The sequence below is a fragment of the Mytilus californianus genome, unplaced genomic scaffold (assembly GCF_021869535.1).
Source record: "Mytilus californianus isolate M0D057914Y unplaced genomic scaffold, xbMytCali1.0.p SCAF_90, whole genome shotgun sequence".
Taxonomy (NCBI): domain Eukaryota; kingdom Metazoa; phylum Mollusca; class Bivalvia; order Mytilida; family Mytilidae; genus Mytilus; species Mytilus californianus.
This window is the reverse complement of record NW_026262746.1, coordinates 249,608-393,786: the sequence shown is the minus strand read 5'-3', so window position 1 is coordinate 393,786 and position 144,179 is coordinate 249,608. Positions and strand designations below refer to the sequence as shown.

General features: G+C 31.6%; 1 protein-coding gene and 2 long non-coding RNA genes across 3 annotated transcripts in view; 1 reads left to right on the top strand and 2 right to left on the bottom strand.

Annotated features, from left to right (window-relative positions):
* The window catches only part of LOC127717223 (cytosolic phospholipase A2-like), a 23,359-nt gene extending 21,636 nt beyond the window's left edge, over positions 1-1,723 (bottom strand). The window contains exon 1 of the mRNA XM_052222980.1: positions 1,595-1,723. Coding sequence (XP_052078940.1) covers positions 1,595-1,639 — 45 coding nt within the window. The 5' untranslated portion in view covers positions 1,640-1,723. The remainder of the gene's footprint in view (positions 1-1,594) is intronic.
* A 49,148-nt stretch (positions 1,724-50,871) lies between these two features.
* LOC127717222 (uncharacterized) lies at positions 50,872-54,771 on the top strand. Its single transcript, XR_007989150.1, has 2 exons — positions 50,872-51,095; positions 54,210-54,771. It is a non-coding gene; the product is annotated as an uncharacterized LOC127717222 (long non-coding RNA).
* A 9,809-nt stretch (positions 54,772-64,580) lies between these two features.
* Positions 64,581-139,145, bottom strand: LOC127717221 (uncharacterized). The gene is made up of 3 exons (XR_007989148.1): positions 139,081-139,145; positions 138,056-138,211; positions 64,581-64,669 (listed from the first exon to the last, which is right to left on the bottom strand). It is a non-coding gene; the product is annotated as an uncharacterized LOC127717221 (long non-coding RNA).
* Positions 139,146-144,179: the final 5,034 nt, after the last annotated feature.

Sequence of the window (144,179 nt, the reverse complement as noted above, 5' to 3'; positions counted from 1 at the left end):
AGGCGACGCCCGCCTCCGGGTGCGGGATTTTCTCGCTCTGTTGAAGACCCATTGGTGATCTTCGGCTGTTTTATGCTCTTTGGTCGGGTTGTTGTCTCTTTGACACATTCCCCATTTCTATTCTCAATTTCTTAAAACACTTTGTACAAATTAAAAAAAGAAAAGCAAGACCTGTTACAACTTGGGATATACATTTTATATACAGGTATTGCAGGAATGTTGCTGGCATACATAATACTAATATCATCTCCTTAGGTGTAAGTTAAGGACTTTGATCAAACAGTTGTCTCAATTTCATCACAACCTCAACATAGTTACCAGGATTAAAATAGTGCACGCCAGACGTGCGTTTTGTCTACAAAAGACTCATCAGGGACGGTCGAATCAATATACGTTAAAAAGGCAAAATAAAGTACGAAGGTGAAGACCAACATGGACCCAAATTTAGGATTCTCTATCTCTATATGTTTTTGCTTTATTTCTATCCACATTTCATGATGCGATCAGTATAATATACACTAATCAGTGACAGGTCGTCGCTTTTCTTGTGAACTCCTATATGAAATCTTCGTTATACGAATAAAGATCACAAGAGTGCCGACTTGTAAAACAAAATGGTCTATCTCTTTACGGCGGAAACTTAAAGTAAGACAATTACAGAGGTATCAGATAAGGAATTGTCGCTCGTTGATTGGCCATTCCGTATTCAACTCGTCTTGCAGATAGATAGATAGATAGATAGATAGATAGATATTTATAAAGTGCCTAGGATATCATTCTAACACTGTTAGAGTAGATCTGATTGATTACTTTCTCCCCAAATGGGGCTTGAACATTACTTCTTAACTTCTCACTTCGACGTCAACACCGCTTAGCATTGCGCAGACGCCTTATCCTCTTCTCTAACTATAGCTGATAGAAAATCAGCTGTCGTTTTAGGAGGTGTTACCTTCTCGTAGGAAGTAAACAAAGCATCTAACACAAAACACGAATTATTTTTACGTGTACAGGAATAATCATCTTCTCACTTTTTCAGTATCATTACAGGATGCTATTCTATTATTAGAAGCATACAATCAATGTAAATTCATATATATATGTATGTCTGTCTAAGTGTAGTTACACATAGTAAAATCGATCTATCAGATGATAGATAGATAGATAGATAGATAGATAGATAGATAGATAGATAGATAGATAGATAGATAGATAGATATATATATGTATATATATATATATATATATATATAGAGAGAGAGAGAAATAGATAGATAGATAGATAGATAGATAGATAGATAGATAGATAGATAGATAGATAGATAGATAGATGGATGGATGGATGGATGGATGGATGGATGGATGGATGGATGGATGAATGGATGGATGGACGGTTGGATGGATGGATAGATAGATAGATAGATAGAGTTGATAGATAGATACTAGCAGATAGATAGATAGATAGATAGATAGATAGATAGATAGATAGATAGATAGATAGATAGATAGATAGATAGATAGATAGATAGATAGATAGATAGATAGATAGATAGATAGATAGATAGATAGATAGATAGAGTTATTAAAATATACTTACTGATTCCACCTGCAGAAGGTTTTTTACATCAAGTTTTTCCTTCATATTCTTGAAAATAACTTCCTGTCTCTTAATACGGAACTCGTGCTCTTTCTGACATAACTTGTTTATGTTCCTAAATTTTACATCTCGATCACTATTGATCACAATCGAGTGAAATTTATTATAAGAAAACGTGCAATACTTTGTTGTAATGATCAGCAAAACAGGTTAACAAAACAACAAGTCTTACATTTAGCAACATAATATGGATGTGATAGTGTTTACGAACATGATGAAGGTTATTTGGTTTCCAAAATTCAGTTTACAAAAATGTTGATATGTAGCACAAATATGAAAAATTATCTTTCCATGTTATACATCATATCATAATCATGATTACGTAATAGCACGGTCGGTCGAAATTAAAGAACAGAAACAGAAGCTCTCTCTTAAGATTCTCATACTTTTGAAATAATTTGAAATTAATGATTAGTGCATGATCAATGATAGAAGTTGATAAAAGTATTTTCATTGCAAAAATCCGAAGCAAAATACTTTACAAAAGTAACTATGACATTATTTTTAACCATATACTTTCAAACACTATATTTTAGTTTATAATATTACCTGTTCCACTGTGTATTATGTTTGAGGATAATTGTAAAGTTCAAAGTGTATACGACATATGTTTTTGGTTTAATGATAAAACTTTGTATTTCATTTTGTTCTATGAACAATATTATAAGTCTATACTTACGCATCGAATTTTCCAGTTATATGAACTGTTTCTTTCTAAAGAGACAATATTAAACTTTAATTTTCTAAATGAAATTTCCACTACCTTGTTTTCTGGATATAATGATACAGTTTGGAAGTTTATATGTACCTTTAGAATTCATATCAAAACAGGATATCTCATTATAAATTGTTTCGATGATGGCTTTGAAAGACAGCAGTCTACAGCTCATTTACTACAAATGTGTTTGTTGTATTTATATATGTTTGTTGTGTCATTCATATATGAAAAATATTTACATTGATGATGAATAATTTCTTGTACCAAAGTGTTATCGAATATTTTCACAATCTATTCACAGAGGTATGTAAAGATTTGAAAACTGCCGTTAACAAAAACTAAAACAACAAAACTATATGATCATACATAATATTTTATGTATGTTAAATAGAAACGAAAGAGACCAAAGGGACATTCACACTCATAATTCGAAAACAAACTAACAATGACATGACAAAACAAGAAAAACGACAAAGAGACAAACACCAGCACATACAACACAACATAGAAGACTGAGTAACACGAATAAATCGAAAACTAGCGATGATCAAAAGTGCTCCGGAAGGGTAAGCAGATCCTGCTCCACATGTGGCACTCGTCGTGTTGCTCATGTAACACAAAACCGGTGACAAGTTTAATTCGGTAGGTCAAATACGAAGAAAGAGGGAAGGGATTATGGTTACAGCAACTCGAACATATCCATCCTCCACTGTGAAACAGATTTTCCATAGCGGTCAACCCAACTCGTGATGGCGTCGACATTTTTCGAAGGTATGGTTCCAACTTCACAATTTGGAATATTTTGGTTCAATAGCTGCCATGAAATCAGCCACCCTCGATCAATGAAATCATGATAGGAAATGCAAGTTATGGAATATTGTAGATAGATTCGTTGCTGAGTAGGCCAGATATGTTAAACTATTGAACTTCTTCTTTCAGTATTTTGTGGCGTGGAGCTTTGATTTCGGCTTGTTCGTTTTTTTCTGGTCTTCGGTAAGTGTTGTTTATTTCTTAACACTCGTCAGGGTCTTGATCTCCAGCATTACTGGTGATAAAAATAACCCGTAACTGTCTGCGTCGTAGTACAGGTGATCATGCTTGAACAATAACTTATTCATATTCACAATTTACAATCGTGTTTAAACTGTATTCACGTTTAGTCCGAAAATTTGTTTATCAATTTGTCTTAATTTCGATCAATAATTGTGTAATGTTAATAGTTGAAGGTGATTATTAAATATACAAAGTAATAAAATTAGAGGCTTATTTAACTTAAGTTATTGATCTATTTACTTGTATAATTATATATAATTTGATTTATTTTTTTGTATAATTATATATAATTCAATTTATTTATTACTTTATTCATTTATTTGTTTCTCTACTCTTTTAAAACAGAATCTCAACAATGACATATTATTACATGTTTAACATGGGTTTTGAAGATTAAGAACAACAAAATATATTTACCAATTAACACAATTTAATTTGAATCGTGAATTAGTTCCATAACAAAACCCCGATAGACAATTTAACAATTTCAGGATTTTTAAACGTTAATTGGTACGCTATGCATGTTTTTGGATGAAACTTAAGGCTTTATATCGTAGGGTGGACTAGATAGTGATGAGTAAACCTTCATTTTGTATCAAACATGGTTTTCAGACAATAATTCATATTGAAGCTCATATTGTGTACAACTTTATCTGCAAATCATTTATGTGGTCTAATTTCCTTCTGAACTCATTCGTTCAAGTGTTTAACCCTTCGTTCCCTTATTCGTTAACACGAATGCAAAGCCCACAACTATTAATTTTTCGAGTCTTTATTTTTTAGGAAAATTTTTATATCTTCTATCAATTTCTTTAAATAGAATAAAAAAATTAGATTCATGTATTTTTGAAGGTCGTGTGTTGACATATATAATTCTTCTTGTATGTCATCAGATGTCATTTAGTGGCAAAAGCTGTTGTTGATTTTGCCATTTGATTGGGGACTTTCCTTTTTGAAATTTCCTCGGAGTTCATTTTTTTTTGTGATTTTACATTTTATAAATCAATTTAAACAATTTATACTAGTATTAATTCAATATAACAAAAGAAGTCCCCATTCAACCCCCAAACAAGGAACATCGTTGTATTCATCAAATAATCCCATTCCCTTTGACCTTGTTTTTTAAAAATATAAGTTGACAAATTAATAGTCGAACATTTCGGTTAATCGATCATTACACCAATACAGATGGATGCAGTCCTAACCTGCACAAAAGTTAACTTGGAGCAGACTTTTTGATTGCTTTCCAAGATAAGAGAAATTTTAAGCAGACAGGCAAGTTAACTTCGACGTTGGTAGACCTGACCGAGGTCTGCTTTTTAGGACTGCTGCAGACCTATTGACAAATCTGCTCCAGACCAGACTTGTGGACAAGTCTGCTATTGACCAGTCCTGGGGACAGGTCTGCCCTAGACAAGAACTGAGAACTGGTCAACTCCAGACCTCTAGACAGGTCTGCTACTGACCAAACCTCAGCACAGGTCTGCTTATAACAGAGTACTGTGACTTTTCATTTTAGAGCTGAGCTTTTATTATGTAAACAATAATCAATATTGTTCTTTTTTCTCAGTATAGCAAATTACTTTACTCGTTGGTGACTCTGTATACATATTATACACATTAAAAGTTTCTTTTTTCATTTTAAATTCTTTTATTGTTTATACATTAAATAATGGCTATAAAATTTCACATTCATTGATCGACAAATACACTCGCAGCTATCATGATAAAAAAAGGAAAGTTTGTTTTTATTAGAATGCAAATAGAAAGGTTATCAAACGCATCAGAAATATTTTTATATGATGAGATATAAACATCATTGTTTACGTTGTTTCGTTCCCCATTTTTTACAGTCTCTTCCTATATATAACTCTATGCATTACAATCAGGTCTCTGATAAAACGTCGCATTCATAAGTTGAAAAAACTGTGTGAATGATCGACCAAAGTCCGTATTCAGAGACAAGGAGGCGGTGAAATGTTGATCATCTCTTCATGATAAGTATGTTGTTTTTCCATGTTGTTCGGACAAAGCTTCAAATAATAATGTCTTTGTATGTAAATCGTACTACTACGAGTGTCTTGTAAAAGAATTAGGAATAAATGAGCACTCAGGTTATCCCACATAAAAAAACATTTCATTTGACAAGGATGAGATTTTGGCTTTATGACTTTAATTAGCATTGCATTGAACAACAAATCGGAGGACTTACCGTGTTATTGGATACCTAAATTTCACAACATTCCGTACAAACAACGGTACATTGTAGGCTTTTGAATGTTCGACTAAAGAATTGTCCATTAGATTGACAACGACTCTGTCCGCAGTGAAAGAGGGTCTTCAGAAATACTGTGAAACTGTTTACTGCGTAGTAGTATTAACCATATGTGGATTCTAAAAAAACTCTAAAGAACTTCTGGATAATTTTAAATCTCGATCTTTTTCTGAAATTAGTTCTATCAAAACGTTTTATTTTTCAACCCTGTATACCACCATTCCCCGTGTGAAATTGAAAAATCGTCCAAAAGAAATAATCCACAATGCTTTTCAACAGAAAATTAGTAGCATACGCTTTAAATTTATTACTTTGGGATACCATACGGCATATGTTGTTAATAGTGAAGAAAAAGGTAAAACATGCTACACAGAGGAACAAGTGATAAGTATGCTGGAGTTTCTTATTGACAACATATTTGTTGAATTTGGAGATAGACTTTTTCAACAAATTGTCGACATTCCTAAGGGAACAAACTGTGCGCCTCTCCTTGCCGACCTCTCCTTATTTTCATATGAATCAGAATTCCTACAGACACTTGTCAAAAACAAGAAGATCAAAGAAGCCAGGTCATTTAATTTCACATTCAGATATATTGATGATGTTCTTTCTATTACCAATCCAAACTTTTCTGATTGGGTTCCATTAATATATCCCCCTGAACTAGAAATTCAAGAAACAACAGACACGGCTTCCTCCGCCTCATTTTTAGACTTGTACCTCGAATTTGACATACAAGGTCATCTCAGTACCAGAATCTATGACAAACAAGACGATTTTAATTTTGAAGTTATCAATTTGCCTCACCTTAGTAGCTTAATATACAAACTTCCCGTGCATATGAGTTTACATTTCCTCACTTATTCGGTATTCAAGAGCTTGCAGATAAAACGTCACCAGTGTCTGAGCAGAAAGTTGATGAACCAGGGGTATGTCACAGAACGTCTCATCCTTTTTCTAAAAAAGTCCATCGGAAGTTACCAAGACCTTGTTGATAAATATTCTGTATCAACTTCACAAATAATACACGATGTTCTTGAAATATAGATTATGGGTACTGACTTTGTTTATCATCTTAATAACGTGTTATAGTATTCTTTTATTTGTCCTTATGAATATTACTTTTACTGTTTAGTCTGTTTTTAGTGATATCCATTTGACGTGACTCTGTACTTATACATCCCGTCATTGTGTTATTGTTCTATGAGAATTTTTGTATTCTTGTCTTTCATTTTTGCTATTGTGCTTTGTCTATATGCTTTTTGGTGTTTCTTTGATACATATGATGTGGCTCTGTGCTTATACATCCCGTCATTGTGTTATTGTGCTATTGTAAAATTTTTGTATTCTTGTCTATCAATTTTGCTTATGTGCTTTGTCTATATGCCTTTTTGTGTTTCTTTGATACAAATGACGTGGCTCTGTACTTATACATCCCGTCATTGTGTTATTGTGCTATTGTAAATTCTTGTATTCTTGTCTTTAATTTTTGCTTAAATATGCTTTGTCTATATCTACAGCAATTACGAAATAAAATTTTGACAGATCGACAGTCAAGCGGAAGTTAAGCAAGGTGTGTAGGTGAGTTCATCTTATCACCACCTTCTTAATCAACCAAGCGATGTCACTCTTAATCTTATTTCTATTCCTGATGTCAGTTGGATACCATGTATCCCCTACAAAAACAACAAATAGGCAAAATGACAAACTGCTACCCATAAACAAGCTCCTTTACACTGTGTACAAAAACAACTACATAAAGAATAACCTGAACCACAAAGGAAAGCTGCTATTATACCTGTCAAAAGTCCTTCTTACGGGTTCAAATGATATTGAATTAAATCCTGGTCCATCAGGAAACTGCTCAAAATCAGAAAATAATTCCACGATATATCCATGTGGAACATGTGACAAACCGGTCACATGGGACGACAAGGGAATTGTCTGTGATACATGTAACCAATGGCATCATGCCCAATGCCAATCCTTAGACACCAAATATTACTTAGAACATGTCAACAATTCAGGAATTGCGTGGGACTGTATAATGTGTGAATGTCCAAACTACTCCACATTCTGCTACTCACTAGTCTTCAGTACTTCCAACCAATTCAGCATTCTTTCAGACACACCTCTCGACAGCCCAACTCCAACACGAAATCTCAGGCCTGTCCACTCATCCACTCCAGATAATACGAGGAAATCTAAAGCAACATCAAACACCACAAGCACAATACGCATGGTAAATGTAAATTTTCAGTCTATCAAAACTAAGCAAGGCCAACTGTACAATATGCTTGATAGTACCAAACTAGACATCATACTTGGAACTGAGACTTGGATTGATTCAAGCATTAAAGACAGCCAAATTTTTCCACCAGGATACAACATATACAGGAATGATCAAAACTTGAATGGTGGAGGGGTTCTAGTTGCAGTACGTGACAACTTGATCAGCTCACCAGTCACAGAATTTCAAACAGATTGTGAAATGGTCTGGTGCAAACTAGAACTAGTAGGACATAAAGCCATCTACCTAACAACTTTTTACAATCCCAAAACATCCAATGAAGAGGGATATAAGCAATTTGATATCAGCATGAGTAGAACTACAAATGTGAAGAATGCATTTATCATTGCAGCCGGGGATTTCAACCTACCTGGATGGGACTGGAAAAATAACCAACTAAAACCAAAAACCCAAAATGTCAACATTCACCACAAATTTACAGACATTTTAGATGACCATGGGCTAACTCAAATAGTTAATGAACCAACTAGAGGAACTAATACCTTAGATTTGTTTATAACAATTTATCCAGACAGCTTTAGGAGAACAGAAGTGATACCTGGCCTGTCCGACCATGACATTGTTATACTGAAGTGGACAGAATACCAGCAAAATTACAACAGAAACCAAGAAAGATCTTCCTTTACAAAAAGGCAAAATGGCAAAATGTGAAAGACGACCTTCACAATATCAAAGTCACAGCCAAATCACTCTATGATAACAAATCCTCTGTAAATGACATCTGGAACCTATTTGTAACATCACTAGAAGATAGCGTCAATAAAAATATACCAACTAAGACAGCTCGTAAAAAGGATGGTTGCCCATGGATTACAACAGACCAGAGAAGACTTATAAGAAGAAGGGACAAAGCATATAAAAAGAAGAAAAAATCAGGTGATAAAAGGGACACTGCTTCATACAAAGATCTAAAGAGCAAAACCCAAAAAGAACTTAGAAAGGCCTATTGGAGATATATCGAGGACATCGTTACACCAAGTAGTGAGTCGGACAGAGGTACTAACTGCATGAAAAGATTCTGGACGTACATTAAGCATAAACGGTCAGATGGGAGTAGCATACCACCGCTTAAATCAGCAGGACTACTACACGACGACTCAACTGACAAAGCCAACATCTTAAATGCACAGTTCCAGGAAGCATTCTCAAGTAAAAATGACCTCAGTAACACAGAATTTAAGGAAAGATGCAACATGTCTGGCCAATACCCCACAGCACCTGATATTACCATCACACAAGAAGGAATTAAGAAATTACTAAATGGTTTAAACCCCCATAAAGCTGCGGGTCCAGATAACATCTCACCTATGATCCTTAAAGAACTAGCCAATGAAATAGCTCCAATACTCCAACTTGTCTTTCAGAGATCATATGACACAGGAGTGGTACCATCATTATGGAAAACAGCAAACGTTTGTCCAGTTTTCAAAAAAGGAAAAAAGTTTGAACCAATCAACTACAGACCAATATCATTAACCTGTATATGTTGTAAGATAATGGAGCACATAGTAACCAGCCATATTATGTGCCATGCAGATAAAAACAACATCCTGTATGACCTTCAACATGGATTTCGGAAGAAACTATCATGTGAAACCCAGCTGATAGAATTCATCGACGACATCACCAAAAACCTTGATAGTGGCCAACAAACAGACTGCCTAATCGTGGACTTTTCGAAGGCATTTGACAAGGTCGGCCATAGTCTACTAACACACAAACTTCAACACTATGGAATAAGAGAAAAAAACAAACGACTGGATTAAAAGCTTCCTATCTGAGAGAACCCAACGAGTACTAATAGAAGGGGAAACATCTGACTCCATCGATGTAGAGTCTGGGGTACCACAAGGATCTGTGCTAGGACCCAGCCTCTTCCTCTTCTATATAAACGACATGCCAGAAAATATTAAATCAACTGTGAGGCTATTTGCAGATGACACCATTGCATACATCACAGTAACATCAGATGATAATACCCTCCAGGAAGATTTAGACAAGTTGGCTGTCTGGGAAGAAAAATGGATGATGCAATTCCATCCAGATAAATGTCAGGTATTATCAGTAACAAAGAACAGAACACCTATTATAAAGGATTACCGTTTACATAGCCACACTTTGGAGCACGTAACATCTGCAAAATACTTAGGAGTAACTATAACATCAGACCTTAAATGGGAAAAACATATCGGAAACCTCTGTGCCAAGGCAAATAAAACCATCGGATTTCTCAAAAGAAACCTCAATATCTCTAACAGCGATATCAAAGAAAAGGCCTACATCTCCCTCGTTAGACCAACAGTCGAGTATGCCAGCTCTCTATGGGATCCATACCTCCAAAAAGATAAACACAAGTTAGAAATGGTACAAAGGAGATCGGCCTGATATGTAACAAACCGGTACAGTAACAGATCATCCGTTACTGATATGTTGGAACAACTAAAGTGGACACCACTTGAGGATAGAAGGAGAAGCGCACGACTATCAATGCTGTATAAGATCAACAATCAGGAGGTCAACGTTGCAGCAAGCCACAAACTCGTTCCACCGGACAGGATCTCAAGAAATATGGGCACAAACTCTTTTCAGATCCCACAATGTAACACGCCAACAAGGAAAGAGTCATTCTAACCGAGTACCATCAGGAATTGGAATGCCTTACCCTCCTCAGTTACATCTGTCAGCAGCCTTGAATCGTTCAAGAGGCTCCTGGCAAACAAATAAATCAAAAGCCCATGTTTTTAATCCCCACTGTTAAATATTTGTATAGCACCTTTTTTTGTTTGTTACTTTAATCGAAATTATATTTGCGCACACCCAAAAGTGACAGAATAGTCAACATGATGACGGTGGTCACTAAATGGTAGAAGTAGAAGAAGTATATGCCTCTTTGTGCTTTTTTGTTACATATTTTTTTTTTCTTTTTATATAGTGATTAAGATTATAACAAAATGTTGACTGCTGTAACCCTACTTTTGACATTTTTACCTATTGTTTCTGTTTGTTTTGTTTACACATCGTTGTCAATATAATGGAATTTGATGCGACTGTCATACAAGTGAGAGGTTTAGCTCACTATAAAACCAGGTTTAATCCACCATTTTCTACATAAGAAAATGCCTGTACCAAGTCAGGAATATGACAGTTGTTATCCATTCGTTTGATGTGTTTGAGCTTTTGATTTTGCCATTTGATTAGGGAATTGCCGTTTTGAATTTTCCTCGGAATTCAGTATTTTTGTGATTTTACTTTTTACATAGAATATTCTTCGTGATTCAACTTGTTTGCCTTGGATTAACGATTCTGGTTTTTTTTTCAAAAAATGTTCCAACGGAAAGTGTATAGTGCCCATAATGTGTTGTATAGTTATGAACCATCTCGTCAATTTCGACAGATTCATCTTTACCGATTATAAATGATATCTGGAAATTCCAAGAAAATATTCTCGTTCTGAACATGAATAAAATGTTTGCCCCTGGACGTTCATCTACCACCAAAATCAATCAAACGATATACATTAAATAAACTAACAGTCAGTCAGTATACAATTCCCAGATGAAAACTTTTCATACTTTTCATTATTAGATTTATATAGTACAAATATATTCTGTCATGTCAGAGTTGGATGATCATGGTCAAATAGTTTTGATATACAAACAATCCTGAACTACTGACTTTAGTGACCGTTCAATATTATGAATACGAAAAGGAAATACTGGCACTCAAAATTGATGCGGAGAATATTTTGCAGTCATCATGGCCATTGTGTACCAATGTTGCTGTCATTTGTTTTATATAATCCATTCTGAGTTAACATATTTATGATTTATGATGCGGCTACTAAATTGCAAATAATCATGAATAGTATGGTCAGTCAGTAAAAGATTCCCAGATGGTGCCACCACATATATGTCATACTTGTATCATGTTTATCATAAAGAACAAATATGGTCAGTGTTGGTTGATGCAGTCAAATATTTTTGTCATACGAGCCAGCCTGAGATATAAAAAGTTCTGATTTTTTGTGACGTGTCAAGATTTTGAATAAAAGAGGACATGATGGCACTCTAAATTGATGCGGAAAAATATGTGTAGTCATTGTATTCCCTTATCATGAATACTGCTGTCATTTGTATTATAAAATCAATCCTGATTTAGAAAATTTACTGATTTACTATGCTGCTTTATAGTAGGGTAGGAATGTCCTTAACCGTTCGGCTACCCTAGCGTAAAATTGGTTCTATTTTACCGTGATTCATCAAAATATCCTCATCGTGTTCCATCAGAGGTTTCAAATAATTATCCTTACCGATTTTTTGGAAACGTGATTTGTCATAATCAGTTGATTTGTGTATCGTCTGAAAGAAAATGTACATGTTATCGTCATGCACCAAAAATGACCGTTTTCGTCAATTGGTACGATTTTTCCGTTTTTTTGTCATGAATGTACCCCTATTATTACCCTTATATAGATTTTCATTGTAAAGTCTGTTCTGTTTGGTGCAGTAAAATAATTTTGTGATATGAGCCATCCTGAGATATCAAAACCACTATTTTTTTTTTGGGGTAGTCATATTTTTAACATGTTGAATAAAAAGAGGATATGTTGGCACCCTAAATTGATGCGGACTAAATTTTGTAGTCATGGTGTTGCAATATTGCTGTTATTTGTATTATAAAATCCATCCTGGTAGAAAAACAACCTACTGATTTATTATGCAGAATTATAAATTTATATAATAAGCTGAAAATATTGTCAGTTTTCATCGTTATGGTTGATGCGGTCAAAAGATTTTGTTATACGAGCCAGCCAGAGGTATCAAACTACTTAATTTGTGTTACCAGTCAGTATTTTGAATAAAAAGAGGACATGATGGCACTCTAAATTGATGCGGACAAAATTTTGTAGTCTTTGTGTTGCAATATTCCTGTCACTTGTATTATACAATCCATTCGGACATAAAAAAAAAACTGATTAATTATGCGGCAATATAAATAAACATAATAAAGTGCAAATATGGTTGGTTTTGGTTGATGGGATCTAATAATTTTGTTTTACTAGCCAGCCTGAGGTATCAAAACTATTAATTTTTTGTTACGATTCATTATTTTGAACAAAAATACGACATGCCGGCACTCTTAATTGATGTGGACAAAATTGTGTAGTCATTCTGTTCCTATATTGCTGTCATTTGTAAACTTCAAACCATCCTGACATAAAAAAAAAATATCTGATTTAGTATGCGGCCATATAAATTTACATAATGAAGTGCAAATATGGTCAGTTATGGTTGATGCGGTCAAATAATTTTGTTATACAAGCCATCCTGAGATATCAAAACTACTGGGTTTTTTTTGTTACCAATCAATATTTTGAATAAAAAGAGGACATGTTGGCACTTTAAATTGATGCAGACTAAATTTTGTGGTCATTCTGTTCCAAAATTGTTGTCATTTGTATCTTTCGATCCATCCTGATATAAAGACAAATTCTGATTTATTATGCAGCTATATAAATATACATACTAGAGTGCAAATATGGTCGGTTTTGGTTGATGTGGTCAAAATTTTTGTTATACGAGCCCGCCAGGGGTATCGAAACCACTGAATTTTTGTTAAGAGTCATTATTTTGAACACAAAGAGGACATGCTGGCCTTCTTAAGTGATGCCGACAAAATTTTGCAGTTATTATGTTTCAATATTGCTGTCATTTGTATCCTTCAATCCATCATGACATAAAAAAAATATACTGATTTATTATGCTTCTTTACAGATTTACATAATAAAGTACAAATATGGTCAGTTATGGGTGATGCGGTCAAATTATTGTGTTATACAAGCAATCCTGAGATATCAAAACTACTGAATTTTTGTTACCAGTCAGTATTTGAATAAAAAGAGGACATGCTGGCACTCTAAATCGATGAGGACAAAATTGTGTAGTCATTGTGTTACAATATTGCTGTCACTTGTATTATACAATCCATTCTGAATTTTAAAAAAATACTGATTAATTATAAATATACATAATAACGTGCAAATATGGTCGGTTTTGGTTGATGGGATCTAATAATTTTGTTATGCGTGCCAGCCTGAAGTATCAAAACTACTGAAGTTTTAAGAGTCATTTTTTAACAAAAAAGAGGACATGCTCGCACTTTTAAATGATGCAGAGAAAATTTTGTAGTCATTGTGTTCCAATATAGCTGTCATTTGTATCCTTCAATCCATCCTGACATAAAAAAAGAATACGAATTTATTATTCAGCCATATAAATTAACGTAGTAAAATGCAAATATGGTCAGTCATGGTCGATGCGGTCTAATAATTTTTTTATTCAAACCATCCTCAGGTATTAAAACTACTGAATTTTATTATCGGCAAGTATTTTGAATAAAAAGAGGATATGCTGACACTCTTAATTGCTGCAGACAATATTTTGTTGTCATTATGTTCCAATATTGCTGTCATTTGTACCCTCTTATCCATCTTGACATAGAAATGATTACTGATTTATTATGCCGCCATATTAATTTACATAATGAAGTGCGAATATGGTCAGTTAAGGTTGATGCGGTCTAATAATTTTTTATACAAGCCATCCTGAGGTATCAAAACTAGTGAATTTTTGTTATCAGTCAGTATTTTGAATAAAAAGAGGACATGCTGGCACTCTAAACTGATGCGGACAAAATTGTGTAGTCATTGTGTTGCAATATTGCTGTCACTCGTTTTATGCAATCAATTCTGACATAAAAAAAAAAGATTAATTATGCGGCGATATAAATAAACAAAATGAAGTGCAAATATGGTCGGTTTTTGTTGATGGGATCTAATAATTTTGTTTTATGCGCCTGCCTGAGGTACCAAATTATTGATTTTTTGTTAAGATTTATTATTTTGAACAAAATGAGGACATGCTGGCACTCTCATTTGATGCGGACAAAATTTTGCAGTCATTTGTATCCTTCAATCCATCCTGACAAAAAAAATACTGATTAACTATGCAGCAATATAAATTTACATAATAAATTGCAAATATGGTCGGTTTTGGTTGGTGCGGTCTTATAACTTTGGTATTCGATCCAGCCTAAGGTATCAAAACTACTGAGTGTTTTTACAAAATTTTGTAGTCATTGTGTTCCAATATTGCTGTCATTTGTTTTATACCATCCATCCTGACCTAAAATATTAATGATTTTTTAATGGGGCTATATAAATTTACATAACTAAGTGCAAATATGGTCAGTTTTTGTTGTTGCGGTCAAATAATTTTGTTATTCGAGCCAGTCTGAGGTATGAAACCTACTGTTTTTTTTTTGTGGCGAGTTAATATTTTGAAAAAAAAGAGAACATGCTGGCACTCTGAATTGATGCGGACACAATTTTGTAGTCTTTGTGTTCCAATAATGCTGTCATTGGTATCATACAATCCATCCTGACATAAAAAAAAAATGAAACTACTGATTTATAATGCAGCAATATAAATTTACATAATAAAGTGCACATATGGTCAGTTTTGGTTGTTGAGGTCAAATGATTTTGTTATATGAGCCAGTCCGAGATATGAAAACTGCTGATTTTTGGTGATGATTTAATATTTGAATAAAAAAAGGGCGTGCTGGCACAGTTAATTGGCACAGAAAAAGAAACATTAGTAATGTGGACACTCTGGGTTATAGCCGACCATAAACATGATAACTATTTGTAACTGAACACCAATATTGCTTTCATTTATCATGATTATTTTATGCAATCTTAGTGTTATTCGTTATTGCCATTGTTCTTCTATTTTATCTGATAATATAACCATTTATAAGATTAATGCCACATTTTAAAACAGATCAGAACTTTTAAAATTGTATATATAATACATGTATATACGACTTAAATAATTTATAAAAAGGTAAATCACGGAGAAGTGTGTATACTTAGCCAGGAACTTTCTATACTAACGTCAGTATATAGACTGTCCCTGACCTAGCAAAGTGTTATATGCGTACTTTATATACAAATGTATTTAATCTGTATTGTTTATTTCAAGAAACAAAGACATTACTTTAAAAAATATTTTGTAAAAATTCGATGTACAGCGGTCCTGGTTACAAGTTAAATTAGTGTTGAGCAGACCAGCCAACATTTAACTGGAGATCAGGTTAGGTTCGATCGGAATTGTCAAAATCAAAGTTAACTTATGGCTGGACTGGTTTTGAAGTTAACTTATATTAGTAGTGGACCTGTACCCAAGTTAAATTTTTCGGCAGCCATAAAAACAGTCCTATTACCATGTCCGCTTTTCAAGTTAACTCGAGTGTGGTCCTAGGAGTGGTCAGAGCAGTTCTACATCCTGTCACAGGTTAACTTTAACCAGTCAATATGTTTACTTGTTGTACAGGTTAGGACTGCACCCATCTGTATTTATTATTGTTTATGTTTTATTAAATCAGAATATTGATCGAACAATGTTGTAATTATTCAATTTAAATTCGTAACTCTTAAATAAAAACTGACAGAAAAAAAATACTGTAAATCTCAATTTTTTGAAAGCTTGAAATGGGTCAATGCATTCAACATTATCATGTTTACTGCACATTTTGCAGGTATAGAAAGTAGAAAAATAATGAAAAGTAATGGAAAAAAGCGCACAAATAATAAACTTGCAATGATACATAAATAGTGTATCCGCGTCGAAAAAGCAGCGTATTCTAAGTATTATCTTTAAAGATATCATAAATGATTCCACTTTCATTGCACTCAATACACTTGTATGTGTTTACAGTATTTCTTGAAGTAAACATATTTGAAAAATTAAAAAACATTTTAATTTGTTCAATTTTATTCCGACATTCAAATGCACAAGATATTTGCTTCTGTGTGTAGTTTATCGATATTACAATACCGGACCTCCAAGTTAAATGAAATGAATTAATGATACAAGTATGTGTAATATCTATATTGTAACTGGACAGTGATTTCTAACGTTTATGCCTGGATTGACTAGTGAGTTTATCACATTTGAAATGAGCCGTATGGCGTGTTTATACCTAAATGCCTTAGAAATGCATATCCCATTTCAATGTGATCGATAAAATAGGATACATTTTCTGAACATCTTTGCTGAACATAATATATGTTGACGAATTAAAAGTCAGATAATGTATATTTTAAGTTTTTTCGTGTCGTACAACACACTCGTGGTGTCAGTATTGCCAAAAGCAAGGTCTCGCTACGGTCGGTCTTGCATTTGATCAATCTTGACACCCCTCGATATGTTATCCAAAAAAACAAACTTAAAATATGCACTATCTGTAACATAATCCGTCTGAAATTAAGTTAAAAAATGTTACATCTTCAAATTTGCGTGAGGAAATTTTTGCTTTTCTATTAGTGTGTTTCGAACCCAGGCTCCTGTGACATCGTGGCAACACCGCATGCACCGTGATCAGCGCCTTACACCACATGACCACCTAGGCTATCTAACAATATAGCTTTCGCTGGTCATGTAATGCGATTCCTCGTCGGCTTTTTCTATGGTTGTAACATAGTGAATGATGTATAGTGGTACATGATGGTGTTCCTTTGGGATCAATTTTTTTGTCCGTCGTAAAAAAATATAATAATACTTACTATGCCAACACATCAAATCTTAATTTTACTATACATGTCTTAACACGTGAAAACTTCACGACAGACATTCTCCATCTGATAACACGTGGTTATACAGGGCTAACACCATGATATATATATTTATATACCTTTATTGCATTAATTTTTAAAATTATTAAGAAACCAAGGTTTCACCTCCCTCTGGCAAAGTTGACCTTAGATGAATTTGGCTATTATTGTATGTCCTTTTGGTCGTATATCTCTTCAACTATTTCGGTCTTATACATCCTTTGCTTTCTATGGAAGCATTTTAAGGCCCTGCTAATTTACATTTCCCAATTTGATATTACAAATTATTAATTTTATAAAACAGACTATCAATTTGATATAAAACATTATTAATTTGATATAACAGTTTTCTTTTTGATATAACAATTTATCAATTTGATATAAAACATAATTAATTTGATATAACAGATTAATAATTTGATGTAACAGATTATCTTTGACCAATTCATATTGCATATCTTCTAATCAGAACGAAATGAATATTCTATTGAGAAATTGTTGCTTCTAAGAACATTGGAACATACAAGGATAAAAAATGCTTCCCCTGACATATTCCTATATAAATTTCAAAAGGAACATGCAGTGCATCTTCTTTTTCTTATAAAAAAAAGCCTAGCATGTTCCTATATCAATTTTAACAGGAACATGCAAGGATTAATTAAACATTCTTAAATCCATCCTTGCGGTTTTCTTTATAAATTCGTTATTCAAAATAATGAACACAATCATCTGAAAGAAAAAAAAATCACATTTCTGTAAAATCATTGACACGACTCATGTAAGATGCATATAATTTAACTTAACCTTATTTCAATGCTAATTATATAGATATCAAACCCTATACAGATGACGTAACATTGATCTTCGGTAATTATATTATATGTCAGATTCTAATGTACAGTCCAACGATAGTCTTTGTTACTTTTTATAATATAATATTTCGGATAAACCATACTATTCATATTGCAGAACGTTATTACTATATACTGTACGTACAAAAACATCACATGTTAAGTGCCATTTAATTTGTGAACCGTGTTCACATGTATATTTTTTCGAATATCTAAATTAATGAGACATTTGTTACACAGAATTTCATAATAGACATTTTTCTTTGGTGTTAATCACCCATAAAGACGTGTTAGCCTTCAACTGTTATTCTCAAACAAAGTATTTAAAAAATTATATTATTGCCATGTCAAAACTATTTAATTGCAAAACATAACTTTACCAAAAACTATTTAAAGAATATAACAATACACAATATTTTTACTATAGGATACTATTAGGATGTAACATACGGTAATCACATTGACAACCTTTCAATTTATCAAATTTACATTTTAACTTACTTTATATGTTGTCTTTTCTTGTTTTTTTAATAATGGACTTGTGCTTACTATAATAATGTATTTGATAGAGGGCTACTGTCTTTGCGGTATCTATTGCATCAAATGTTTCAATTGGTTAGATTGAAGTCGTCTTATTGAAGGTTTTACGGAAGTCATTTATTGCTTTCTTTGCATAAAAAACTGAAGGCAATATCGTAATTTTCTCGTGCTCTCATACTCATTTACCAACTGTCCGTAGTAATGTAGAAAGGGTGGATTCTGCGGCACTTTTAATTTTACAGAACAAAATCAGCATGTTAGTAAAAAAATGTAACAAAAATTGCAAATGCATGATGGCTAGGGGGTTATGGTAAAAATAAAAATAAGAGTAAGCTTTCAAAATCAAATGTTAGGGTTAGGGGTAAGGGGTTAGGGTAAAATTTCAAATAGAAGTAAGAGAAGAAAATTGAACGTTGAGTCAATGGTTACAGACGGGTGCAGTCCTAACCTGTACAGCAAGTGAACTTGCAAAGTTAACCTGTGACAGAATTTAAGACCGCTCTGACCAGTCCTAGACCACGATCAAGTTAACTTAAAAAGTGCACTTGGTCCTAGGACTGTTTTTATGACTGCCGAAAAAGTTAACTTAGATACAGGTCCGCTACTATTATAAGTAACTTCGAAACACGTATTGTCATAATTTAACTTTAATTTTGACAACTCCGATCGGACCACACCTGATCTCAAGTTAACTTTTGGCCGGTCTGCTCAACACTAAGTTAACTTGTAACCAGGACCGCTCTTCATCGATTGTATTTAGATATTTTTAAATGTCTTTGTTTCTTGATATAAATAATACAGATTCAATACCTGTATTTATAGATAAAGTACGCATAAAACTTTGCTTGTTATACAAATTTCTTCGTGATCTGCCTTTTTATCAATATAAAACGATATTGGTTACAATGCTAACAGGCATTGAATATATATTCCAATAAATATCAAATTATTTGAGTCGTATATACATGTATATTATACAAAATGTTATCGGTTTTAATATGTAGCTTTAATCTTATAAACTCTGTTATCAAATAAAATCGATAAACAATGCCAATAATGAATAGTACTTAGATCATATAAAATAATCATGATAAATGTGAACAATTTTGGTGTACAGTTACTGATATGTATCATGTTTATGGTCAGCTCACTAATATTTCTTTTTCTGTATCAGTTAACAGTGCAAGCATGTCCTTTTTTCTTCAAATTGTTGAATCATCACCAAAAATCAGCAGTTTTACACATCTCAGACTGGCTCAAATATAACAAAATTATTTGACCGCATCAACCAAAACTGGACATATTTGCACTTTATTAGGTACATCTACATAGGCTTATAGTAAATCTGTAATATTTTTATGTCAGGATGGATTGTATAATACAAATGACAGCAATATTGGACCACAATGACTACAAAATCTTGTCCGCATCAATTTAGAGTGCCGGCATGTCCTCTTTTTATTAAAAATATTGACTCACAAAAAATTTCAGTAGTTTTGGTACTCGGTGCTCTTCAGCTTTGTACTTGTTTTGGCTTTCAAACTTTTTTCATCTGAGCGTCACTGGTTAGTCTTGTGTGGACGAGATGCACGTCTGGCGTATTAAATTTTAAACCTGGTGCCTTTTGTTTGCTATTATTCGTGTGTTTCTTTGTCCTATATGTTCTCCCATTTATTTGTATTGTAATCCTGTCATGTACTGTTGTCATTTTAATGTTATATTTAACATTGCCATAAAAGCGGGAGGTTTGGAATGCCACAAAACCAGGTTCAACCCACCATTTTTTTCTTAAAATGTCCTGTACCAAGGCAGGAAAATGGCCATTGTTATATTATAGTTCGTTTCCGTGTGTGTTACATTTTAATGTTGTGTTTTTGTTGTGTCGTTGTTCTCCTCTTATATTTGATGCGTTTCCCTCAGTTTTAGTTTGTAACCCGGATTTGTTTTTATCTATTTCGATTTATGAGTTTCGAACAGCGGTATACTACTGTTGCCTTTATTTGATACTTAAGGCTGACTCGTATAACAAAGTTTATTCACTTCATCAACCACAACTGACAATATTTGCATTGTATTATGTAAATCTATATAGCCGCATAGTAAACAAGTAATACTTTTCTGTCAGGATTCATTGTATTTTACAAAAAAAACAGCAATATTGGAACACAAAGACTACAAAATGTTATTCTCATCAATTTAGAGTGCCAGCATGTCTTCATTTTATACAACACGTTTAAAATATTGACTAGCCACAAAAAATCAGTAGTTATGATAACGCAGGCTGGCTGGCTGGTATAACAAAACCATTTAACTGCATCTACCAAAACTGACAATATTTGCACTTTATTATGTAAATCTAAATAGCCGCACACTAAATCCATAATTTTTTTATGTCAGGATGTATTGTATAATACAAATGACAGCAATATTGGACCAAAATGACTATAGAATCATGTACGCATCAATTTAGAGTGCCAGCATGTCCTGTTTTTATTCAAAATATTTAGTCGCAACACAATGTCAGTAGTTTTGATAAATAAAGGCAACAGTAGTATACCGCTGTTCGAAACTCATCAATCGATAGAGATAAAAACAAATCCGGGTTACAAACTAAAGCTGAGGGAAACGCATCAAATATAAGAGGAGAACAACGACACAACAAAAACACAACATTAAAATGTAACACACACAGAAACGAACTATAATATAACAATGGCCATTTTCCTGACTTGGTACAGGACATTTTAAGAAAAAAATGGTGGGTTGAACCTGATTTTGTGGCATGCCAAACCTCCCGCTTTTATGGCAACGTCAAAAACAACACCAAAACGACAACATTACATGACAGGACCACAATACAAATAAATGGGAGAACATATAGGACAAAGAAACACACGAATAATAGCTAACAAAAGGTACTAGGCTTAAAATTCAATACGCCAGACGTGCGTCTCGTCCACACAAGACCTACCAGTGACGCTCAGATGATAACTCAGGATGACTCGTATAACAAAACTGACCATATTTGCACTTTATTAGGTAAATGTATGTAGACGCAAAAAAAATCAGTGATATTTTTATGTCAGGATGGATTGTATAATACATATACAACATGTTCAAAATATTGACTCACAACGAAAAATCAGTAGTTTTGATATCTAAATATTGCTCGTATAACAAAATCATTTGACCGCATCAACCAAAACTGACAATATTTGCACTTTATTATGTAAATCTATATAGCTGCATAGTAAATCAGTAATATTTTTATGTCAGAATGGATTGTATAATACAAATGACAGCAATATTGGAACACAATGACTACAAAATTTTTATTGCATCAATAAAGACTGTCAGCATGTCTTCATTTTATACAACATGTTCAAAATATTGACTCACAACAAAACATCAGTAGTTTTGATATCTAAGACTGGCTCGTATACCAAATCATTTGACCGCATCAACCAAAACTGACCATATTTGCACTGTATTATGTAAAGTGATATGGCTGCATAATAAATTAGAAGTTTTATTTATGTCAGGATGGATTGTTTAATACAAATGAAAGCAATATTGGAACACAATGACTACAACATCTTGTCCGCATCAATTAAGAGTGTTAGCATTTTCTCTCCGTATTTATAATATTGAACCGTCACTAAAGTTAGTAGTTCAGGATGGTTTGTATAACAAAACTATTTGACCGCATCATCCAACACTGACATGACTGATTTCATTTGTACTTTATAATGAAAAGTATGAGTAATTCTCTTCTGGGAATAGTATACTGTTAGCATATTCTGTCTGTTGATTGATGTTGGTGGTAGCTAAACGTCCAGTGGCAAATATTTCATTCATGTTCAAAATGAGTATATTTTTTTCAGACGTCCCAGATATCATTTATAATCGGTAAAGGTAAATCTGTCGAAATTGACGAGATGGTTCATAATTATACAACACCTTATATATCCGGACACTGTACTATTTTCGTTTCAACATTTTGTCAAAAACAGAATCGTAAATCCAAGGCAAACAAGGTGAATTACGATGAAAAATCCATGTAATGCATATAATTATATTCACGAAGAGACTGTAAAAAGTGGGGAACTAAGCAACGTAAACAATGATGTCTATATCCCATCATATAAAAATATGTATCCGATGCGTTGGATAACCTTTCTATCCGCCTTCTAATTAAAAAAAACCTGTCCTTTCTTTTATAATTGCTGCATGTATATTTTTCGATCACAAGCGTGTAATTTTATAGCCATTATTTAATGGATATAAGGATATGAAATGAAAAAAAAAATTTTAATGTGTATAATATCTATTTAGAGTCTAACGAGTATAGAAATTTGCTATACTCGGAAATAAGAACAGTGCGATTATTTTTTACATAATAAAACCTCAGGTTTAACATGAAAAGTCTTAAACACGATAATCTGTCATAAGCAGACCTGTCCTCAGATCTGGTCAGTAGCAGACCTGTCCACAGGTCTGTTCTGGGCAGACCTGTCCTCAGGACTGGTCCATAACAGACTTGTCCACAAGTCTGGTCTGGAGCAGACATGTGAATAGGTCTGGAGCAGTCATAAAAAAAACAGACCTAGGTCCGGTCTACCAACGACGAAGTTAACTTGCTCGTCTGCTTAAAATTTCTGAAATTAACTTGGAAAGCAGTCAAAAAGTCTTCCCCAAGTTAACTTTTGTACAGGTTAGGACTGCATCTGTATGTAACACATTACAAAATTGAAAAAAAAAACACCATAAAGACAAGTGTTTGTAGTAATTATATTACGATGAATTTGTTACATAATGAATTTATGAGTGTCAATGCGTTTGAAGACAAGGTACCGGAACAAAATGAAGAAACCTTAAATTGGAAGGTCTCCCCTCCGGGGTTATTTACTAAATTGTAGAAGTAAACGGAGTAGATGGCAAGTTTGGTAAGAGTAGTATACTTACCTTGAAAACTTTGGGAGAGGACACAACAAAGGTGTGGGCTTGCATTGGTTTGAACAAAGAGAAGGTGCTTTTGTAAGAAGTACATGTTTTAAAATAAGTAAACAAACTAAACAAAAGTATTTTTCATACAACCTGGTTAGAAAGAAAATGACACTTAGTCACCTAGCGAACAGTCAAACCCCCGAAAGAATGCCAATTCATTTTAAATCTAGCAGACACTGAATTAAAAAAAAAATATTGGATTGTGTGTGGAATTAAATTACATGCGTTATATGGTTTTTCTTAGGTTGTCGTAGGTGTATTTTTCATCGTAGTAAGATTCCAAGTCTGTAACAATACATGTAAATGCTATGTCACTCATGTCATCATCATCCAAAGCTTTACTAACTGCAATTTCAATCTGGGATGTAGAGGTTTTGATAAGGTTTACGGTATCTTGATGGGTTTTTTTTTTCCGTTTTTATTAACAGGTTTATTTAGTATAGTTAACACCATCATTCCCAACTAACGAATTAATGCCAGCTAGTGAAAAAAAAGGAATGCAAGCAATTGCTCTGATTCCTGTTGCAGAAGTGCTTATTGCACTGGTTGTACAAATAACGTTTGGTTTTCTCGTTTGAATTATTAAACATTTGTGATTTCGGGGCCTTTTATGGCTGACTATGCGGTATGGGCTTTGCTCATTGTTGAAGCCTTTACGAGGACCTGTAGCTGTTAATTTCGGTGTCATTTTGTCTCTTGTGGAGAGTTGTCTAATTGGCAATCATACCACATCTTTTTGTTTTATATCTATAACAGAACATGTTAATGCAATAGAAAGCACCTTGTCTAGTCTGTTGTATGTTTTTAGAATGTTGGTGTATTTAAGCATCTCTACCTCTAGAAGGTGTTCAGCGGATCGAATTTTGTCTTCTCTACACGTTTGCTTGTTAGAGTCTGCATTATCCATTTATTTATAAAAACCAACCTAGGAGAGGCATATTACTTAAAGGACAATTTGGACCTAAAAGCAATCCACTACCTGAAGCATCATTTGTATTATAAAATTTACGTTCATGTTTTAAATACAACACATCTACATAGGTGTTAAGGAGGACTTGGGATGAGATATTACAAATCCAAACATTACCTCCACGTTAAAGGAAGAGACCAAAACTTACGGCTTAATTCATGGCAGCACTACCTCAATCACTCAAAGCACCTACTCCTCAAGCATGGAATATTGTTATGGGTAACATAGGAAGAGCTCTCGTAGCTAAACCCGCCAACATGGGTAAGAATCCACCTTCTTTTTACATGTTTTGTTTGGATTGCTTTACACTCAGCTCTAAGACCATACCACCTTTACAACTTTTTAACAACTTTTCAATCTTTTGTATTTGTCGCTCAGTGAGCAACATCTTATCTTTCCCCGTTAAATTAGCATGCGATAAACGTATACTAACAAGAAAACCATTTTTGACTGGTTTTGGAATTTATGGACTTGACCTTGTGTCAAATTAAAACCGTACGTATCATAGTTCATTTAGTTATATCTTATAGGGAACTGGTTTGATTCCCTAACAATTTTTTACTTTTTACTTGACTAGTACGACAAGGTTCAGGTTCATCCGGGTCACTAACTTCTTTAAACATGTCTAACACTAACAAATGTGTAATCATGTGTATTGTCTTCAATCAAGGCTTAACAATATTCAAACAAACAAGTGGTAAGAAAGCACTGTATACTTTTGGTTATGTAACGTAATGTTACCCCAATACTTACAGAACATGGATTGGTAATGTTTGTCAACAAGACACCACACTGAGCCAACTTCAGTGTTTACTTTACACACGTACTAATAACATCTCATAATTGCATAATGTTCCATATTAAGTCATTACATTCCCTTTTAAGATGGTTTATGTTTCACGAAGATGAAAACGTAGGCTTAAATGTTCACCTCTCAGATTAATGGGATTTCCATGTTGATCCGTCAGAGTAGTACATATGTTTTCAGTGTAACTGGTAAAACGTCAAGTTTCTAGGGGTTCGAATAATTGTCATACTAGGGGATATATTTGGGAAGAAACTGTAGATGGTGGGTTTTTGTGATCGATTGACATAGCTACCACTGATGATATAACTATTGACGAGAATGTTGTTGATGTTCATGATGTTTACAATAGTCTCACTCTGTGTGTAACCGTTTGTGGCTCGATCGTGTGTGTAGAAGCCTAGAACTGTATTGATACTGTTGTTTTCATTGAAGACCACTTGATAGTTTTTTGGCTAAGGTGAGTGTTGCTTTGTGTGTACTGTGATTGACATCGATGTTGATTTTATTGTTTGGGTGTTTGTTGAGTTGAAGATGTCTTTGCAACACATAATTAATGTCTTCAATATCGTAAGAGCCAGTGTTTAACGCAATGGTAAACCAGGTGGCACCATTATCATTAGAATAGTGAAAAGTGTTATTTCCTGTATGAATATATGGAAACGAGTAGTAAGTCTTTATGTTGACCAGTGCCATTTCATAATTCTCTATATTTTTAACTGAATGAATGGTATAAACAGGGAATCGATTTTGTTGTTATTAGCAGGCACAATGAAAGAGAACCGCTGTATTTTCAACGATGCGTTGTGACAAGTGAGTATCCATTTATTTAAAACACAACGTTCATCTGCAAGACTCTATCTGAATTCACCACTGCAAAGGCTAGAACATTCAGTCCAAATTCTGCTCTGATTTTGATGTCAACCACAGACTCTTTTAACTTTTCAAACTGGTGACTCACATCGATGAACAAGTCTATCAGGTCAGGAGGGTTGATTTTATCATTGCTAACGAGATGGTCCATTTTGAATTTTTTTTTTACGAAAGTCGGCGACTTCATAGTACACTCTAGATACTTGAGATTGGGCGAAGTCTACGGCTGAATAACGTTGAGCATTCGGGGTGACATGGATATTTTGCATATGATCTAACACGGCTGCGTTCCGATCTTGATTGTTACTTTTATTGGTTTGGAAGGAAACGATAATGTACTAGTATCTAGGCTTTTTCAGTCCATTCTCGGGAGAAAGTCACCAAGTTCAATTTTTACTTTGGGAAGCAGAAATGGAATAACACTGCCTCATGCGGAAACCACATTCTAGTTTAGTTTTGCTTTGAATCGTTTTTTTATAGTTTCATTTTGTTATCATCAGAGGGGACTATATGTTGATTCTTATTTCAGCACATGAAGTGTTTAAGGACACTCCTGTTTGGGGTTCGTATTCATGGACTTGGTATTCCTTAATACTTCAATCAATAGACAAACCTTCTGTGATACTAAGCATATCATTCATTTATTTATAGCGTTTGACATTTGTATCCTGTCTTAATGTTCAACAGTTATTTATAAGAGGTAACGATGAGCTTGCTTATAATCTTTGCTGTTAATGAATCCAACCTTTTTCATTGCATCGAAGATGCTACGATTTCAAAGTGTACAGCAGTGTTCCAAAAATAAAAGTTCAAAGGTCTAATCGATCGAGGAGTTGATCAAAATCTGAGGGTAGAAATATGGGTTGCAGCCCATAACCATACTTTTTTTTTATTGTATATGGGTTTGACGATATCTCCCCATTTGTAACTCTTACTTGGTTTAAGAGTTTTAAAGACTTTCCATGGTACATCACGCCTGTGCTTTTTATGATTTTGGTATACTGATCCAAATCATCAGGCTCGTAAGTGTCTGGTACCTTCATCACCATGATTTTTCACAAACCAGGAGTTCCATTGTACCTTACTCCATCAACGAGTGAGACACTTTCATCAATTGTCACTGGTGAAATTCCAAAGAAGATTCCGTTTTCTTCAGAACGCAATCCAAAGGTGAGGTCAGCATGATGGGTCATACTGAGTTTTAAATACTCTTGTGCTTGATAACCAACGTTAATGATGTTAGTAGGTGGTTTTTCAGGTAGGGAGGTGGAGGCAGTGCAGGTAGTGGTATGATCGCTTGGAGATCTTCAATCGTTTTAGTAATTTTAGAAGCCGTTTTCTCTTGTTCTTCTACAATGTGTTTAAAAAATTGTTAAGATCACGCCTCCATGTTTTTTTGTCCAATTGTTGTTGAAAGTTGTTAGCTTGAATGTTACTCTTTACATCGTGTAACTCCGTAGCAAGAACTTCACGTTGTTTAGGATCGTTGATGTTGATAAACGTCATTTATTTATAGAGATGGAGCGATAAACGTTGAATTTTCAACGTTGAACGATGAACGATGAGTGTTGAACGTTGAACGATGAACCATGAACGATGAAGCGTTAAACGTTCTTCAGTGTTTAAATAGTCGTTGAAACAATGAAGGTAGTGCATATACTACATTCCTCTTTTTTAAAATTTAAATGTCTAAGACATAGTTTTTTCTTGGGTTGACATGGACGAGTGTATTGTTGATGAATAAATTAAAACGATATGATTTGGCTTTACTGTGTTAGATATTCATGCGAAATAATTAGTTTATATTTGGCAACATGAATACTAGTATTGTGAAAAGCTATACAGATTTTGTCTTTATAAATTAAAAAAAAAATCAAAACGCATGTTTTGATATGAAATTCTAAAAGTTCGAAACTGATTATTTTTTAAACTAGTTCATTGCTATTACATGGGAGATCCTGGTTGGGAAAGCTTCCTTTGGATTTATCTTGGTTAATATAACGTCTAGTGGCAATAATATATATTAATCAAGCATATTCAGATCGTATAAAAATCAAGTCTAACGTTTGAATCACATAAATGATGTTGATGGTTCGACCGAAATGAAAGGTTAAACATTAAACTGACACGTACAGAGAGAAATTCTGACTCGTTTGGAAAATACTGAGAATATTCAATAATAAGTTACTTAATATACTTTAACTAAATGTGGACAAATTTGAATTATATTATTTAGATATGTAAGTTTTATTCAACAAATTTTCTTCCTTTTTGCAGCATTTTAAAAGAAGTATTGCATCAACAACTAGAATTTACTTAATTTATTGATATGTATTTTTAAAGGGGAATATTTGATGGAGATATATTATCTACCGAAAATCAATAACGTTCGGAATGGACAGACGATTACAGATATATATATCGGGGTTTTTTTTCTGCTTGAGTGATTTACCTTACAAGGAGGCGGACGCTTTAAAGTTTAAAAGGACTTAACATCAGTTTGAACTAGTTTAACAGGGGCGTAGCTTATTAGTTTGACGAAGGTTAACCGGGTCTTAAAATAACTTGAATGACCGTAAGGGAATCTTTTTGACTGGTATTAAAATAGTTTAAAATGGATTGAATAAGATAGAAAACCGTTTTTAATTTTTGTTAATCTGATTCAATATTCCAGTAATCTTTTTTAAAGAGGGTTAATACCTATTTGGCCGTTTAAGCTAAATTCTGGTTACTAGTGTATTTGACTTAATTTTTTAATGTCCTTAATGGAACAGGTTCCTCATTTGGTTTGCCTTGGTTTTATATGTTGGCAAATCCTCATTTTGCGCTATGGGACCATACAGTAAAACCGGTGACATTCTCTGAATAATGGTCACCATCTGCTATGCACAACATCAAATGGTGACCATTTATTGGGCATCATAAAAGTAGGGCGAATGATACCAGAGGGACATTCAAACTCATAAATAGAAAATAAACTGACAACACCATGGCTTAAAGAGAAAAAAGACAAACAGACAAACAATAGTACACAAAACACAACATAAAAAATAAAGACTAAGCAACACGAACCCAACCAAAAACTGATCTCAGGTGCTACGGAAGGGTAAGCAGATCCTGATCCATATGTGCCAACCATTGTGTTGCTCAATTTATTACAAACCCGGTAATAAGTCTAATTCGGTTGGTCACATTCGGGAAAAGGGAACGGGATAGTAGTTACCAAAAAAGGAACATATCCGCTATCATCTGTGAAACGGATATTCCCTAACAGTCAACTAACTCGTGATGGCGTCCGTAAAATTTACGAAGGGATGATTTCAACTGAACCATTTGGAACTCTTGGTTTAATAGCTTCCTTCTGAACAACAATCCTCTTTCAAGGAAATCATGATAGGAAATACAAGCCCGGGAATATCGTATCAATTAGGAGATATATACTATGTTGCTACATAGAAATGGAAAGTTCACAAAGAGGAAACTGAAATCATCTCTTTTGTCGTAAAAGTTTTGTTTTCAACCGACCCTTATTGTCAATTTCTAGATGTAAGTCAAGATATGAAATAGACTTAACTGTATCTGTTGTATCCTTTATCTATAGTTCGAAGGGATAGATGCTTTCAACATTGTCACCAAATTTTAAATTATTTAGTGAGAAAATATCATCAATATAACGGAAAATAAAGTCAAAGGGTACTGCTAAAAAGTATCCCTTTCATACTTTGAACGACAAAATTATTTTATGTCTACCTGCGTGAATTTCAAACGCGCGATTGTACGCCAGTACTTAAAACCTTCCATCCTTTATGGGTGGATTTTACATAGATAAATAGAATCGTATAATAAGATCACAAAATGAGGATGTTAAATTTGATGTATGCTTTTTTGTGCTTCTTCGTTACATTTGCTTGTTTTTATAGTGATTAAGATGATAACACAATGTTGACTGCTGTACCCCTATTTTTGACATTTTGTGTCTGTTTGTTTTGTTTACGCATCGTTGTCAATATATGGAATTTGATGCGACTGTCATACAAGTGAGAGGTTTAGCTATCTATAAAACCAGGTTCAATCCACCATGTTCTACATAAGAAAATGCCCGTACCAAGTCAGGAATATGACAGTAGTTATCCATTCGTTTGGTGTGTTTGAGCTTTTGATTTTGCAATTTGATTAGGGATTTTCCTTTTTGAATTTTCCTCGAAGTTCAGTATTTTTGTGATTTAACTTTTTTCGTTTCTTTTTACTTAAGAAGTTCATGTATGAAGTCAGCCTCATAAGAATAATGAAAAAAGTCGACAAGAAGAGAGGCACAGTTGGTTCCCATTAAGGTTTCGATAGTTTGTTCAAAAACACGTCCTCCAAATGTGACAAATATGTTGCCAATCAAGAAATCAAGCATCTTGATAATATCAGTTTCAGATCATTTTTGGTTTGAATCAGAGTGATTTTTTACAAAGTAGGATTTATCCCTCCCTAAGACAAGATACTTTTATCTACGTTGGCCATTCTTTTTTATGAAACAAAGCAATACCAACTCTTTCAATTTGTTTTTTAATTTGGAATGGGGTATACTTGTGTAAAGTGTAGAAAAGTCAAATGTTTTAATACTATTACAAGATAAGAGAGTCTTAGATTGTATGTACTCTAAAAGATCTTTGGAATTTTTTAGTATCCACAACTGATTCACGCCACCTCTTAAATAGGCAGTTTTACAATAACTTTGGAGCCCGGCTTTGATTGCTGATAAAAATGATGTTAATAATATAGCCATAGATGTAAATAATTTGGCCATTTATTTCGGTCCTAAACCATGGGTTGGTAGTTAGTCTAATTTGTTATTAATGGTGTTCTGACTCTTAACTAGATATCAACTTTTCTTCCCCTTGCCCATTAAGTACCTGCTTTTTGTTCTATTAATAGCATACAATCAAGGATTATTAAATTTTTTATTTGATAAAATAATATATTTGATTATCCTGAATTATATAACAAACAATATCAATTAAATAAAAATAAATTGTACATGTTATACATATATATTAATATTTATTTTCTGATCATGCATACGTCATTTGTACATGTGAAAGTTATAAAATACAAAAATCTGGAACCTGAACTCTGAATTCGGAAAAAAAGCAATCCTTTACTTAAAGTCATATGAAACGAGTTTTTTGAAATTTTAATCTAATCGAAATTATTGAACCAATGCATGCATATATACTAAACTGAGTCTTGCATGCAAGTTTTTTTTTTTTATATTTGTTACAAATCTTTAATGTGTTATCGACAAATAATATTTCATTCAGTGGTTGTTGATCGCAAGCTAATTAGTTGTCGAGTTTGTTGTCGAAGTTAACTGGATATTGACACTGATAAACAAGAAAAACAGAGTATGTGGAAAGCGTGACAGAAAAATGAATTGAAAGAGCCATGACATTTGTTTTTATATGTTCCATGTGTTCCCATTTGTTGAATAAACTATTCTTTAACAGTTGTTAAAAAATTTGTTGTGTTAAATTTGTTCTTTAAGGATTTGTTATTTCTATTTACTTTCACAAGCACGTGTGTTTACATTTTTTTGTCACGGTTTTCCCATCGCACCTAAGCTGTATGGTGGCCAAAGTTATATTGAGAGGTCTCGTAATAAAGGTCACTGCATACGGGAAAATATTGGCGAAATTGTGTCTTTGAAGTCAATAATTGAATATCGGTACATTTATGAAGATTTTGATAATATAAAGGATTTTCTTTTACAAAAATGTCCACGTTCACTTCTTTTAGAGTAAAACTTAGCCATTCAAGTAAATAAAACATGCTCCACTTTTTTTTTAAATTTGAAGTTTCATATGACTTTAAAGAAGAATGTATATTATCAAAACTGCTGGACTTGCATGGTACATATTCTTGATATACTATTGCCAAAAATATTTAAAAAACAGACCTGTAGGATAAAGTTAATCATTGTAGGGACTTGAATAAATAAACTCTTCAAAGCCATTGAGTAAAACAGACTTTCAAAACATAAGAACATGTTTGAAAAACGCAGAAAAAGTACTAAACTGTTACTTTATACAAAACTATAAAACTTAACTTGGATAGAGAGTTTTATTAAGCGTTCAGTACCTGTTCTATAAGAAACTGCTTCATTAAGTTAACAACTAGTGACCATAATCTAAAAATAGAAAATGGTCGTAATTATAGGCCACGTGTTCATTTCTTATAGACTTGTTATTTCTTTGCGTTGTTATATTTGTTCCTTTTGTTTTGTATTTGGCTCAAACTAATTATGTTTATACCGCAACAAATATTTAATAAAATTTTGATTTAATGAATATTTTGAAATGCCAATAGAGAAAGACTGAATTGCCTAAATTTTATTTAAATAAAGTCCTAAGCTTATCTTAAAAATGTGTTAATCAATGTTGAATAGGGACCAGGGGCTATTTTTACACAAAATCTTACGACTAAAATTGATCGTAAGTTATACTGAAATGTTTATGACTTACGAGTGGTTTTACTCGTAAGATTTTTTGTGAAAAGAGTCGCAGTATCTTTTAATCTTAACAATTTTAATTTTAGAACAAAAATTGAGAAACACATTTTCCAAATAAAAAGGAAAACATTATAAGATCCATAGAAATAGTTGTCTGTGCAAGTGTGCAATATATATTAGAAGATGACAATCATTTATGATTCATTTGCCAAAAAATACTTGTAACAATAATTTAAATTGAGAGAAATATTTATAAGGTATAACAGTAAAACCAAGAGTCATGGCAATATAAGCTACATAAAAAACTGAGGTCATAAGACATTTTTTTCTTACAGTTTCAGCTATATCTTCAGCTAGTTTTATTAATTTATTATTTTATTTTCTTGTCAATATCACAGTAATTAAATTTGACAAACACATAATGTTTACCTGAGACATTTTATATACATGTACATTTACAAAGTACCGGATACACTTTACCTGTACGGAGTTTAATTTTATCATTTGAATGCAATCATGATTTCCCTTTACCCTTGAACAGTTTTATATATATAGTGTATAGATTAAGCAACATGGGGTATAATGCTGAACATATAGGGCCATCATGGTGGACATAGTTTTTATGGCCATTATTTAAAAATCAGAGAATTTGACAGGTAGTAATGTACATAGATGGTTGTGCAAGGCGACAGGCTGTATGGCGGTCTTCGTATGTGACGTTTTAATTGGTCGCTGATTATGTATCTGGTTGACATTTATTCCATACCTTATTGTAGCGTATAGGAGTTTTTGTAAAGAGAAAATACAACATTTTATTGAATAAACTCATAATCGACGTACGATCTGGAACAAACAAAAACACATCCGAGAAAAAATTTACCCACATAAGGATTTTTCGGTCAACCAAAATAACGGAAATATAAGGAGTTGACCTAAGAATGTAGAAAAGGATAGGTACCAGACAAAAGTGGTTAGGGTGGGTTCCAGGCTACCATCCAGCAAAGAACGTCTGCATTATTGCAATCAGCCCGTTTTCTGTGCCAATATCACCTCTCGTGCTATATGGATGACCTCTATGCCCTTCTATATGTCTAAAAAATACCTAGCTATGACTTTTGGGTTGCTACTAGATCTACCAACTTTAAGCCATATTATTTTCTTGGAAAACCAATCGAAGCAAGCATTGATGCATTAGCTATATTTTTTTTTTCACTTTATCATAGGAGTCCCAATGCAAACACAAACTTGTTCCCCTTAAAAATATTCTCTTCTGTTTAGTCGTCGCCTGGCTCTAAGATATGTCCCTTCGTGATCAATTGTTATAAGCATGAGGCGAATGTAGTCTTTTTTAATTCTAAAGCCGTGCTGCTTACACTTCTGATACATCCTACGATATCTATGCGCTGGTCCGTATGAAGTCACTTTTGTATGAATAAAATTAAATATAGATCGAATATTTGAGTAGTCTTTTCTACGAGCAAGATTGATTTCTTTTAAATACCTCTTAACCTGACAAAGTGATAAACTAATGTCATTATTCATTAGTAAATTATTGACAATATCTCTATAAAAGAATAACGGCATAATAATCCGAGATCTCAATATATTAAATTTGTTTATCATGTTATCGGATTATTATATCGTTATCTCAATCTATTAAAACGAGATTTCGGATTATCATATCGTATTCTCGATTTATTTAACCGAGATCTCGGATTATTAAGTCGTCATCTCGATTTACTATATTTAAGGTTAGAGCTAATGACTAAATTAGCAAAGAGACAGAGTTAGTGTCAGTGTAAGGGGAATAGATGTGAAGAAAGAGCCCTTATTAGGAAAAATGAAAAGGAAGAGCAAAATTATTCGTTACGCATAACTGCACATTGATTTCATGTTTGAAGCTGACACATGTCGCCTTTTAGAGCTCCTTTTAATGAAAGGAACAAAAGAAAAGTCCATTGATCGAGAACCAAAGGAGAAAATTATTTGTTCCGAACTTTTTTAGCATTTTTTTTTTTACGTTCTCTAGGAGTTTTTGATCATACAGTACATAAAATATGGTAGACAATGGTACAAGTGTAATTAACAAACAACTGATTCACAGTTCAAGTATCAAAAGATCTATGTACGTACTCGGTCTGATATACAAAAAAAATCATTAGCATGTTTTACATATTGTACCTCCGTGTAGACGAACATCGGTTACACCCATTTTCGTAAGGTACTGCTTTGTATATCACTACATGCAAATACAAAAGAGCAAGAGCAAATCATAAACCAATTTATTTATTTGTATTTCTTTCATTTTTCATAGCTGTTGAATAAATCAGCAACGCAAACTTAGTTATAGCGCTTTGGACTCATCGACGTTTTGGAGTGGTTTCAGTAAATTCTCCTCAATATGAATGCATTCCAACTAAAAAATCTCTTCTTCACATGGGTATTCGTCCTCTTCAGCGTATTCGGATTGACAAATGTCGAACATGCTCTTCAGCATTAAACAATTCGGGATAAAGATACATGCTAACAGGCCTTCCATGAAAGACATATTTTCTATTTTTCCTTATGAAATGATTGTTCCATACCTGCGCAGTGTAATCTAGTTCTTCTTACAAAAAAGACAAAACCATTTTTCTTTTTTAATCAGGGCAAAAGGCTAATCAAATCACAAGATTTCTAAATGCAATCTGATTAAATTCTGCCCTAATATTGTTCCTTATCGTTAACAGTAGGGCTGATTAGATTGTACCGAATGTCACTGTAAAATCCTAATGATAATCTTGTTTATGTAATTGTTTCTTCGAGGTTCTGATTGGCCAACATACATAATGACGAAACGTCAAATGAAAATATATAAGTTGATAACATTTTGGACTAAAACAATTACCGCTTTTGATTTTTTGTAAGAGTTTATTAAAAGCTTTATAAACTAGATCCAATTCTTTCAAGAAATTTGCAAAAGACATCCTTCGGAGATTTATTAAGTTTGTGAGGGACTCGGACCCAATGAATAAGTTGATAAACTCATATAACATGGCGTTTAATCCTAGAGGATATGTTATTTTACCTCAATATGTTTTTATATATAAAAAAGAATGAAATAGTTGTGCTATTTCATTCCACAGACTATTTGTCAGTCAATAGTTTAATAGACTATTATCCCGGTCAATAGTTTAATAAACATATTTCCCGTACTTTTCATACTAATTTTCATTTGACAATAATGACGAAATTGGCTTTTCTGCTTTGATTTGTGCGTAAACGGTATAATCTGTATGTGTCTGTCGTAGTAATTTCAACATAATATATGCGACATATTTTAAGAACTAAAACAAATGTATGGTATGGGTCTGTCGTCACGACGTCTTCATAATCTGGGATTGCTTTGGTGTATGGTAGCAAGCGTTTAGTTTATTATATTCACGGGAATTTTTACACTAGGATTCCTGGTCTTGATTACAGTAATCAAAATATTGACATATATCACACGGGCAAAAACAACCCTTATAGTTCATCTTGTGCATGTTTATGTGACTATTTATTTTTAAGTGGTGTATGCAGATCGACTTTTTAGAAAGTTGTTTTGTTCGGTATAATAAAACACTTAATGACTGGTTATGAGTGTGTGACGGTTATGGTTTAATCATTTCTTATAAATGTTGATATTATCTCTCTTTAATTTACCTGTTTCGGATATTATTTTCATTTACATATCTGTTTACGAGATATTTTCGATTTAATTACTAGATATAACAGTTTGTAACTTGTCGACTTCGTTCATAGAATATGAAAGTACTACTTAACAAAACATTGTAAAGTTATAGTAGAAGTGTACTTTAAAGTACAATTGATTTGGTATAGTTATATTTCGAAGTGTGCAAATTACACATTGTCGAATAAAGATACATATACTTAACTTTAAACCATGAGATTCGTATGAATTTCAAATTAGATTTTTAAGAGATCTTGGATAGCCTTGTGTATACGAGGTTGCATTTCAAGTTTAGAGTTAATAGAGTAACTTAATGTAAATTTTCCATTTAACTTTTTCATATAATTTTTGCCTTTTTGTTTTTATAAAGTTCAGTCTCTTAAAATGTAAAATAAAACATTTTGCTTTACGTAAAAAACTTGATACCTAAGTGTGTTCTTCTGTGTTCAATATGAAGGTCATACTTTATTTACCTTGCCAGTACTACCCATAGTTTATAGCCATATCCGGAAGCTTTTTACATTTGTCTTGATATTTGTTGATCAGTATTTTTGAAATAACTTTTTGATAAATATGATAAACTTTTGATAAACTTTTACAATTGTTGAAATAATGATGTTTTGTTTAACATAAAGTATAAGAACTTTACTAATTCTTGAGTTTTATTGCCAATATAATACAAGCTCAGGTCCAAGCGGAACGAACTGTCTGAATTGCCAAAATATAGATATGTTGTCAGGGAGCACTATTAGATGTATCACTTGATTTCGTCCGTAGGTTGACTAGATTATTTGAAGTCTGTCGTCTGTAAAGCTAAAGGACTTAATAAATTTGGACGTATTGTGTTTTGGTTGGCAATTTTAGATCCCTTCGTATACATCGGAGTACGGCAACACATAGCTGCTTAACCTTCCTGTTACATATTTGTAGGCTAAGTTGGGGATCTGAGTAAATATATATATATATATATATATATACAAGTCTAAATTGAAAACAACGTTCAAACCTATGATTGCGTTGGATAAAAACCGCAATTTTTATACGTGTGCATGCAAAACAAATTTCTTGTTAGAGGGGTCTAAATACAGCACAAACAACATTTTCCAAAAGACCAAAAAAGTGAAAAAGTATATTTTAACAAAACGCATTTGACTAACAGGTCGAACAACAAATGTTCTAAAACCCTGCTGACTGCCATTGGCGATTGCCAAATAAACGGATCACCGATGTAATAAATGGATCTTAATTATAAATTTAATACTAAACAGAAAACAATAAACTTGCGGAGAAGATGATATACCGCAAACAAAAGGTGCAAAGGTTTTTGTACACCATATCCGGATTTCGACAAATAATGTCTCTTCAGTGATGTTAGGAATCGAAAAGGTATATGGAAAGCCCAACAATTTACCTCAATTTAGGATAGACTCTTGAATTTTGAGGAGTCAAAATAGGATGACCGGATTATATAAACCCTAAGGCAAATATAATACAAACCCAAACGAAAAAATATAAACAAGTCTAAATTGAAAACAACGTTCAAACCTATGATTGCGTTGGATAAAAACCGTAATTTTTATACGTGTGCATGCAAAAATAAGTATATATATATATATATATATATATATATATTGGCAATAAGTTAGATATAGATTTTTGATTTTGTTTATTTCTTTTAAATTTTAAAATAGATTAATAAATGAAAAATTTTGAATGGCTGAAGGTGGCTTCAATTTACTGTGGCAAAATGAGAATGATCCGTATTTCGAATCTATTCAAGGAAGACAGGAGGAATGACGTGTTAATTTTAGTGACGTAGACACACCACCTCCTAGACCCCCACCGCCACCGAAGGAATGAATTTACGTCAATGAAACACCTAGAGTAGAATGACATTTGACCGTTCCTATGTACCAGAGACTCCAGATGTCACCAGAGAAAGATGAGAAATTGATCTGTCTGGGGGACATTATTACCAAAATATACGTAATAGTACCGAGATAGAACAACAACCTGATTCACGCCGTCCATATTTATATAGTAGCAATTCTTATGGGTCATATCCAGAACGCGAATCCCGACACACAATCGATAGAAATAGAGAAAGTTTAAACTTGAACCGTGGATTTTCCGGTTTAAACACATCTCGATCTAAAACAACCAGTGATCGTGGATTCAACGGAAGCTGAAATTATTATAGGGCAGATTCTCTATTACCAGAGTTCCAAAGTTTTCCACCTAATCTAAAGGCCGATCGTTTCAGAGTTAGCACCCCTATTGTTCGAAGAGAAAAAGAACCGGAAAAATTTGATAGAAAGTCGGGTGATTGGAAAGATTACATTGTTCATTTTGAACCGGCGGCTAAATTGATCAATTGCTCATAATCAGAAAAAGTACAACAGCTATCCATGAGTTTGCGCGATACTGCCTAGGAATTACTCTGGGATTTAGAATATTCGGTCGTCAACGATTATACGGCTTTGAAAGATGTACTAGACCAGAGATTTAGCCCGAAAGCGCGAGTTACCGCATATAGATGTGAATTCAGAGCCCAGAAACGCAAACCGGGAGAAAGTTCAGCAGATTTTGGGTACGCGCTATGACGCCTAGTAAGACTAGCTTATCCCGATGACGAGTACAACAGTGTACTAGAGCAACTATTTATCAACCTGTTCATACTAGGTTTATTCCACACGGAAATGGAAAAACACGTTCAATTCGCACATCCGCAAACACTTTAGGCAGCTATCGCGAATGATGTTGAAGTTAAAGCCTTTACCAATGCGCAAATGACTCCGTTGAAACCAATGAACAATTAAAGGCCATGTACGGTTGGAGCTATCAATAAAAAGGAAAGAGATTAAAAACCTAATAAGACTAATGAGGCCGCCAAGAATGATGAATTAAAAGAATTAATAAAATCATTTAGTGACTGTAGGTAAAATGATAGAAAAATTAGATCAAGTAAATAGTACTAAAAATGAAAAAGGCAGTAGCCAAAATTTTGATAGGGGAAATTACCGATATTCTAAAGAATGTTGAACATGTGGGGAAAATTGCCACATTACCAGGTATTGTCGAAGCTATCAAAATAGGGATGACAGTAACATCGATCATAAGGATTCAGAAGTACAAGAGACAGATACAAAAAAATAGGTTAGACTGTTCTTAAGGCCGAAGGTTTGGTCCCAATGATAAAACCAATTGAAAGACCAATTATTCGGATAAATGCTATTAAGTTAAACTGTGTGTTTGCAAAAATCAGGATTCAAAATTGTATTCTAAAACTATTATAGAATCAGGCTTAGGAGCTAGCATTATTTCAAAATGTTCCTTCGATAAGTTGAGGCTGTCTACAGATAGTTTACACAAAGTTCAAACAACTTTAACATCTGTAGATGGCGGTGAAATTAACGTTCATGGTCAATTTAAATTAAAATTTTCACTATCAAATAGTGTCTTTGAACATTAATTAATAGTAGCAGATATTCATGAAACATCGGGAATTTTATGAATGGATTTTTTTCTTGTGTGGACGAGACGTCTCGAACGTCTGACGTATTGAATTTTAAGCCTAGTACCTTCTGCTAGCTATTATTCGTGTGTTTCTTTGTCCTATATGTTTGTATTGTGGTCCTGTCATGTGATGGTGTCGTTTCGGTGTTGTGTTTTGACGTTGCCATAAAAGCGGGAGGTTTGGCATGCCACAAAACCAGGTTCAACCCACCATTTTATTCTTAAAATGTCCTGTAACAAGTCAGGAAAATAGCCATTTTTATATTATAGTTCGTTTCTGTGTGTGTTACATTTTAATGTTGTGTTGTGTCGTTGTTCTCCTCTTATATTTGATGCGTTTCCCTCAGTTTTAGTTTGTAACCCGGATTTGTTTTTATCTCTATCGATTTATTAGTTTCGAACAGCGGTATACTACTGTTGCCTTTATTTAGAAGAATTTGATGCTTTCAAAGTCCCATTTGAAAATGTTTGGACATAGAATTAGGCTTTATAAGCTAGGTTTTACTTCATGTGCTAACATTAAATTGTCTGAAAACGTAGTTATTCCCCCTAAATCTGAACTGTTAATGGGCATGATTTTGGACCGAGTATAAAAACACAATCGGTGTTAGAACCTAGAAAAGATTTAAATAAACAAGGGTTATTGATAGCTAGAACTCTTTGTAAAGAGTCAGATAACATCACTTTGGTAAATGCCATAAATTTACCTAATAAACCAGTAAATCTTACGAAAGATAATTTGCTAGGTAAATTAGATCCTGTAGTTGATGTACAACCTCTGACATTGTCTGAAAATTTTCAAGATACTTCAGAAATAGTAAATGTACCTGGACATTTCAAATGTCTCATTGACAAAGCTTCACCGGAATTAACTAGAAATCAAAAATTCCAATTTGAAAAAATTAATAGTAGAATACCAGGATATTTTCACAAATACTGATGGTAAACTGAGTCGCACTGGCATTGTGAAACACTTTATTGACACAGGAGAAGCTAAACCTATATGTGTTCCTCCTCGAAGGGTCCTTTTGACTGAAAGAAAAACTATAGATTTACAAAATGGTCAAGTCCTATATTACTAGTCACCAAGAAAGATAACTCAATTAGATTTAGCGTTGATTTTCGTCAATTAAACGCAGTTACAAAAAAAAGATGCGTATCCTTTGCCCAGAATAGATGAGTCTTTAGATACTTTTGGTGGAAACAAATATTGTTGTACAAAAAATTTAACGTCAGGATATTGTCAATGCAGAATGTCACCTGGAAGTAAAGAAAAGACTGCTTTTACGTCACATAAGGGTCTTTTTTCAGTTTAAAGTACTACCTTTCGGTCTTTGTGGAACACCTCCTTAAATTGACGGAATTATTGAGTTCAGTCCCAAATTTGGTATATCCTAGAGAGGAAAGTGAATTTGTGTTAGATACTGATGCAAATGCCAATGGTATAGGTGCCGTTTTGTCACAAATCCAAGATGGTGAGGAAAAAGTTATAGCATATAGCAGTAAAACTCTGAGTGATTAACAAAGAAAATATTGCACTACTATTAAGGAGTTGCTTGCAGTTGTCACTTTTGTGTAACAGTTTAGACATTATTTGTTAGGTCAACATTTTAAGGTCAAAACCAATCACCCCTCTTTGATTTGGCTTTAAACAACCTGAAGGTATAATAGCCCGTTGGATGAGTTTGTTGGATACTTATGACATGGTTTTAGAACATCAACATAGTAGTTTGCACTCAAATGCTGATGCTTTATATAGGCGTCCCCATAAAAAATGTAAGAGAGAGGACTATCCCGATTGTACCAATGAAAATCTTGTGTCGATTAAAAACAGTGAAAATTGTCACATAGAAACAGATTCACTACCTTTGGCGCCTATACAGGTTATAAAATCTAATCAGGAGATGACACAAAATATGGTACAGGACAATCTTACACCTGAGGTTGCAAACGATGACCAAATTAGATGTCGGTTTGGACTGATGAACAGATATCTGTTTGGCAAAATCAGTCAGAGTCTTGTGGTAAATTTGGGATCGTTTGTTTGTTCAAAACAAAATTATGTATTACATATAAAAAGAAGATGTGCTATGATTGCCAATGAGACAACTCTCTACAAGAGACCAAATGGCACAAAAATTGACAGCTATAGGTCACCGTACGTCCTTCAACAATGAGAAAAGCCCATACTGCATAGTCAGCTATACAAGGCCCCGAAATCACAAAATGTAAAACAATTCAAACGAGAAAACTAACGGCCTAATTAATGTACAAAAAATGAACGAAAAACAAATATGTAACACAGCAACAAACGACAACCACTGAATTACAGGTTCCTGACTTGGGACAGGCACATATATACAGAATGTGGCGGGGTCAAACATGTTAGAAATTACATCTAGAAATTAACAATGAGGGTCGGTTGAAAACAAAACTTTACGACAAAAGAGATGATTTCAGCTTCCCAATTGTGAACTTTCCATTTCTATGTAGCAACATTCCAGAAGCGCCTGCATACGGAGTATATATCTCCCAATTGATACGATATTCCCGGGCTTGTGTTTCCTATCATGATTTCCTTGATAGAGGATTGCTGCTCACAAGGAAGCTATAAAGCCAAGAGTTCCAAATGGTGAATAATATCGGATATGTTCCTTATGTCGTAACTACAATACCCTTCCCTTTTCACGAATGTGACTTACCGAATAAGACTATTTACCAGATTTGTAATAACATAAGCAACACGACGGGTGCCACATGTGGAGCAGGATCTGCTTACCCTTCCGGAGCACCTGAGATCACCCCCAGTTTTTGGTGGGGTTCGTGTTGCTTACTCTTTAGTTTACTATGTTGAGTCATCTGTACTATTATTTGTCTGTTTGTATTTTTATTTTTGGCCATGGCGTTGTCAGTTTGTTTTCGATCTATGAGTTTGACTGTCCCTCTGGTATCTTTCGTCCCTCTTTTTTAGCGGGATCCCAACCCTCCCCTTACCTGGGACAGTGGTGTAACAGTATAACATAAGAACAAACTATAAAAATCAGCTGAAGAAGGCTTTACTCATCAGATGGATACAAAAAGAAATACATATAAAAATGCACATGGACGTGACCGGGTACTTGTACATCCCAACAACAAAAAGACACTAAGTACAGATCTGAGAGTACTCGCAGTTACTGACAGCTAGTTCAAAGCCAAAAACAATTAATATAAAAAATCATGCATCTAAGACTAAATTATCAATCAGTACACATCCAACATCCAATGGATTTAGTTTAAAGACGGTATTAACAGTCAGAGAAAAACATGACCTTGTGCAGTGCCAAGATACAGGAGTCGACAGATACATGTATGTTTGTGAAAATTCTCAAACTAAGGCTTTATTAGTTGCTCCTTATGAAATTAAGTCTGAAATTTTGAAACAACTTCATGATTCGCGTCGTGATAAAATTTTGGAGTCAGTTAAACGTTGATTGTTTTTTGGCCAGGAATGACATCAGATGTGAGTCATTTGTGTAAAACCTGGAATGAAAGTGCACAAGCTAAAGTTGGTCCTGGATTAGGTCGCTATCCTTTACAACAGTCAGTAGTAGAAGATCAATTCGATAGAATTGCCCTTGACATTTTAGGTACTTGTCCGATTACAGGAAATAGAAATGAATATTTGATCGTCATTACTGATTATTTTTCTGTCGCTGATAAACTGGTTACTGAAGTATTTTGTCGCTTTGGGATGCCCAGTGAAATTCATTCGGACCAGGGGCGAGAATTTGAGTCCCTGTTATTTGCCTAAGTTTGTTCGCTATTAAACATTGAAAAGACCCGTACCTGTCCCTATAGGCCCCAGTCTGATGGATTAGTGGAAAGGATGAATAGAATTTAATTCAAATGTTGTCCATGTTTGTAAATGATAATAGAAATGATTGGGATGACCATCTTCCGTTTATATAAATGGCCTATAGAGCTACTATGCAAGATAGTCCTGGTTTTCTTCACTTAAAATGATATTTTGCAAGAATATGACATGCCCCTTGGATTTAATTTCCAGATTCTCATTTAAAAAAAAATTCCCTGTGTCCGGTTCAATACGTGGAATGGATCAAACACACCCTAACAGTAACTTATAAAAGAGGGACGAAAGATACCAGAGGGACAGTCAAACTCATAGATCGAAAACAAACAGACAACGCCATGGCCAAAAATAAAAAGACAAACAGACAAATAATAGTACAGATGACACAACAAAGGAAACTAAAGACTAAGCAATATAATTTTACCAATGAAATTGTACTCAGGGCTGCTTCTCGTCAAAGAAAAATTACGATCGAGGTATAAAACCACGTACGCATCTTTGACGAGGGTAGTTTTATGTGGAGTTGGTACATCGCTAAAGCGGGATTGAAACTGGCAATGGGTTGGACTGGTCCTTATTTTGTTTAGAAAAAATAAGTGACGTTTTGTATTGAATTCAATTGCAACCAGATAGTCAATTTTTAGTGGTACATTGATAAATAAAAGTATAATGTGCAACAGTTTTTGAAAGCATTACCCCTTTGTATCGTTTTCATGATATGGTCACTTTTAAGTTTTTCATATGGAATAAATATGTTTTGAAATAATTTGCATTATTACATAAAGATAGAATTTTCTTTAGTTCTGTAAAAAGTAATTGGATATAAGAATAAATTTAGTACTGACATTTGATATACTTTTATTTTATAAATAACTAGTTGTATTAAAAAAGACGTGTTTTGTAGTCATGTTTTGAAATTATAAAGAAACTAAGGTTTCAATTCCCTCAGGCAAAGTTGACCTTAGATGAATTTGGCTATTTTTAAGGTATTTTTGTCATATAGGTCTTCAACTGTTTCGGTACTTATAAATCCTCGGATTTCAAATGTTTGGCTTTGAGCGTTCCTGATGAAGGTAAATCCAGAAAAGCGCTTCGGACGCATGAAATTATTAAACGTGTTGTTTTCAAATTTTTAAGTTCAAGGCTAAACATTTTTAGTTAAAGTTAAAATTATCCTGGTAAGCTGTATCAGTTAAAGTGGACAAATGTCCCTCCATCTAAATAAACTGATATTTTCAGGATGCGATACATTTACAGTACCTTCAAGTAGCGATGTTTTTGTTGATATTTCCGAAATGGAGATGAAAATTACTGTAAAAGTTCATAATGCATGTATTTAATGAAGAGATTTTGTATAGGACACTAACTTTTGATAAGAAATGAGATATCAGACTATAGTGCGCAATATATTGTAGGTATTAGAGGGATGTATTAAATAGGTTTTCCAAAGTTTAGCAGGGCTCATGGTCTAATCTCTGGAATAGGTAGGTTGCATGAATTCAAATACAAAAATTAAAACTTCCGAATATTAAGCAGAGGTATTTGATCTAGTAATTTATTGATGTATTTAGTTATGTGTCCATATACGGTGTATTATGCGGTTAATAAAACAAAGACAACATAATACTTGGGAATAGAATACCGGTTATTATATATATTATGTTTTGTAAAGGAAGATATATGTATTACAAAAAATAAAAAGAAAGACAACATTTTAATCTGTTTTTCTGTAAATTTCACTTTATAAAGGCAGACTTGCAAATTGAGGTAGATGACCGTGAGACATTAGCATTGAATGATGATTAAAAACCACCATTTCTAGTTGAAGGCATGACTTGCGAGATCGATGGATGCTCTACTCATAATTATTTGTCGTATAACAGCTACATAAAACATTGGAAAAAATTCCAAACAAATAAAATCACCTAAACCTTTTGCTGAAATTCGGGAATGGTGTGAATGAATGGTGTACGACATTTAAAACTATGCAAAATATTGATAAGAACTGATCTTTAATTTTATACATTAATTTACAATATTGTGATCAAAATTCGTTTTTTAAAATAAATAAATAATTTTGTAGTCGCAAGCGTTCTTTGAAATTAAATTGCATTATGGTATAATGTGTAAGTTGTATGGTGAAAAGGTGTAACGTGTATAGTGTAATAGCACAGGGTGTATGGTGTAATGGTGTATGGTGAATGGTGTAATGGTGTATGGTGTTAGTGAGAAGTTTACACCATCCAAGGACTGTATGATAACGGATTCTTTACTTTATTTTAATTAGGAATTGATATTTTTTGTTTACAGAATATGGCTAATTCTGCTGATACTGAAACTTGTGCTTTGGTAGCCTTCATAGGGCATGCCCTGTGAAGTAGAGGGGTGTAAAACTTCTCATTTCCATAAACATGACCAGTATGTTAAACACTGGAAGAAATTCCACGAACGGTTTGTTGCAATTTATAGCTGTAGTATATTTGGATGTTTGTTAAGTCTCCGGAAAGATCCAAAATGTTAAAACACTACAAGAAAGAACACGTTTTCACAGATGTGGACATAAAAAAGTTGATGTTGACTCATCACAAGGAACATAACATGCATTACAAGTCTCCAGGAATTGTATTATTCCGAAAAATCGTCCGTGTTAATGTGACTGCTAGGGAAGCAGCGAGGAGAGAAATAGAGAACAGTATGTTAAAGACCATCGGGTAGTGTTTCATGTTCCCCCTTATAACAGTTTGGCAGTGTCCCGTGGACAATATTGAAATTTCACTAACAACAAATGTGCTGCCAAATTAATAACGAGATGGTGATCGTGTTTTTGATTTGGAACAGTAGAACTTTACTGAGAAAGGGAGTCAATTATTGCAATTATTGCTGATTTTGTTATATGATCTATTTTGTGATTTTGTTTTTTATTTCCATGCTTTTGATATTTATGTTGGTTTTATTTGTTGTTGTTTGAACAAAGGTATAAAATTCTAATTTGTTCTGAGTGGGGTGGAGTGTGACAGTTATGGTTAAATTGGTTTCTTTTAAATGTTGAAATTATTTCCTTTAATTTACCTGTTTCGGTAAAATGGATATTATTTTCATTTACACGTCTGTTTACGAGATATTTTCAATTCAAATACTAGATATTACAGTTTGTAACTTGTCAACTTCTTTCATAGAATATGAAAGTATCATTTAACAAAACGTTTTAAAGTTTATAGTAGAAGTGTGCAAATTACACATTGTCGAATAAAGGTTCATATACTTTACTTTAGATCATGAGATCAATTTAGATTATTAATACATCTTGGATAGCCTTGTGTATACGAGGTTGCATTTCAAGTTTAGAGTTACAGTACTTGCAACCTTAGGCGTTACTGTTTGACGGGAACTGGACTGATCAGTGAATGATCGGTGACGGATGCTTGACTGATCGATGAATGATCGGTGATCGATGACCCATAGAATCCGTCAAATATATCAGATAAGCTATGTGAGAGTTACCGTGACAACGGTTAGCTATCGATCAGTAAATTAATTATATGCACGGATCGGACGGATACGTATATAATTAAAATTCTTATTTGAAACGAAATCCACAGTATTTACATGCGATAAACGCAAACCTCTAAGAAGACACCATTACTCGTTAATTTGTAATCAACTTGGTCACAATAACACATTAAAAATATATAAATTACTTTTCACGCATTATATGTATTACTTCATTATTTTTCTGCCAAATACATTACATAAGTGCAGAAAAATGTCATGATCAGAATGTTCCTTTATCACTAAAAAAGATAACATGTTATCATTTGAAATAAGTACCCTATTTAGCAATTATGCATTTTAATGTCACTAGATGATGAAAATAAGAATAATTTAACAGTAAAGATACTTAAAGCTTTGTTTGGGTTGATTAAGAGTGCTATTATTTCTTTATTTTAATCTGGGACATAATATATTGACACTTAGTATAATAGTCCAAGTTTTAATGGTAATCATGAATCGACATTGGAATCTATTACTTTTGTACATCAGGATCGGTTGGTTTTTTTTTACAAATAATGATTTATAGCAGAGTAAAGCTACACAAATTGTGTTTCGTTGTTTAAAATTACCAATATTTCTTCTTTTACATCAGAAATAATGCAATGCCATTTGCAATCAGTTATTATCAATGCCTTTAGATAAGTAATTTGGTATAAGATGTGAATAATTTAAGGATAAATATGCATAAACTTTTGTTTTTGTTGAATAAGAATGCAATCATTTCTTAATTTTAAAGGAAATTATTGACCACCATTGGATTTTTGTACTTTTTGTACATCAGAATGGGTTGTTTTTCACAAAATTTAATTAATATCAGAGGAAAGATACTAAAATGTTGTTTGCATTGTTTAAAATTACCAATATTTCTTCTTTTACATCAGAAATAATGCAATGCCATTTGCAATCAGTTATTATCAATGCCTTTTAATAAGTAATTTTGTATAAGATGTGAATAATTTAAGGATAAAGATACTTAAACTTTTGTTTGTGTCAATAAGAATGCGTGTATTTCTTTATTTTAATAGATTCATGAAATGCAATTTGATTTTAGTACTTTTTGTACATCAGGATGGGTTGTTTTTCATAAAATTAAATGAATATCAGAGAAAAGATACTAAAATGTTGTTCTCATTGTTTGAAATTACCAATATTTCTTCTTTTTATCAAAAATAATGCAACATTATTCTAATTAGTTATTTCAAAGGTCTCATCATCAGTGTTTTTTGATAAAATCTTAAGAGTAAAATACTTAAACTTTTGTTTGTGCTGAATATAGATGAAATAATTTCATTATTTTAATAGAAATTATGAACTGCCATTTAATTTAATTTCTTTTTGTACATCAGAATTGTTTGTTTTTCATAAAATATGCTGAATTTCAAGGAAAAGATATTAAAATTTTGTTCACATTATTTAAAAATGCAAATAATTCTCCTTTTATATCAGAAATAATGCAATGCCATTTGCAATCAGTTATTATCAATGCCTTTAGATAAGTAATTTTGTATAAGATGTGAATAATTTAAGGATAAATATGCATAAACTTTTGTTTTTGTTGAATAAGAATGCAATCATTTCTTTATTTTAAAGGAAATTATTGACCACCGTTGGATTTTTGTACTTTTTGTACATCAGGATGGGTTGTTTTTCACAAAATTTAAATAATATCAGAGGAAAGATACTAAAATGTTGTTTGCATTGTTTAAAATTACCAATATTTCTTCTTTTACATCAGAAATAATGCAATGCCATTTGCAATCAGTTATTATCAATGCCTTTAGATAAGTAATTTTGTATAAGATGTGAATAATTTAAGGATAAATATGCATAAACTTTTTTTTTTTGTTGAATAAGAATGCAATCATTTCTTTATTTTAAAGGAAATTATTGACCACCATTGGATTTTTGTACTTTTTGTACATCAGGATGGATTGTTTTTCACAAAATTTAATTAATATCAGAGGAAAGATACTAAAATGTTGTTTGCATTGTTTAAAATTACCAATATTTCTTCTTTTACATCAGAAATAATGCAATGCCATTTGCAATCAGTTATTATCAATGCCTTTAGATAAGTAATTTTGTATAAGATGTGAATAATTTAAGGATAAAGATACTTAAACTTTTGTTTGTGTTGAATAAGAATGCGTGTATTTCTTTATTTAAATAGATTCATGAAATGCAATTTGATTTTAGTACTTTTTGTACATCAGGATGTGTTGTTTTTCATAAAATTAAATGAATATCAGAGAAAAGATACTAAAATGTTGTTCTCATTGTTTGAAATTATCAATATTTCTTCTTTTTATCAAAAATAATGCAACATTATTCTAATTAGTTATTTCAAAGGCCTCATGATCAGTGTTTTTTGATAAAATCTTAAGGTGGCTCACCCCAATAAGGACCCCCGGTAGAATTTTTTTATTTTCACATATTTTGTAGATTTTTTTATGCTGAATCCAAAAATGCAAAGAAAAAAGGGGGTCACCAGGCTCGTTTTCTCCTCAAATGGAAGCGAAATGTGCGATTTTGACCCTATTTCCAAACTTTTACACCCTTTCAACAATAACGACTACATCAAATTCAAAGACTTTTAGAACCATGTCAGTATGATTATTATGTGAAAAAACAATTAAATTTGAAATGCAAACGTTCCCCTTGGTTGTTTTATACTTAAAAATCCTTTTATTTTCAGATTTATGTCTAAATTTGGCATTTTTTAATTTCAGTTAAGGGCTAAAAATATTGGTTAAATCGATTTTTCGTAAAATTTCCCCGGTAGATTTTTTTTTAAAAACGGATATGTCAAAGCTATGAACTTTTCAAGCATTTTAAGGTAAAATAAAATGGGGGTCACCAGGCTTTTAAAAAAGTTACGAGCTTTTGTTTAACCCCTCTACCCCATGAGGTCTGATTTCAATGCACTCCATTAATTACTTTATTGTGATTTTTTTATTGGTGTCTTTAAATAAATAATGTTTGTAATTATATCAATGGACAAAAGCTGAATATAAATGTGATGAACATTTTACTGTTTGTTATAAAAAAGCGAAATTTTGATTATTTTGGTGAAATACGGTAATTTTGTCTGGCGCGAGTTGCTTCCCTCTAATCTGGCGCCATAATCGGACAACAGAAATTTCAGGGTCGCCATTGCTGAGCAGCATACTGCACTGATAAATACGGCCATGTGCATGAATAACAGACATAGTGGCGAATAGACAACGATGAAGGTAGAGTCATTACATAAGAAAACATAGATTTTAATATATTAGACAGCCAAATGTTATCAGTATCACGAAAAATACAAAGTGGGGGGTTATCTCAAAATACTCGCTACTGTAGAAAATCACTGCGACTGAAACCTTGCATGGGCTAAATTTCTGTTCTATGTATAATCGTTATGGCTGGTATCTTATTTATGTGTTTACTTGACCCTTAACCTGTTAACTGGCAAGTTGTGAACATGAATAGCCTGTTTTGAAAAAATATCCGTGTCAAACAGTCAAAGAGGAGGGGATGGTCATTTTCAGCATCTCATGATCTGCGCTACCGTTAGCGTCAAATGAGTCTTGATTTTATATCGTCATTCGTAAAATCTAATTTCGTAGCCACGTTAGGGTCAAATGAAGTTAAATATTTATCGTTAGCGTCTATAATGACTAGTAAAACAGGTTGGGAACAAACCCTCTATATGGTGTTTATACCTGTATAGAGGGATAATCCTTCTATAGAGGGATAACATGTTTAGACTGGATTTAAAGCAAAATAGGGCAGAATGGCATTTTCTAGTTATATTTGCTATAATCTATAGCATTATATATGCATCAATTATTGCACTTTACTGTATTCTGTATTTCTTTTACTAAAAAATGGCCTGTGATGCCCAGTTTTCTGCTAAAGTGACAGAACTTGCAATCTACTGTATACCTATCTGAACACCTGATCAACAACAAAAAGGACATGCAGTTGACCTTTAAATTTTATGTTAAATCTAACAATAGAAATTCTGTTCAGTGAGGCATAACTGAGTGGAATTTACCTGATCATCACAGCTTTCAATTATGGTGTACAATAGATTGTATATTCAGTCAGTTTAGCAGTGGCGGATCCAGGGGAGAGGGGGGGTTCTAGGGGTTGAAACCCCCCCCTTTTTTTTTTGACGATCAATGCATTTGAATGGGGACATATAGTTGGAACCCCCCCTTTTATACATGGCTGGGTCCGCCCCTGAACACCATATAGAGGGTTTGTTCCCAACCTGTAAAATGGGGTACCCCATAACTTCCCTCGGACAGGGGTTCATGATTACCACTCCCTATCCCCAACTCCCATTTCTCTTCCCTTTTACTCTAAAATTTTCTCTTTTAACTTCTACTTCCATCCCCCTTGCTCCCAGACAAAAAAATTGCAAAATATATTTCCCAGATTATTTATTCCCCCCTCTTTTCGAATTCTTGTCCTTTCACCCAAAATCATGTTCGCTCCAATTCACGTTCATCCCTTTTACATTCCCACCCTGAGTCTGTTTGTACCCTTCCTTTTATCTAAATCATGCTTTTGTTAGTATAGTTCAATAACAATAAAATAAAGATATATTAATAGATATAAGAAGATGTGGTATGAGTGCCAATGAGACAACTCTCCATCCAAGTCAAAATTTATAAAAGTAAACCATTATAGGTCACAGTACGGTCTTCAACACGGAGCCTTGGCTCACACCGAACAGTAAGCTATAAAGGGCCCCAAAAAATTACTAGTGTAAAACCATTCAAACGGGAAAACCAACGGTCTAATCTATATAAAAAACGAGAAACGAGAAACACTTATGAACCACATCAACAAACGACAACTACTGAACATCAGATTCCTGACTTAGGACAGTTGCAAACAAATGCAGCGGGTTTAAACGTTTTAATGGTACCAAACCTTCACCCTTTTTCTGAAACAATAGTGTAACATCACAACATAGAAAGACACACTATAAAATATCAACCGAAATAGCTTAACTCAATCAAAGGACATATTAACACCATTGAATATACACTGAACAAATAAATTTGACCTATGACACAATGTAAATACAAAATAAATAAACTAAGGGAAGAATAATAAAAGTAACATGTTATATCGGTAAGAAATGTTAAACAATTAAAGAAAAACAATATGCTCGAACAAAAATACCATCCATTTGCAATAACTTTAAACACAGGTAAATGAAAATAATTTTGTTGTTAGGTATACCTGTACAGTACCAAAAGAGAAAGGAAATATTTTACAAAGTAAGTTTATTTTTATTGTTCAAAAATAAAGTGACTCACACGAGATCAAAGGTTTTTTTTCTATTTATAATCTTCATAAGATTTACTTCTACCAAATTGGTTACTTTTATTTTCACTCAGACCAGGCTAACTAACGGTAACGGACCTGCACATGATACCCCCTTTTTCTCGCTTCCTGATCCCTCATTCCCATGTTCCCTTATCCCTGTCCACCAGCTCAAGGGGCTTATCTTGTTTACCAAATAACACATACATTTGAGTTGAAAAATTCATTATTGTTTTGTGCTTAGTATTTTTAAACACAAAATTTGTATATCCCATATATTCCAAACAGGTTACAAGACACCTCAGCATAATTTGGTTGACGAGGAGTACAAATGTAGCTCAGCTGCATTTTATAATTTTTAGGCAAAGAAATAACTTGTCCCTGGCATCGAAACAGCATGCCCCGAGAAGTCTGTATTCAACATATATATAAAAACAAAATCACTATTTACACTTGCTGTGCATGTAATTTTATTTTGTTTGCTCATTATTGTTGCCACAAATTCTTCATTTTTTTACGCCGTAGTGGAGTGGGCATTAAGTTTTACCCTTGTCTGTCTGTACGTATGTCCCAAAATTGATGTCCGTTCTCTAACTTCAGTTTGCCTCAACCAAATGTTATGAATGAAACTTATACACAATGCTTATTACCAACAAACACAGATCAAGTTTGAATTTTTTTTGGTGGTGTCACTTTTACTGTTCTAGAGTTATGCCCCTTTACAAATGGAAAAATTGCTGAATTTTTTGTTTCCGTTCTCTAAATTTAGTTTGCCTCATCCAAATGTTATGAAACTTTACATTACTTATTACAACAAAATTCAGATCAAGTAAAACTTTGGGTAGTGTCATTCTTACCGTTCTTTAGTTATGCTCCTTTATAACTTTATATGTAAGTGGGGGCATCATCTGTGTCCCATGGACACATTCCCCATTTATTTAAAATATGAACTACATTATGCTTTTAAATGTCAATCATGGTTGATTTTCTGACAGAATTACTCTGACATTTAATTTCAGGCTTCAAGTACATGTAAGAGGAAGGAGTGATTTGTTGTGAAAGATCCTGGGATGTTCAACTTTACCTGGAAACTATTGGCAAAGAACTGACAGACTTTACAGGAGAAGCCAGTATCATCTTGTCTGGCAATTGGGAACTATATGTAAAGTGCAGAAACTTAAGAACAACATTAGAAGCCAAGATCAACAATACTTGGAACTACATGTATAATCAAAGTACTGGCAGAATCCATATGAGAGAACCCAAGATCATCTACACTTGGTGTCTATATGCAAAGTGTTGTCAGAATCCACTTAAGAAGCCAAGATCAACTATAATTTGGAACTATATGCTTTAGTGCTGTCAAAATCCAAGATCAAAAGGACCTACTTTACCTACCCGTCCCAATGATGAATACAGATTATTGAGTCTTATAAAAAACACTGATGAAGAATATTGATATAAAAATAATGAAAATATAGAGCTGATCAGCTAATGATTGTACATGTACATGATGTATACATGTCAACAATTACTAGTATATTGAAATTTACAATGCTAATAAATGTTTTATAAATTTGATCTCATAGACATTTTAGGAAAAAAATTCAAAAATGTTTCAAAAAATGAATTTTAATAGAGCTGAATTATTTTTTTTTTTTGCTGTCTGTAGTGAATTTTGCTGCAAACACAATTCATGATATGCAAACTGCAATATATGCAGTTGTCTTTAATACAGAAGATAGCTATGAGATTTGTAAATTTTGGAAATCATAATACCAAGTGGCAGTTGTGGTGAATGCACATGCCTTTGCCTCATCTTTTATCTCACCAACCCCTGACCTAAATGGCCACTTGAATTATTTTACATCATTTGGCATTTGTTTTCCATCCATATGCTATTCAGTTTCTATTTCAAAAGTTATATTTTCTGGATAAAAGGAGAAATAAAATACAGTTTTGTTCAATGAGACAGCAACCAAACAAAACAACCAAAAGAATTATATATTGTCTGGGAAAACTTGTGTCTCACTATTAACTGACAACATTTTTACCTACTGTAAATTCAGAAATTATTGCGTGCATTTATTATGGCGATTTTTGACGAATGGACTAAATTGCGAGTTTAATTATTGCGATTACAAAAAAAAACTGCATAAAGATCTATAATTCAGTTTTCAGAATGCAAGTTCTTATTATTGCAATATTCACCCTGTCGCATTATTTGCATTAATGATAACCTCACAATAATTTTTAAATTTACAGTATCACAATGATCCAGATTAATTTTCTTTGGTAAATTTAGATATGCACTCAAATTAATACAGATTGCTACAAAGATCTCAAGCACATTTCATGGATCAGTGATCAAGGTTAAAGTTACCTGATTAGGGTTGTTTATCAGATACTGTTAGCAATAGGTCATGTGAATGTCACGTTTTTTTGTTTTTGTCTGTTTTTTTCTAATACTAAAAGTACATGTAGTAGATAAACTATATGTATGCAATGAGTCACAAATGTAAGGAGTACATGTCTGTCTGGCAGTTGTCATTGACCACATTTGCATTGTTCATTGGTCAATGGTAAGTCCTCTTTTAATCAATGGGTTATTATATTTGGTGTATGGTATGATTATTAAATGTATATATTGAAATATTAAGTAAGAAGATGTGATATGATTGTAAATGAGACACTCCACAAGAGACCAAATGACACAGAAATAAACAACTAAATGTCACCATACGACCTTCGACAATGAGTAAAACCTATACTGCATAGTTGGGTATAAAAGGCCTCCAAATGACAAATGTACAATTTAAAACAATTCAAATGAGAGAAACTAACGGCATATTTATGTACAAAATAATGAATGAAAAACAAATATGCCTGTCTTGCAGGGTCTATCTGAACTTAACCTTATGTTCATGGTTTTGTCCGTTACTGGCATACTATATTTATGTTTAAAATATTTGGTTGATGGGGTGATTGTAACAGAGGAGGGCCCATTGGTTGAATATATAGAGAATCACGGAAGCATGACTGGAGCAGGCCTCTCTTAGACAGTCAGCCCTCCCCCCTTTCATGAAAAATTCTGGCTCCGCCACTGTGTAAGGCTGGCTTGGATTGGTTTATCTGATCATTTTCATGATCATTGATAATATTAATTTTTTCTGATACTTGTAGTGAAACTTTATCTTTAGGAATATCAACATAAAACCAATCATAAATGATGATTAGTAAAGCAGGTGAGACATTTCAGCTTGTGCACTCTTGTTAACACAAAAACTATATGGACTGCCGCTAGAAAATGAATGGACAATGCATGCTTTGGTATAGACAAAATTCCTCCCTTTTACCATACGAGGCTGCGTATTTATCTCGGGTGGGGTGGGGGAGGGTGCACTTCCTATATTCAAGGTGATGGGACGTGCCGCTGGAATAGGTCACCTTTTCAAGCTTGAAAATATGTGAAAAGGTCGGGAAAACTATCAAAAATATATGAAAAGGTCAATAAAATTTCCATAACTTCTTCGTCTGTCATCTTTCTTGGTGTTCCCGGGTGTGATTTCATCAACCAAATTTTCTCTTTTAACACTTTAGTATTCTAGTCTTACATTACACTACATGAAACCCAAGCATTATAGGGAAAAGATTACATTTTTACCTACGCAATATATGAAAAGGTATACATTTTTGAAAAAGGTGGGCCCCAGCGACACCCCCTATCAATTAAGTATTGAAGTGCCCCCTCCTATCCCCCCCCCCCCTCTCGGAGGTATTTATACATCCAGCTGTATGAACACCCTGTCATAGCAAGGGATTATCTGTCAGATTAGGGAAGTCATATTTCTATACCCTACGATATGAAAATAAGGAGATGTGGTATGATTGCCAATGAGACAACTATCCACCAAAGTTCAAATTTAAAAGTCAATATTAAAAGAAATTGCATCTCCATATCATCATAGGCCGATAATTACGTTTCTTTGCAGCTAGCAGGTGGGTCAAACCAGTGTTCACACATCATTAAAAAAGTTGTTGTGCATATTTCTTGCCGCAATGACACACTCCACTTTAATATTTTTAAATCAAGAACTTTCCTTATTAGCTTCCCTTTTGAAAAAACGCATGTCAAAAAGTAAGACAGAAGTTAATGTTTGCCAATATCACCGACTATTATAGCGTCCCTGTGTACTGGGCGGAGTTTTAAAATTACAATCCCAACTTTTCCTGAACCTAGTAAGTAGTATAGATTTTGTGTATATATATTGTCTTTAACTGGTAGTGTTTGGAACTGCCCGGTAAACTGCGGAAGCGTGTCCTAGGCAAAATCCCGACTTGGCAAGCCAAATATTTTGCGCCGCAAAGCATGTGGTATTGAGGGATAATAGCATATACCGATATATAAGGCCGGAATACTAGTAAGATCCCGGTTGCTATCGACCAATTTTCATCTACATGATCAAAGGTTGAAAACTGCAAATTATTGAAATGTCCGGGTTTTTTTCTGCGTAAAACAAAAAATGTGTTGCTCGAGTTCCGTTAGTCTATTATAATAACTCATTCTTAATCAATTATTTTAGTTTTTACGCTGATATTTCCTCTTTCTTTTTTTAATGCGAACTCTGTTGGCATATTGATAGATACAACAGAAAATAGAAAATTAACAAATAGCAAAATAAGTAAAAGGAAAATATTATAAATAGAAAACATTGGCCCCGAGGTCTCATGTTATATTACTAGAGTTCCAAATTTCATAGAATCATGATACGAGAAAATTTTTTAGATATTTTCGTGCCCATTATTTGATAAAGTTTATAAATCTTTAAATACAAATGTTATGTGTGACTGTCAAGTATTTAGTCTTTGTTTGAAAATTGTAATGTCCAAAAATGTTGTTGGAAAATAAAAAATATTTTACTATTATCAAAATTTTGCAGTGTTAAATTATTTCCCATACACCGGAATTGTTATGTTCAAAAATGTTTGGCAAATAAAAAATACGTAACTATATATATTATCAAAATTTTGCAGTGGGAAAATATTTCCCATACTCCGGAATTGTTATGTTCAAAAATTTTTGGCAAATAAAAAATACGTAACTATATATATTATCAAAATTTTGCAGTGGGGAAATATTTCACATACTCCAGAATAAGATCCTACCAATACTTGGAAATGAAGATATTTCAAGAAAAAAAGAGATTTATGACAGTAACAAAATGTAATAAAACGCCAAACGGATAAAACGGTTAAAAGCTCATTAGAGCTTATGTTGACTCTGTTTGTATACTTTGCCGACTCTAAATAAAGCTTATTTATTATTTTTTATTTATTTATTATTTATAGCGTGCAGATGAACCCCGATGCCTTTATACTATAGCATACTATATGGGTTTTACTTCTTTTTGAAAGCCGAAAGGTGACATGCAGTTGTTTACATCGCTATCCTTTGTTTACGGTTAAACATTGCGTCATTGGCAAAATATTTTCATATATATACTAATACATCTAAAAGACATCTTTTGATATATTCAACCAGTATTTAAATGAAAATAGGGTGCGAACGTGTAGGGTGAGAATGTGTTTTTGGAGCGAACGCACCAGATACCGTCGTACAAGTCAATATTTATATTTTCTTTTTTTTAATGTTATGCTTTAATATATCATGTATAATTCTTTCCTTTTTATGTGAAAAATGAACAAACCATTCTGTAGTCCTGACTGTACGTATTTCCTGTTTTGTGGCTTTTGTAGAACGTTTTGCATGGTTTGTTGACATCGGGAAAGGGTGCTTTCATAGACGCCCGCGTTCCAATGTCGACAAAACTATTTTTGAGAAAACCCCTCAAAGCGACCGTTTCCAAGGCGCTCGTCGTTAGTAACATGCGTTAAAATATGCGCACTATTAAAGGGCCGAGCCACCTTAAGAGAAAAATACTTAAACTTGTGTTTGTGTTGAATATAAATGAAATAAATTTCATTATTTTAATACAAATTATGAACCGTTGTTTGATTTTGGTATTTTTTGTACATCAGTAATGGTTGTTTTTCATAAAATATGCTGAATTTCAGGGAAAATAAGCTATAAAGGGCCCCAAAAATTACCAGTGTAAAACCATTCTCTGGAATTTCTTATCTAAATGCATGACGGTGACCACAGACATATATATATATATATATATATATATCCATTTACTGATTCTATAATTTCTTGAGAAAAAACATCAGGAGGGAAGTCAGAGGGAAGTGAAACAAACATTTTAAGCTTTTATTAAAAATTGTTGGGAAAACAGTTAAATACGACACTGAGTTTTAAAAAAAAAGTTTATGATTGGTCTTAATTTTTTTTTTAATAAAGATAGAAACAATTTTTTTGTCCCAAGAAAAAAAAAACAATGCCCCCTTTTTAGCCACACCGACACACGCCGATGAATGAAGAATTAGTAGGGTCACAAGGTCACATTTTAAAACTTTTTTAGTCGCCCAGTCTCAAAAAGCAATTTTGACTGGCATTGTTTTTATTCGAATTATATTTTTGCAAGTCAGGTTGCAAAGTGGCATGTCGGATTTGACAATGATGACAACGGTCCTAAAAATTATCAGAAAAAACGTTGAATCAAACGATATGAACCTACGCAGTTCTATATTATAAGACTGACAGACTGACACACACCAGTGTGCTAACTGTGGTGGGTGAGGTGCTGTAACTTGATATATCTTGTGGCAGTAAAATACCTCGGGGGGAGGGGTGGCACTTCAATACTTAATTGATAGGGGGTGTCGCCGCTGGGGTTCTGTTACCCACCCTATTCATATAATTTAGATCTTAAAAACGTATACCTTTTCATATATATTGCGTGGGTAAAATTGTAACCTTTTCCCATATTGGTTGGTTTCCGTGGGGTGTGTTGGAAAAGTGGAATATTTAAGGCTAATATTCTGTATGTAATGTTTACTTACGGCGAGACTTTCGGCTGTGAAAAAATGACAGGGCTTTTCATATACAATTAATTGGAACTTTATCGACCTTATCATATATTTCTGATATTTTTCCCTACCTATTCCCATATTTTCAAGCTGGAAAAAGTGACCTATTCCAGCGGCACGTCCTATCACCTTGTATATAGGAAGTGCCCCCCCCCCCCCCCCCCCCCCCCCCCATTCAACCATTCAAACGGGAAAACCAACGGTCTAATTTATATAAAAAACGAGAAACGAGAAACACTTATGAACCACATCAACAAACGACAACTACTGAACATCAGATTCCTGACTTAGGACAGGTGCAAACAAATGCAGCGGGTTTAAACGTTTTAATAGTACCAAACCTTCACCCTTTTTCTGAAACAATAGTGTAACATTCCAACATAGAAAGACACACTATAAAATATCAACTGAAATAGCTTAACTCAATCAAAGGACATATTAACACCATTGAACATACACTGAACAAATAAATTTGACCTATGCCACAATGTAAATACAAAATAAATAAACTAAGGGAAGAATAATAAAAGTAACATTTTATATCGGTAAGAAATGTTAAACAATTAAAGAAAAACAATATGCTCGAACAAAAATATAAGCCATCTGCAATAACTTTAAACACAGGTAAATGAATTGCCAAAATATAGATCTGTTGCCAGGGAGCACTTGATGTATCACTTGATTTCGTCCATAGGTTGACTAGATAATTTGAGGTCTGTCCACTGTAAACCTAAAGGACTTAAAAAAAAATTGTTGTGTTTTGGTTGGCAAGTTCCAATCCCTTCGTATTCATCGGGGTATGGCAACATATAGCTGCCTGTCCCTACTGTTGCAAGTGTAATAGCAAGTTTGTTGGCCTTTGATACTAATTATTGCCCTCTGCTTCGCCTCGAGCAATAGTTGGAATCTAAGGGACAACAAACTTACTATACCCCCATAACCAGTCAATATGTGTATAATATTACACCATGAAAACGCACTGTCAAAGACAATGTCGTAAAATATGAGAATTTTATTTGGTAGAATATCTTTTGATTTACTCATATTCATTCGCAGTTTTAAATTTCTTGTATCAAAGGCAAAATATCCATTGAATACAAAATTCATTGTATCTAGTAGTATTTTAACATCAATTTGAAAAACGACAAAAGATGCAGTGGAGGATTCGGACGATTCTAGGGATGTGCATTCCACTTTTGTTAGAATATTTGGTTAAATTCATATAAAATGTAGGCCAAAATCGGCGAACAGTAGCCTAGAAATCACCCCTATTGTGTTTTGGCATTCCTCCTTTTCAAAAATCCTGGATCCGCCCCTGAGATGTCCGTAATTTCGCTTTACCTAGAAATCCTTATGTGGATAACTTTTTCTCCTAAATGCTACAGTAATGAAAAGACAGGTATGAAATAAATGCCTATCACAGACCAATTAAAGCGTCACATACAGAGACCGCCGTACAGCCTGTACATCATGTACGATTTTCTACGTATGTTCCCATAGCGCAACACGAATATATGCCCACACAAAAACAAGGCAAACCAAATGAGGAACCTGCTCCATTCAAGACATTAAAACATTAAGTCAAATGTTCTTGGCTTAGGACAGGCGCACACTTAATATATGAGGCGGGGTTAAACATATTTATGCAGCCGACCCCTTAAATACCGAGATCAGAATTAACAATTTTGAACAAAAAAAACGTACAATAAAAAAACGTTTTAAAAAGGGGCCAATTCATCGAAAAAATCATAAGACAAAAAAAAAATAAAAAAAACGTTCTCAAGAGAACACTTGACAGGTCGCTAAGACAACTTAAACGACTGATGATAGAAACAAAAAAAGCACCTTATTATTAAATCCTTCACCCCACTTTAGATCAGTCCAATGAAGATCACTACGATAAATACGGAGTGACGTGCCAATCATTTAGAGTTGCAAAATCATACAGTAGATCGTGAAGTGATCTAAATGATGACATAATAAAACACTTTTGAATTGTAAGCCAATTATTTACTATGCTGTAAGCAACGTATCAAATCATCAATTTTTTTTCCAAAAATACCATTTGTAAGGGCTTGAATAAAATACATAATACATCCCTTAAATCAGAATAACGGTTTTGAACAAGTAAAACGTGCAAAAAATATTAGTATTAAAAAGGATTCTTAAACGAAAGCCTATTGCCATGAGCTCATATTAGAAGGTACAAAAATTCTACGAATAGAAAAGAAAAGGTACCTGATGTAACTTCATGCAACAAAATCGAAATGAGTTAATATCAAGTGTATCTCCTGAAAGTGGCCTCGTTCCTGAAGACCTTTCAAAGCTGATATCCATACTTGATATCACTTCGTGCGCAAAATGCCCCACCAGGACTCAATTCTAGTGTTCATAGTGCCAAAAGGTATGCCATTGTCATTTCATTTCCAGCAAACAACGTCTGAACTACTGAAACCAGCCCGTTTTCCATACCTATATCACCTCTCATGATATATTGACGTCCTCTTTGCTCTTCTTTTGCATCTTAAAAGTACCTAGCTATGACTTTTGGGTTTCTACTTGATCTACCTATGATTTGATTCATCGATGAAAACATTGATGCATAAGCCATATCTTTTCAATCATAGGAATCCAAATGCCAACAAAAATTTTGTCTTCTTGAAAAATACTCTCTTCTGTTTAGTCTTCGCCTGGCTCTAAGAACTACTCCCTCTGGATCAATTGTCTTAAGCATAAGGCTAAGGTGCTCTCTTTTTATTTTAAAACCGTGCTGCTTACACTTCTGATTATTCCTACGATATATATGTGTTGGTCCGTATGAAGTGACTGGCTTATGAACAAAGATACATACAGATCGAATATTTGAAAAGTCTTTTCTACGTACGAGCAATATTCATTTCTTTTAAATATCTCTTAACCTGACGAAGTGATATACAAATGTCATGATTCATTTGTAAAATCTTGACAATATCTCTATAAAAGAATAATGGCATAATTATCCAAGATCTCAATATAGTAAATCAAAATGACGAATTTATAATTCGAGATCTCGATTAAATAAATCGAGATAACGATATAACAATCCCAGATCTCGATTTAATAAATTGAGATAACGATATAATAATCCGAGAACACGATATAACAATTTCGTGTTATCTAGATAATGATATATTTTTTAACGAGATATCTTTTGATCTAGTGTTTGCTAGATTAAAATGAATTGGCATTCATTTGGGGGAAGGACTGTTCGCTAGGTAACTAGGTGTCATTTAGTTTCTAACCTGGTCGTATGAAAAATACTCTTGTTTAGTTTTTTTTTTCTCTTTTTTTCTTATTTCAAAACCTGTACTTCTTACAAAGGCACCTTCCAAAGGTTCCTTCTCTTTGTTTAACCGACTTCAAGCCCGCACCTTTGTTGTGTCTTCTTCCCTAGTTTTCAAGGTAAGTATACTACTCTTACCAAACTTGTCATCTACTTCGTTCACTTCTACAATTTAGTATTTTTCATTTTAATGTTTCTTCATTTTGTTCCTGTACCTTGTCTTCAAATGCATTGACATTTATAAATTCATTTTATAACAAAGCCATCCTAATATAATTACTACAAACACTTGTCTTTATAGTGTTTTTTTCAATTTTGTAATGTGCTACATAACTCCTAACCCAACGTTCAATTTTCATCTCTTACTGCTATTTGAAATCTAACCGTAACCCTAACCCTAACCCTAACCCTAACGTTCAAGTTTAATCTCTTAATATTATTAGTTACCCTATTGGAAATGGGTCCTAGATGTCGTTTTTCTTTTTCCTCATAATTCAAAAGGGTAACTTTATAAGATTAATCAAATAGTCTACTGATGCAGAATAATTTGAACACGGACAAGTACAGACTATAAAAATATATAATAAACCGGTTCTTATAACTTATCGATTCGTATTTGGCGTCAATAATATGAAAATTCGTTTGAGCTTCGTTTTGGGAAAACATAACGGAACACCATTAGAACAAAATGAACGAAGACCTTTCTAGTTAAATATGTTTCATCTTCAACCACTGCTATCATTATTCTTGATTAATATTTCAATGTATAAAATAGTAAAACCCATTTTAAAGCTATTGTCACACTTTTAATCGGGTTTTTGTTGATTTCTGTTAAATGTAAGTGTGATATTTCTCACATAACTTTTGTCTCATGTTTCTCATATGCTTCTAAGTTGATTTATATGAGCTTCCTTCGAAAATCAAATATAATTATATCGGAGTTTACAGTGAATTCCATTTATAGTTTATCATAGATCTGCAATAGTAGTGTGTGTCCTTTTTCTAACTTTAAACGCAAAGGACAAGAAGACACATTTTCAACATTTTCAAACTTTTAGCTGGATTGACTTACGGTAGGAAATGTAGCAACACTTGTCTCTTCACACAACTCCCCCATGCTTATCTTTACAGTTGTCGGTTCTGTGTTTGTGCTACTTAACTTTAAATCTAAAACCAGATTTCAAGACATTTATTAAGAAATATGATATTTTAACGAATCCATTTTTGCTGAATTGTACTGTAATCATATAATTGTATCAAAGAAACGCTACAGGTCTTCCAGGAAAATTTGAATAATTGTCTGTGAACAGGTATTTAATTTGAAGCTCTGTTATATTTAACTTTGATATTTTTGAGCTAATCATGCTAATAGATAAGAACTAACCATTGGCACACATATAAATCTTTAGTAGGAGAAAGACGAACAGCATAATGATAAAACAAGGGGCCTATAAGAGCCCTATTCGATTTCCTGTCAACAATTGAAATAGTTGGCAAAAAATGAAAATTAATAGTAAGTCGTTTTGTAAGCCAATAAATATTATATACGGATTCTCTCGATGAATTGTTTTATATCAGTTTTGTGTTGATCTTGCAATGCAGATTATTCGTGCTGTTTTCAGTTTCTATATCTCCAGCATCAAAGTGAGACAAAAGATACCAAAGGGATATTCAAACTTAAAAGTCGAAAACGAACTGGCAATGGTAAATAAGCATAGAAAAGCAAAACGAAAACGATCAAACGACAAACAACAATAGACAAAACACAACAACAAAGTTAAGACTGAGCAATACAAACCCCATCAAAAACTAAGTTTGATCTCAGGTGCTCTGGAAGGGTATACATATCCTGTTCCATATGTGGCACCCGTTGTGTGTCATCATATGGTTTCGGTAATGCTGTCATTCTTGTAAATCTTGTATCAATTATCATGTTTGCTGATGCCAGATTTATCTTTCTATCATCTGTTTCAAATGATGGGCAAACATTCGAAAACGAAATAAAATTTATAACATACATTTCGATAAATTTCCCCGTTCATAAATAAGGTAACTATTGGAAAACTAAAGGTTCAACTTTCTAAGGCGCAGTTGGTGTTAGAAAAAATAGCTATGTTGTATTTACCTTTATCTGAAAGCTCATTTCATAACATTTGAAAGCCAGGGTTGCTAAAACTGCGCTTCAACACTGAGTGCAATATGACCATAAAGGACCCAGACAAATAACTATTTTTTTATTATCGTTATTATTGTTGTGTGTGATTGATTGATTATTGGTTGCTTAACTCCAAGTGGCAAATATTTCATGCATGATAAGGACTCGAACATATTAACATATTTTGTCTCACCCTCTCTAAGGTTGAGTATACTATTAGTTGTGATTTATATTTTTATCATTTTTCGTTTTATTTTTATTTTTGTTTTTGTAAACTGTTGTCTTTTTTGTCGTATTCCGTTTATTGCCATGGCATTGTCATTTGATTTTCGACTTGTGCGTTTATTCCGTCCTTTGCTGCTTCTGTCTCTCTCTTTTATTCTGTGTATTCAATGTCGTATATTACCTGCTTTCAGCATACCAGAAACTTCCGTTCAAATATAAACAAAAAGGGGTTACACATAATTGCAAAAAAAAATTAAGTTAATTTAAAGTTATATTTTAAATAGTTGATAAATTATGCGGAATGAAGAGAAAATGTTACGAAGTTTTATGATTTAATGGTGCAACTGAAATAAATTTTAGGAATATGACTACCGACAACCTAGCAGATTGTATTTGAATTGCTATTATATATGTCTTAATACCATATCCATGAGTGACATTTTCCGATGATGAAGCCGTTCGACTTAGGGTTCTATGGAATTTTAACGGCAAATCTGTCAAGTTAAAGGGAAAACATTTCATCGCCGTGAACCATTTACTCTTTTTTGATTTTTGCTGCACATGTCTTCCCACTAAATCATACACAAAATCATTGAAGGACAGATACAGAAGTTAAACAACAATACAAGCTGCGCTGATTACTATATTCGGGGAAACGAAATGTACGATATTTAAAAAAAAATGAGAATGGAAGCATATCAATCATGTTAACATTTAGTTGCGGATCCATTAATTTTAAAGGAATAAATTCTTTCTTTCTATAGGTATGACTAGCCGTTTTATATCGGGGCACTCCTACATAGTAGCATGTACCAAGGCAACGTTAGAGACTGGTCACTTGCCAATTGAAAATGGAGGGGTGAAATTAATAGGGCATCGAAAATAAATTACAAGATTTAAGCAATTTGAAATTTCAAACATGCAAATATTATAGCTTATTTGATGAATACTCTAAATTAGTATCAGATTATTCAGCAGACGTTTCTAACACTTGATTCAGATGTCATATCTATAAGTATTGTGTTCTTATTTTTTATTTCTTCGATAGTTGTCTAATTCGAAATCATACCACATCTTCTTATTGTATCATTCAAACCTCATTTGGATGGTGTCATTATATTGTATTCACCAATTATTGCTTCGAACAAAAACCATCAAGATTTCAAGCTGCTTTTGACGTACCCTGATACACTAAACTGAATACCCTTGGGATAATCAGATGATTAGATTTATTACTCTATTCATTGTCCTTTACATAATACAAGAATAACACTACTTTAAAGTTATTCATTGTTTATGTTTCTTTTAATTGTTAGTATCATTGGACTTGTTATCGTAAATAAAGGCAACAGTAGTATAACGGTGTTCAAAAGTCATAAATCGATTGAGAGAAAAAAAATCCTGGTTACAAACCAAAAGCCTATTAATATTTTGGGGTCTTTTTTCTTAATACATTCATTCACAAAAATTCTGTAGACATCTATGTTTTTTGTTTTCTGCTCAGATACATATAATGACTTATATATATATATATAAAAAAACTAAGTATTATAATTAAAAAAAGATTGAATAATACTTTTTGTTTGTGATTTTGTATCCAAATATTAGGTGTTGTAGTTTTATTACAAAATCTATATTACTTTTAAAAGATCGTATATGTGTTGCAAAAATCTTGTCAAATAAGAACAATTTAAAAAAACATACAGAGCATAGTCTTGTTCTATGTTACAAAAATTACAAATAATGTTGTTAGGTATTTTCCATTGTTGGAACAATAAACTGAATAATTTCAATCTGAAGTCTTCCTTTTTTTTTTTTTTTTTAAATATATCAAATTATATTATATCACTCTTAATCCAGTTTTCAAAGATTATTGGTTTATTATGAAATGTAATAAATGTTTCCCCATATTATTTGCTTTCTTAAATAAACAATTGTAACTGGTTGTTTCGTTTGCACCCCAGGTCTTTATTACTTCTATACCATAGTGTGGAACACGTTTGAAATAGTCTAAATGTTTTACATCATCTAAATTCATGTATAATATAAACAAGATATTATTAGACACCCATAGATATTTAAAAGGTATACGCTTTCAGTTTGCAAGTTTGTGTTTTTTGTACTATCACTAGTAACCAGAATTTAGCTTAAACGGCCAAATAGGTATTAACCCTCTTTAAAACAATTACTGGAATATTGAATCAGATTAACAAAAATTAAAAACGGTTTTCTATCTTATTCAATCCATTTTAAACTATGTTAATACCAGTCAAATAGATTCCCTTGCGGTCATTCAAGTTATTTTCAGAACCAGTTAACCTCTGTCAAACTAATAAGCCACGCCCCCGTTAAACTAGTTCAAACTGATGTTAAGTCCTGTTAAAATTTAAAGCGTCCGCCTCATTGTAAGGTAAATCACTCAAGCAGAAAAGAAACCCCAATAGATATATCTATATTCGTCTGTCCATTCCAAACGTTATTGATTTTCGTTAGATAATATATCTCCATCAAATATTCCCCTTTAAAAATACATATCAATAAATTAAGTAAATTTTAGTTGTTGATTGAAGACTTCTTTTAGAATGCTGCAAAAAAGAAAATTTGTTGAATCAAACTTAAATATCTAAATAATATAATTTAAATTTGTCCACATGTAGTTTAAGTATATTAAGTAACTTATAATTGAATATTCTCAGTATTTTCCAAACGAGTCAGAATTTCTCTCTGTACGTGTCAGTTACTTTCATTTCGGTCGAACCATCAACATCACTTACGTGACTTATGAATCAAACGTTAGACTTGATTTTTATACGATCTGAATATGCTTGATGAATATATATAATTGCCACTGGACGTTACATTAACATACATAAATTCAAAGGAAGCTTTACCAACCAGGATCTCCCATGTAATTGCAATTAAAAAATAATCAGTTTCGAATTTTTATAATTTCATATCAAAACATGCGTTTTGATTTTTTTTTTTTTTTTAATTTATAAAGACAAAATCTGTATAGCTTTTCACAATACTAGTATTCATGTTGCCAAATATAAACTACTTATTTTGCATGAATATCTAACACAGTAAAGCCAAATCATATCGTTTTAGTTTTTTCATCAAGACATTTACATGTCAATGCGCAACAGTTAAGATTAAACCGTATCAATTCCTCAAACCGACAATTATGAATACGTATTTGGATGACCTGTTCTAATACAAAGGAAATGGTACGAGTCTATTAAATTAGCAATTCAAAAAGTCATTACACGATAAAACTTCGTACTATATCACCATATTTGAATATCCTCAAACAAACAAACTGCCACATAAAAAACTTGAATTTTAATTCATGTATTGATTTTCATGTGTTCTCTAATTATCTTTATTAATGAATTTATTGTCCATGCAGCCGGCACTTAAAAATGTAATTTTTTCAATTGTTCAGGTTTCCTGGTTCATGTTTTTCGTATCAACTTTGAAACGTACTGTCTTGACATCTTTTAAACGAAAGCCGAGGAGGATCATTCAAAACCCCAAAACCCCAAAATCCTACATTCATCTATCATGATTCCCCGCGTTTACGAAAGCCCCAAAAAAATCGCACTTTACACTTTAATATACTACCGAAATCTATTTTATAAAGTTTGTTAAGAATACGAATCCATTTAAAAAAACAAAGGTTCCGTTAAACCTTTATACGGATACATCCAACTTTACCATTTGAAACAAACTTAAATAGAGATTTATAATTTTTACAAAATTATGAGGGCACATGTTACTGACTACATAACTACTCAGCCGTGAAAAATGCAATCAACACAATTTATTGGATTTTCCTTATTGCTTATGAATATCATGTTATTAGAACAGTGTAATTTAAATTTAAAATGGAATATTTTAAAGTTGTTTCGGAATTGATTTATGTGTAGTGAATTTTAATATAATGAAGAAAAAAATCAAAAGTCCCATTCAATGTATTTTAATATGTAGTGTATGTGTAATGAGGACGGCTAAATTAATATTGTTATTGTACGCTCTGCAGTTCTCAAGTAAAAGAAATAACAATTCATATTGTTATATAGTTTGCCTATTACAACATGTACACGTTCGTTTTTGTTATTCAATGACATTAAATGAATAAACGAATATCAAATTTTATCTTATATAAAGTTTAACATACAAATGCAAACACGTGTTGTTTTTTTTGTTTTGTTTTGTTTTTTTTTTTTTTTTTTTTGCTAAGTCTAATATCTTGGCAGAGTACATGCTTTCTTTGGTTTGGAACAAACTTAAATAGAGATTTATAATTTTTACAAAATTATGAGGGCACGTGTTACTGACTACATAACTACTCAGCCGTGAAAAATGCAATCAACACAATTTATTGGATTTTCCTTATTACTTATGAATATCATGTTATTTAAACAGTGTAATTTAAATTTAAAATGCAATATTTTAAAATTGTTTCGGAATCGATTTATGTGTTGTGAATTTTAATATAATGAAGAAAAAAATCAAAAGTCCCATTCAATGTATTTTAATATGTAGTGTATGTGTAATGAGGACGGCTAAATTAATATTGTTATTGTACGCTCTGCAGTTCTCAAGTAAAAGAAATAACAATTCATATTGTTATATAGTTTGCCTATTACAACATGTACAAGTTTGTTTTTGTTTTTCAATGACATTAAATGAATAAACTAATATCAAATGTTATCTTATATAAAGTTTAACATACAAATGCAAACACGTGTTGTTTTTTTTTTTTTTGTTTTTTTTGTTTTTTTTTTGCTAAGTCTAATATCTTGGCAGAGTACGTGCTTTCTTTGGTTTGGCTAACGGGCAAGTTTCTAGGGTTTGTTTATTCAAAATCTGTGCATGAGGTCTTAATTGTTGTAAGAGCGGACTGAGTAACATTCAACAGTCTTCGAAATAGTCTTTTTCGCTGTTCTTGAGGCTTGCAAAAACCAACATTGATGTGAAATAACATGTTTTCTGTACGACCAAAAAGTTAATAATTTCCCATGAGTTCGATTTAAAACCAAATCTAACTACTTGTAAAGAACAAATACCCAAATATGATAAATGACGGGATTTCAATGTACGCTAGCATTATTTAACCCGTTTGTGAAAGGGGTCCTGATCGGGACATAAAACTGACAGTAAAACGGAGACAAATTCATTTTTAGAATTTATTTTCATATTGAAATTCGTTCAGGCCCTATTCAAATTCGTTTGAGGAATTTTTTACTGGAAAAGAACAAGTGTAAATGGGGGAATACATCTTACTCAATAAAGTTAGAAACTATACTCGTATCGTACGTTTTTTTACGCAATAAAGATACAAGCTTTTCACTCGTTAAAGAAATGTAGTACTGGACAAGAATGAGTTTAAATGGCGAAAAATGTGTTTTTTAACCAAAATTAGCATAAAAAAGCTGTCTATGAATAATATTAACCTATAATACATGAGGAGTTTAAAGAAATAAGGTAAAAAAAATGAAAACGATAAAACAACAGTGTCTTGTAAATATGTGGATACACTTTCAATAGTCAAAACGTTATTTATTTAAATGGATCTTCATTACAAGAATCTAGAACAAAACACGCACATAATAAAAATGATATTTATATACATATATTTCGGTATTTTTCTTTTATGTATTAGGCGCTATATTGATGCATTATCCGGTGTTTTTTTTTTTTTTTACTATCAATGCTTAACTATACCTACGAAGTTTTATATTATAGGACTTTCATCGTATAGTTGAAACAGGGTTTTTATTCAAAAGGAAACCACGGTTTGCAATGAAAAAGATCAATTTTAACGTTTTCAAACGAAATTAATTGAATGGAAAATTTCCAGACTATCGACAAGACAAGACGTGTGTGAAGATTTCAGTAAATAATGAACGCAAAAATGAAAAAAAAGGTTTATCAAGAAAAAAATTATTGCTGAGTTACACAAAATGACACTGTATTCGATGAATATGTGATGATAGATTTATACTAGAACGTCATAATTTTAAACAGTCTGGTAGAACTAATATGAATCTCATTTCAGGAACATAAAACAGAAACCAGATAAATAAAGGCAACAGTAGTATACCGCTGTTCGAAACTCATAAATCGATAGAGATAAAAACAAATCCGGGTTACAAACTAAAACTGAGGGAAACGCATCAAATATACAGTACATGCAACCTTAGGCGTTACTGTTTGACGTGAACTTGACTGATCGGTGAATGATCGGTGACGGATGTTTGACTGATCGATGACTGATCGGTGATCGATGACCCATAGAATCCGTCAGATATGTCAAATAGGCTATGTGAGAGTTACCGTGACAACGGTCAGCGATCGATCAGTAAATTAACTGTATGCACGGATCGGACGGATACGTATATAATTAAAATTATTATGTAAAACGAATTCCACAGTATTTACAGTCGATAAACGCGGACCTCTACGAAGACACCTTTACTCGTTAATTATGCACCACTAAAAAGCGATAAAATGTTATCATTTAAAATAAGTACTCTATTTGTTGTCGTTAGATGATGAAAATAAAAATAGCAGAACAGTAAAGATCCATACAGCTTTGTTTGGATTAATTAATTTAGAGCGTTGTTTTAATTTTTGTTCTAGATTACCAATATTTCTTCTTCTTATACTTATAACCAGAGACATATAATTATTATATGTCTCTGTTGTAACATATAATGCAATGTTATTTCTGATTAGTTATTAAAAAGGCCTCAAGAAAAGTTTCTTTGATAGAATTTAAAAAAAATTAGTATGAAAATACTTAAACTTTAATTTGTGTTGATTAAAGATGCAATCATTTCATTATTTTGTACTTTTTGTACATCAGGATTGGTCGTTTTTCATAAAATATGCTGAATTTCAGGAAAAAGATACTAATTTTTTGTTCGAGTTGCTTAAAAATGCAAATATTTCTTCTTTTATATCAGAAATAATGCACGTCAATTGCAATCAGTCATAGTTAATGCATTCAGATAATTAGTTTTGTATAAGATATGAATAATTTAAGGATAAATATACATACACTTTTGTTTTTATTAAATAAGAATTCAATAATTTCTCTTTTTTAATAGAAATTATTAGAACGCCTATGGTTTTTTGAACTTTTTATGGTTCAGGATTGGTTGTTTTTATAAAATCAAAATAATATCTGAGAAAATATACTAAAATGTTGTTTGCATTGTTTAAAATTACCAATTTTTCTTCTTTTGATAAAAAATAATGCAATTTTATTTGTAACTAGTTATTTCAAAGTTCTCCAATAAGACTTTTTATGTAAGAATTTTGATAATGTAAGGAGAATTTTACTTTAACTTTTGTTTTGTGTTGAATACAAATTAAATAATTTCTTTATTTTGATATAAATTATGAACCGTCATTTGATTTCGGTCCATTTTGTACATCAGGATTGGTTGTTTTTCATAAAATATGCTGAATTTCAGGGACAACATACTAAATTTGTGTTTGCGTTGCTTAAAAATGCAAATATTTCTTCTTTTATATCAGAAATAATGCAATGCCATTTGCAATCAGTTATTATCAATGCCTTTAGATAAGTAATTTTGTATAAGATGTGAATAATTTAAGGATAAATATGCATAAACTTTTGTTTTTGTTGAATAAGAATGCAATCATTTCTTTATTTTAAAGGAAATTATTGACCGCCATTGGATTTTTGTACTTTTTGTATATCAGGATGGGTTGTTTTTCACAAAATTTAATTAATATCAGAGGAAAGATACTAAAATGTTGTTTGCATTGTTTAAAATTACCAATATTTCTTCTTTTACATCAGGAATAATGCAATGCCATTTGCAATCAGTTATTATCAATGCCTTTAGTTAAGTAATTTTGTATAAGATGTGAATGATATAAGGATAAAGATACTTAAACTTTTGTTTGTGTTGAATAAGAATGCCTGTATTTCTTTATTTTAATAGATTCATGAAATGCAATTTGATTTTAGTACTTTTTGTACATCAGGATGGGTTGTTTTTCATAAAATTAAATGAATATCAGAGAAAAGATACTAAAATGTTGTTCTCATTGTTTGAAATTACCAATATTTCTTCTTATACATCAGAAATAATGCAATGCCATTTGCAATCAGTTATTATCAATGCCTTAAGAAAAGTAACTTTGTATAAGATGTGAATAATTTAAGGATAAATATGCATAAACTTTTGTTTTTGTTGAATAAGAATGCAATCATTTCTTTATTTTAAAGGAAATTAAGTCATCATTGGATTTTTGTACTTTTTGTACATCAGGATGGGTTGTTTTTCACAAAATTTAATTAATATCAGAGAAAAGATACTAAAATGTTGTTTGCATTGTTTAAAATTACCAATATTTCTTCTTTTACATCAGAAATAATGCAATGCCATTTGCAATCAGTAATTATCAATGCCTTTAGATAAGTAATTTTGTATAAGATGTGAATAATTTAAGGATAAAGATACTTAAACTTTTGTTTGTGTTGAAAAAGAATGCGTGTATTTCTTTATTTTAATAGATTCATGAAATGCAATTTGATTTTAGTACTTTTTGTACATCAGGATTGGTTGTTTTTCATAAAATTAAATGAATATGAGAGAAAAGATACTAAAATGTTGTTCTCATTGTTTGAAATTATCAATATTTCTTCTTTTTATCAAAAATAATGCAACATTATTCTAATTAGTTATTTCAAAGGCCTCATGATCAGTGTTTTTTGATAAAATCTTAAGAGAAAAATACTTAAACTTTTCTTTGTGTTGAATATAAATGAAATAATTTCATTATTTTAATAGAAATTATGAACCGTTGTTTGATTTTGGTATTTTTTGTACATCAGAAATGGTTGTTTTTCATAAAATATGCTGAATTTCAGGGAAAAGATACTAACATTATTTTTGCATTGCTTAAAAATGCAAATATTTCTTCTTTCGTATCAGAAGTAATGCAACGCCATTTGCAATCAGTTGCAATCAGTTATTATAAATGCCTTTTGATAAGTAATTTTGTATATAAGATGTGAATAATATAAGGATAAAGATACTTAAACTTTTGTTTGTGTTGAATATGAATGCATGTATTTCTTTATTTTAATAAAGATCATGAAACGCCATTTGATTTTAGTACTTTTTGTACATCAGGATGGGTTGTTTTTCAAGAAATTAAATGAATATCAGCGGAAAGAAACTAAAATGTTGTTCGCATTGTTTAAAATTACCAATATTTGTTCTTTTTATCAGAAATAATGCAACGTTATTTGTAATTAGTTATTGCAAAGGCCTCAAGATAAGTTTGTTTTGATAAATTTTTAATAATATAAGGATAAAAATACTTAAACTTTTGTTTGTGTTGAAAGAAATGAAATAATTTCTTTATTTTAATAGAAATTATGAACCACTATTAGATTTCAGTACTTTTTGTACATCAGGATAGGTTGTTTTTCATAAAATATGCTGAAGTTCAGGGAAAAGATACTTAAATGTTGTTCGCATTGCTTAAACATGCCAATTTTTCTTCTTTTATATCAGAAATAATGAGATGTCATTTGCTACAATCCATTATCATTGCATTTAGATAAGTCTTTTTTTATAAGATATGAATAATATAAGGATAAAGATACTTAAACTTTTGTTTGAGTTGAATAACAATGCAATCACTTCTTTATTTCAATGGTTTTATTGTGTAAAAATACCAATATTTCTCCTTTTTTATCAAAAATGCACTGTTGTTAGCAATCAGTTATTTTAATTGCCTTTGGATAAGTTACTTTTTATAAAATTAAATAATATAGGGATTAAAATATTTAAACTCTTCTTTGTGTTGAATAGGAGTGCATATGTTTTTCATTTCATTAAGATTTAATTACACAAAAACCAACAAACATGATGAATTTTGAGGGAAAAGATACTTTATAGTTTGTTTGCATTGTTTTCGAGTCTCCAACTTGTATATTTCTTTATTTTATTGAAAATAATACTCCGAAATTTGCAATAAATGATCATTTCATTTCATTTTTCATAGCATTTTCGAGAAAAAAATTTACAGTCGTGATAAACACCGTTTTAGTGCTCCTCGGGTTTGAAAAAATAACCTAAATATAAACGACAATCACAATTCTTTAATAATATTTAAATTTAGTTTTATCTGCATATTTATCTTCTCTTTTAATTCTTAAAACTTTGTTGAATTGGTAATAAAATGTCAAGCTTCTGTATTTGAACGATTCCTATATTTCGGTGACGCCATCTTAATAAAATGAAACGGAACTAAGATTCCGTAATTTGTATGTATCCAACATGTGACGTAGTAGAGTTCAATCCGTCAGAAAGGTCAATCCGTCGGATCAGTCAAATATTTTTACTATAAGTATGACGGATTGGTGACACGAGTTTGACGCGAACTTGACTGATCGGTGACTGATCGATGACCGCTGATTGATCGCTAAATTAGTAACGCCTAAGGTTGCGAGTACTGTAATGGAGTAACTTTATGTAAACTTTCCATTTAACTTTTTCATATAATGTTTGCCTTTTCGTTTTTATAAAGTTTAGTCTCTAAAATGTAAAATAAAACATTTTGCTTTAAGTTAAAACTTGCTACCTCATTGTGTTCTTCTGCAGTTCATATTTTGTTTACCTTGCCAGTACTACCCATAGATTATAACTATATCCGGATGCTTTTTACATTTGTTTTGATATTTGTTGATCAGAATTTTTGAAATAACTTTTTGATACACTTTTGATAAACTTTTACAATTGTTGCATTACTATTTTGTACTTGTTGAAATAATGATGTTTTGTTCTACATAAAGCATACGAACTTTACAAAGTCTTATTGCCAGTATAATACAAGTTTCAATCCCAGCGGAAAGAGATAGATAGATAGATATAAGAAGATGTGGTATGAGTGCCAATGAGACAACTCTCCATCCAAGTCAAAATTTATAAGAGTAAACCATTATAGGTCACAGTACAGTCTTCAACACGGAGCCTTGGCTCACACCGAACAGTAAGCTATAAAGGGCCCCAAAAATTACCAGTGTAAAACCATTCAAACGGGAAAACCAACGGTCTAATTTATATAAAAAACGAGAAACGAGAAACACTTATGAACCACATCAACAAACGACAACTACTGAACATCAGATTCCTGACTTAGGACAGGTACAAACAAATGCAGCGGGTTTAAACGTTTTAATAGTACCAAACCTTCACCCTTTTTCTGAAACAATAGTGTAACATCACAACATAGAAAGACACACTATAAAATATCAACTGAAATAGCTTAACTCAATCAAAGGACATATTAACACCATTGAACATACACTGAACAAATAAATTTGACCTATGACACAATGTAAATACAAAAAAAATAAACTAAGGGAAGAATAATAAAAGTAACATAATATATCGGTAAGAAATGTTAAACAATTAAAGAAAAACAATATGCTCGAACAAAAATATAAGCCATTTGCAATAACGTTAAACACAGGTAAATGAATTGCCAAAATATAGATCTGTTGCCAGGGAGCACTTGATGTATCACTTGATTTCGTCCGTAGGTTGACTAGATAATTTGAGGTCTGTCGACTGTAAACTTAAAGGACTTAAAAAAAATTGTTGTGTTTTGGTTGGCAAGTTCCGATCCCTTCGTATACATCGGGGTATGGCAACATATAGCTGCCTATCCCTACTGTTCCAAGTGTAATAGCAAGTTTGTTGGCCTTTGATACTAATTATTGCCCTCTGCTTCGCCTCGAGCAATAGTTGGAATCTAAGGGACAACAATCTTACTATACCCCCATAACCAGTCGATAGGTGTATAATATTATATCATGAAAACGCACTGTCAAAGACAATGTCGTAAAATGTGAGAATTTTATTTGGTAGAATATCGTTTGATTTACTCATAATTATTCGCAGTTTTAAATTTCTTGTATCAAAGGCAAAATATCCATTGAATGCAAAATTCATTGTAACTAGTAGTATGTTAACATCAATTTGAAAAACGACAAAAGATGCAGTGGAGGATTCGGACGATTCTAGGGATTTGCATCCCACTTTTGTTAGAATATTTGATTAAATTCATATAAAATGTAGACCAAAATCGGCGAATAGTAGCCTAGAAATCACCCCTATTGTGTTTTGGCATTCCTCCTTTTCAAAAATCCTGGATCCGCCCCTGAGATGTCCGTAATTTCGCTTTACCGAGAAATCCTTATGTGGATAACTTTTTCTCCTAAATGCTACAGTAATGAAAAGACAGGTATGAAATAAATGCCTATTACAGACCAATTAAAGCGTCACATACAGAGACCGCCATACAGCCTGTACATCATATACGATTTTCTACGTATGTTCCTATAGCGCAACACGAATATATCCCCACACAAAAACAAGGCAAACCAAATGAGGAACCTGCTCCATTCAAGATATTAAAAAATTAAGTCAAATGTTCTTGGCTTAGGACAGGCGCACACTTAATATATGAGGCGGGGTTAAACATATTTATACAGCCGACCCCTTAAATACCGAGATCAGAATTAACAATTTTGAACAAAAAAAGCGTACAATAAAAAAAAGTTTTGAAAAGGGGCCAATTCATCGAGAAAAATCATAAGACAAAAAAAAATAAAAAAAACGTTCTCAAGAGAACACTTGCTGTTGCCGACAGGTCGCTAAGATAACTTAAACGACTGATGATAGAAACAAAAAAAGCACATTGATATTAAATCCTTCACCCCACTTTAAATCAGTCCAATGAAGATCACTACGATAAATACGGAGTGACGTTCCAATCATTTAGAGTTGCAAAATCATACAGTAGATCGTGAAGTGATCTAAATGATGACATAATAAAACACTTTTGAATTGTAAGCCAATTATTTACTATGCTGTAAGCAACGTATCAAATCATCAATATTTTTTCCCAAAAATACCATTTGTAAGAGCTTGAATAGAATACATTATACATCTCTTAAATCAGAATAACGGTTTTGAACAAGTAAAACGTACAAAAAATATAAGTATTAAAAAGGATTTTTAAACGAAAGCCTATTGCCATGAGCTCATATTGGAAGGTACAAAAATTCTACGAATAGAAAAGAAAAGGTACCTGATGTAACTATATGCAACAAAATCGAAATGAGTTAATATCAAGTGTATCTCCTGAAAGTGGCCTCGTTCCTGAAGACCTTTCAAAGCTGATATCCATACTTGATATCACTTCTTGCGCAAAATGCCCCACCAGGACTCCATTCTAGTGTTCATAGTGCCAAAAGGTATACTATTGTCATTTCATTTCCAGCAAACAACGTCTGAACTACTGAAACCAGCCCGTTTTCCATACCTATATCACCTCTCATGATATATTGACGTCCTCTTTGCTCTTCTTTTGCATCTTAAAAGTACCTAGCTATTACTTTTGGGTTTCTACTTGATCTACCTATGATTTGATTCATCGATGAAAGCATTGATGCATAAGCCATATCTTGTCAATCATAGGAATCCAAATGCCAACAACAATTTGGTCCTCTTGAAAAATACTCTCTTCTGTTTAGTCGTCGCCTGGCTCTAAGAACTACTCCCTCTGGATCAATTTTCTTAAGCATAAGGCTAAGGTGCTCTCTTTTTATTTTAAAACCGTGCTGCTTACACTTCTGATTATTCCTACGATATATATGTGTTGGTCCGTATGAAGTGACTGGCTTATGAACAAAGATACATACAGATCGAATATTTGAGAAGTCTTTTTTTCGTACGAGCAAGATTCATTTCTTTTAAATATCTCTTAACCTGACGAAGTGATATAAAAATGTCATGATTCATTTGTAAAATCTTGACAATATCTCTATAAAAGAATAATGGCATAATTATCCAAGATCTCAATATAGTAAATCAAAATGACGAATTTATAATTCGAGATCTCGATTAAATAAATCGATATAACGATATAACAATCCCAGATCTCGATTTCATAAATTGAGATAACGATATAATAATCCGAGAACACGATATAACAATTTTGTGTTATCTAGATAATGATATATTTTTTTTACGAGATCTCGGTAAAATGGTAATGTTTTATCGTGATCTCGAATTTAAAAAATATTTAATAATCCGAGAACACGATATAACACATTCATATATATTCTCTTATTTTGTGTGTGTCCCCTTATGGCTTCAGTAGTAGCCTAAGTACTGTCACTATTTGCAGGGTTCATTTTTACCAATTTCCTCGAAGCACTAGTTGCACCTTCAAAACCTTCATTTTGGTAAGTGCATCTGAAATTTAACTGGACATGGTGCTTTTACTCACCTAAAACACGTATCAACATCATGTTTCTTCACCGGTTCAATTGTCACTGTACCAAAAACACCATTGAGTGATTCTCTTCTATCAGTTACTTTAATTTCGTCTACCATCGGTGTATTTTCAATGTGATTTATAACCAGTCGTAGTAAATCGTATTTCCTTAACCGAAAGTTATTGTTAATTCCATGTTTCTTTGCAAGTGTTGTTAGTTCCTTCTTGGTAAATACTTCTTCGCGGGTTAAAATGTGGTTGTTTTTTTCGGCAATGAGCTTAATTAACACGTCCTTTGATGTCCTGCTATACCTCTTTAAACCCTTATCCTTAGCCATCTGACATTTTGTAATTTGTACATGCACAAACCACAATCGTGTTTACTTATATTAAAACATGTTTTTTCTAATAAATTTATGTAACTCAATGCAAGCCCACATCCTTATTAAAAAGCAACTAGTTGTCGTAGTAACTTTACGTATCTTACCAAAATTGCTATATAATTCTGTCACTATTACAATTTGGTAAAGAAACCTGGTGGGTATTTGTTTCTATTTGTTTACATTAGATTCATGTTCTGCCATCGTTATTTCCTATCACCCATCTCTTTAATGTTTTTTTTCACTTTCAAATGTGTTACTACTATAAAAAAAAAGCCCGCATGTTAACTAGATAAAACAGCAATATCTTTTGATCTAGTGTTTGCTAGATTAAAATGAATTGGCATTCATTTGGGGGAAGGACTGTTCGCTAGGTAACTAGGTGTCATTTAGTTTCTAACCTGGTCGTATGAAAAATACTCTTCTTTAGTTTTTTTTTTTTTCTCTTTTTTCTTATTTTGAAACCTGTACTTCTTACAAAGGCACCTTCCAAAGGTTCCTTCTCTTTGTTTAACCGACTTCAAGCCCGCACCTTTTTTGTGTCTTCTTACCTAGTTTTCAAGGTAAGTATACTACTCTTACCAAACTTGTCATCTACTTCGTCCACTTCTAAAATGTAGTATTTTTCATTTTAATGTTTCTTCATTTTCTTCCTGTACCTTGTCTTCAAATGCATTGACATTTATAAATTCATTTTATAACAAAGCCATCTTAATGTAATTACTACAAACACTTGTCTTTATAGTGATTTTTTTCAATTTTGTAATGTGCTACATAACCCCTAACCCAACGTTCAATTTTCATCTCTTACTGCTATTCGAAATCTAACCGTAACCCTAACCATAACCCTAACGTTCAAGTTTAATCTCTTAATATTATTAGTTACCCTATTGGAAATGGGTCCTAGATGTCGTTTTTCTTTTTCCTCATAATTCAAAAGGGTAACTTTATAAGATTAATCAAATAGTCTACTGATGCAGAATAATTTGAACACGGACAAGTACAGACTATAGAAATATATAATAAACCGGTTCTTATAACTTATCGATTCGTATTTGGCGTCAATAATATGAAAATTCGTTTGAGCTTTGTTTTGGGAAAACATAACGGAACACCATTAGAACAAAATGAACGAAGACCTTTCTAGTTAAATATGTTCCATCTTCAACCACTGCTATCATTATTCTTGATTAATATTTCAATGTATAAAATAGTAAAACCCATTTTAAAGCTATTGTCAAACTTTTAATCGGGTTTTTGTTGATTTCTGTTAAATGTAAGTGTGATATTACTCACATAACTTTTGTCTCATGTTTCTCATATGCTTCTAAGTTGATTTATATGAGCTTCCTTCGAAAATCAAATATAATTATATCGGAGTTTACAGTGAATTCCATTTATAGTTTATCATAGATCTACAATAGTAGTGTGTGTCCTTTTTCTAACTTTAAACGCAAAGGACAAGAAGACACATTTTCAACATTTTCAAACTTTTAGCTGGATGACTTACGGTAGGAAATGTAGCAACACTTGTCTCTTCACACAACTCCCCCATGCTTATCTTTACAGTTGTCGGTTCTGTGTTTGTGCTTCTTAACTTTAAATCTAAAACCAAATTTCAAGACATTTATTAAGAAATATGATATTTTAACGAATCCATTTTTGCTGAATTGTACTGTAATCATATAATTGTATCAAAGAAACGCTACAGGTCTTCCAGGAAAATTTGAATAATTGTCTGTGAACAGGTATTTAATTTGAAGCTTTGATATATTTAACTTTGATATTTTTGAGCTAATCATGCTAATAGATAAGAACTAACCATTGGCACACATATAAACCTTTAGTAGAAGAAAGACGAACAGCATAATGATAAAACAAGGGGCCTATAAGAGCCCTATTCGATTTCCTGTCAACAATTGAAATAGTTGGCACAGAATGAAAATTAATATTAAGTCGTTCTGTAAGCCAATAAATATTATATACGGATTCTCTCGATGAATTGTTTTATATCAGTTTTGTGTTGATCTTGCAATGCAGATTATTTGTGCTGTTTTCAGTTTCTATATCTCCATCATCAAAGTGAGACAAAAGATACCAAAGGGATATTCAAACTTAAAAGTCGAAAACGAACTGACAATGGTAAATAAGCATAGAAAAAGCAAAACGAAAACGATCAAACGACAAACAACAATAGACAAAACACAACAACAAAAGTTAAGACTGAGCAATACAAACCCCATCAAAAACTAAGGTTGATCTCAGGTGCTCTGGAAGGGTATACATATCCTGTTCCATATGTGGCACCCGTTGTGTGTCATCATATGGTTTCGGTAATGCTGTCATTCTTGTAAATCTTGTATCAATTATCATGTTTGATGATGCCAGATTTATCTTTCTATTATCTGTTTCAAATGATGGGCAAACATTCGAAAACGAAATAAAATTTATAACATACATTTAGATAAATTTCCCCGTTGCATAAATAAGGTAACTATTGGAAAACTAAAGGTTCAACTTTCTAAGGCGCAGTTGGTGTTAGAAAAAATAGCTATTTTGCATTTACCTTTATCTGAAAGCTCATTTCATAACATTTGAAAGCCAGGGTTGCTAAAACTGCGCTTCAACACTGAGTGCAATATGACCATAAAAGACCCAGACAAATAGCTATTTTTTATTATCGTTATTCTTGTTGTGTGTGATTGATTGATTATTGGTTGCTTAACGCCAAGTGGCAAATATTTCATGCATGATAAGGACTCTAACATATTAACATATTTTGTCTCACCCTCTCTAAGGTTGAGTATAGTTGTGATTTATATTTTTATCATTTTTCGTTTTATTTTTGTTTTTGTAAACTGTTGTCTTTTTTGTCGTTTATTGCCATGGCATTGTCATTTGATTTTCGACTTGTGCGTCTATTCCGTCCTTTGCTGCTTCTGTCTCTCTTTTATTCTGTGTATTCAATGTCGTATATTACCTGCTTTCAGCATACCAGAAACTTCCGTTCAAATATAAACAAAAAGGGGTTACACATAATTGCAAGAAAAATTAAGTTAATTTAAAGTTATATTTTAAATAGTTGATAAATTATGCGGAATGAAGTGAAAATGTTACGAAGTTTTATGATTTAATGGTGCAACTGAAATAAATTTTAGGAATATGACTACCGACAACCTAGCAGATTGTATTTGAATTGCTATTATATATGTCTTAATACCATATCCATGAGTGACATTTTCCGATGATGAAGCCGTTCGACTTAGGGTTCTATGGAATTTTAACGGCAAATCTGTCAAGTTAAAGGGAAAACATTTCATCGCCGTGAACCATTTACTCTTTTTTGATTTTTGCTGCACATGTCTTCCCACTAAATCATACACAAAATCATTGAAGGACAGATACAGAAGTTAAACAACAATACAAGCTGCGCTGATTACTATATTCGGGGAAACGAAATGTACGATATTTAAAAAAAAATGAGAATGGAAGCATATCAATCATGTTAACATTTAGTTGCGGATCCATTAATTTTAAAGGAATAAATTCTTTCTTTCTATAGGTGTAATACCACCAAATCATAGTACGTCACATCCGGTTGCATACGAAAATAGGTTGAAAAAAAATATTCCCTTGAATTTGACAGTTGTAGGTAATTGATCCTACATTTCATTGCAGTAAAACATTTCTGGGTCATTAACATATATCTTGGGTATTTCAAAGCACCATTATTTTTTTATTTGGGGTTTCTATAGAATATTTTGGAAACTTGAGGTTACATGGTTACTAAAGCTTGTACACAGGTTAAAAAAGGGGGAAAATTTGATTGGTTAACTTCCAGTGATGGTTATTTTCTTATATGCAATGAAATGTTATGTGAATTTTTTTCTATAGTACTGGACAGGATCAAACTTTACTCATGCCAAGTATTTCTTTATTTGAAACAAAGATAAATTCTGCACAATTTTTTGAAAAGTGCAAATTTAACAAAGACTAATAGGGGAAAATCAATGGTGGTATTACACCTATTTAATATGGGAAGCTGTACATGCACCTTTGACCTTGTGAGTACTCTCATGTGTTAAAATTTCTTGCTATTTAAGTGAAATATTACTAATAATGAAATATTCTGAGTGGATTGAGTCTCCAAAACACATTTTATGAGAAAATTTCCTTGAAATAGGACTTTACCATGAATATTAGTTGACAGAATAAGCCATACTTAGAGTTTTGGGGAGCTTTTTCTCCTTTTTTCTTATATTCTGCTATACTAGAAAATGTTTCCTAAGAAATACTTTAATAAATATATAGTTTTAAGTAAATGAAATTATTTTTAAAGCAGTAACAACAAATTATTCACCAAAAGAGAAGCTTTTTATGTCCCTCTCTGGAACGCGGCGTAAATCTAAGTTTTACGTAAGGACTTATAGAAACCTCCTTGGAGACAGTAAACTTTTATACGGATAGTTCATTCAGCTTGAATACTTCAATTAATCATTTATTATAACATTTCTATCATAAATGAGTGAAAGTTACCCCAAAATTTTTATTTATTGGCCTATAAAGTAGAAATTTTGAGGAAATGAGAGGTATAAATGGACCAAAAGAGACCTTATAAGGAAGACAAAGAGGTCCATTAGTAGTATTTATCATCCTAAAGTCATCTTTAGTATCATATTCAACTGTTTGTAGGCAGATGAGATAAATATTTGATCATTTATTGGTCCACACTATATTCTATCATGATGCGGCTTGGTTTGGATTTTTCGAAGAAATTTAGCTCGAATCACTGTAGATGTCGTCTTACATTATACTAGATTTTTCTCAAACTATTGAACTGATTATGACCAAACTTGACAGGAATGCTTGAAATAACCAGTATTACAAAGGAAAAAAGTCACATTCAGTTTATTTAACAAAAAAGTCTTCTTTAGGTGTAATACCACCAAATCATAGTACGTCACATCCGGTTGCATACGAAAATAGGTTGAAAAAAAATATTCCCTTGAATTTGACAGTTGTAGGTAATTGATCCTACATTTCATTGCAGTAAAACATTTCTGGGTCATTAACATATATCTTGGGTATTTCAAAGCACCATTATTTTTTTATTTGGGGTTTCTATAGAATATTTTGGAAACTTGAGGTTACATGGTTACTAAAGCTTGTACACAGGTTAAAAAAGGGGGAAAATTTGATTGGTTAACTTCCAGTGATGGTTATTTTCTTATATGCAATGAAATGTTATGTGAATTTTTTTCTATAGTACTGGACAGGATCAAACTTTACTCATGCCAAGTATTTCTTTATTTGAAACAAAGATAAATTCTGCACAATTTTTTGAAAAGTGCAAATTTAACAAAGACTAATAGGGGAAAATCAATGGTGGTATTACACCTATAGGTATGACTAGCCGTTTTATATCGGGGCACTCCTACATAGTAGCATGTACCAAGGCAACGTTAGAGACTGGTCACTTGCCAATTGAAAATGGAGGGGTGAAATTAATAGGGCATCGAAAATAAATTACAAGATTTAAGCAATTTGAAATTTCAAACATGCAAATATTATAGCTTATTTGATGAATACTCTAAATTAGTATCAGATTATTCAGCAGACGTTTCTAACACTTGATTCAGATGTCATATCTATAAGTATTGTGTTCTTATTTTTTATTTCTTCGATAGTTGTCTAATTCGAAATCATACCACATCTTCTTATTGTATCATTCAAACCTCATTTGGATGGTGTCATTATATTGTATTCACCAATTATTGCTTCGAACAAAAACCATCAAGATTTCAAGCTGCTTTTGACGTACCCTGATACACTAAACTGAATACCCTTGGGATAATCAGATGATTAGATTTATTACTCTATTCATTGTCCTTTACATAATACAAGAATAACACTACTTTAAAGTTATTCATTGTTTATGTTTCTTTTAATTGTTAGTATCATTGGACTTGTTATCGTAAATAAAGGCAACAGTAGTATAACGGTGTTCAAAAGTCATAAATCGATTGAGAGAAAAAAAATCCTGGTTACAAACCAAAAGCCTATTAATATTTTGGGGTCTTTTTTCTTAATACATTCATTCACAAAAATTCTGTAGACATCTATGTTTTTTGTTTTCTGCTCAGATACATATAATGACTTATATATATATATATAAAAAAACTAAGTATTATAATTAAAAAAAGATTGAATAATACTTTTTGTTTGTGATTTTGTATCCAAATATTAGGTGTTGTAGTTTTATTACAAAATCTATATTACTTTTAAAAGATCGTATATGTGTTGCAAAAATCTTGTCAAATAAGAACAATTTAAAAAAACATACAGAGCATAGTCTTGTTCTATGTTACAAAAATTACAAATAATGTTGTTAGGTATTTTCCATTGTTGGAACAATAAACTGAATAATTTCAATCTGAAGTCTTCCTTTTTTTTTTTTTTTTAAATATATCAAATTATATTATATCACTCTTAATCCAGTTTTCAAAGATTATTGGTTTATTATGAAATGTAATAAATGTTTCCCCATATTATTTGCTTTCTTAAATAAACAATTGTAACTGGTTGTTTCGTTTGCACCCCAGGTCTTTATTACTTCTATACCATAGTGTGGAACACGTTTGAAATAGTCTAAATGTTTTGCATCATTTCAATTCATGTATAATATAAACAAGATATTATTAGACACCCATAGATATTTGAAAGGTATACGCTTTCAGTTTGCAAGTTTGTGTTTTTTGTACTATCACTAGTAACCAGAATTTAGCTTAAACTGCCAAATAGGTATTAACCCTCTTTAAAAAAAATTACTGGAATATTGAATCAGATTAACAAAAATTAAAAACGGTTTTCTATCTTATTCAATCCATTTTAAACTATTTTAATACCAGTCAAATAGATTCCCTTGCGGTCATTCGAGTTATTTTAAGAACCGGTTAACCTCTGTCAGACTAATAAGCCACGCCCCCGTTAAACTAGTTCAAACTGATGTTAAGTTTTCTAAAATTTAAAGCGTCCGCCTCCTTGTAAGGTAAATCACTCAAGCAGAAAACAAAGCCCAATAGATATATCTATATTCGTCTGTCCATTCCAAACGTTATTGATTTTCGTTAGATAATATATCTCCATCAAATATTCCCCTTTAAAAATACATATCAATAAATTAAGTAAATTTTAGTTGTTGATTGAAGACTTCTTTTAGAATGCTGCAAAAAAGAAAATTTGTTGAATAAAACTTAAATATCTAAACAATATAATTTAAATTTGTCCACATGTAGTTTAAGTATATTAAGTAACTTATAATTGAATATTCTCAGTATTTTCCAAACGAGTCAGAATTTCTCTCTGTACGTGTCAGTTACTTTCATTTCGGTCGAACCATCAACATCACTTACGTGACTTATGAATCAAACGTTAGACTTGATTTTTATACGATCTGAATATGCTTGATGAATATATATAATTGCCACTGGACGTTACATTAACATAGATAAATTCAAAGGAAGCTTTACCAACCAGGATCTCCCATGTAATTGCAATTAACTAGTTTAAAAAATAATCAGTTTCGAATTTTTAGAATTTCATATCAATTTCACATGCGTTTTGATTTTTTTTTTTTAATTTATAAAGACAAAATCTGTATAGCTTTTCACAATACTAGTATTCATGTTGCCAAATATAAACTAATTATTTTGCATGAATATCTAACACAGTAAAGCCAAATCATATCGTTTTAGTTTATACATCAAGACATTTACATGTCAATGCGCAACAGTTAAGATTAAACCGTATCAATTCCTCAAACCGACAATTGTGAATACGTATTTGGATGACCTGTTCTAATACACAGGAAATGGTACGAGTCTATTACATTAGCAATTCAAAAAGTCATTACACGATAAAACTTCGTACTTTTTCACCACATTTGAAGATCCTCAAACAAACAAACTGCCACATAAAAAACTTGAATTTTAATTCATGTATTGATTATCATGTGTTCTCTAATTATCTTTATTAATGAATTTATTGTCCATGCAGCCGGCATTTAAAAACGTAATTTTTTCAATTGTTCAGGTTTCCTGGTTCATGTTTTTCGTATCAACTTTGAAACGTACTGTCTTGACATCTTTTAAACAAAAGCCGAGAAGGATCATTCAAAACCCTAAAACCCCAAAAACCTACATTCATCTATCATGATTCCCCGCGTTTACGAAAGCCAAAAAAAAATCGCACTTTACACTTTAGTATACTACCGAAATCTATTTTATAAAGTTTGTTAAGAATACGAATCCATTTAAAAAAAACAGAGGTTCCGTTAAACCTTCATAGGGATACATCCAACTTTACCATTTGAAACGAACTTAAATAGAGATTTATAATTTTTACAAAATTATGAGGGCACGTGTTACTGACTACATAACTACTCAGCCGTGAAAAATGCAATCAACACAATTTATTGGATTTTCCTTATTGCTTATGAATATCATGTTATTAGAACAGTGTAATTTAAATTTAATATGGAATATTTTAAAGTTGTTTCGGAATTGATTTATGTTTAGTGAATTTTAATATAATGAAGAAAAAAATCAAAAGTCCCATTCAATGTATTTTAATATGTAGTGTATGTGTAATGAGGACGGCTAAATAAATATTGTCATTGTACGCTCTGCAGTTCTCAAGTAAAAGAAATAACAATTCATATTGTTATATAGTTTGCCTATTACAACATGTACAAGTTCGTTTTTTGTTTTTCAATGACATCAAATGAATAAACGAATATCAAATTTTATCTTATATAAAGTTTAACATACAAATGCAAACACGTGTTGTTTTTTTTTTTTTTTTTTTTTTGCTAAGTCTAATGTCTTGGCAGAGTACGTGCTTTCTTTAGTTTGGCTAACGGGCAAGTTTCTAGGGTTTGCTTATTCAAAATCTGTGCATGAGGTCTTAATTGTTGTAAGAGCGGACTGGGTAACATTCAACAGTCTTCGAAATAGTCTTTTTCGCTGTTCTTGAGGCTTGCAAAAACCAACATTGATGTCAAATAACATGTTTTCTGTAAGAACAAAAAGTTAATAATTTACCCATGAGTTCGATGTAAAACCAAATCTAACTACTTGTAAAGAACAAATACCTAAATATGATAAATGACGGGATTTCAATGTACGCTAGCATTATTTAACCCGTTTGTGAAAGGGGTCCTGATAGGGACAGAAAACTGACAGTAAAACGGAGACAAATTCATTTTTAGAATTTATTTTCATATTGAAATTCGTTCAGGCCCTATTCAAATTCGTTTGAGGAATTTATTACTTGAAAAGAACAAGTGTAAATGTGGGAATACATCTTACTCAATAAAGTTAGAAACTATACTCGTATCGTACGGTTTTTTACGCAATAAAGATAAAAGCTCTTCACTCGTTAAAGAAATGTAGTACTGGCCAAGAATGAGTTTAAATGGCGAAAAATGTGTTTTTTAAACAAAATTAGCATAAAAAAGCTGTCTAAGAATAATATTCACCTATAATACATGAGGAGTTTAAAGAAATAATGTAAAAAAAAATGAAAACGATAAAACAACAGTGTCTTCTAAATATGTGGATACACTTTCAATAGTCAAAACGTTATTTATTTAAATGGATCTTCATTACAAGAATCTAGAACAAAACACGCACATAATAAAAATGATATTTATATACATATATTTCGGTATTTTTCTTTTATGTATTATTATTGATGCATTATCTGGTGGGTTTTTTTTTACTATCAATGCTTAACTATACCTACGAAGTTTTATATTATAGGAGTTTCATCGTATAGTTGAAACAGGGTTTTTATTCAAAAGGAAACCACGGTTTGCAATGAAAAAGATCAATTTTAACGTTTTCAAACGAATTAATTGAATGGAAAATTTCCAGACTATAAACAAGACAAGACGTGTGTGAAGATTTCAGTAAATAATGAACGCAAAAATTAAAAAAAAAGTTTATCAAGAAAAAAATTATTGCTGAGTTACACAAAATGATACTGTATTCGATGAATATGTGATGATAGATTTATACTAGAACGTCATAATTTTAAACAGCCTGGTAGAACTAATATGAATCTCATTTCAGGAACATAAAACAGAAACCAGATAAATAAAGGCAACAGTAGTATACCGCTGTTCGAAACTCATAAATCGATTGAGATAAAAACAAATCCGGGTTACAAATTAAAACAGGGAAACGCATCAAATATACAGTACTTGCAACCTTAGGCGTTACTGTTTGACGTGCACTTGACTGATCGGTGAATGATCGGTGACGGATGTTTGACTGATCGATGACTGATCGGTGATCGATGACCCATAGAATCCGTCAGATATGTCAAATAGGCTATGTGAGAGTTACCGTGACAACGGTCAGCGATCGATCAGTAAATTAACTGTATTCACGGATCGGACGGATACGTATATAATTAAAATTCTTATGTAAAACGAACTCCACAGTATTTACAGTCGATAAACGCGGACCTCTACGAAGACACCTTTACTCGTTAATTATGTACCACTAAAAAGCGATAAAATGTTATCATTTAAAATAAGTACTCTATTTGTTGTCGTTAGATGATGAAAATAAAAATAGCAGAACAGTAAAGATCCATACAGCTTTGTTTGGATTAATTAATTTAGAGCGTTGTTTTAATTTTTGTTCTAGATTACCAATATTTCTTCTTCTTATAACCAGAGACATATAATTATTATATGTCTCTGTTATAACATATAATGCAATTTTTTTTCTGATTAGTTATTAAAAAGGCCTCAAGAAAAGTTTCTTTGATAGAATTTTAAAAAAATAAGTATGAAAATACTTAAACTTTAATTTGTGTTGATTAAAGATGCAATCATTTCATTATTTTGTACTTTTTGTACATCAGGATTGGTCGTTTTTCATAAAATATGCTGAATTTCAGGAAAAAGATACTAATTTTTTGTTCGAGTTGCTTAAAAATGCAAATATTTCTTCTTTTATATCAGAAATAATGCACGTCAATTGCAATCAGTCATAGTTAATGCATTCAGATAATTAGTTTTGTATAAGATATGAATAATTTAAGGATAAATATACATACACTTTTGTTTTTATTAAATAAGAATTCAATAATTTCTCTTTTTTAATAGAAATTATTGGAACGCCTATGGTTTTTTGAACTTTTTATGGTTCAGGATTGGTTGTTTTTTATAAAATCAAAATAATATCTGAGAAAATATACTAAAATGTTGTTTGCATTGTTTAAAATTACCAATTTTTCTTCTTTTGATAAAAAATAATGCAATTTTATTTGTAACTAGTTATCTCAAAGTTCTCCAATAAGATTTTTTATGTAAGAATTTTGATAATGTAAGGAGAATTTTACTTAAACTTTTGTTTTGTGTTGAATACAAGTTAAATAATTTCTTTATTTTGATATAAATTATGAACCGTCATTTGATTTCGGTACACTTTGTACATCAGGATTGGTTGTTTTTCATAAAATATGCTGAATTTCAGGGAAAACATACTAAATTTGTGTTCGCGTTGCATAAAAATGCAAATATTTCTTCTTTTATATCAGAAATTATTCAACGTCAATTGCAATCAGTCATAAGTAATGCATTCAGATAAGTACTTTTGTATAAGATATGAATAATTTATGGATAAATATACATAAACTTTTGTTTTTGTTAGATAAGAATTCAATAATTTCTCTTTTTTAATGGAAATTATTGGAACCCCTATGGTTTTTTGTACTTTTTATGGTTCAGGATTGGTTGTTTTTTATAAAATCAAAATAATATCTGAGAAAATATACTAAAATATTGTTCGCATTGTTAAAAATTACCAATTTTTCTTGTTTTGATAAAAAATAGTGCAATGTTATTTGTAACTAGTTATTTCAAAGTTCTCCAAAAAGATTTTTTTTGTAAGAATTTTGATAATGTAAGGAGAATTTTACTTTAACATTTGTTTTGTGTTCAATACAAATTAAATAATTTCTTTATTTTGACAGAAATTATGAACTGTCATTTGATTTAGGTACTTTTTGTACATCAGGATTGGTTGTTTTTCATAAAATATGCTGAATTTCAAGGTAAAGATATAAATTTTTGTTCGCTTTGCTTAAAAATGCAAATATTTCTTCTTTTATATCAAAAAAAATGCAACAGTCATTAAAAATGCCTTTAGATAAGAAATTTTGTATAAAATGTGAATCATTGAAGGATAAATATGCATAAACTTTTGTTTTTGTTAGATAAGAATGCAATAATTTCTTTATTTTGATAGAAATTATGAACCATCATTTGATTTTGATTCTTTTTGTACATCAGGATTGGTTGTTTTTCATAAAATATGCTTAATTTCAGGGAAAAGATACTAAATTTTTGTTCGCATTGCTTATATATGCAAATATTTCTTCTTTTATATCAGAAATAACTCAACGTTAATTGCAATCAGTCATAAGTAATGCATTCATATAAGTACTTTTATATAAGATATGAATAATTAAAGGATAAATATGCATAAAGTTTTGTTTTTGATAGATAAGAAAGCAATAATTTCTTAATTTTGATGGAAATTATAAACTATCATTTGATTTTGGTTATTTTTGGACATCAGGATTGGTTGTTTTTCATAAAATATTCTGAATTTCAGGGAAAAAATACTAAATTTTTGTTCGTGTTGCTTGAAAATGTAAATATGTCTTCTTTTGTATCAGAAATAATACAACGTCAATTGCAAACAGTCATAATTAATGCATTCAGATAAGTTCTTTTGTATAAGATATGAATAATTTACTGATAAATATACATAAACTTTTGTTTTTGTTTGATAAAAATTCAAAATTCCTCTATTTCAATTTAAATTATTGACTGCCTATGGCTTTTTTTACTTTTTATGGTTTAGGATTGGTTGTTTTTATAAAACAAAATAATATCAGAGAAAATATACTAAAATGTTGTTAGCATTGATTAAAATTACCATTTTTGCTTCTTTTGATAAAAAATAATGCAATGTTATTTGTAACTTGTTATTTCAAAGTCTTCCAATAAGATTTTTTTTGTAAGAATTTTGATAATGTAAGGAAAATAATACTTAAACTTCTGTTTTGTGTTGAATACGAATACAATAATTTCTTTATATTGATAGAAATTATGAACCGTCATTTGATTTCGGTACATTTTGTACATCAGGATTGGTCGTTTTTCATAAAATATGCTGAATTTCAGGAAAAAGATACTAATTTTTTGTTCGAGTTGCTTAAAAATGCAAATATTTCTTCTTTTATATCAGAAATAATGCACGTCAATTGCAATCAGTCATAGTTAATGCATTCAGATAATTAGTTTTGTATAAGATATGAATAATTTAAGGATAAATATACATACACTTTTGTTTTTATTAAATAAGAATTCAATAATTTCTCTTTTTTAATAGAAATTATTGGAACGCCTATGGTTTTTTGAACTTTTTATGGTTCAGGATTGGTTGTTTTTTATAAAATCAAAATAATATCTGAGAAAATATACTAAAATGTTGTTTGCATTGTTTAAAATTACCAATTTTTCTTCTTTTGATAAAAAATAATGCAATTTTATTTGTAACTAGTTATCTCAAAGTTCTCCAATAAGATTTTTTATGTAAGAATTTTGATAATGTAAGGAGAATTTTACTTAAACTTTTGTTTTGTGTTGAATACAAGTTAAATAATTTCTTTATTTTGATATAAATTATGAACCGTCATTTGATTTCGGTACACTTTGTACATCAGGATTGGTTGTTTTTCATAAAATATGCTGAATTTCAGGGAAAACATACTAAATTTGTGTTCGCGTTGCATAAAAATGCAAATATTTCTTCTTTTATATCAGAAATTATTCAACGTCAATTGCAATCAGTCATAAGTAATGCATTCAGATAAGTACTTTTGTATAAGATATGAATAATTTATGGATAAATATACATAAACTTTTGTTTTTGTTAGATAAGAATTCAATAATTTCTCTTTTTTAATGGAAATTATTGGAACCCCTATGGTTTTTTGTACTTTTTATGGTTCAGGATTGGTTGTTTTTTATAAAATCAAAATAATATCTGAGAAAATATACTAAAATGTTGTTCGCATTGTTAAAAATTACCAATTTTTCTTGTTTTGATAAAAAATAGTGCAATGTTATTTGTAACTAATTATTTCAAAGTTCTCCAAAAAGATTTTTTTTGTAAGAATTTTGATAATGTAAGGAGAATTTTACTTTAACATTTGTTTTGTGTTCAATACAAATTAAATAATTTCTTTATTTTGACAGAAATTATGAACTGTCATTTGATTTAGGTACTTTTTGTACATCAGGATTGGTTGTTTTTCATAAAATATGCTGAATTTCAAGGTAAAGATATAAATTTTTGTTCGCTTTGCTTAAAAATGCAAATATTTCTTCTTTTATATCAAAAAAAATGCAACAGTCATTAAAAATGCCTTTAGATAAGAAATTTTGTATAAAATGTGAATCATTGAAGGATAAATATGCATAAACTTTTGTTTTTGTTAGATAAGAATGCAATAATTTCTTTATTTTGATAGAAATTATGAACCATCATTTGATTTTGATTCTTTTTGTACATCAGGATTGGTTATTTTTCATAAAATATGCTTAATTTCAGGGAAAAGATACTAAATTTTTGTTCGCATTGCTTATATATGCAAATATTTCTTCTTTTATATCAGAAATAACTCAACGTTAATTGCAATCAGTCATAAGTAATGCATTCATATAAGTACTTTTATATAAGATATGAATAATTAAAGGATAAATATGCATAAAGTTTTGTTTTTGATAGATAAGAAAGCAATAATTTCTTAATTTTGATGGAAATTATAAACTATCATTTGATTTTGGTTATTTTTGGACATCAGGATTGGTTGTTTTTCATAAAATATTCTGAATTTCAGGGAAAAAATACTAAATTTTTGTTCGTGTTGCTTGAAAATGTAAATATGTCTTCTTTTGTATCAGAAATAATACAACGTCAATTGCAAACAGTCATAATTAATGCATTCAGATAAGTTCTTTTGTATAAGATATGAATAATTTACTGATAAATATACATAAACTTTTGTTTTTGTTTGATAAAAATTCAAAATTCCTCTATTTCAATTTAAATTATTGACTGCCTATGGCTTTTTTTACTTTTTATGGTTTAGGATTGGTTGTTTTTATAAAACAAAATAATATCAGAGAAAATATACTAAAATGTTGTTAGCATTGATTAAAATTACCATTTTTTCTTCTTTTGATAAAAAATAATGCAATGTTATTTGTAACTTGTTATTTCAAAGTCTTCCAATAAGATTTTTTTTGTAAGAATTTTGATAATGTAAGGAGAATAATACTTAAACTTCTGTTTTGTGTTGAATACGAATACAATAATTTCTTTATATTGATAGAAATTATGAACCGTCATTTGATTTCGGTACATTTTGTACATCAGGATTGGTCGTTTTTCATAAAATATGCTGAATTTCAGGAAAAAGATACTAATTTTTTGTTCGAGTTGCTTAAAAATGCAAATATTTCTTCTTTTATATCAGAAATAATGCACGTCAATTGCAATCAGTCATAGTTAATGCATTCAGATAATTAGTTTTGTATAAGATATGAATAATTTAAGGATAAATATACATACACTTTTGTTTTTATTAAATAATAATTCAATAATTTCTCTTTTTTAATAGAAATTATTGGAACGCCTATGGTTTTTTGAACTTTTTATGGTTCAGGATTGGTTGTTTTTTATAAAATCAAATTTTTATCTGAGAAAATATACTAAAATGTTGTTTGCATTGTTTAAAATTACCAATTTTTCTTCTTTTGATAAAAAATAATGCAATTTTATTTGTAACTAGTTATCTCAAAGTTCTCCAATAAGATTTTTTATGTAAGAATTTTGATAATGTAAGGAGAATTTTACTTAAACATTTGTTTTGTGTTGAATACAAGTTAAATAATTTCTTTATTTTGATATAAATTATGAACCGTCATTTGATATCGGTACACTTTGTACATCAGGATTGGTTGTTTTTCATAAAATATGCTGAATTTCAGGGAAAACATACTAAATTTGTGTTCGCGTTGCATAAAAATGCAAATATTTCTTCTTTTACATCAGAAATTATTCGACGTCAATTGCAATCAGTCATAAGTAATGCATTCAGATAAGTACTTTTGTATAAGATATGAATAATTTATGGATAAATATACATAAACTTTTGTTTTTGTTAGATAAGAATTCAATAATTTCTCTTTTTTAATGGAAATTATTGGAACCCCTATGGTTTTTTGTACTTTTTATGGTTCAGGATTGGTTGTTTTTTATAAAATCAAAATAATATCTGAGAAAATATACTAAAATGTTGTTCGCATTGTTAAAAATTACCAATTTTTCTTGTTTTGATAAAAAATAGTGCAATGTTATTTGTAACTAGTTATTTCAAAGTTCTCCAAAAAGATTTTTTTTGTAAGAATTTTGATAATGTAAGGAGAATTTTACTTAAACATTTGTTTTGTGTTCAATACAAATTAAATAATTTCTTTATTTTGACAGAAATTATGAACTGTCATTTGATTTAGGTACTTTTTGTACATCAGGATTGGTTGTTTTTCATAAAATATGCTGAATTTCAAGGTAAAGATATAATTTTTGTTCGCTTTGCTTAAAAATGCAAATATTTCTTCTTTTATATCAAAAAAAATGCAACAGTCATTAAAAATGCCTTTAGATAAGAAATTTTGTATAAAATGTGAATCATTGAAGGATAAATATGCATAAACTTTTGTTTTTGTTAGATAAGAATGCAATAATTTCTTTATTTTGATAGAAATTATGAACCATCATTTGATTTTGATTCTTTTTGTACATCAGGATTGGTTGTTTTTCATAAAATATGCTTAATTTCAGGGAAAAGATACTAAATTTTTGTTCGCATTGCTTATATATGCAAATATTTCTTCTTTTATATCAGAAATAACTCAACGTTAATTGCAATCAGTCATAAGTAATGCATTCATATAAGTACTTTTATATAAGATATGAATAATTAAAGGATAAATATGCATAAAGTTTTGTTTTTGATAGATAAGAAAGCAATAATTTCTTAATTTTGATGGAAATTATAAACTATCATTTGATTTTGGTTATTTTTGGACATCAGGATTGGTTGTTTTTCATAAAATATTCTGAATTTCAGGGAAAAAATACTAAATTTTTGTTCGTGTTGCTTGAAAATGTAAATATGTCTTCTTTTGTATCAGAAATAATACAACATCAATTGCAAACAGTCATAATTAATGCATTCAGATAAGTTCTTTTGTATAAGATATGAATAATTTACTGATAAATATACATAAACTTTTGTTTTTGTTTGATAAAAATTCAAAATTCCTCTATTTCAATTTAAATTATTGACTGCCTATGGCTTTTTTTACTTTTTATGGTTTAGGATTGGTTGTTTTTATAAAACAAAATAATATCAGAGAAAATATACTAAAATGTTGTTAGCATTGAGTAAAATTACCATTTTTTCTTCTTTTGATAAAAAATAATGCAATGTTATTTGTAACTTGTTATTTCAAAGTCTTCCAATAAGATTTTTTTTGTAAGAATTTTGATAATGTAAGGAAAATAATACTTAAACTTCTGTTTTGTGTTGAATACGAATACAATAATTTCTTTATATTGATAGAAATTATGAACCGTCATTTGATTTCGGTACATTTTGTACATCAGGATTGGTGTTGTTCATAAAATATGCTGAATTTCAGGGAAAAGATACTCAATTTTTGTTCGCATTGCTTAAATATGCAAATATTTCTTCTTTTAAATCAGAAATAATGCAACTTCAATTGCAATCAGTCATTATAAATGCCTTTAGATAAGTAATTTTGTATAAAATGTGAATCATTGAAGGATAAATATGCATAAACTTTTGTTTTTGTTAGATAAGAATGCAATAATTTCTTTATTTTGATAGAAATTATGAACCGTCATTTGATTTCAGTACATTTTGTACATCAGGATTGATTGTTTTTAATAAAATATGCTGAAGTTCAGGGAAAAGATACTAAATTTTTGTTCGCATTGCTTAAATATGCAAATATTTCTTCTTTTATATCAGAAATAATGCAACTTTAATTGCAATCAGTCATTATAAATGCCTTTAGATAAGAAATTTTAAATAAAATGTGAATCATTGAAGGATAAATATGCATAAACTTTTGTTTTTGTTAGATAAGAATGCAATAATTTCTTTATTTTGATAGAAATTATGAACCATCATTTGATTTTGGTTCTTTTTGTACATCAGGATTGGTTGTTTTTCATAAAATATGCTTAATTTCAGGGAAAAGATACTAAATTTTTGTTCGCATTGCTTATATATGCAAATATTTCATCTTTTATATCAGAAATAACTCAACGTTAATTGCAATCAGTCATAAGTAATGCATTCATATAAGTACTTTTATATAAGATATGAATAATTAAAGGATAAATATGCATAAAGTTTTGTTTTTGATAGATAAGAAAGCAATAATTTCTTAATTTTGATGGAAATTATAAACTATCATTTGATTTTGGTTATTTTTGTACATCAGGTTTAGTTGTTTTTCATAAAATATTCTGAATTTCAGGGAAAAAATACTAAATTTTTGTTCGTGTTGCTTGAAAATGTAAATATGTCTTCTTTTGTATCAGAAATAATACAACGTCAATTGCAAACAGTCATAATTAATGCATTCAGATAAGTTCTTTTGTATAAGATATGAATAATTTACTGATAAATATACATAAACTTTTGTTTTTGTTTGATAAAAATTCAAAATTCCTCTATTTTAATTTAAATTATTGACAGCCTATGGCTTTTTTTACTTTTTATGGTTTAGGATTGGTTGTTTTTATAAAACAAAATAATATCAGAGAAAATATACTAAAATGTTGTTAGCATTGATTAAAATTACCATTTTTTCTTCTTTTGATAAAAAATAATGCAATGTTATTTGTAACTTGTTATTTCAAAGTCTTCCAATAAGATTTTTTTTGTAAGAATTTTGATAATGTAAGGAAAATAATACTTAAACTTTTGTTTTGTGTTGAATACGAATACAATAATTTCTTTATATTGATAGAAATTAAGAACCGTCATTTGATTTCGGTACATTTTGTACATCAGGATTGGTGTTGTTCATAAAATATGCTGAATTTCAGGGAAAAGATACTCAATTTTTGTTCGCATTGCTTAAATATGCAAATATTTCTTCTTTTAAATCAGAAATAATGCAACTTCAATTGCAATCAGTCATTATAAATGCCTTTAGATAAGTAATTTTGTATAAAATGTGAATCATTGAAGGATAAATATGCATAAACTTTTGTTTTTGTTAGATAAGAATGCAATAATTTCTTTATTTTGATAGAAATTATGAACCGTCATTTGATTTCAGTACATTTTGTACATCAGGATTGATTGTTTTTAATAAAATATGCTGAAGTTCAGGGAAAAGATACTAAATTTTTGTTCGCATTGCTTAAATATGCAAATATTTCTTCTTTTATATCAGAAATAATGCAACTTTAATTGCAATCAGTCATTATAAATGCCTTTAGATAAGAAATTTTAAATAAAATGTGAATCATTGAAGGATAAATATGCATAAACTTTTGTTTTTGTTAGATAAGAATGCAATAATTTCTTTATTTTGATAGAAATTATGAACCATCATTTGATTTTGGTTCTTTTTGTACATCAGGATTGGTTGTTTTTCATAAAATATGCTTAATTTCAGGGAAAAGATACTAAATTTTTGTTCGCATTGCTTATATATGCAAATATTTCATCTTTTATATCAGAAATAACTCAACGTTAATTGCAATCAGTCATAAGTAATGCATTCATATAAGTACTTTTATATAAGATATGAATAATTAAAGGATAAATATGCATAAAGTTTTGTTTTTGATAGATAAGAAAGCAATAATTTCTTAATTTTGATGGAAATTATAAACTATCATTTGATTTTGGTTATTTTTGTACATCAGGTTTAGTTGTTTTTCATAAAATATTCTGAATTTCAGGGAAAAAATACTAAATTTTTGTTCGTGTTGCTTGAAAATGTAAATATGTCTTCTTTTGTATCAGAAATAATACAACGTCAATTGCAAACAGTCATAATTAATGCATTCAGATAAGTTCTTTTGTATAAGATATGAATAATTTACTGATAAATATACATAAACTTTTGTTTTTGTTTGATAAAAATTCAAAATTCCTCTATTTTAATTTAAATTATTGACAGCCTATGGCTTTTTTCACTTTTTATGGTTTAGGATTGGTTGTTTTTATAAAACAAAATAATATCAGAGAAAATATACTAAAATGTTGTTAGCATTGATTAAAATTACCATTTTTCCTTCTTTTGATAAAAAATAATGCAATGTTATTTGTAACTTGTTATTTCAAAGTCTTCCAATAAGATTTTTTTTGTAAGAATTTTGATAATGTAAGGAGAATAATACTTAAACTTTTGATTTGTGTTGAATACGAATACAATAATTTCTTTATATTGATAGAAATTAAGAACCGTCATTTGATTTCGGTACATTTTGTACATCAGGATTGGTGTTGTTCATAAAATATGCTGAATTTCAGGGAAAAGATACTAAATTTTTGTTCGCATTGCTTAAATATGCAAATATTTCTTCTTTTATATCAGAAATAATGCATCTTCAATTGCAATAAGTCATTATAAATGCCTTTAGATAAGTAATTTTGTATAAAATGTGAATCATTGAAGGATAAATATGCATAAACTTTTGTTTTTGTTAGATAAGAATGCAATAATTTCTTTATTTTGATAGAAATTTTGAACCGTCATTTGATTTCAGTACATTTTGTACATCAGGATTGATTGTTTTTCATAAAATATGCTGAATTTCAGGGAAAAGATACTAAATTTTTGTTGGCATCGCTTAAATATGCAAATATTTCTTCTTTTATATGAGAAATAATGCAACTTTAATTGCAATCAGTCATTATCAATGACTTTAGATAAGTAATTCTGTATAAAATGTGAATCATTGAAGTATAAATATGCATAAACTTTGATTTTGTTAGATAAGAATGCAATAATTTCTTTATTTTGATAGAAATTATGAACCGTCATTTGATTTTGGTTCTTTTTGTACATCAGGATTGGTTGTTTTTCATAAAATATTCTGAATTTCAGGGACAAAATACTAATTTTTTGTTCGTGTTGCTTGAAAATGTAAATATGTTTTCTTTTGTATCAGAAATAATTCAACGTCAATTGCAATCAGTCATAAATAATGCATTCAGATAAGTTCTTTTGTATAAGATATGAATAATTTACTTATAAATATACATAAACTTTTGTTTTTGTTCGATAAAAATTCAAAATTCCTCTGTTTCAGTTTAAATTATTGACTGCCTATGGCTTTTTGTACTTTTTATGGTTTTGGATTGGTTGTTTTTATAAAACAAAATAATATCTGAGAAAATATACTAAAATGTTATTCACATTGATTAAAATTGCCAATTTTTCTTCTTTTGATAAAAAATAATGCAATGTTATTTGTAACTTGTTATTTCAAAGTCTTCCAACAAGATTTTTTTTGTAAGAATTTTGATAATGTAAGGAGAATAATACTTAAACTTTTGTTTTGTGTTGAATACCAATGCAATAATTTCTTTATATTGATAGAAATTATGAACCGTCATTTGATTTCCGTACATTTTGTACATCAGGATTGGTTGTTTTTCATAAAATATGCTGAAGTTCAAGGAAAAGATACTAAATTTTGTGTTCGCATTGCTTAAATATGCAGATATTTCTTCTTTTATATCTTTAGTTGCAATCAGTCATTATAAATGCCTTTAAATAAGTAATTTTGTATAAAATGTGAATCATTGAAGGATAAATATGCATAAACTTTTTTTTTTGTTAGATAAGAATGCAATTATTTCTTTATTTTGATAGAAATTATGAACCGTCATTTGATTTTGGTTCTTTTTGTACATCAAGATTTTTTTTTTTTCATAAAATATGCTGAATTTCAGGGAAAAGATACTTTATTTGTGTTAGCGTTTCTTATAAATACAAATATTTCTTCTTTTATATAAGAAATAAATCAACGTCAATTGCAATCAGTCATAAGTAATGCATTCAGATAAGTACTTTTATATAAGATATGAATAATGTAAGGATAAATATACATAAACTTTTGTTTTTTTTAATTAACAATTCAATAATTTCTCTTTTTTAATGAAAATTATTGAAAGCCTATGGCTTTTTGTACTTTTTATGGTTCAGGATTTGTTGTATTTCATAAAATATGTTGAATTTAAGGGAAAAGATTCTAAATGTAATGTTCGCATTGCTTAAAAATACAATTATTTCTTCTTTTATATCAGAAATAATGCAACATCAATTGCTATCAGTCATTATAAATGCCTTTATATTAGTATTTTTTAATAAAATGTGAATAAATGAAGAATAAATATGCATAAACTTTTGTTTTTGTTGAACAAGAATGCAATAATTTCTTTATTTGAATGGAAATTATTGACTGTCATTAGATGTTTGTACTTTTCATAGTTTAGTATTGGTTGTTTTTTATAAAAGTGAAAGAAGATCATAGAAAATATCCTTAAATGTTGTTCGCATTGTTTAAAATTACCAGTTTCTCTTGTTTTGTTAAAAAATAATACAATGTTATTTGTAACTAGTTATTTCAAAGGCTTCAAGATTATCTTTTTAATAAGAACTTTAATATTGTAAGTAGAATAAGGCTTAAACTTTTGTTGGTGTTGAAAATGAATGCAATCATATCTTCATTTTGATAGAAATAATGAATCACCATTTGATTTCAGTACTCTTTGTACATCAGGATTGGTTGCATTTCATAAACTATGTTGAATTAAAGGGATCAGATACTAAATTTAATATTCGCATTGCATAAAAATACAAATATTTCTTCTTTTATATCAGAAATAGTGCAATGCAATTGCTATCAGTCATTATAAATGCCTTTAGGTAAGTAATTTTTAATAAAATATGAATAAAGAAGGATAGTTATGCATAAACTTTAGTTTTTGTTGAAATAGAATGCAATAATTCCTTTATTTGAAATTTTGCAGCATTTTTATTTTTATTTGTGATTTGTAATTTTAATGACCTCGAGATAAGTTTGTTTAAAGAATTGTAAGATTATAAGGATAAAATACTTCCTTGCTCTATATTAAAATATTTAAAGATAATACATCGAAATTTGCAATAAATGATCATTTCATTATATTTTCAAGAGCATTTTCGGAAAATATTAAAATCACTGAAAATCGCGATTAAAACCGTTTTCAAAATGTCCGCGTTTGAAAAAATATAACCTAAATTAAAACGAAAATCGCCATTCTTTAATAGTAATATTTAAATTTAGATTTATATGCATATTTCTTTTCTTTTTATATTCTTAAAACTGTGCTAAATAATTAACAAAAAAAGATGTTGATCATTTGTACTTGAATGTTTCGTATTTTCCATGTCGCCATTTTAATTAAATGAAACGAAACTAAGATTTCGTAATGTGTATTAGTTTATCATGTGACGTAGTAGAGTTCAATCAGTCAGAAAGGTCGATCGGTCCTATCCGTCCGATCCGTCCGATCAGTCAAATACTTTTACTATAAGTCTGACGGATTGGTGACGTGAGTTTGACGCGAACTTGACTAATCGGTGACTGATCGATGACCGCTGATTGATCGCTAAAACAGTAACGCCTAAGGTTGCAAGTACTGTAAGAGGAGAACAACGACACAACAAAAACACAACATTAAAATGTAACACACACAGAAACGAACTATAATATAACAATGGCCATTTTCCTGACTTGGTACAGGACATTTTAAGAAAAAAATGGTGGGTTGAACCTGGTTTTGTGGCATGCCAAACCTCCCGCTTTTATGGCAACGTCAAACACAACACCAAAACGACAACATCACATGACAGGACCACAATACAAATAAATGGGAGAACATATAGGACAAAGAAACACACGAATAATAGCTAGCAGAAGGTACTAGGCTTAAAATTCAATACGCCAGACGTGCGTCATGTCCACACAAGACCAACCAGTGACGCTCAGATAAAACAAGTTTGAAAGCCAAAACAAGTACAAAGCTGAAGAGCACCGAGGACCAAAACTTCCAAAAAGTTGCGCCTAACACGGACAGGATTTTCTGCCTGGGACAAGAACATCCTTATTATTTAGAATAATTTATAATTTTGCAAACAGTAAATTTTATAAAATGACTTTATAATAGATATACATGATAAAACCAAAGTGGGGACTAACTACAGAATAAAAACGGATACATAACATAAAACAACCTAATCCAACATATAAAAATACACAGCCGAGTTAGCTAAAGCCTCAACGCACAAAGTGACGTCACATTTGAAATTCTAAAAAAACACACACAGTGACGTCACATATGAATTTGTAAAAATATTTCCCAAAAATAAGATAGGATTAGGATTGATTCAAGATTAGATTTATAATACTGCCATTACATTTATTAATAACAATGAAAATTACAATACTTATTAATATCAAATTGTGGTAGTAATTAGATAATTAATTGTATTATCTAGCTATGTCGGTGTTTCTTCTGAATCAAACTGTAAACCAAATATATCGTATAAATTTCGTTGAACCAAACTAAAATCTAATAAATAGCATAACCCTATACTATAATACAATAAGTTCTTTTAAAACTTTTCCTATGTGATTTTTTTTTTTCGAATGTAAGCTTAAAATAAAAATAAAATAAAATAAATAAAGAATTTATTATATCACTTGTGTTGCAGTTAATTTCATGAACTTTCAAAAGCCGAATATGTATCTTCCTTACAAGCAGCCTGTAATAAATAGTGTTAGCCTTTTTTCTTATTCTTTTTTGTTTCGAGGAGGGGGGGGGGGGGGCAGTCCGCAGTCATGTTATATATGAAGTTAAATGTTGGAACATAGATTATTTTAATGAAATGGATTGAGACATTCTTTTACTCTATATGAAAATATAAGGAGATGCGGAATGATTGCCAATGAGCTAACGATCACCTAATGTTATGTCGGTCACCTTCCGCGGTCTGCAACTATGAGAAAAACTTACCAAATATTCGTAAGAACAAACAGAATAAAGAGATTTATTATTCCAATATCTTATTATATAACTGAATAATTAGATATTAAAACAGTTTAGCCATTTCAATGATTTGTATTGTCACATTTTGGAAATTAATGATATTAAAGTAAAACTTTGACGACGGCAGTTGCTAAACATCGAATGTCGTTATTCCATAATGATTTGGTATACTTTTGATCCTCCTTTTATTCCGAATGAATTTTTTTGCGGGGGAGGGGTATGGAATTATCCGTATGGTATAGCCACGCTAACGAACAATAGCTTCTGCAGTTCTCTTTGTAGAGGCATATATTTAGTGGAGTTGCCGTCGGTTGCTAAATCTGATACTCGAAAAACATTGACGCGTTGTAAACTATTAATACTCGACTGAGAGGAAAGTATTTGCTAACGCTCTGTCATGATTTGTAAAATAGAAAGATTTTTGAATAAAAAATCTAATTACAATGAAGCGGTTAGACATATACATGCCGCTAATTCGAAAAAAATCTTTGAAAGCTTGATTTTGTGAAGAAAAAATGGCGTGAAAATATTTTAAGTTTTACATATAAACCCATTACGCATAGTCAGCTAAAACATAATATAAGGTGTTAAACATTTCAAGTGAGAAATCTATACAGTAACATGGAACTGTGTATTTAAGTGTGCAACGATCGAAAACTTCTATGAAATTATTGCTAGTATATTAGCTATTCCTCATTTTTAAGAAAAACAGAATCTCAGACGGAACTCTAATTATCTACATTGTATATATATATATATAAATAATATATAATCCATGGATAGGTGTGTAGAAATACCACAAAGGACTTCTTATTGCACTAAGAACTACTTTTGTTGTCCATTACATTTCTTCCGTGATTATTTTTTTTCTTTGACTTATTTTCCAACATTCAAAATTAATGTGTGAAGCTGTCAAACAGACATATCGGGTGTACAGTAATATATAAATGAATATTTTATTGCACAAACAAACATAATGCTATTGCAAAATAACATAATATATAATGACAATAATGACAGTAAACATGCAGAGAACAACACAATAAGGCCATAACAAGCACAGAACTACAACTGTTATGCAATAATAATAGTAATATAGAGCAAGGAAGTATTATACTGTATAATAAAATATTGAATCTATAATACTTCCATGATTAGAGTTATTGTTTTAGACTAAAGAAGTTAGTTTTTAATTGGGAATGGAAAAATTGCGGGGAATTAATATATTGGAAGTTTTTGTCGTATTAGTACAGTGAGTATAACGAAATAATGAATATCCAGAAGGTGTCAAGTTTTTGATTAATGTACATATATTTGCAGACAAAACCCATTCGCTATGATTTATGCAAGCCATTAAACTCTTATTTGTACAACTTTTAATATTAGAATTGAATGGCATGAAATTGATAAGTCTGTTAATATTTCATAGGCGGATCCAGGGGGCCTGGGGGCCCGGGCCCTTTTTTATGGAAAAATTTGTTTGATTATATAGGGAATCACTGAAGCATGACTGAAGCGCCCCCTCCCTTTTTAGGTTAGTCAGCGCCCCCTCCTTATGAAAAGTTCTGGATCCGTCACTGTTTTTTCATCAATTTCGCAAACGACCTTCTTCTGAATTATTTTATGACGGAATGTTATATACTCTAAAATACATTCTTCTCTATATACACTGAATTGCCCTAAAGCAGAATGTCATCGTCAGATATACCACCCGCTGTCAAACCTTATCTGGATTACAGACCGTGCAAGGGCTGTATAGCCAGTCAAGGTCGTTAAAAACTCCCATCATCACCTTACCTGGACACACATCTTATTACGTAATAAGTAAAAATGTAAAATTATCGATTATCGATACGATAAATTCAGTGGAATATACAAGGCTTCTCAGGGTTTTGATCTGACAGCAAGAATACATTTGTTTATTTGTTTTTGAGTTATTCGTGTTTTTGTGCCCAAACAATGCACAAAACCATCATATTTTCACAATCACTAATATGTGTTGACTTTAAAGCCTGTATCATGAATTTATAGTTTTGATAAAGAACCTTTTAAGAATTAATTAAGTCGTGTGTTTTTTGTTTTATTTTATTTATTTATTGCAAATTTGAACATATACCTCAAGTGAGAATTGCCAATAGTACATGTATAGAAATACTCCATAGGACTTCTTAGTGCACCCAAAGACACACATGTCTCTGGGTGTACCAAGAATAAAGTTTTTTGCATTAAGGACACTACAGTGTGTTTTAGGAGCACAAAAACATGGATACAAGTTAAGCATGAATATAAAATTTGAATCTGATTCAATAGACTGATACTATGATTCTTGAAGTAAAATGACTTTTTAATCAGCGCGTGCCACCCTGCACGTGACGAACGGCACGTGACACACGAATAAGTAAAAATTCCCAAGCATCATGTTCAATTAACCTTATGCAATAAACAATTGATTAGTTAATACAAGGATTTGAACAGATTTACATTCCTTGGTTGATAGTAGTTCGATAAAAGAATACTTGGAAAAAAACTTTATAAACGGTGCCATTATTTTCTTTTGTATCAATAAAAAGTCAATGTTCAGTAATGATTAGAGCAACAAAAAGGGCGTTTTTTCTCAAGTTGGTTTGTTCAGAGACAATGTGTCATAGTCTGGTTTGCTAGAAAGTAAGTAAGTTATTTGTTAGAAATATTAACTTTTGAACATGTATAAAATAAATATTACACTATAGTACAAGGTGGTTAGTATAGCCAATGTTACACCCGGCCTATTGGATCTAGAATTCACCTTTTTGACAATTTTGTACAAGTATCACAGAATACATGTTAATATAACAGGGACGGATCCAGAACCCCGATGTCTGGGGTCATCATGAAATCAAAATTGAATATTTGTATAGATATGTAAATATGCCAAAGTGTGTTGTGGTTGTGGTGATTTGGTGGTGGAAAAGAGGGGGGGGGGGTAGATTTGCATTTGTGGAACGTTTCTTCTCTTTGATTTTCTGCCAATTATTCTCTATTCTTTATATTTCGTCACACTTTTAATTTGTTTTCTGTACTTTTGGGTCCATTTCTTTCTTCTAATCCTTTAATCTTTTCTTTTTGGCCATCTGCAAACCTCATCCATACGTATACCCTCATTCATGGTGGTAACCCATCATACCGCCTTACATGCTAATTGAAACACGAAACATACACATACACTACCAACAATTTGCCTAACGTTTACATGTACATTAAATGCCGCTATATAAACAGTACTTTTAGGAAACATAACAAATCAGTACATTAAATGCCGTTATATAAACAGTACTTTCAGGAAAAATAAATAATCAGTACATTAAATGCCGTTATATTAACAGTACTTTTAGGAAACATCACTAATCAGTGCATTAAATGCCGCTATATAAACAGTACTTTTAGGATACATAACTAATCAGTACATTTCTTACCCATACATTTTCAGTACATTAATTTATATATCATTTTTAGTAATGTTGAGAAAAAGTTGTTTACAGTACTGAAAGTTTCAGTCATTTTTCAGTACAGAACATTTCAGTCGTTTTTCATTACAGAAAATTTCAGTCATTTTACTGTACTGAAAATTTCAGGCATTTTTAAGTACAGTAAGTTTCAGTCATTTTTCAGTACTGAAAATTTCAGTCATTTTACAGTACTGAACATTCAGTCATTTTTAAGTACTGAAAGTTGTAGTCATATTCAAGACCTAATAAAAAAGTTCTCGGTTATGCTATCACAAATATCATAACCCCCAAGGGTGAGTAGGGAATAGAAATATGGTCACTTGGTCTTCTTCCGACCGGCAGTAAAACGCTTGCCAAAGTTGGGCGTCCGTTTGGCTGTGCCGGATGTATCAAGTTTGCAGCTACGTCCTGTCAGAATGGTGAGGTAAATCCGGTGCCTCGTGTAAAGAACAGCCAAGCTCTTTGCACGTTAAGAACCCTTGCAACAACTCTTCGAGGGGCCGTAGGTAGCCTGTTGCAAGGCAAAATGTCTGTCCCTATCCAATATACCATCATTTACAGTGACCGTCGAAATTCCCCCGACCATCATCCCGGTGGGCCTCTATAATTACAAGACCTACCTGTTGTATTTATTGTTAACTTGTTCTCGTCCTGAACATGCATGAAATATTTGCCAATGGACGTTTAGCAACCAACAATCAATCAATCATCAATAAATATCATAAGTTGGTTTGGGATAAATACAAGTATTTTATTTTAAAACTCCATCGCTGTATGTATTCTTTCATTTCAACCCATTAATGCATTGAAGATGACTATATGGCCACATTCTTTATGTGCCTGTTTCAAGCCATGACTTCTCATTTTTGATTGTCGTTGTTTGTTGTATGTCATAAATGATGTTATTCAATGTTTTTGACGTAGATCAGTGCGGGTTTTTTTTTTTATTCTTACGATTAGTTTCGCTAGTTATTAAGTAGACTTTTACAGCTTTCCGTGCGCTATGATGTTTTCATTGTTGATTTGTGTGAAAGACGGAAAAGGAGCTGTAATAAAGACAGTCAAATTCAATCACATAAGCAACAAATACAAAACCATCAGACAGAGGTCACCAATACAGTTCTTCAATGTTTAGCAGTCCACACCATACATGAAGCTCTGAATGGCTCCGACAAAAAAAAGATGTTATCTAGCTGTACAGCACAATGTCAGAATATCGTTTATTCAACTAAATGTATAACTACACAAAGACATATGTATGACATGACTTTGACTTGGGACAGAGGTGCATATAAATGTGGCGGGTTAAACCAATTTTGTCGACGTCTGACGTTCGACATTATGGTTATATATAGTATCCTTGTTCTGTTGTTGATAGTTGGCAAGCATACCACATGTCCTTGTTTTTATGATACAAATAAATATGTAGGTTATATATGCAGTCGTCCATATTAAAACTGTTGCTCTTTAAGCAACAATGCATGGTTATAGCTATTTTTGACTAGGTACTTTCTTGGAGCACTTACATTGCAATGAAGTCTTTAATATAGTTCACGTTTCTCCTAAAGATAGAAAACATTCTTCTGTCACCTTGACAGTTTGTTATCAGTAATAATTTCAAAGTAATTTAAAAGAATATGCACACATTTCAAGATCTTTTTTATAACATAAACCTTGGACAAAGTCAAGAGCCTATAGTCTAGTGGTTGTGGTTGGTTCATTTCGGTCATATTTGTTGTTTGTAAATTGTTTTGTTATAAATTAGGCAGTTAGTTTTCTCACTGGAATTGTTTCATATTCATATTTTACATGTTTAAACCTTTTATAGCGACTTTACGGTATGGGTTTTCACTCACTTTATCAAGGCCGTACAGTCAACTATAATTGCTTATATCTTCTTAATTGAACTTTGGGGAATAGTTATCTCATTGGCAATTATAACCACATTTCCTTATATATTTTTTTATTGTAATAGACTTATTTGGTATGTTTGGGAGTTTCAACTTCTGCAAAAATAATGCAGTACATTTTGAATGAAAAGCTGGACTAATTTTTAGGTATTAAGGCAGAATCCAATTAAACTACATAATGTAAATATAAAAGGAAATATTAGTTAAATCCCCATGAAACAGTAACCCTTCTTCCAAAGATATTTCAGTCTATTACTATATGAAGTCTAATTCGGTTTATTTCATCTTTAACGTCACAACTAAAAGTGTGTTCAATTGCAAAAAACGGCAATTTTTTTTGTCCTTGACCTAAAGCACTTAAATCCAAAGCGGTTGGTGTAAAAGAATTATTTAAAATACAGACACATTTTCTACCTATGAAATTAAGGTGAATCGAGCTATCACATGAATTTTTTTTTAATGTGAAATGAACACAAATCGAGCCTTCACATGAATTTAACAGTAATTGAACATATTTTAGATAATATTAATGCTTATCTAGCATACCTTCTATCTTTTATAATACATAAAATTAGAAAATAGATATGTCTTCTTTTTGGTAGTGAGCATGTGTTCATACTACCATTCTATATTTCTTTCTTGTTGTTCATATTGCTTGGTCCTCAACAATATAAGTCAGTCATGTAAACTGTAACCAATAATATCTCAAATATAACATATAAGATGCAACAAGAATGCTCAAACTAAAATGTCTCGCCTGCTTTTCTATTCATGAATTATTTTATGCTGATAGTCCTAAGGATAAAGTTTTAGTACAAGTGTCACATAAACCTCACATTGTCAAAGATCCATGAAAATGAAGTCAAGGTGAGATAAACCAATTTAAGCCAGAAAGACATGTATAGCTGACAATCATTACACACACCTAATATAGTTTTGCTATTGCTTATCTTATACAAGAAAAAAACAAAACCATGAAAATTATATATTGACCAATGAACCATGCAAAAAAAAGGTCAAGGTAACTCGTCAGATGAACCCTGCCAGACAGACATGCACACCTTAGAATCATTTCATACACTAGATATTGTTGATCTATTGCTTATAGTAACAGACAAAAACAAAATTTTAACATTGACCAATGAACTGTGCAAATTAGACAAATAATAGTACACAAGACACAACATAGAAAACTAATGACTAAGCAACACGAACCCCACCAAAAACTGGGTTTGATCCCAGGTGCTCCGGAAGGGTAGGCAGATCCTGCTCCACATGTAGCACCCATCGTGTGGCTCATGTAATTACAAACCCGGTAAATAGTCTAATTCTGTAGGTCACATGAAAGGTAAGTGAGAAATTCACATAACAAAAATAGAAACTTGTTTTCGAGCAGTCACTTGACCATGAAAATGAGGTCAAGGCCAACGGACATATGACAGACCTTCGTAATATAAGCCATCTGTACACAAGGTATGAAGCCTCCAGTTCAAGTCAATAACCATCTAAAATATAAAGCACAATGCAAATAGTTTACGTCGTAGGATTGTTATCTGTGTGTTTCGCATGTCGCAGGAGCGACAATAAAGCAAGAAGACAAGCAAATTTGTCACAGGTGTAGAATTTCATGTTCATCGATGATTCGCATCCTGAATTATAGTTGTATTATTGTTGATCAATTTTGAAACAAATTACCTATGGAAAAAGTGTCTTACTTGCAAAAGACAGAAATGAAAGATTTTAATCCTTTGATGAAAATTTTGTTAATCTACTAATTAACTTAATATTCTAAAACAAAGTTTATTCAAATGCCTGTAGACAGTACCAAGATATGAACCTTCCCATTGGTTGTCTCATGTCAAAAATACATAATAAAAAAAATATGTTATTTGGAAAATTCTTTGTTGATTTAGTTTTTATTTATTGTATTCACAATGGAGAGCATGCTACATGTATGAAGTATACGAACTGCATGTTTCCCTTTTGATGTTTGTTTGGTGTTTTTATCGATGGGTTGCTGTCGGATTCATAGGCGCTTTGATTTTTTTTTTGCAAGGGGAGGGGAAAAGGGACCCAGCCCCCTTTATGGAGCTACATAAATGGTTAATGCATAAACGTTCTACATGTCCCACAACATGGAATGGACTCAAAGTTTGTAAAAATTCTTGTTATTTCAATGTTTTGTACTTATTTCATTTAAAACTAGATTTTCTATTTTGAGATCTGTAATGTTCATACAATAATTTTAATTTGAACTGTATAATATTCTGAAAGAGCTTGTGGTTGAGAGAAATATACACTCATGACAAGTTATTACAGGTTCCTTTGATCTCTTAAATACACCACTGTATGTCTCTTACATTGAAGTATTGTTTAAAAGTTCTCTCCGGCATATCTCTTAGTACCCATGGATTCCTTCATACATTTGTATGTTATATCCTTGTAAGATGTTGATTCAATGATAAAATCCTGTTATGCATAAACCGCATTAGACTCTTGGAATTCTTCATACTGTTGCTGCCATCTAAAAATAAAATTCAGGGTACAATTTTTGTAAAATAATCATCAAATACTACCTTACCAATCAGGGTTCTCACAAAGGAATTTTTAAAGATGAGTCCACAGATTTCGCATTTTTGACATGTGCAAGGGTGAGATTAAGAAATTTTATTGATTTATAATTTATCATTGCAGTCTCCATGATAAAATAGAACAAGAAAATTCTCTTAACAAGTTTATACCAATCAAACACTTAAATTAGATCTATGAATATTTTTTGTTATCGGTATAACATTGATTTTATTATCAGTACATTAAAACCATAGTTAAAGGGGCACTAGCTGTCAAATTCATGTTCACCGATTTGACTCAAATTTTCATATTTGATTTATAACATTGTAAAACATTTATCCAAATTATAAAAAGTCTAAAATAAACAATATACCGGGTATGCGCTCGATAATATGTAGCTTCGTTTCGTGTGTATTTTAATCTAGACGACATCTAATTAACTGTCGAGTTGACCTCCGAACACCTCCGATTGCCATATAAGCGATATAAACATAAATATAGATATAAATAAATATCAGACTCGTGCATTTTGATTTTTTTAGGTCTGTTTAATTTCATATTATAGATTAAAAATATATGTTAATCATCGTTTTTACCTGTATAAGAATGATTTTTTGTGGATCGAATCAGTCAATCAAATGATTTACCTTTGTTTCACTTTCAATGCTGACATTCCTTTCATTTTAATAATTGAACACGCACAAAGCATGCGGTATCCATCTCTAGCTAAGGGGTTAAATTGAAGTATACACATATATTTTTTTTTTAAATTCTGTATTTTACTGATAAATATACACACTTTTTAAGTCAACATCCCACTTTTACACTAACAGCAGTAATTGCAGGTGAGATAAAGTGTTCTGTGGATCCCCTTACAAATTTTTCAGTCTAGATATCCGAATTATGATTTATTGTTCCCAAGTTTGGTAAAATAATTTGGCTCATTAGTATATCAGAGGAGAACAGTTTTACAATTTTGGATAAGTTAACGGACAATGATAACTGACAAAAACTTATGAATATCTCTTTTAGCCCTTTGGGCCAAGAGGGCTAAAAAATATGACAAACATTTCTTTTAAATGGATTTTTATAAATGTAATACCTTCTTGTATGACAAAGGAGTTGTGTTACTAAGGTGCAAATTTGGTCCCAATTAAGTGCAAGTTTTGAAGTTACCATCTTTGACCTTAAATTTGACCTAACATTGTAACTTACATACATGTGCTCTTTTGGTCGTGTTGTTGTCTCTTTGACATATTCGTCCTTTTCCATTCTCAATTTTATGTACATGCAGGTTTAAAGACTGGTGTTCAGGATAAAAGTCAGTTCACATTTGTTGAGTTACAATACCAACAATAACAAAGCATGAAGAAATTGGTATATTTTGTAAAATTTCATTTATTTCCTTGTTTTGCATCAACTTTGATATGTATGTAAACGTATTTTGAACATTTAATCTGGATTGAAAATTAAAAGTAAAACAACTTTAATTTTATATTTGATGGAATTCTGTAAAAAGTATAAGTAAATAATTAGCTTCTCTTAACTTATTTGCTGTTATTTGGCTGCAGGCAATGTTATAAAGAAAGTTCTGGATCACGAAAGGAATTCTGCATTTTTTTCGTTCTTGTGAAATATGTGCATATATTATCTTGTAATCATGACATCATATCATTATATATCAGCTGGATCGGATTAGAAATCGACCTAATGCAAATGCTTGTTTACATGCACGGATATAAGAAGATGTGGTATGAGTTCAAATGAGACAAATCTCCATCCGAGTCACAATTTGTAAAAGTAATCCATTATATGTCAAAGTACATGTGTACATGTATTAGATTTTCGATTGATTTTGGAACCTTTAAATACGAAATAAAAGATGAATTTTAGTCTGTTTTGTATCAACTCCATATTTAAACAGTTACAGACTTTGCAAAAAAGATTTTTTCAACCCAAAATAGGTTAACAGATGTCTGTGACGAATCCAGAAATTTTCATAAGGGAGGGGGGGGGGGGGGGGGGCACTGACAGCCCTAAGAGGGGGCCCATTCCAGTCAAAGCTTCAGTGGTTCCCTAAATAATCAACCAAATTTTTCCCAATATTACATTCATATTAGAAAAAATTTTGAACGTCACACAAAAAAGCAATGTGTGCATGATTGAAGTCTATAAGTAAAATGTAAAAAAATCTCAAATAGCGACAATGGGCGACCATTGATTCTAAAAGGGACCGGATGCTGGCAGATTTTGGAAATAAATATTCTGGCACCTATTTAGTTGGAAATAGATAAACTTGACTTATTACACTTGAAATTATATATTACATGAATTCTGACCCAAAATAATGAAAACGTACAATCTTTTTTCACTCGCTCTGCATTCCAAATGTACAAAGCATGTACATGTATACAATTACATAAATATTGTCTGTTGCAGTTGATAAAAGGGCTTAAATTTACTGCTCTTAACATAACAATTTACATGTTAATTTGGGGGAGAGGCATGTAGCCTATGGTGTTAGAAAAGAATTAAAGAATACAAAAAAACAACAAAAAAACAGAGATTTTTTAAAATTAATTTTTCACGATTGTAAATGCTACATATTTGTAATGTTTATTGTATATTTGTGTTATTTTGTAGCAGTCCAATTGTTTGGATTTTATACTTATATATATCTTATATCGTATATATATAAGACACAGGACCCAACCTCTCTCCCTTTTTATGCTATTTTATTTTCATGTATTTATAAATTTACCCATCTGAAATTGTCTTTGTATGAATGAATTACAACGATTATAAATGACATACTTGAACAATCAGGGTTTTTTTCTGTGATATAACAACATGAGCATTGTGACATAAGAATTATATGGGTTAGTGTACTAATTCCAAAGTTGTTCATATCCTGGCCTGGTTGATTCGCAGTGGAATCTCAACCTAAAAAGTTGGGTACAGAGTTGAGACGTCCGGTTGGAGTTTGAATAACACCTCCCATTCATATATTATAATGCAATTATTTTGTATCAATGGCTCTGATTCGATGACAACAAGCGTAAAATTCTCTATCTCCCTGTCTGTAACTAAGGAAGCCGACATTTTGAATTCCGGAATATATTGACATGTAATTTTTCCAATAATAAGCAAATAAACTCACATTTGGACCTACAAATCTTCTTTTCATCCAATTTTATTACATTTTGAAGCGGACAAGAAGCCAGAAAACGCCCTGTGTTTACGTTTGATGCCGAAAGCACACCTATGACGTCACCTAGTTTAGGCGCAAAAGAAGATAACATCATTTCGCGGAATTTTCGTTTAATGAAAATTTTACAATGACTAAAATTGAATAATTTGTTTATTTTGCATTAGAATAGAGATAACTGTATTGTATTTAACGCTTTGCCTACGTCCATCGGTAGTTTTACTGTCGCAAATACCCGTTTACCTATCTCCGCTAAGCGTCGCCAGGTAAACAGATGGACGTCCGCAAAGCGTCAAATACAATACAGTTATCTCTTAATAGATTAATGTGAAAGTCCCTACCCATTTACATATATATTAAATAAGAAAATCAAAACCCATTTATACACATGTATATTTCCAAGCTACCTGTTTAAATTAGGTAATCAAATAAGTTTATTTTCATTTTTTTAATTAACTTTAATAAAGTCTATTTCTACTCTCTGCTAAATGACATTGATGCCCCCTCCCCCCTTATCCGTGGGCTGATAAGAGTTGAAAGAAATGATTTTGCCCGACATGCCTAGAGCATGAGGAAAATTATTCTCTGCAACTCAAAATGCAGGAACTAAATTGTGTACAAAGTAAAAATGTAACTGCTGCAGTAAAATATAAGCATGCGTAGCAACAGATCAAAATGAATAAATCTATTCGTAAAAAATTCCCCCACCCCAAAAAAAAACCCATCAAATAGTTGACCCCTTAAAACTAAACAGCCCTGATCATGACAACCATAAAAGAACCCTTGTAGTAAAGTTACAGAATACATGAAATTGACCCGGAGACAAGTCGGACCGAGTCCAATCGGAAGTCTAAAAAGACAACTCGGACCGTCAATAAGACAACTCGGACCACCAATAAGTAAACTCGGACCATCTATATTGACAACTCAAAGATTTATTATATATTCAAAGAGGATTTGAACTATATAAATTATTAAATGATAAATTTTAGATGGCAACATCATTTCGGCATAATACTGAATTCGCAAAACATAATAAAAATAAATATTGTATTACGTGGATACAATTTTTTATTAATTTTTTATTAATTTATAATTGATGCATAAAATAAGTCTAGGGGTTAAATTTTATGCCCCCGCCATAGCAGAGGGGGCATTAAGTTTTACCATTGTCCGTCCGTACGTCCCGAAGTTGGTTTCCATTCTCTAACTTAAGTTTGCCTCAACCAAATGTTATGAAACGTATACACAATGCTAATTACCAAAAAACACAGATCAAGTTAGAAATTTGGTGGCGTCACTTTAACCGTTCTAGAGTTATGCCCCTTTACAATTGGAAAAATTGCTGAATTTTTCGTTTCCATTCTCTTACTTTAGTTTGCCTCAATCAAATGTTATGAAACTTATACACAATGCTTATTAACACAAAACACAGATCAAGATCGAATTTTGGTGGGGTCACCTTAACCGTTCAAGAGTAATGTCCCTTTAAAAATAAAAAAAAACTGATTTCTTTCGTTTCTGTTCTCTAACTTTAGTTTGCCTCAACCAAATGTTATGAAACTTATACACAATGCTAAATACAACAAAACACAGATCAAGTTTGAATTTAAGTGGCGTCATTTTACCCGTTTTAGAGTTATGCCCCTTTACAAATGAAAAATATGAGAATTTTTTGTTTCCGTTCTTTAACTTAAGTTTAAATTGCCTAAACCAAATGGTATATAACTTATACACAATACTCGGATCAAGTACAAACTAAGGTAGTATCACTTTTACTGTTCCTCAGTAATGTCCTTTTATAACTTTATATGATATGCAAGCGGGGGCATCATCAGTGTCCCAGGGACACATTACCTATTTATCTAAATTTTTTTCAAGTAACAGATAGAATTTATAGAACAGACAAGGGGTAGTGGCAAATATTTCATGTATATTTTGAACACAGAGAAGATTGCCCCGGCACCCTTTGCCAAACAAAAACCCTTCTTTTCAGACTCTATGTTTTGAATTGTAGTTTCACTTTCCATATTCGGTAATTATTTTTATGTAATCTCCACGTGGCAAAAATCATCACGTGATGCAGGAATTTATTATCTTGGAGTTTCTTGGCTATTTCTTTCTTTTCGGGCGGGGACTCCAAGCAGACAACATGCATGTGTATAACGGCACTGTAAAATTTCTCAATAAATTAAGAAAGTTGCCGGTCCGGCACATGAAAAGATCGGTAAGAAAGCAAGGTTTTAATTCGAGGGTTGAAAAAAAGACGGGGGGGTAGGGGTGTGTTCCTCAGGGAATCTTGTTATCTTATGAACTCTACATTTAAAAGGTTGTTTTTTTTTCAATTAAAACAGAGAAAACAAATGTTAGTCAACTTGTGAATGGTCTTTCTTCCTTTCTCCCATGCCAAGTAATCCTCGCTAAAAATTCCGGTGGACCTCCTACGGCACCCATTAGTAGTTAAAGATTTGATTTCATTCAACAAATTAATTTATGACCTGCATGTACGTGTCGCTCAGAACACGGTCATATACCGAATGGTCAATATTAATCATCCATGTAATTTGCTCTATGGGATGTTTGCATACTTCCAACGGTGGCAATTTCATGACAAAATTTAACTATACTGGCTGCTAAAAGCGAATAATAATTTCACTATTTCACTTTCATTAATGATTGAACAAAAAAAATCATATGTTAGATTTTTTATATATCTCGTAGCTAGTGCTCTTTAATTAATCTGTTAATTAAAGTATTCATTTTGTCATAATAATTAAATTGAATCAACAATCAGTAATTTTAAAAACCAAAAAAAAAGAGAATCTATCAAAACATTACAAAAAATATTTTCTCACACAGCTTTCAAACAAAAGAAATAACAAGCGTCTGTGAGTATTGCATGGCAATATATAGTCCCCTACCGGTTAAAAACTTGATCTTTAAACTACATTGAATATAACAAATATCAAGTCAATATCTTCAAGCATAACGAAAAAGGTGCGGAAATTATTTAAGTGAATTTTCTGTCCAAGGGCCATAACTCTGCACAAAATCATCCGACCGGAACAAAATTCAAACTTGATCTGTAACTTGTCATGATAAAACAATACACCAAATGTCAAATTAATATCTTGAAGCATGAAGAAAAAAAAGAGTTGAACGCTGATGTGCTGGACTGACAGACAGACAGACATATCGGCGGAGTGCAAACCTAAAGTCCCAAAAATACTTTGGAACACTAGTACTCAACTGTTGATATAGACGTCTCTTCATGTACGGACCTAGGGCGTGTTTTATTGGTCTCTTCTGTATATCTCCAGAATGCCTTCTAGTGATTAGTTCAAAATAATGAATCAGGACCTATTCGGGAGATATTCTGATGAAGAAGTTACAAAACAACAATACAATTTGCCGTCGAATATAGCACATTTTTTTTTAAGTTGGATTACATAAACGAAGTTTACGATAATCTATTAGAAAATTTAGTTAAAATTATAAAATTAAAATTAAAATTTTAGTTACGCCAGTTCAATTGGTAGACATGACTTTAATAGTGTTCTCTGTTTTGGCATTGATGTAATTATAAAAGTGTAAAGACAAAAAAATGGTTGGAAGAAATCGCTGTGTACGTGATATTGTTTCTTAATGTTTTTCTAACTTAATTACGATAAACAAATACGGCTTAAAGCTCAGACTATTTATCTTTTTGAAATAATCTGAAACTATACAAAATAGGTCAATATTTTACTGGTATATATATGACCGAAAAGGACATCTTTCCTTTAGAAATTGTATATAAAAGATATTGCAGAGTTCTCAAAATCTTTATTCCCTGTTGGTCCTTGAAGAAAAATCTACTGGTCAATACCTTCGGACCACCACTTTTCCAGAACCTTGATCGTACAAATGTATATGTTTTCAAGGTACAAGTATACAAGGTAATTGCGTTTTCCAGACTGTTTATAACTAAATCCGTTTGTTGTGTAATGATTGACAGAGGGGGATTTTGGGGGCGGGGTCAATCCCCTTTTGTGGGAAAAATTTGGTTGATTATATAGGGAATTACTGAAGCATGATTAGAGCGAGTTTCCTATTGCCCCACCCCTCTTATGAACATTTCTTGATCCGCCACTGATTGATACTTTAGTCTGGAAGAGCATGATTTATATTGTGGTTTTAATTGGCTTCTAACAAGTTTTCAGTTACTACAAATACTCTTATTTCGGTGCTTCACATTTATCATCTTTAGTTAATGTTAGTTGTTTTTAAATTCTCGTACCGATCTTTTGGGTTAATCCAATTGCAACTGACTTTTACACGTTGTGTTTATGTTGTACTGTTACACCACTGTCTACGTTTAGGGATGGGTTGACAGAGCTCCAGATAAGAATTCACAAATTAGGGTTTTTACCCACCATTTTTTATGTAATTGAGTGAAATTGTATTTTCAATTGCATTTTTAATTCTAATTCACCCCTCAAGCAAATATCAAATTGAGTTTTTCACCACCAAGCTCCTTAATGTATTGGGTTTTTTCATCAACAAGCTTTAGGTATGTTATAATGAAATAACATCAAACCGAGATGTTCATCCATCTTAAATATGTTTCTTTCATTATATATGTGATAGCTGTTTTATTTAGTTTATACCCGTACGAGCAATTGTTCGTTTAATTTGTGTCTAGTTTAAACCGTTTTGTATTTTCTCTCAACTTACATAAACTGGTGTCAGTAGTGGGACAGTAACTTATTACTTTTCTAGAGCACATACTATCACCTGTCAGTTTATTTGGAGTAGTTGTGGCTAAGTTTTTAGACTTTTATGTAGTATTTGTGAACTTTGTGTCCTGTAAGACAGTCTACCAGTACTATCAACTGTTTGCCAGACCTACTTTTTCTTTAAATTATAAGTAGTTCCCATAATTGATTTAAGATACACCTTAAAACCTTGACTATAACTACCAGGTTAAGGATATGACCAGGGGGGAGGCGAGGGGGTTTAATGACTGAGACTACATTCAATTTGAATAATCCTGCAACATCAAATTAATAAATGACAATGTTGTACTGCACTTGCCAATAAGACAACTATCTATAGCATGAGAACAATTAGACCAAAAACAAAGAAAGTGGCAAGCTACATTTACGTCAAAACGTATATGTGTGTTCACTCATCAACTAAAATGAAGAATAAAAAAACTAAAATAATACTTGAATGTTTTTGTTTAATTGTATTTACATAAATCTGGTCTTCAGTTGTCCCTTATTAGAACTTTTGGTTTCCATTGATTTTCAGCTATATAATTGTGTTGGCCTTTCACTGTTCCGACTGATTTAGTTCTTACACCACTGATTAGTCATATGGAGACCAAACCCGTGTTGTACTAACAGTAACAAGTCAATTAATGTTCTCGTACAGGCACGCATACTAGCCCTGGACGCGACATTGCACGAACCTGTGCGTCCGAGGGACGCTTCCTGATAACACTAGCTAAGTTTTGTTATCATCATAATTTTCCCTCAGCTATCAAAAAGAAGCTGAAAACATGCTCTTATTCAATATATTTACCGAAAATTTACTTTCGTTTTAATTCATTGCTATGTGTGAAGATAAATCCCGATCAATACGAAAATAATTATGATCACATGACTTATGCTAATTGGATAAATGCAGAGACGATCGAAATATGTGTTTTTGATGTAACGCTCTATTTTTAGAACGAAAGGACATTTCCAATCATAAATATTACAAAAATAGATTAACGCGACGACAATGTAATAGATAATGGTAAATAACGCATACGATAGCGATTAGAATGGTTAAGAACGCATGGTTTTGACATATAATTGGGTTTTCCTTTGCATGAATTGGGTTTTTGAACGCTGCAATCGTCAATTGAATTGGGTTTTCAATTTTTTTTATTGCGTGATCACGCAAATACGCAGCTTAACTGGAGCTCTGGGTTGAGCGCTCACAGACATGTTGAATCCTGCCACATTATCATGAGCCTGAAGTTCAGTGGTTATTGTTTGTTCATATCTGTCGACTCATATTTGATTTTTTTTAGAATGGGTTTGTTACATATCGTTAGGCAGTTAGTTTATTTCGTTTTAATTATTTCACATTTTTTATGTCGTGGCCTTTTATAGCTGATATACAGTATGGGTATTTGTCATTTTTGAAGGACGCACGGTTGGTTATAATTGCTAACGCTACTTCATTGAACTCCGGTTGATAGTTGCCTAATTGGCAATCATACCACATCTCCTTACTTGTGTTTTGATATTCTATTCATGACTTTTAATTTCGCGTCTTGTCTAAACATGTATGAAATATTAGTCGCTGGACGTTAAAAACAAACAAACAACAATCAATCAATTTAAACTCGTGTTAAATAAGGACAAATCATTTGATTTTTTGGGGAAAAGGGGGTTGGGGAGAGGGGGTGGGGGGCAGGAGGATTTTGAATATGAATATGGTGGCCTGATAAGAGCTGAAAAAAATAGGTATGCTTAGCGACAAGTTAAAAATTTTAAATGAATAAAACATTCCGCAGAAGATCCTCCTGCCCCATTCCCCTCCTTAGAATATCAAAAGGTCGTACCCTAACTGTTATTATCCGTGTGTTTTTTATTATTTATCCAGTTAGTTGTCCTTATAGTTTCCTACTTAGGTTGCCATACCATAAACACGTTTATCACACATCTCATATTTTATCATTTCTGCATCTATAAATCTATTAATGTCATTTAGACTAAGCGACGCGATGTTTGTTATGTGTCTCTGCCGTCTAAACTACCTATTAAAAAAGAAAAGATAGAAGAGAGCGAGAAGATCTTCCCAATGCCAAAAAAACAGAAATGGACCTCTTCGGGCTCACTACCGAAGAACAAAAAAGCACGCCCCTAGTTGACGTTATAATTTTATATTTACTCAACATGCTCAAAATTGGAATAAAAAAAGTATCAATTTAGATTCTTCTCTTTAGACTCGTAATTTTTCCTTAAATCATTCATTCCTTCCAAAGTCTAATTTTATACTTTAACTTAGTCTGAGTTGTCATTATAGATGGTCCGAGTTGTCTTTTTTTGAGACGGTCCGAGTTGTCCCAGGGCGGATTTGTCTTGCACCCAACTAAAATGCCCCAAGTTTGAACACCATATTCAATTTCATGACCACCATACCATACTAACCAAATGAAATGTGAACTACTTTGATATAATTCGTAACTTTTTACCTTAAAGAATCCTGGTCCTGAGTAGATTTTGAAGTTGTCGTCAGCAAAAGATTAAAACACCGTTCTATTGCGGGCTTCCGTTGTCGTTGATTTCTATATTTTGTGCAATGTCAATTTCATCATGGAACACTTTCTCCACAATCATGGGTTCATTAGGGGATAAAAATAAGTTTGATATTTATGTTATTAATATATAATAGTTACGATTTAAAAAGCTATCAATGTATTAATTTAAGTTGCAGTATAAAAAACAATATTAGGTCAATGTCATAAAGATATAAACTTTTTTGTCTTCGGCACCAAACAGGGGAAGGGCGAGCTTCCCCATTTTCTCAGCCTCATACAAACATTTTATATTTTTCTGACATTGACCTAATATTGTATGTGTAGAAGAACTTATAGATGACAAAAAGTTTAAGTACTGAAAAATGACTGAAATTTTCAGTACTGAAAAATGACTAAAATATTCAGTACTGTGAAATGACTGAAATGTACAGAACTGTAAAATGACTGAAATTTTCATTACTAAAAAATGACTGAAATTTTCAGTACTGAAAAATGACTGAAATTTTCAGTACTGAAAAGTGACTGAAATTTTCAGTACTGGAAAGTGACTGAAATTTTCAGTACTGAAAAATGACCGAAATTTTCAGTACTGGAAACCATTTTTTTTTTCAACATCACTAAAAATGATATATAAATAAATGTACTGATAAGTGATGTTTTCTAAAAGTACTGTTTATATATAGCGGCATTAAATGTACTGATTATTTATGTTTCATAAAAGTACTGTTTATATAGCGGCATTTAATGTACTGATTAGCGATGTTTCCTAAAAGTACTGTAAATATAGCGGCATTTAATGTACTGATTATTTATGTTTCCTGAAAGTACTGTTTATATAACGGCATTTAATGTACTGATTAGTTATGTTTCCTAAAAGTACTATTTATATAGCGGCATTAAGCAAATTGTTGGTAGTGTACATAACTGTATTATAGGACGGTTATAAAGTAGGTCTTCTAAAAATACAATATGATATATACTTTATTACATCAAGCTTTACCGCTCATCGGTGTAAACAAGAAATAATAAATTATAATTGAAATAAAACATGTAGATAGAGAATGTTAATTATTTTGTAAAATACTGTCCTTCTTCGTTTTAAACGCCAAGATAATAAATTTTCACCAAAAAAGACAACTGCTTAACATTTTGTAGAGTTAACAACTGTATCCGTGTATATACGCTCGGTCTATACCAGTAGTATTGTTTTATAAACTTTGCACGCAAGTCTCTATATGGCGGACACACAAGAATAAAGTGGAACTCGTCCTCAATACATTGACTACATACTTTGCATAAACGATATCATTACGGGAACATTCAGAAAACGACCATTCTCAATATTAAATATTTTGTCTTATTTTTGTAATAGCCTTTCCGGGCTTTCTGTTTAGAGTAGGGATATACTTAGTCAAGTAATATTGAAAATCTAGGTTTGTGGTTATATTTTTGTAAATGGCACACTACTAATTGCTACTGTTTTCCAACAAAGAATATAGTTTTATATATATATTAGGCGCTGTTTTATAAGTAAAAAGGCGTTTTCAAATGTCAGTTCAGACTGGGTAGCCACAATTCACGTAGTCCGATGTTGTGTAATTCATCCTTAATCAGTTTTACCCTTTTCTAAATCACAGCCGTACCCTGTACACACCTCCCAAACTGTCAAAGTATTTGTGCTAAATACAACTGTAGGACCATTGTTCAAGTTTGACTTATTTTGTAGACAGTCAATTGTTGACGGATTTTAGTTATTTGTGTTGTTGAGTTGTTGATGTCTCCTTGACGTATCTATCATATTTCCTTTTATTCATAGGGTGTATTCGTCTCGATTTTGATTTGATCACAAAAATTGTTATCACCAGTTATGACGATTTTGTTAAATAGATTTTACTGTTGTCACGTGCCCTCAATTTGTGCGCACTCATTTTCAAAAGTATTTGATAATAATTCTTGGACGTTAGAATGGTTACAACTTCTTTAAGCTAGATTAATATTGTGTTGTAATCACATGTCTATTAAAATATTAATAGTTAAAAATATTGATTAACGATATCTATATTATACTTAAAAAACATGATTATCTGGTACCCAGTAGACGTAAAACTAACCGAAAAAAAATATTAATTTTTCTCAAAGTTAAGAGGATTTTATCATACGCACATTATAGAAAACATAAGATGCAATAATTTATACATGAAGTATATAGTTTCCATCCTTATCTTTAAATTGGATTGCTGTATTATTGCGGAAAATCCATCGAAAGGAATTAAAAAGAACATGATGTTCTTTAACGATATGTGGCCCTCGTGTGAAGTAAAATTGATTATACATCATCAATTAAAAAAAAAATTGTGATATAAGTACAAATAAACAAAATAATGTTGCAACTAAATAAGCTTGCCAATTACAATGGAACACATTTAATTATATTGTATATACTGAAGACGAGATAAGAAATAAATCCAACAATTCAATGGGATTTGTTACTTTCGTAGAAATGGTTGAGAAAATCAAGTGCATATTCTCGCGCATTGGATAAATAACAAATGATGTTTAATAATTGTGTTTAACAAGATAAATTCATTATATATATATATATATATATATATATATATAGAAGTCTATAAAAAGGACCAACCAGCAAATTTACTATGTATCGGATCGTCTAGAATAGACGATACTGTGCAGATAAGGAAAAAAATTATATAAGTCTAGAGATTTGCACAACGATACTAATATAAGATGGTATTATACGAAGATGTTGTTAATAAATTGTGTTGACAAATATTTCGGCTTAACAAATAGCCTTCTTCGGTGTCAATTATTTTAACAATACTGATAATATGTATAAAAATAGCTCAATAATACAGGTAAGTATTGGTCTATTGATTTAATCCAAAATCCTGAACATCATAATATAAAACAAAACTCAATACTCAAATATACGTGACTGTGTATATTTACAACCCAAAATGAGTGAAAAATAAAACTTAGTATTTTTTATTGATGCCGTTTGGATGATGTACATTTAGTTCCTTTATCCAAAAGCTTTCCCGAATCTGTCGCTGGGTTTCACTCCAGTGAATGTTCTGTTCAATCACTAGGATCTTCATGCGGTTAAAGTCATCAAGTGTGTGCCCAGACTGTCTGAAATGCTAAAAAACTGGGAGAAGTGGCTTCTTAGAGATATCACTCCTATGGCCATTGAGGCGTTTGTGGAAAGGCTGCTTTGACTCACCCACATATTGGAGGCCACAAACCGAACATTCTAGAATGTAAATAACATTCATACTTTTGCAGTTAACATTGCAAAATATCTTAAAGTTATTTTCGGTTGCCTTACTGTGAAAAGTTGATGAGTGATGCATCTGTAGGCAGCATTTGCAGCGTTTTTCATCACACGAACGACATTCTCCAGAAGTACTTCTATTATCAGACACTTCAGCCCGCACCAGCAGGTTACGCAGACTATTGGGTTGCCTAAAAGCTATCATGGGAGGCTCGGGAAAAATCTTGGATAGTTTGGAATTCTTTTCAACTGTTTTCCAATGCTCACGAATGACACCGAAGCTGTTTTTGAGAGATGGGTGGTTAGTAAGAACACATGGAGTCCTTTTATTATTCTTTTTATATTTGTATTCTAACAGTTTACTCCTTGGAATAGTTTCCGCTTTCTGAAAGCCTTTTTGGATAGTTTTGTGTTTGTAGCCCCTTCTCTTCAAGCGGGTTTCGAGTTGACGTAGTTGTTTTTTAGTTGTTTCTGAGTTGGAACATATTCGCTTGACTCTGAGTGCCTGACTGTACGGGATGCTCTTAGTACAATGAGCAGGATGGCAACTTTTAGGGGACAGATATTGGTGAGTGACCATCCTGCTCATTGTACTAAAGTTGCCATCCTGCTCATTGTACTAAGAGCATTGAGTTTTGTTTTATATTATGATGTTCAGGATTTTGGATTAAATCAATAGACCAAAACTTACCTGTATTATTGAGCTATTTTTATACATATTATTAGTATTGTTAAAATAATTGACACCGAAGAAGGCTATTTGTTAAGCCGAAATATTTGTCAACACGATTTATTAACAACATCTTCGTATAATACCATCTTATATTAGTATCGTTGTGCAAATCTCTAGACTTATATATATATATATATAAAGAAAAAAAAAACAATCAAAGCAAAACTTAAAAAAAAACAAATTGGAGGAATCTATTTTTCTGTGTATTGCAAACGAATCATACATATAGGATGTAATTGTCAATACAGTTGAATTAACAGGGGAGTTTTTATTTTGGAAAGAAAGGAACATCATTAAGTACGAACAGATACAAAAACCATATTAAAGAATGTAATGAAATGTTTCAAATGGCAAGCATACCAAACTATCATTCTACGAACCTAGAATAAATTTAAGTTTAACATGTTTAAGTTCATCATTATCTTTTATATTTGTATGTACATTGTATATTCAATGTATAATTTCTTTTTTGCTTTGCAATGACTTATTTTTTTTGGATCGTAATCTTTAAAACCCCTTCTGTAGGCCTGTGTATTACAAAGGATTTTTCAATTAAAAAAAACTATTCCATGTATCACACTCGGAACTTCACCCCCTCATGTGTATACTAGTAATCATTTCGACGCTCCTGTTTTAAGTTGCTCTTTCGTTAAAACCACTGTTCAATGCATACATAACCTTTTTAAGGGTAGGACAATTTACAGCTTGACAAATTTTCTATTGTTGAGGCAAAATGCAATAGTCCAAGAATTACTGCTTCATGTATATTAAATTTCGGTAAATTGAGTTATTTGCAGGTTACAGCGAAGTGCGGTACTTATAAGAGGGTTTGATGAGGACTGAATTGCACGATATTAACTAAACACAATCGTATAGCCGTGCTTTATTGTTTTTTTAAGTTTCATTTTGATTTTTTCAGCCTTTTCCGCTGTGAATGTTTTGTTTTTGCACCTGTGACAAGTATTACAACTTTAATACAGAGTTAAAAGTAGATACATTTGTTAATTTATTTCAACAAGACTATACTGTTTACGGAAAAAGTCAACAATATCAACATTTGCACAATCAAAGGTTTCATTAATTTTAAAACATATTGTTTTATTTGTCGGTAATTGTAAAAGATTTTCACTAACCTAAAGGATTAATAATTTTATCGATTTTAATTATGTAAACAATGACTATTGTCTGTTCATATGTCCCTTTATTGATTATCCGTAAGGAATACACGAAATGGAATACGACGAATTAACATAAAATATAAATAATAGTCATCACCATACAGAGTAACAGACTGAAAAATGTATTGTATTTAATTTATTTCTATTTGATATCTTTATTGTCTTTCACAATCCTTGATTCCGTTTCTCGTTTTAATTTTTTTTAGAAATTATTGTTAAGAGACCACAAATACTGAGATAACTCGAGTTTTCATATCAGTTATCAATACTCTTTCAGATAAACAGCTACTGCATGTGGACACATTAAAATCATATTATTTACCGGAAATTTCTATTTTCAACAGGTTCATTTTTCTTGCTGCATTTTAAAAATATATCTTGGATCAATATCTTTAAGTTACTTATTTTCTTATGTATTTGTCATTAAGTCATTTTAATTGTGAATATTTGTAAAGAAAATCGATAACGTATGGAATGGATTGCAGATAAATATATATCTATCGGGGTTGCTTTTCTGCTTGAGTGATTTACCTTACAAGGAAGCGGACACATTAAAGTTTAAAAGGACTTAAAATCAGTTTGAATTAGTTTAACGGGGGCGTGACTTATTAGTTTGACGGAGGTTAACCGAGTCTTAAAATAACTTGAATGACCGCAAGGGAATCTTTTTGACTGGTATAAAAATAGTTTAGAATGGATTAAATAAGATAAAAAAACCGTTTTTAATTTTTTTTAATCTGATTCAATATTCCAGTAATCTTTTTTAAAGATGGTTAATACCTATTTGGCCGTTTAAGCTAATTTCTGGTTACTAGTGTATTGTTTGTTTGTTTTTTTTTCTATTTTAGCCATGGCGTTGTCAGTTTATGTTCGATTTGTGATTTTGAATATCCCTCTCATATCTTTCGCTCCTCTTTTACCATTAACAAATCTATATACCCATGATGCCTTTAGCGACATAGAATACTTTCGACCATTTGTAAGCACCCTTTTTCATGTGGACTTCTTAGCAGGTTTCTTATAACTTTGTCAGGCTTCGCAAATATATTTATTCCTAGTACCATGAAGTTGAAAAAACTGTCACAAAAGAGCATGCATTGGGTATTTATGTTAATTTACTTCTTGTTTGCCTGAGAGTCGGACTGCTACAAACATAGACATGTATATTCAGACGTATACACATATGCAATAACTGTAAAATTTAACCAAATGGACGCGTTATTACAAATTGTGTATATGTTATTCCTACACATTTAAAAAATACAAACAAAACAAAATCCACAGCGATATGTTTCAAAGGGGAATATTGGCGTAGGCGAGGAGCGATCTGTGATGACGGCAAGGGACGGGCATCGCTTTGTGCGAAAATAACATAATGACCCGATCGTGTCCATATTTGTCCAGTAAGTGTCCCTTTTCTTTTTGACAGTGGCCGTGGAATTAGAAGGTGCACGTGTACACCTGAGAAAACGAATAGGTTTGTATTTTCGCTGGAAGTACAAATTTGATAGTATTAAATTTTCTGGTATATCTGTGTCAAAAGATTAGAATCTATATCGAAACATTTTAAAGGAAACTGTACGAAGTTAATCGTGTGTTGCTTGAATAATTACATGCCGGCTGTGTGAATCCCCCTTGCTCCCCTCCCCCTATAAAAACAAAACTAACAACAACATACTTCAAAAACAATTAAAAAAAAATATTAATAAAGCAAGCAACAAAAAATGAAATCGTACTTTATAATTTATATTTACATGTATTTTCTATTAAAAAACGAGCGACATGTATATGTATATATACGTATTATGAAACAATACGGTAGTAAATCAGTTAGGATGTAATTTAGTGCCTAGCGCTTTCGTACATCTGAAAGGAATAGTCAAAAGTAAAATCACAAAAATACCTTACTCCAAGGAAAATTCAAAAACGAAAGTCCCTAATCAAATGGCAAAAGCAAAAGCACAAACACATCAAACGAGTCATATTCCTGACTTGGTACAGGCATTTTCTTATGTAGAAAATAGTGGATTAAACCTTGGTTTATAGCTAGCTAAACCTCGCACTTGTATGACAGTCGTATAAAATTCCATTATATTGACAACGATGTGTGAACAAAACAAATAGACAAAATGGGTAAAAATGTCAAAATTGGGGTACAGCAGTCAACATTGTGTTATAATCTTAATCACTATAAAAACAAACAAATATGTAACAAGACTGAATAATTAATTCGGTGCATGTGAATGATGCAGTTATGTAAATTTCGCCTGCGCGTACTGCTGAAATTTCTGATCAAGGTTTCATCGCGTTTGTTTAATGGCATGTAATTATATGAGCTTATATATACAGCCCAACTGGCCATGTTATCACTGGGGATCTAAACACAATTCAACATGAACATCTCCGAAAGGTCTCATGATCCTAAGTTTAGAGAACCCCAATACATCAATTGGAACCATAACTTCAAAATAATTTTTGTTTCGATTGAAGACTACGCCAGAGCATGGGCTAAACGAAAGAAGTTGCACTGAACACTTTGTCAAAATGGGTCAAAACAATCAGGTCTCTGATCAGACGTCGCATTCATAAGTTGAAAAACTGTGTGAATGATCGACTAAAGTCCGTTTTCAGAAACAAAGAGGCTGTGAAATGTCTATCTTCTCTTCACGATAAGTATGTTGTTCCTGCGGACAAAGCTTCAAATAATATTGTCTTTGTATGTAAATCGTACTACTACGAGTGTCTTGTAAAAGAATTAGGAATAAATGAGCTCTCAGGTAATCCCACATACAAAAACACATCATTTGACAATGATGAGATTTTTACGAATCAAAAGTCATTCATGGCTTCAATGAACATTACATTTAACAACAAATCGGAGGACTTACCTTGTGTGTATTGGATACCTAAGTTTCACAAAATTCCGTACAAACAACGGTACATTGGCGGCTCATCTGCATGTTCGACTAAAGAATTGTCCATTAGATTGACAAAAATTCTTTCCGCAGTAAATGAGGGTCTTCAGAAATAATGTGAAACTGTTTACTCACGTAGTGGTATTAACCATATGTGGATTCTGAAAAAAACTCAAAAGAACTTCTGGATAATTTTAAATCTCGATCTTTTTCTGAAATTAGTTCTATCAAAACGTTTGATTTTTCAACCCTGTATACCACCATTCCCCATGAGAAATTGAAAATCGTCTAAAAGAAATAATCCACAATGCTTTTAAACATAAAATTAGTAGCATACGCTATAAATTTATTACTTTGGGATACCATACGGCATATTTTGTTAATAGTGGACAAAAAGGTAAAACATGCTACACAGAGGAACAAGTGATCAGTATGCTGGAGTTTCTTATTGATAATATATTTGTTGAATTTGGACAAATTGTAGGCATTCCTATGGGAACGAACTGTGCGCCTCTCTTTGCCGACTTCTATTTATTTTCATATGAGTCGGAGTTCCTTCAGACACTTGTTAAAAACAAGAAGATCAGAGAAGCCAGGTCATTTAATTTCACATTCAGATATATTGATGATGTTCTTTCCATTAACAATCCAAACTTTTCTGATTGGGTTCCATTAATATATCCCCCAGAACTAGAAATTAAAGAAACAACAGACACGGCTTCCACCGCCTCATTTTTAGACTTATACCTCGAATTTGACAAACGCGGTCATCTCAGTACCAGAATCTATGACAAACGAGACAATTTTAATTTTGAAATCATCAATTTCCCCCCACCTTTGTAGCAATATACCAACTTCATCTGCATATGGGATATATATTTCCCAACGTATTCGCTATTCAAGAGCTTGCAGCTGCTACTCAGATTTTTTAAAACGTCACCAGTGTCTGAGTAGAAAGTTGATGAACCAGGGGTATGTCAGAAAACGTCTCGTCCTTTTTCTAAAATAGTTCATCGGAAGGTACCAAGACCTTGTTGATAAATATTCCGTATATTACAATACACGATGGTCTTGAAGTATAGATTCTGGGAACTGACGTTGGTTATCATCTTAATAACGTGTTATAGTATTCTTTTACTTGTCTTTATGAATATCACTTTTACTTTTTAGTCCGTTTTGGAGATATCCATTTGACGTGGCCTGTTCTTATACATCCCGTCATTGTGTTATTATGCTATGGTAAATTATTGTATTCTTGTCTTTCATTTTTACTAATGTACTTTGTCTATTTGCCTTTTTGTGTTTCTTTGTTACATATTTCTTTGTTTTCATAGTGATTACAATTATAACACAATGTTAACTGATGTACCCTGATGTTTGACATTTTTAACTACTATGTCTGTTTGTTTTGCTCACACATCGTTGTCAATATAATGAAATTATATGCGACTGTCATACAAGTGAGAGGTTTAGCTAGCTATAAAACCAGGTTTAATCCACCATTTTCTACATAAGAAAATGCCTGTACCAAGTCAGGAATATGACAGTTGTTATCCATTCGTTTCATGTGTTTTAGCTTTTGATTTTGCCATTTGATTAGGGACTTTCCGTTTTGAATTTTCCTCGGCGTTCGGTAGTTTTGTTATCTTACTTTGTAATGTAATGAATAAAGGCAACAGTAGTATACCGATGTTTGATAGTCATTATTCGATTAAGCAAAAAAAAAAAAAAACGGTTATCAAACTTAAACCGATGCAATATTATTAGAGGCAAACAACTCAAGTACAACAGAAGCAAACGAAACACCAACAAACATAGAAATGGACTGTAAATAGATATAAGAAGATGTGGTATGAGTGCCAATGAGACAACTCTCCATCCAAGTCACAATTTGTAAAAGTAAACCATTATAGGTCAAAGTACGGTCTTCAACATGGAGCCTTGGCTCACACCGAACAGCAAGCTATAAAGGAACCCACAAGTTCTTCTAGTGTAAAACCATTCAAACGGAAAAACCAACGGTCTAATCTATATAAAAAAAGAGAAACGAGAAACACTTATGAACCACATCAATAAACGACAACCACTGAACATCAGGTTCCTGCCTTAGGACAGGTGCAAACAAATGCAGCGGGTTTGTACGTTTTAATATGTACCAACCGTCACCCTTATCTGAAACAATAGTGTAACATTACAACATAGAAAGACACACTATAGAATATCAATTGAAATAGCTTAACTCAATCAAAAGACATATTAACACAAGTGAACATACACTGAACGAATAAATTTGATCTTTGACACAATGTAATGATTATTTGTTCTTATTATTATTGTATATTTTACATGTAATGCTTTGTCTGCACTCATGTGTAAGCATTTTTTTCAATACATGCTTTTTACAGATATAAAAAGATCCGGTAAGAGCGTCAATGCGACAACTCTCCATCCAAGTTTAGGGACAATCATATATTGTTCAGCCTTTAACTCTATTTATTAATCTTCATATTATGCTTGATCTAAAAAAATATACAGGCTTACACAGGGCAATTCTACTCACGTGAATTTCACGTTATTTAAGATTCAAATGTATATCATGTGAAATGCAAGTGAATTTAACATCAAACGAACGTATACGTCAAACTCATGTGAACTTATTTCACATGAATATAATGGGACACTCACGTGAATTTCGCGTGAAAATCATATACATTATTGTTCACGTGCATTCTCAAATTAGAGTTTTTCAAATAACATCTACATTTCTAAATTTGATTAAAAACATAAAAGATACCAGTAAAGTTTGAGTGAAATCCACGTGAAAAATGTGACATAAGATTCATGTGAATCTCAATTTGAGTGCAATTCTTGAGACAGTTTTCATGTGTTTCATGTATTAACTCAATTGAAGTGAATTTCACCTGATATATATGAAATTCACGTGAGCAACATTTGCCAGTGTATATGTAAAAGAGGTACGAAAGATACCAGAGGGACAGTCAAACTCATAGATCGAAAACAAACTGACAACGCCATGGCCAAAAATAAAAAGACAAACAGAAAAATAATAGTACAGATGACACAACTTTGCTCTTTGAACATGTATTTCTTTGTAACTATATTTGGAAAACAGCAATACACATGATACAATACGTATAGGAATTGTATCCATTGTAACTTTTCTTTTTTTTAAATGATGAACCGTCCATAACTTTTTTTTTTGTTAAATATTAATCCTTACGATCATGATGAGTATGATGATGATAACACTACGAATGTTATGACTGTGTGTACAGGATTCTTATGCCTTGTTTCAGGAAAACTAATTTAATAACATTGATTTATTTTCCTGATAAGAATCATTTTGAACCATTATATAAATACTCACTTTGCCGGCTATTTATTATAAATGTTTTAAAAAATATTTGGAAAATATACTTATGGTGCAATCTTATTTAACAAGTGACATAGAATTAATAATTTTCAAAGCAAAAAATATGTGAATATTTGCTTTGTTGTAAAATTCAATATAAATTTTCTCAAATTCTATTTTAAAATATTTTACAAACTGTTATGAAATCGAAATTATTATGATTATTTATCTTGGGCTCATTTTTTTTGTGTGGCCTTATGAGATGTTTTCATTATTTTCCTTCAAAATCCTGGATCTGCAGCTGAATGTAAACATGATATATAAGTTTTCAATATCGTAAATTTCTACTCAACGAATACAGTTTCTAGCTCAGCTTTTATTGTGCCTAATATCAGTGTCTGCCCTTCTACGATGTTTTGTAAGATTTATTTTGCTGATCGATCGGCCGGCCGACAGTTTAATAGAAGAATTATAGATGGAAATTGGTTAACGGTGAAGAATTGTTTTCCATCTAACTTGATAAAGTTGCCTTGTCCTTGAATTCATAGGACCCTAAATCGAACGGCTGTTTCGTCAGAAAATATCACTCATGGATATTGTATTCCAGCATATAGCTGCAATTTAAATAAACCATTTATATGTCGTAGGTAGTCATATTCATTAAATTTACACCAGGCACCGACGAATCATTTAACCTCTTAACATTTTCTCTTCCGCATAATCTAGAAAAGCTATTTCAAATATACATTTAAAAATTAACCTAATTTCTCCTGCAATAATTTATACTTCATTTACTTTATATTTGTAACGGAACACTCTGGTATGATTAAACTTTAAAGCAAGTCATATATGACACTGACTACACAGAATAAATAACAGACAGACGGAAGTTATCAAAGGAAAAGTCAAGTCGAAAAGGAACTGACATTGTCATGACAAAAACGAAAAACGGAAAACGAGAATAAATAAAATAATAAATCATTATAATATACGTCTTGAGTAATTTCACTACAACACAGTACCGAACCTTGTAGAAGGTGAGACAAAACAATTGTAAACGGTTAGAACGCTTAAATATTTGAAAAAAAACCCTTAAAAATTGTTTTTTTGAAATATTTAACGACTGGACAACCTTCAAAAAGTTTTGCAAAGCATGTTATGACTGTTACATCCTTTAAGAAGTTGCAACAAACAATATCCAACTGCGACAACTTTGGAAAGACTGTAACACAAAGTTTGTTACTGTGACAAAGCATGTTAACCACAGCAACAGTTCTAAAATGACTGTGGATAGCAATTTTTGTTTTTCACAACAAGTGTTGGGACAGACATTAATTAATTATAACAACACAAAAAGGCATCTGTCACAACCGTTTCAGCTATTATCAGTTGATTTAGTAATTATTTTCAGCCCTCCACTGACTACGAAGTCATTCGTACAATGAGTGGTACTGGTACATACAGTTTTTTTTTTGTACAGTAATGGTAACTCTTATAAGGAGTCATCATATATTTGTTTAGTGGAAATAAGAATTTATTAAGATTTTAACGATATAAGCCATTAAATGCATTTTCCCTTATTTTCTATGATTAGTTATGTCAACAATGTCTATTCATTGGCAATAACAAACAAACAAAACACAATTTGTGTACTAGATGACTTATCAGTTAAAGTTTGGTATTAATTGGTACAGTGGTGTCAGAGAAGCAGACTTGTGTTACAATATACGATGACGACGGACGACGACAAGTGGTGCTTAAACTCACATGGCCCTTTTGGCTAGGACCTTGTGTTCAAAAGGAGTCACTTGTTCGTGCTCATTTTTTTTTAATATTCTACGTTTTCCCCATGTCTCTTTAATATGTAGGAACTGCTTACCCCCTCCGAAGCACCCTGAGTTGACCTCCGTTTTTTGTTGGGGTACATGTTTTCTCTTTATTTTTTGCTTTAAAAAAATAAGAGGTTTGTTCAGAATCATAGTCATATTTAACATAGGTTTTCATTAACTTTAACTGGCAATAACTTTAACCCTTTGTTCATTAGCAGCAATTAATGTATCACTAGTCGTGTTCAAGTAAACAGTACAATTCATTAATGACAACTATTGAAAAGTTAAAGACATGCATGACAAATCAGATACATTCTAATCTACGAAATATAAAAATCATACCTAATATATAATTCTCCTTGTTTAACAAATCTTTGTTTTTTACAAGAAATGATAATGTTTCATTCTATCTTGGAAGCCTTAATGCAATGGTCCTACTTGTTTCCTTTATGCGATTTCCCTCAAATAATGTTTCTGGAAGCGCAATTTGTACTGAGTCTTCGACGGGAAATATAAAATGAAGTAAGAATCATATCAGCATGTTATCTTATTGCATTTTTTCTAAGCGACAGAGCGATTTAATCCTGTGTTTGAATTTCCATGATGGTTAATTCATGCTAAGCATGATGTTTTTACCCTGTCGACGCACTCGGTCTCGTTTGTCTTCGAGTTCATGCTAATTCATAATTTTTTGTTTGTTACCTTGCTTTATTTCTTCTTTGTCAATTTATAAGATTTGAATCTCGCTAAACTTCTGTCATCATAATATATAATGTAATTTAGCAAAGAATGAACATTTCATTTTCCCTGATAAACCATTATGTTAATTCATACCTGCGTGCTATGTTATGATTCAAAATTTACATTATAATTTAAACACTTTAAAATTGATTTCTAAAAGATGATATTTAAGCGTTTATTTAATGAATAATGTTGTGTACCTAAATCATTTGTCTGATTGTTATTTTTTTAAACAAGAAGAAATTGATAAAGCAGTTAAAAAGAAAGATGTTTGATAAACAATTAACCTCACTGCTATTTCTTGGAATTGATAGCAAAAGAGGCGTCAAAAAAGTGAGTCAATAGATATCAAAGGGACAGTCAAACACAGCTCAATCGTAAACAAACTGACAATGGCATGGCAAAAACGAAAAATTACCAAACGACAAACAACTGTACAAAAACACCAACATAAATACCAAAGAATATTGAAAACTCATAGATTAACATGTTCACAAGACACGGCAACTAAAATTGTAAGCTGTCTATTGCATATTCAGTTTTCAAAGAAAATAGAGAACATAAGAACCTTACACATCTTTTTTTTCAAACTTAATGTCATTTTAATGCAGTAACGAAGTACTCACACTTCCTTGTGCTGAAAGGAATATCCGTGCTTCCTTTGACTTGCAACTTCAAGCGTAAAACATCTGAGGTTGCCTGAAAATTGATTTGGTATTGCATGACATAGACTGGTACTAAAAACTACTCGAATGGACAAACGTGAATGATAATAAAACTAGTATGAAACGTAAAATAACAAAAATATCAAGCTCCAAAGAAAATTCAAAATACAAATCGGAGAAAAAAAATTAAATTGTTTGAAAAAACTTTTTAGATTTAGGCCATATAAGATCATTTCAAAATTACTTATTGCAGTGCTGTTACTGAAACAATCCTCGTATGCAAATATTCAAAAATGTCAGTTTCTTCATACACAATTAGTTTGAATGCTTACAAGAAAAATCTATAAAAAGATCAGTCAAATTAAATTATTAAATTGGACACTAAATTAATTACACTTACCTCATAATATTGGTACTTGCTAGGCAATATGAAATAAAAAGGGCATTGGTGTACATCATGATATTTGAAATAATTAGGCTTTCAGTAAGCCGGTAAAATAATACAAAGATGTTGTGTGTAGTATTGACTACACAAAAATAAGCCTCAAGGGACAACATAGTGCATTCCACTTTGGTTGTGTACTATGTTTGCAACCTTTTATCATTAGTAAGAATAAAAGGACAAGCAGTAATTTTTTTTTATAAAAGAGGGGCAAAAGATACCAGAGGGACATTCAAACTCATAAATCGAAAATAAACTGACAACACAATGGCTAAAAAGAAAAAGACAAACAGACAAATAATAGTACACAAAACACTACATAGAAAAAATAAAGACTAAGCAACACGAATGGTTTCTTTATAATTTAATTTGATAAATACGGATTGTTATTGACCATGTACAGTAGTTTGCAGATCAATCATACAAAAAAAGGACGTTAACGCCGCTCGCACATATTTCATTTGTTCACTCCAATTTCCGCCTTTTTTGTTAAAAAGTAAAATAACAAAAAAAAAACAAGCTCTGAGGAAAATTCTAAACGGAAAGTCTCTAAGCAAATGGCAAAATCAAAAGCTCAAACACATCAAACGAATGGATAACAACTGTCATAAGCCTGACTTGGTACAGGCATTTTCTGATGTAGCAAATGGTGAATTAAACGTGGTTTTATAGCTAGCTAAACATCTCACTTATATGACAGTCCCATACAATTCCATTATATTGACAACGATGTGTGAACAAAACAAACAGACATAATAGGTAAAAATGTCAAAAAAGTCAGTTAGCGTTTACTATAGGATTAAACACATTTTTTCTAGAGGTTATTGATGTGTAAACCGGGGCGATTAACTCACAAACTGAATAAAAGTCCGAAGGACTTTTATGTAAAGTTTGTGAGTAAGAGACCCGGGTTACACATCAATAACCTCTAGAAAAAATGTGTTTAATCCTTATAATTCTTAAGCCAAATATTCGCGATTTTTAATTAACATTTTTTTGTGCAAAGGCTACTATAATTACCACCAAATGAACAATTGGCAGGTCGTAACTAAGGAGTTGGCTGCCATATTGACTTTCTAAAATCCATAAATGTTCGATAAATGCAACGGAATCTAAAATGAAATAGCACCTACCTCCAAAACTTCATTTTATTTAGATGTTATCGGAATTGAAAGCGTACAAGTAACGAAATAATCTTTCCCTTGAAAGTTTTCATTCGTATGACGTCGTGTTTTGCCATGACGTAAATTCGCCAAATCATTCATGAAATTTCGCGGAATTTTATTTAAATTTTAATTTTATACATTTTCGAAGCTTTAGTGCATTTATTTTATTCATTTCTTGTTATGATTAGAATAGAAACAACTGTTATGCATTTGTTTTTTTAATCTCAATTCGCTTAAATTCCCGGGATCCCTGCAAGCATGTGTATTGCGCATGAATAGATTACGAAAGTAGTTTCGGGAACATGGTTTATCGAAGTGTAAACCAACAGAAAAATTCTAATTGACCAATCCAATTCAAGTATTTATAGATAAGCAAATCATTTAAGAATTATTTGCTTTTAATAAAAAAAAAAGTTTTCCGTCACTCGATTATCAGGCCAGTACAAAAATATTATAAAAAATAGAAATAGTGGCACTTTTTATTGTTATCGACATAAGAATCATTTCCCGTAGACCAAAATCGCTTTCTATTTTTGTTAAACTACATCCTGAAGTTACAAAAGAACAGAATTGTAATGCCATTACATAATAATTAGAAAAAGACAAAATATTATCACCGTTTATGAATGACCACAACATATATAGCAATCTTAAACATAAATGCCTTCCCTTTTTTTACAAACAATCCATGAATTATAAAAACAATAAGAACTTTTGGCACTTTTTGATGTTATCAACATAAGTTTAAGTAACCGTAGACTTAAACAGATATCAATTTGTGTAACATCAAATTGAGAATGAAAATGGGGAATGTGTCAAAGAGACAAAATCCCGACAAAAGAGCAGAAAACAGCCGAAGGCCACCACAGCAAAAAAAAATCCCCCAAAAAATGTGTACTTTTTCACCGAAAATGGACGTCACACTAAACTCCAAAACATATAAATGAACCAAAATAAAAAAAGAAATATACAAGACTAACAAAGGCCAGAGGCTCCTGACTTGGGACAGGCGCAACATCGCGGCTGGGTTAAATATGTTTTGTGAGATCTCAAACTTCCTCCTATTCCTAGCCAATGTAGAATTAACAAACACACAGCAATACGCACAGTAAAACTCAGCTTAAAGGAAGTCCGAGTCCGATGTCTGAATAGGGAACAGAAGAACTAAGCACTATAAATCCTGAGGTATAAAATGAACACAATCGTTACAATATATTTTAGAGAAAGAGAAAGTAATGGCACCTTATGTTGATGCTGACAACAAATGTTGCAATTTAAGACTAAAATTAGTTCCTGTATTCCTGTACCAAGTCAGGAATATGACAGTTATCAATCATGAGAACAGTATAAGTATATAAAAGAAAAAGACAAAATCTGGCATTTCTTATTGTTCTCAACATAGATTTTATAACCCATAGACTTATGTATCTCTCAATCTGTATCAAACTATCCATCCTGAGGCACAAAAAGAACAGAATTTAATGGCGTTTTATAAAGATTTAAAACAAGGGAAAATACTGACACCTTATATTGATGCCGACAGCAAATTTTGCAATTTAAATATTTTAAATTCCTTCCCTTCCATGTCAAACAATCCATCCTGAGATTTAAAAGTACTTAATTATCTGACTAGTATAAGAATATTATAAACAAGACGTTATATAGGCATTTTTTTTTAATTTGCAATGTATTTACTGGCAACACTACATATATAGATAGTCATAGTAGATGGTTTAATTATGGTAGTAAGTCCATAGTACATCAGCAAAATCAAGACAAATACATATAGTTGTTTTTTTAGTAATTTGACACAAACATATAAATAAAGAATAATGACATAAAAACCTATGCAGCCTGGATTGGGAAGATCTTTGCATTACTTAAAAATTTACTTGTATAATTATTTCATTAGTTGGAGCTAGTGGTTCCAGCCGAAGTACGCTATTTGCAATGCTTTATCTTTAAAAATATTATATTTTCAACAAACATATTGTCTTTTAGATATTTCTTAAAGTACAATATTTACTTGTCCACTTTGCATTTTTGTTCTGTATATGGATTATTTATTTAACAATATTATTAGGTTACTTATGTTTTTTTTTCTGTTTTGTCTAATATCCCAAATAAGACTATGTTGAAGTTAAGTGGTAGTTCAATTTGGACTTATATATATATCCATCTATTAAGGTTTTCCCATACTTCAAATACTTTTGGACATGTCAAGAAAATGTGTTCTATGGTTTCTATTGAGTCCGCACAGAAACTACATTTATTGTTTGGTATAACTTTGATATTTTAGAGAAATTCATTTGTCCCCAAAATTCTCTGAGTGATCCTGTATTGAAGCTGTCGTAATTTAGAATTTTTAGTTATGTAAAAGGACATTATAGACACTTTACTCCAAATACTATCAAGTCTTTTTAGGATTAAGGACAACTTGTTCTTTGATATGATATTTGATATTTTATCTTTCAAAACATTGAAAATGTCTTTTGATCCTTTTGTAGATTTTAAAAATATTGCAGTAGTAATTGGTATAATTGACCCATGAAGCTCATAAATCTGATAACATTTGATATCTGGACTTTTCATTTAAAATTTAACTGCTAATATACCCCCTGGAATATAAATAAGTTTGTATCAATTATATATGTTTTTTTTTAAATTCCTGTCAGTCAATAAATGCTTATCATTATCAAATAAAACCACTGATTAACCAGACTCCCTTTTCAGTCCATATTTTGAACACAGGGGTTTGAATACCAATCTTAATTTGTTTTTTAATCCAAATATTAGATGTGATAAAATCATATTCGTTATTAACAGCTACTTAAGTTTGGAGTTAGGTGCAAGCATTAAAAACTTCCTGTCTTAAGTGATTTTTTACTCGTGTTCTTAGACCTACATAGAGCAGTTCCTTTAATTTTATGTTTTCCAATAAGTCAGTGACTTACAATACCTATTAGTCTGTTTATTGATTCTTCTTATCCAAGTTAATTTTAATCCTTTTATATATTGTTTTAGGTTTAACATGTTAAGCTTACCTAATTCATATTTTTGGGAAATTGTTTCTCTTTTAAATTTTGTCCAATTTACCATCCCAAATAGAAGGACACACTATTAATAAATTGGTTAAGTAACCCATTGTTAAGATTTTGTTAATTTTAAAAATAGGTGATTAAGCTTTGAGATTATAAGACTTAATTATAATATTTGTTTTCAATCGGGAATACGTATTTGTTCGACCAACTATTTATTGTTCTCTCTATCGCTTAAGGTTTGGGTCTATAATTTAGCTTTCAATTCTTGTTAATCAACCGAAAATGTAATACCCAGAAGCGTACATCTGTTGGAACTCCACTCTAATCCCCACTTTTCACACATTGTATCTTGGCTATTTATCTTTTTCCCAATCCATACTACCTTCGTTTTTTTTTTCTAAATTCATCTAG